This window comes from Trichosurus vulpecula, chromosome 5 (genome assembly GCF_011100635.1).
Source record: "Trichosurus vulpecula isolate mTriVul1 chromosome 5, mTriVul1.pri, whole genome shotgun sequence".
Lineage (NCBI taxonomy): Eukaryota > Metazoa > Chordata > Mammalia > Diprotodontia > Phalangeridae > Trichosurus > Trichosurus vulpecula.
This window is the reverse complement of record NC_050577.1, coordinates 36,167,713-36,311,891: the sequence shown is the minus strand read 5'-3', so window position 1 is coordinate 36,311,891 and position 144,179 is coordinate 36,167,713. Positions and strand designations below refer to the sequence as shown.

The following is a 144,179-nucleotide window of genomic DNA, read 5'->3' as shown; positions in this document are numbered from 1 at the left end:
GGCCCTAGGCAAAAAAATTCAAGATTCTATTTATATAAATGATTGATTGAAAAATGTATTACAAAATTCATGGGCCCATATTTGGTATACCGATGTATTATTACACTAAGTTGGGGCAGCTAGGTGGCACAATGGATAAAATGCCAGGCCTGGAATTAGGAAAATCTGAGTTCAAAACTGGCTTCAGACACTTACTAGCTGTGTGAACCTGGGCAAGTTACTTAACCCTATTTGCCTCAGTTTCCTCATGTGTAAAATGAGATGGAGAAGGAAATAGCAAAGCACTTTAGTATCTGCCAAAAAACAAAACAAATGAGGTCACAAAAGGTTAGACACAACTGAAAATGACTAACCTACAATAGCAAATAATGCAAATAATAAATAAAAATTCAAACAATATATTTTCAAAAATATGATTTCCTTTAACATGTTCAAAATTGTCACACACATCTTTGAGTGAGCCCATTAAGTGAGCTCCGGGATAGTTCTTGTGGCTTGGATATATAAATATATTTTGTAAATATCAGTTCTTTGATTATCTACAATAACAAGTTTAGCAAATTTGGTCTGCTTCAGAATCCATCTAAAGCACATTCATATAGACTTGAATTCATATTTGGTACCTTGATTAGATCAACAACATGCATTACCATGGTGAATGGTATCCCAGAAGGGTAGACAGGAAAATGTATAAGGCGACTCGATATTATAAGGTCTAGATTATGTCTACTCACAGGTTGTTGTGCTTGTCCTTTGTTTTCGAAGAGGACCATGGCATCAGGGAAATGATGACATGACTTGCAGTTGACTTCGATTTGAGTGAGGGAGGGCTGTGCAAGGTCACCAGCCTCACTGTCTCCTCCAAAGCCACCTGGATCCAGTGACCAAATATTCATCGGGATGACTGGAGATGACCCAGGATACAATAGGAGACCCTGGCCCAGTGAGTGATTAGCAGGTTTGATGGGATTTCCTTATGAGTTTTCACCAAACTGTCTTCTCTAAGCATCATTGCATCAATTGTTTTTTCAACTTAAAAAAGGTCTGGGAATAATGATGTTCATGTTTTTGGTAACCTCTCAAGGGAATGGAGCACAAAACACAAATTTATATTTTAAATAATGTTCTAATGTAGAATTAGAGTGAGTGGTGAACATGACTGCAATCTCCAAATTTTGTCAAGTAATTTTTTGCACGTCCCTTCTTCCACTGTACAAGTATTAGATTTAAATCATTGATCTCTTCTTTCCTTTGTGCATTAAATGCATACCTTTAAAATACTGGATAATTTAACAAGACTAAGATAAAGGTTTAAGGATGGTAGGACAGGATCATGATTTCCTGAAATATGGAATCTATGGGAACACTACTAACCCTTTGGTGGTCAGGTAGATGACTATTGTAACCTAGTCTTCATGTCACTGTTTTACAAATTTTTGGCATGAGAAACATGATGCCTTTCTTGAAAGTTCTTCCATACACAAAAATTGTTGAATCAGTATCAGTCAATTCCAGCCATGTGTTGAAGTGTTCAAACCTATGTGGACTATAACAACAACCCATGTGATCACTCCTGTTATAATTCACTACAGCCTCAAGACTGCTGATGGTTAAAGAATGAATCCCCATCCTATCTTCCCAGCCATCGCTAACACTATTCATCAGATATTCCAGGAAAACAGTTTACACCCTCCTCCGCACCACCTCCCAAAGAAGAATTAGTTTATTGCACATGCAGAGTTCAAGTCCAACCTTCCTTTGGGACTGGAACCCCATTACTGTATTCATTAAAGTGTATCCTGTTCCAGTTTCAACCCCATGACATTTGCAAGTACTTCTCCTCCCTTACCACTCACCAAATGTTACTCAAATATTGGATCCAAAATGTCCATCTCTACTGTTGTTTACCCACGCTATAATATCATTAGTGTATGTTAACAAAATCTTGTACGTTCTCAGTCCAATTTGGGGAGGCGGGGGAAAGTTTCTACTTCATTGTCCCAACAGTCGTACTACCCTTGTTACTTAGTGACTCAGTTGCACTTCTAGTTGTTTTTATGTGGTCTCTGTTGATTCTGCACTCTTGTGGTCTTCTTGAGGCAGTCTCCTTTCTCTACCTATGAGTTTTCACCCCGAGGATATAAAGTTTCATTGTTAATTTTTTTAAAAAATTAAGTTTTAGTTGCTTTAATTTGTGTGATGAATAATGCCCTTTTGGTCGAATATTTAATAAATGTTCTCCTTAACAAATTAAATTCCCTGGGTGCCCACAAGAAGATAATGTGTTGCACACACCTTTGGTTCTAGGTAGCTGAGAACATCATTATCAGGAAGCTGTAATTGCAACAACAGTTCCTTAACTACAGTCTCTGGTCACTTGGGTTACATGGTTTCTGCAGTCCTCAGCCACTATATCTTTGATCACACAATATGAAGTTATCTCTCCATTATTCAGCCTTTCATCCATCCTCTTAGATGTTAGGAAGCTAATGTAAATGCCTTGTGTACACTCAGTGCCACCATCTAGGGACTGGACTAACAGATCTCTGAGCCCCCTTCCAACTCTAAAACCATAGATAATAGAAGACTGGACTAAGCTTGAGGAACTGTAGTTAAAGATTAGATTAAAAAATTGAAACGGCATACAATTTGGAGTTCAGGAGACTAACATAAGTCTGTCCATCTTCAATTTGTGTGTGCTTCTATTTTATTTTATCCACTAAAATGGAGGCTTCTTGAGGACAGTCATAACTTAGAATGTAGTAAGTGCTTAACAAATGCTTTATTGTTGGTTGATTTGTTATCCTGTTAAGTTATTTCTGAATTAGCACTTTATCTTTTCTCTTGTAAATATAATCCTAGAAAGTCCATATTGTGGTATAAGGTTTATTGTAGGCAAGGCTACAAACAGAAAGAAGGCATGACTATCACTCAGGTTTCCAGTTGCTGTATCAGCAGCAGAAGAAGGGGGGGAATAGTAATTAGGGATTTACACATGATCGATTTCAAAATTCTTCATAATCACCCTTCATTTTGGTACAGTGGTGTTTCATAATAATCACACACCACAATTTGTTCAGCCATCTCCCAATCGATCAGTCAATGTACCTACCTCAAAGAGTTGTTGTGAGAATCAAATAAAATAATATTTGTAAAGTACGTAGCACAGTGCCTGGCACAAAGCAAATACTGGGTAAGTGCTTATTCCCCTTCACTTTCCCCAAATGGGCACTTTTTTGAGGGGGGTTAATGTGCTACTATAAATACTTTGATACATATAGGACCTTTCTATCATCGATCTCTTTGGGGTATGGCCATTTTAGGAAAAAAAAAGGAGAAACACCAAACACATCTTTGGTAGCCCATAATTCATTAGACTAGTAATTAATACAAGGTATTATTTATTAATAGTACTTAATTCAGAAGCAAAAACTATAGATCTAAATGAAAAATGAATATTTAAATACCAAATGAGTGAGCCAAAGAACAAGTTATAGAAAAACAGTGTGAAAAGGAATATTATTTTAAACAAAATCTCATCAAAATGACTTCTTCAATATGGCCAAGAAATCCAAATATCCACTATCTAGGGGCAAAAATCCAAACATGTGATCGAACTGGACTTATTATCGGTGATACAAGGATGATCCAATATAAGTAAAATAGTTTCACATAGTGAAAACAGTAACAAGCATTATATAGTGCTTTCAGGCCTGCAAATGTTCTACATTTTATTTCATTTGATCTTTACAACATTCATTATTACCCTCATTTTACAGTGGAGGAACCTGAGGCTGGGAAAGCTTAAGTGATTTGCCCAAGTAAATGTCTGGATTTACCTGAACTCGGGTCTCCCAGGCTTCAACTCCAATACTCCATGCGCTGTGCCACTCTGTTGCCTAATTAATTAATCATATTAGAAACAAATACATCCAAAACCATATGATTATGTCAATTGATGAAGAAATAGCCTTTGTAAAGTATGATAGTCATTTATGCTTGAAAAAAATAAACGAACTACAAAGTATTGACAAGGACTGGCCCTTTGGTAATTACGGTAAAAAGTATATATCTATAAGCAAAAAAGGGGCATTATTTGTGTTGGGAAAATACTACAAGCAAAGGTAAAATAAGGATTGGCTATTTTCCTGTTATTATTTGATGTATTTCTAGAAAAGCCAGTGAGAGCAATATACCAAGAGAAAGAAATGAATTAGCAAGGCTCTGAATAATTAGTCTTACTAACTCCAGCCAGCACTTTGTTATTTCTATATTTTAAACGTTAATACAGAAGCCTACATCCCGGTCTTGGACCCCAGCTTCTCAACTACTCATTCACTTCCCAAATATGCTTTTCTCTTCTGAAGATCAAGTCTCTGATGGACAATAGCAACAAAAACATATTCTGTGCCCAGACACCTTCAGTTTCTTTCTCAAAACTTTTTAATCTGTAGTAATTCTATTTGGATCCCTTCTGGTATCATCATTTGTACACATCTGAATGACCAGAAATGAGTAGTCATCATTTAGTCTTGTTACCAGGACAAATCTCAGGAGATGCTCTGCTTTGTCCTGGATACCTGTCCTAGGAAAATATTCGATTTCCCTATTTCAGCTGTCAGGTCTACACATAAATGCTTCAGAACCTTGTAGCAAGAAATCAACTAATACTGTACTATGAGTCTCTTTCCCCAATCAGTCAACTAACATATGTTAAGCCTACTATGTGCAGGTCCTTTATTCTATGACACTCACCTGTGGATTCACAGCATCATTGTTTGGGAAACAAGCACGACCTTCAGGACCTTCTCACATCCCTCCTTTTCCCTCCCCGCACTCCTAGTTCAGGCCTCCTAATTGCTCTCTCCACTCATTTCTCCCCTTTCCAATCCTTTCTCCACATAACTGACAAAGTGATAGCCCTGATGCACAAGTCTGCAATTTTTCTCCCTGCATTCATTCCGTATGTGTTGAAAGTGGGATCCTTAGTCCTTTGTCAATCTTACTAGCACATTACCCCAAGAACTGCTTTGGCAAATTGCTTAGGGTTGGGATGGAGGTGGGGGAGGTATTTTCATCTTCCAACTTGTGAATCTCTCCTCATTAGCACCATTTCACCTGGTTAGCACCTTGACAGAATGCCCAGCTTCCTTTCCCTCATCTTACTCAGCTCTTATCAACTTGTTTTACTTAACTTGTCTTTTTACTTTTTTTCTTACCAGTTCCTTTTCCCCCTGGAATCCTCCTTTTCCTCCTCAGATTCTTTTCTTTTGGTCTCTCTTCTTCTCTTCAATTTTCTTTCTTTTCCTTCTCTTCAGGTCCTACAGCTAAAAGTCTTTCTCCTTTAGCTCAAATCCTTCTCCTTCTCTTCTCCTTCCTTCTGCTTCTTCTCAAGACTTGTCAAATTTCCTCTCTCTAAATTCAATTTGGGGGCAGCTAGGTGGCTCAATGGATCAGCAACCAACCGGGAGTCAGGGAGTCAGGAAGACGTGAGTTCAAATCTGGCCTCAGACACTTAACAGCTATACAACCCTGGGCAAGTCATTTAACCCTGTTTGCCTCAATTTCTCATTTGTAACATGAGCTGGAGAAGAAAATGGCAAATCACTCTAGTATCTTTGCCAATGAAATCCAAATAGGTTCACATAGAGTAGGATATGACTGAACAAAACTCAATTTCTGTGTTGTTTGTCATTCTAAAATCCTCCAAATCTCCTTTGCAATTTCTTTTCCTTTCAGTTCCATACTCATCCCGCAAAAGCTAGATGTATGTTTTCATGAATTTGAAGTCATTCTTGACATCAAACAAAATTAATGGCTTGAGAACCTTTTTGGACACATTTTGGGAACAGGAAACTTATGCTAATGGATGTTTCAGATGTTCATATATTGATTATTATTTCAAGGAGTTCAAGGATAAAGAGCTAGAAGGAAACTTCTAGGCCATCTAGTTTAACTCCTTTGTTTATGGATGAGGGAAATGAGTCCCAAGAGGTTAAGGGTCTTTGGAAAAAAACATTGCACTAGAAGGAGAGAGAGAGAGACAGAGAGAGAGAGAGCGCCTAATTTAAATCCCAATTCTGACACTTATTAATTATGTGTGATCATGGACTGAAACACTCTAATCCTCAGTTTCCACATCTCTGAAATGAGGATAATAATGCCCATTTTTATGTTATTGTTGAGTCATTTTTCAGTTGCGTCTGTCTCTTCATGACCCCATTTGGGGTTTTCTTTGCAAAGATGCTGGAGTGGTTTGCCATTTCCTTTTCCAGCTCATTTTACATTTGAGGAAACTGAGGCAAACAGGGTTCAGTGTTTTGCCCAAGGTCATACAGCTAGTAAGTACCTGAGGCTAGATTCAAAATCAGGAAGCTGAATCTTCTTGGCTCCAGGCTTGATGCTCTATCCACTGTGCCACCTAGCCCCCCTAGTAATGCCCATAAGCTCATATGGCTATGAGGATTAAGTGAGCTAATACATTAAATTTTTTTACTGACCTTAAAGTGGTATTTGCATGTTATTTATCATCATTGCTACTAACAGATAGGATAATGAAAACAATTTGTCATGAGATTATAGATTTAGAACTGAAAGGAACCTTATCCCTTTGTATAGATAGAAGAGACCTTAGAAGTCATTCATTCAAACAAGTTCACTTTATAGATGAAGAAAGTGAAACTCAGAGAGTCTGAGTCACTTTCCCCTGTCACACAGTGAATAGGTATCTGAGGTAGGACTTGAACCTGTGTCTTTCTGACACTAAGTCCAGTGTACTATCTTCTACATCCCATTGCCTCTCTGAATGGGAGTCCTTCCATTGCTCTCCCCACTCTACCAAGCTGCTAATCATGTGGTCATAAAGAAATCATTGCTGCATTTCTTGTGCCTCCTTGGTGACCCTGGTCCAGTAAGTCAAGCATCTACTTTGCGTCTTGGCCCAATTATGCCGACTTGAGCTTTATGACACATCTTCTAGACTGGTTCCAAGTGATACAATCAAATTGACTGGACAGTGACCCTCATCCATTTTAGGGGCTGGCTAATTGGATAACTCTTGCTTAATATACTTCAAAAGATGTAGCTGTAGGATGCTTTTCCACAACAAAATAACTCTTTGTAATATGAAAAATGTACTTAATCTTTTGTTTGAGTTTCTTACTCTCTGTTGGACACACACACATACATAGATAGTATGTTCACTGATTAGGTGTTTAGTAAATGTTAGTTGAATTTTCTTGAATAAATTTGATTAAATTTTCTTTTCTTTTTTTTGGAGGGCAATTGGGGTTAAGCGACTTCCCCAAAGTCGCACAGCTAGTAAGTGTGTCGAGTGTTTGAGGTCAGATTTGAACTCAGGTCCTCCTGACTCTAGGGCCAGTGCTCTACTCACTGCACCACCTCACTGCCCCCTGATTAAATTTTCAGTGATATTAGTTGGTATATTTTGGTGTTTGCTAGGATATCTCTGGTCTGTGTGGCCAGATATAGAAGCCATCTTTAATGTGAACAGGGATTGAGAAGCTATAGAGGAATGCAACAGCACAATGCAGTAGAAATCAAGATTTGGAAGGCCATGATAACTAGGCTCCACCACTTACTACTTGTATGTCTTTAGGCAGGTCATGTGACCTTTGTGGAACTGTTTCCGAATCCATAAAATGAAAGGATTGGACCAGATGGCTCCCTTCATAAGGTCCCTTTAACACTAAAATTCAGACTCTATGATTTCTAATATCTCCTCTCATTCAAAAGTCCTATTTTCCTATTGGGAGAAGCAGTGCAACATAGTAGAAAGGAGTCAGAAGGCCTGGAATTAAGTTCTATGTCCTCTGCACAAGCTATGTGCCCTTGGATAAATCAGTTCATGTTCCTTAGTTTCCTCATATGTAAAATGAAAAGTGATAGATTACCTGATTGCTAAGGTCCCTTCCACTAACTAAGCTCTATTATTCAATATTATTCAAAATGGTGATTTGTAGTCCCAAGTAAGGGGATGCTACATGGCGCAGTGGATAGAGTGCTGGGCCTGGAGTCAGGAAGACTCTTATTCCTTAGTTCAAATCTGGCCTCAGACACTCACTAGCTGGGTGACCCTGGGCAAGTCACTTAGCCCTGTTTGCCTCAGTTTCCTTATCTGTAAGATTGAGCTGGAGACAGAAATGGTAAACCACTCCAGAATCTTTGCCAAGAAATGGGGTCATGAAGAGTCAAACACAATTGAAACAACTGAACAACGAAAGTCGCAAATAACGTGACTGAAAAGGTAGAAAAACAAGGTGTGAGCCTTTGAGCATTAAAGTATTGGCTGATATGAAATTCTTTGATGGTCAGAGTATTCTGGAAGAGAACATCCCACCTCCAGTGTACTTTCATCCTGGTCCTAAGCCCAGATCTGAGTTTCAAAAAAGCACTGGGATGCTTTCATCCTTCCTATTGAACCAGGGTCAAGCAGCATTGTCATGGCTGGCAAGAAATACTTTTCTCTCCCCAACATTTCTCTTCTCCTGCAGTCTTTGGACAGCTTGAGAGCCATGCCTTCTGCCAGTGTTGCCGGAAAGGCAACTTCTTCATTTTTCAAACCGGGTTTGAGCTCATTCCAGAATCACACATACAGATCTGATTGATGGCTTCAGTCTCCTGATTGCATATGTTTTTATCAGACTCGACTTCAAATAGTTAGTGGTTGCCTGCCAAAGTTGCTCTGAGCTTCCAGGATATCCAGGGCAGGACACTGGACTTCCTCATTAGCCAGGCCTACCTGCAGCTCCGGGCAATGTTGGAGCCCAAGGGAAGTGATGTTCCCATTCTGTTCCATCAAGGGATTCCCCCACAGTTTCTTTGTATGCTTTGGCTTGCTCTGGTGCAAGAACCATACCAGCAGCAATTCTGACATTTGATAAGCAGCTTTTCTGTTCACTGAGTGTTGATGCAAGAGGCCTAGTGACATTTTCAAATAATTTCAGGCAGAATTGTATAGTCAGATAAGCACTGGGTTTGATTTCTGTCTCTGCTGTGTGACTATGGGTAAGTTAAAACCTTTCACAATTCACAGAATGATTCAGTGGTTAAGATGTGCATGGAGACAGTGCTAGATCTAAGTTCATATCCTACCTCAGACACTTCATAGCTATGTGGCCTTGGGCAAATGACTTAGCCTTTCTGTACCTCAATTTCTTCTTTTTTTTACAAAAAAAAATTATTTTGAACTTTTTGCTGTTCAGTCTTGTTCAACTTTTCTATACCCTGTGAACTATAGGGCTTTTTTTGGCAAAGATACTGAAATGGTTTGCCATTTCCTTCTCCAGTTTTAGGTGAAGGTTAAGTGACTTGCCCAGCAGCAGCAGCAAAGCTAATAGCACCAGCAGTAATCTCAGCAGTGAATGCAGCAGCAGCAATAGCAGTAATAGTACCAGCAGTAGCAGCAGCAACAGGAGGAGGAGGAAGAGGAGTGACGCACCAATCATGCTTTTCAGGAAGCAGAAAATTCTGAGAAGCAGAGGTGAGGGAAGGACTGACATTCAGTCAGTGGTCACAGGTGGGGTAAAAGAGGGAAGCAGGACGTGGGAGATGTGATACCCTGTACAAGGAACAGCTAATAGGCTAGTTTGATGGGAATTAGAGAGTAGAAGGAAGAGAAAGATAAGAGTTAGCTTGCGGCAGGCTTCAAATGACAAGCCTTTTACTTTATCCCGACTAAGGAGCCATTGAAGATTTTGAATACGGTTATATTCTTTTCCCTAGATAATCAATTTGGCAGTAGTGTGGAAGATGCATCTGACGGACAAGAGACTAGACTCAGGGATACTGATTATTTGTTATTCAAATATTCCATGAGATAGCTAATGAGAGCCTGACCTAGGGTTAAGTCAAAGGGAGAAGAAGATGGTTGTGAGAGATTTTTCTTTTTTTTTCCTCTTTTTTTTTATTTAATATATTTAGTTTTCAGCATTGATTTTCAAAAGAGTTTGAATTACAAATTTTCTCCCCATTTCTACCCACCCCCCCACTCCAAGATGGCATATATTCTGGTTGCCCTGTTCCCCAGTCAGCCCTCCCTTCTTTCACCCCACTCCCCTCCCATCCCCTTCCTTTCTTGTAGGGCAAGATAAATTTCTATGCCCCATTGCCTGTGTATCTTATTTTCTAGTTGCATGCAAAAACTTTTGTTTTTGTTTTTGAACATCTGTTTTTGAAACTTTGAGTTCCAAATTCTCTCCCCTCTTCTCTTCCTACCCACCCTCCCTAAGAAGTCAAGCAATTCAACATAGGCCACATGCATATCATTATGTATAACCCTTCCACAATACTCATGTTGTGAAAGACTAACTATATTTTGCTCCTTCCTAACCTGTACCCCTTTATTGAATTTTCTCCCTTGACCCTGTCCCCTTTCGAAAGTGTTTGTTTTTGATTACCTCCACCCCCATCTGCCCTCCCTTCTATCATACCCCCTTTTTTTGATTACCTTTTCATGCTTCTCTTGATCCTTGTGTTTGAAAGTCAAATTTTCTATTCAGCTCTGGTCTTTTCACTGAGAAAGCTTAAAAGTCCTCTCTTTTATTGAAAATCCATATTTTGCCTTGGAGCATGATACTCAGTTTTGCTGGGTAGGTGATTCTTGGTTTTAATCCTAGCTCCATTGACCTCTGGAATATCGTATTCCAAGCCCTTCGATCTCTTAATGTAGAGGCTGCCAGATCTTGGGTTATTCTGATTGGGTTTCCACAATACTCAAATTGTTTCTTTCTGGCTGCTTGCAGTATTTTCTCCTTGATCTGGGAGCTCTGGAATTTGGCGACAATATTCCTGGGAGATTTCTTTTGGGGATCTATTTGAGGAGGCGATCGGTGGATTTTTTCAATTTCTATTTTGCCCTGTTGCTCTAGAATATCAGGGCTGTTCTCCTTGATAATTTCTTGAAAGATGATATCTAGGCTCTTTTTTTGATCATGGCTTTCAGGGAGTCCAATAATTTTTAAATTATCTCTCCTAGATCTATTTTCCAGGTCAGCGGTTTTTCCAATGAGATATTTCACATTGTCTTCCACTTTTTCATTCCTTTGGTTCTGTTTTATAATATCCTGATTTCTCATAAAGTCACTAGCTTCCACTTGCTCCAATCTAATTTTTAAGACAGTATTTTCTTCAGTGGTCTTTTGGACCTCCTTTTCCATTTGGCTAATTCTGCCTTTCAAGGCATTCTTCTCCTCATTGGCTTTTTGGAGCTCTTTTGCCATTTGAGTTAGTCTGTTTTTTAAGGTGTTGTTTTCTTCAGTGTATTTTTCAGTATTTTTTGGGGTCTCCTTTAGCAAGTCATTGACTTGTTTTTCATGGTTTTCTCGCATCCTTCTCATTTCTCTTCCCAATTTTTCCTCTACTTCTCTAACTTGCTTTTCCAAATCCTTTTTGAGTTCTTCCATGGCCTGGGACCAGTTCCTGTTTTTCTTGGAGGTTTCTGTTGTAGGCTCTTTGACTATTAATTTCTTCTGTCTGTATGTTTTGGTCTTCTTTGTCAGCAAAGAAAGAATGCAAAGTCTGAGACTGAATCTCGGTGCGTTTTTGCTGCCTGGCCATATTCCCAGCCAACTAATTTGACCCTTGAGTTTTTCAGCAGGGTATGACTGCTTGTAGAGTTAAGAGAACTATGTTCCAAGCTTGGGGGGATGCGCCAGCTCTGCCACACCAGCACTTCTCCTTCCCCAAGAACCCCCAACCCGGACTGGACTTAGATCTTCAGCAGGTTCTTCACCCTTGCTCTGATCTGCCACTTAATTCCTCCCACCAGGTGGGCCTGGGGCTGGAAGCAACTGCAGCTGTAGTTCTGTAGGTGCCCCACCTCCACTGCCCCAGGGGCGCTGAACAGCAAACTCCTTTTTTCACTCTGTCCCCAGCAGCTTTTCCCACTAACCTTCTCAGCAGTCTTTGGTGTTTGTGGGTTGAGAAGTCTGGTATCTGCTGCAGCTCAGTGATTCAGGGCGCTAGGGCACGCTCCGCCTGGTTGCTGGTCTTGTTGGTCCACGGCCGCTCAGGCTGGGCTCTGCTCCACTCCGCTTCCAGCTCTGTATGGGATAGACCTCACCCAGCAGCCATCCAGGCTGTCCTGGGCTGGAGCCCTGCTTCCCTCTGCTATTTTGTGGGTTCTCCAGTTCTAGAATTGGTTCAGAGCCATTTTATAGGTTTTTGGAGGGACTTGGCGGGGCGCTCACGCTAGTCCCTGCTTTCCAGCTGCCATCTACTGTGAGAGATTTTTCAGTTAGAAGTGACAAGTCTTAGCAACTGTTTGGACATGAGAGTGGAGGAAGAGGGAAAAGTCAAGAATGTCTCCAATATTGTGAACTTGGGTGATGGAAGAATCAATAGAAAGGCAGAGGTTTGGAAAAGGGATGAGCTTGGAGGGAAATACACTAAGTTTTGTTTTGGACATCATGATTTTGAGATGCCTCCAGCAGGCAGTTGGCAATATCACACTAGAGTTAGGGAGAGAGATCAGGACTGGATACATAGAATTGGGAGATAACTTTTTATGGACAAAAATTTAACTTACTGCAAATGATGAAATTGCCAATAGAGAGAGTATAGAAAGAGAAGAGAGGAGAGTTTAGGACATTGCTTTGAGGGATGGCCACAGTTGGTGGGAGGAAGTTGATACTCTATTAAAAAAAAGTTTTAGTGATACTTTTATCTATTTCACTTTCTCTTGTCAAGTACTCCTCCCCTCCCAAGAGTCCATCCTTGTGACAAAGAAGTACAGTTAAGAAAACAAATAAACACTTTCACCACATTTGGCAACATGTGTCTCACTCATTCAGCACAGTTCTTCTACTGGTATAGTTGTGTGGCACAGTGAATGAAGTATGAGGCTTGGAGTCAGGAAGACCTCAGTTGGAATCCTGCCTCAGACAGTGTGAGCCTAATAAAGTCTCAGTCTCAGCCTGAGTTTCCTCATCTGTAAAATGCGGATAATAGTAATACCTACCACGGAGGGTTATTGTGAGGATAAAATGAAAGAACATATCAAAGTGCTATACAAAGTGCTATGCAAACCTAAAAGGGATATGTAGACACATGTAGAGAAATACATGTTGCCAATGCTTATCACTATTATTATTAATCATTCTGCCAAGAGGTAAGGAGCATTTTTTCACTGAAGTCACAATTAGTCACTACTTTGATTAGAGTTCTAAAGTCTTTCATTTTTAAAACTATATTGTTGTGATTATCATATAAATTGTTTTGGTTTTGCTTGCTTAATCCTATCATTTCACACAAGTCTTTGCAGATTTTTCTGAATTCTTTATAGTCATCATTTCTTGTGCCATAAGTAGCCTGATCATTTTCCACCAAATTCATATGCCACAAGTTGTGCAGCCATCCCCAAACTGATAGCCTTACACTTTCCTCTCATTCTTTGCTATCGCAAACACTAGGGTGGTAGTGTTAATTTTGTTACTCATCCCAGAGCAAAAGATGGGATCAGTTTAAGGGATATCACTTTTAAACCTGATAATTACTGTAGACAACATGTTCCCAAAGTGGGCAATACCACCCAAGGGGGCTCTGGAACAATGCGGGGGGGGGGGCAGTAGTAACCTCAGGTTCAATTATTTTCCAAATAAACACAAAAATGCAAGTTATAACTGATGAGTGGCCAAGTCCACTGACAGGTCTTCAAAAGCAAGTGTTGGCAGGCAAGCATGCCTTGCATTGTCAGGAAGTCCAGCATGTATTGACAGGAATACATGTGTGTAATGACTTGTTTACTGTATGATACTATACAGTTACATGATGCAATTTTGCATCATCAAAATTTCAATGTGGGGAAAAAACCCATAAATTTACAATAAATTATTAAATTTAAGATTCAAGGTTAGGGCAGAGTAATTTTTTTAAAGGGAACGGTAGGCCAAATAAGTTTGGGAACCTCTCCTCTAGACCAAGGGTTCTTAATCTTTTTTGTGCTTTGGACTTCCTTGGAAGTCCCGTAAAGCCTATGAATCCCTTCTCAGAATATTACTTTCAAATACATAAAATAAAATACCTAGTACAACAAAGGAAACCAATTATATTTCAATACAGATAGCAAACTATTTTTTAAAAATGAGTACCCGGAACGGAGGTTAGGAACCCCTGTACTTGACAGTCTTATCAGATCTTGGATTTCTTGAATGTCCACCCAATTTATTAAGTTGGTATAGCTAAAATCAATTATCCAAGACAATTCCAAAGGACTTGTGATGAAAAATCTATCCACCTCTGGAGAAAGAACTGGTGGAGTTGGAATGCTGATTGAAACAAACTTTTTAAACTTTATTTTTCTTGGATTTTTTTGTCTGTGTTTTCTTTCACAACATGACTATCATGGAAATACGTTTTGCATGACTGCTCATGTACAATCTACAATTATTCCTTCCATATTGCAGAGGCTAGAGGTACCCCTTCCCCCTCCCCAGATCTGGAATATCTGGGTAAAATTTTTGGACCTGCCCTTAATACCAGATAAGAAGTCTGGATTTTTTCTTTTGTTTTTCTTTAATGAGCTGTTTACAGTACCTTATTGTAAAATTTGAGTTGATATTACATAATACTATACATATATTATAAGGATTTCTGATTTACTAAACTTTTTCTGTGTCATCTGCTAGACTTCCTGTATCCTCTGTGGCTTACACAAAACTCCTCCCCCCAAATTCCCATTTAATTTCTTATGCTGATTCACAATATGCAATGGGGAAAGTCGTGATGTGGAATGGATAACTGTGTATCAAATTGCTTGCTTTCTTAAGGAGAGTGGAGGGACAAGAGGAAGGAAAAGAATTTGGAACTCAAAAGTTTTAAGAATGTTAAAATTTTTTTAAAATTTAATTGGCAAATATTTAACAAAATAAATACAATAAATTTTTTAAAAGATAGTATAGCTAATATAAAAAATTTAGGTAAGGTAATTAGATGTATGTATAAAATAAAACTAATTAGGCTCAGGGTTACTTAAATTTTGCTTTTGTTGTGGAAAAACTATAATATTGAACATTGTAACTGTGAGATCAAGAAGCCCTCTATTTACCAACACTAGCAAAAAAAAAATAACTGAAAGCTGTCATTTCTTTGCTTCTCAAAACTTTTCTGCACAATAGATGAGTAATTCTGCCTTTTAAAAAGAAATTTGGACTTTAAACGAATCAGAATGTGGCAGCTTAGGAAGAGTTCACTGAATAAGAATACAAATGCTCTTCTGGTATCCACATAAAGACTCACCAAAGAGCAATCCTCCAAATGTTTGATTTGCAAGAGTGCAGTTTTGTGGATTCTAGTTCCCCGTCATTTCAGAAGCTAGAAGCCATCACCTCCCTGCAGGTTAGTGTCTGCAGACCTTCTCCCTTCCCAGGGAGTCTTTGTGTTGGAAGAAAGAATGGGCAGTCCACAGTGGGTTTCCTTAATTTTCCACTTGTCACCTAACCAGCAATTCAGAAAACTGTCCAAGTTCACTATGCCGGTGAAGCCAGGGTTCCAGATGTGTAGCTGTGTTGGGGAGAGATTAAAATCAGCCCCTAGATGGGTAACTCAAGTTGAATAAAAACCTGACCCAGCATATGTTGATTTTTGTGGATTTAAATACAGAGCCAAAGATTCAATCACGATCACAATAGCTTACATTTTCCTTTGGCCTTTGTAGTTACAAAGCTTTCGGCATACCTTATCTCAATGAAGTCTCATAAGGAACCTGTCACACAAATTTCATTTACCTACTTTACACATGAGGAAGTTGAGAGAGATTAAGGGACCTGACCTAGTTGTAATAGTAAGTGACAGACTAAGCATTAAAACCAGATCCACGTCTAATAAGGCAGTTGGTGGCAAAGTAGATAGAGAACTGGGCCTGGAGTCATGAAGAGCTGAGTTCAAATCTGGCCTCAGGCACTTATTAGCAATGTGACCTTGGGCAAGTCACTTAACCCTGTTTGCCTCAGTTTCCTCATCTGTAAAATGAGCTGGAGAAGGAAACAGTAAACCACTCTAGTATCTTGGCCAAGAAAAACCAAAGGGGATCACGAATATTCAGATATGACTGAAATGACTGAACAACCATAACAATTATTGTCTGAGGTTCAACCTGTTTAAGTTCAGAAAACATTATTTCAAGACAGCTACTTAGTAAAGGATGTTTCAGTTACAGCAATTCTCATAGACCATTCAGTGAGCTGAAGAAAGGGCACAATCTATATTGGTAGAGGAAGCACCTATACTGATGAAGTCTCAGTCCCTCAAAGTCTTATTTGAGTGTTTTCCTCCCTGGCACATTCATGTCTAACTGCAGCTATTTTGTTCAACGTGCACAGTAGGGACTTCACAGATTGTTGAATCCTAGAAGTGGGAACCCAGGATCTGTCTTCCCTATTTCTTAAAAATCTTTTTGGAAGGGGGCGGAGCCAAGATGGCGGCTGGTAAGCAGGGAATAGCGTGAGCTCCGTACCGAGTCCCTACAAAAACTTATAAAAAATGGCTCTGAACCAATTCTAGAACAGCAGAACCCACAAAACAGCAGAGGGAAGCAGGGCTCCAGCCCAGGACAGCCTGGATGGTCTCTGGGTGAGGTCTATCCCACACGGAGCTGGGAGCTGGGAGCTGGGAACGGAGTGGAGCAGAGCCCAGCCTGAGCTGCGTGGACCAACAAGACCAGCAACCAGGCAGAGCATGCCGTAGCGCCCTGAATCAGTGAGCTGCGGCAGTTACCAGACCCCTCGACCCACAAACACCAAAGACTGCTGAGAAGGTTAGTGGGAAAAGCTGCGGGAGTGGAAGGAGTTCAGGGTTCAGCTTCCAGCCCCGGGGGCAGCGGAGGTAGGGCAGCTACGGCTGTTGCTGCTTCTGGCTCCAGGCCCACCTGGTGGGAGGAATTAAGTGGCGGATCAGAGCAGCAGTGCACAGCCTGCCGAAGATCTAAGCCCAGTTCAGGTTGGGGGTTCTTGGGGAAGGAGCAGTGCTGGTGTGGCAGAGCTGGCACCTCCCCCCAATACGTGGAACATAGAACTCTGTAGTCTACAAGCAGTCATACCCCACTGAAAAACTCAAAGGTCAAGTTAGTTGGCTGGGAATATGGCCAGGCAGCGAAAACACACCAAGATTCAGTCTCAGACTTTGCATTCTTTCTTTGCTGACAAAGAAGACCAAAACATACAGACAGAAGAAATTAATAGTCAAAGAGCCTACAACAGAAACCTCCAAGAAAAACAGGAACTGGTCCCAGGCCATGGAAGAACTCAAAAAGGATTTGGAAAAGCAAGTTAGAGAAGTAGAGGAAAAATTGGGAAGAGAAATGAGAAGGATGCGAGAAAACCATGAAAAACAAGTCAATGACTTGCTAAAGGAGACCCCAAAAAATACTGAAAAATACACTGAAGAAAACAACACCTTAAAAAACAGACTAACTCAAATGGCAAAAGAGCTCCAAAAAGCCAATGAGGAGAAGAATGCCTTGAAAGGCAGAATTAGCCAAATGGAAAAGGAGGTCCAAAAGACCACTGAAGAAAATACTGTCTTAAAAATTAGATTGGAGCAAGTGGAAGCTAGTGACTTTATGAGAAATCAGGATATTATAAAACAGAACCAAAGGAATGAAAAAGTGGAAGACAATGTGAAATATCTCATTGGAAAAACCACTGACCTGGAAAATAGATCCAGGAGAGATAACTTAAAAATTATTGGACTCCATGAAAGCCATGATCAAAAAAAGAGCCTAGATATCATCTTTCAAGAAATTATCAAGGAGAACTGCCCTGATATTCTAGAGCCACAGGGCAAAATAGAAATTGAAAGAGTCCATCGATCGCCTCCTCAAATAGATCCCAAAAAGAAATCTCCCAGGAATATTGTCGCCAAATTCCAGAGCTCCCAGATCAAGGAGAAAATACTGCAAGCAGCCAGAAAGAAACAATTTGAGTATTGTGGAAACCCAATCAGAATAACCCAAGATCTGGCAGCCTCTACATTAAGAGATCGAAGGGCTTGGAATACGATATTCCAGAGGTCAATGGAGCTAGGATTAAAACCAAGAATCACCTACCCAGCAAAACTGAGTATCATGCTCCAAGGTGAAATATGGATTTTCAATAAAATAGAGGACTTTCAAGCTTTCTCAGTGAAAAGACCAGAACTGAATAGAAAATTTGACTTTCAAACACAACAATCAAGAGAAGCATGAAAAGGTAATCAAGAAAAAGAACAAGAAAAAGAAATTACAAGGAACTTACTAAAGGTGACCTGTTTTGTTGACATTCCTACATGGAAAGATGACGAGTATGATTCATGAGACCTCAGCATTAGGGTAGCTGAAGGGACTATGCATACATATATGTTTATGTATATATACAGGTGAATGTGTATGTATGTATATATCTATGTGTGTGTGTATATATATGTATATATATATATGTATATATATATATATAGAGAGAGAGAGAGAGAGAGGGAGCGGACACAGGGTGAGTTGAAGATGAAGGGAAGATATCTAAAAGAAATAAAATCAAATTAAGGGATGAGAGAGGAACATACTGAGAGAGGGAGATAAGGAGAGATAGAATGGGGTGGATTATCTCGCATAAAGGAGGCAAGAGGAAGCAGTTCTGTGGAAGGAGGGGAGAGGGCGGATGAGGGGGGAATGAGTGAACATTGCTCTCATCAGATTTGGCCTAAGGAGGGAATACCATACATACCCAATGGGGAACCTTACCCCACAGGAAAGAAGAGGGAAGAAGATAAAAATAAACGGGGGGGATGATGGAGGGGAGGACTGATGGAGGTGGAGGTAGTCAAAAACAAACACTTTTGAAAGGGGACAGGGTCAAGGGAGAAAATTCAATAAAGGGGGATGGGTTGGAAAGGAGCAAAATATAGTTAGTCTTTCACAACATGAGTATTGTGGAAGGGTTATACATAATGATACACATGTGGCCTATGTTGAATTGCTTGACTTCTTAGGGAGGGTGGGTGGGAAGGGAAGAGGGGAGAGAATTTGGAACTCAAAGTTTTAAAAACAGATGTTCAAAAACAAAAACAAAAGTTTTTGCATGCAACTAGAAAATAAGATACCCAGGCAATGGGGCATAGAAATTTATCTTGCCCTACAAGAGAAGAAGGGAAAGGGGGATGGGAGGGGAGTGGGGTGACAGAGGGGAGTGCTGACTGGGGAACAGGGCAACCAGAATATATGCCATCTTGGAGTGGGTGGCAGGGTAGAAATGGGGAGAAAATTTGTAATTCAAACTCTTTTGAAAATCAATGCTGAAAACTAAATATGTTAAATAAATTTAAAAAAATTTAAAAAAAAGAAAAAAAATCTTTTTGGAAGACAGTTGTGAAGACCTGAAATCATTGGTAAGGCATCACAGTGGTTCACCAGTATAGACATTCATTGCCAGGGCAATACCAAACTTTAGGATGGATTTTCCTACAATGATAAGAATAATTCTGCCTATTGTCAGAACTTTACTTCTAGGACATATTCTGAGAAATAATCGAAGCGTATAGGTGATAGATAACAGCCAAAAGCTGAGTTGATGTTGACTTAAACACCAATACCCCACCCCCAATCCACCTTGTAAGTATAGTCACATGATTTGGCTATCTACTTTTGTCAAAACAGATGGAGGATGGCCAAATTTTCATTTAATCTGGTTGCACATATAGACCAAAAAACATGGCAATTGACGTTAGTTCCATACTTTCTACAAAGTGAGACAACGTCCTACTACTGAAGTTTACTGAAATGATAGTCACCTGTGGCTATCACTTTACACTCTAGCAGCCAAAATATTGAGTGCTTAAAGGCTGCTTTGACAAGGCTCTGAAAGGAACCTCAAAAAATCATTCAGTCCATTCACTTGTCTTCTGGTAGAACCACACCCAAGGCATCACTATTCTGTTATGAAAGATGTCTAGAGAAAGAGGTTAAATTACCTCCTTCAATTATCTTTTCTAATGGTTGACCACCCTCTTTATTATGAAGCTCTTCTTGAAGTTCCTCATGTGGAAGTTTAAGCCAATTTTCTTTTGTTTCATTCATTTTTTAAAGAGATAGGTAGTAAGTGGAACTACCCTCTAGATCCCTGACCATTTTTAAAGGTTTTTTCAATGTCTTTTGATTTTTGGACCATGGTCATTCACCCCATAGCACCATTAAGAACTCCATTATGACAAAATGAAGCAAATACAACCAAAGGAGCAAACGTCTCTGGGAGACTATAAAGCATTACTCATCTGTAATCTTTTCTTCACCTGCTCAGACTAGGGAGGCAGATTTCATCATCTATATTAAAGACTAAGATTGGACATTACAAGTAATCTGAGTTCACTTGCCCTTTCTGTTGCTTTCATTTATGTTATTGTAGTGGTGTATTTTTTTTCTCTTGGTTTTATTTATCCCAGTCTACATCAGTTCATATCGTTTCTCTGAATTCCTCGTTTTTTTTCTTATGGCTTAGCAATTCCCCAGTAGATTCATAAACTGCAATTTGGTCAGACATTTTCCAACTGAAGAGCAAATACATTGTTTCCAGATTTTTGATCTCATTAAAATTCTGTTATGATTTACGTTAACTTCTTTAGGATATGTAAGCATAGATCAACAAACACAGTAGATTAGAAATGGGATAGAAGAAGGCAAATTTGGTTCTCCAGAAGCACCACCTCTCATGAGAGTCAATTGAATTAACAATGAGAACTCTTGTTTTTTTTGCCTCAATGGCAAGCAAAGTGGGACTTTTTGCTGTTTTTTTCTTTTGCAGTGCTTCTGAGCAGTAAGGCAATCAAGTGCCTTTGATTGAGCCTTGCCTTTGTTTGAATCGAGTCTTTGATGAACTGTTTAAGTCACAAGAAAGTCTAAGCCACATGAGTTTAAGTCACAGGAGTTTGAGTCACATGGTTGTGATGCCCTCTAACCCTGAAGAAGTGTATCTACACTCTGAGGTTAGCATTTTCCTTTGTGGGCTCACTCATTGGAAGAGTGTTCATGCGATTTGGCCAGACAAAACTCTGGGTAACCGGCAAGGAGCCCTCTGGCTTTGAAAACCCAGATGTTGGTGCTGCTGTCTCTGGTAACTATGTATGTATTGCTATGGTCAGACAGAAGCTTGTGTGTTGATTTGCATTATTTTCTCTATTTGTAACTTCTGTTTGTTCAGGGTGCTGAAGTTCAGGGTGCTGACTTTTCCCTCTGAACTAAGTGAATGATATATGTATGTTTAATTAAAGTAAGATTGTTAACCCCTTAAAGTGGCTTTCCTTTGGAAAAGCAGATCAAAGAACCTGTGTTAGCAGCCCTCCTGTGTGCTGGTGTTATTGGCCTTACACCTCCATAGTAGGTGCAAGTAATGTTGTTACACTCAATTTTATTGGAATGTCCTCTAATGGATATCTATTGTGGAGAAAACTTGCTCTTGACATTAGATAAAAGGAAGCGTCCATTAATTTGAATGCTTTTTATTATTCTTAACATAAATGAATGTTGTATTTTTGTCAAAATCTTTTTTCAGCATCAATGCACATAATGTAGTTTAATTTTTTATTATTAATAAAGTGTATTATGCTTCCAATTTTCCTAATGTTGAACCAATAGTCTATTTCTGGTACAAATCCAAACTAGTCATAGTGAATAGTCTTTTGAATAACTTACAGCTGCCTCTTTGCTAATATTTTATTCAATATTTGTGTATAAATATTCATTAGAAATATTGGGTTCTAATTTTCTTTCTCTGCTTTATCTTCCTTTTATTTCAAGTATTTAAATTAACCTTAAAATAACCTTTTCCATGAAGAAAAATCTATTTTCTCTCCCTCCTTCACCTTACCTTTTGCACCATTAAAAAAAAAGGAAAATATTTCATGTTTTTTCCCTTTTTGTTCTGATTTCTTTTTTCACAACATCACTAAAGTGGAAATACGTTTAATATGACTATACACGTATAGCCTATATCAGATTGCATGCCATCTTGGGGAAGAGGTAGAGAAGGGAAGGAGGAAAATTTGGAATTCAAAACCTTATAAAAGCTAATGTTGAAAACTAAAAATAAATAAATATTTATTTTAAAAAAAGAAAATGAAATCTTTGTACCAAATATGCATTGTCTAGCAAAACAAATATCCATGTTGGCTACATCCAAAAATATCTGTCTCATTCTTCAGCCTGAGTCTGTAACTTCTCTGTCAGGAATTAAGTACCATATTTCATTAGCTGTTCTCTGGAATCGTGATAGGTCATTGCACTTATCAAAGTTCTTAAATCTTTCCAAGTTGTTTGTCCTTCTAGTGTTGTTATTGTATAAGTTCTTATCCTAGTTATGTTCACTTTACTTTTCATTTGTTCATACGATTCTTCCCAGATTGTGCCGAAACCAGCCCTTTCATCATGTCTTATGGCAAAATGGTATTCCATTAGGTCATATTACATAATTTGTTTGGACATTCCCCAACTGATATACATCCCCTTAGTTTATCCCTGTTACAGATAATGTTTGCTCATAAATTCTTTATATGTCATAGAAATGACACTTTTCATCAGAAACAATTTTTGCAAAAATTTTTCCCCCAGTTGTTTCCCTTTGTTATATTTTTTTCTAGCTCTATGAAATAATGCTTTGGTTGTCTGATTGGAATATCACTGAATATTAAAATAATTTGAGCATTATTGTGATTTTTGCCATATTAGTTTAGCCTATCCATGATCAATTGCGATCTCTCCAATTATTTAGGTCTATCTTAGAATATTTTGTAGCTGTATCTGTATAGTTCCTATGTGTGCCTTGGTGTGTAGGCTCTCCAAATATTTTATTCATCCTGTATTTATTTTAAATGTAGTTTATCGACCTCTACCTGCTAGGTTTTGTTAATAATATACAGAAATGTCAATTACGTACCTGAATATTTTTACCCTGTAACTTTGCTGAAATTAATGTTTTGAACAAATTTTTAGGTTATTCTTGTTCTTTGCATATAGAAAATCATCTCAAAAAAAAGTTACAGTTTTGTTTCTTCATTTCCTATACTTATTTTCTCACCTTATCCATTTCAAGTACTATATTATATGGTGAGATAGGGGTGATAATGACCGTCCTTGTTTTATCCTTCATCTTATACTTTATCTCTTTTACATATCATGATGACTCTTGTTTTTTTACTATCTACTACTTACCATGTTAAGGAAACATCTGCTTGTTCCTACTTTTTCTGCTTTAAAAAAATAGAAAATAGAAACAAGCACTGTATTTTGTCAAAAGCTGTTTTTCCTGCATCAATTGATATAATAATGTGATTTTGGTGGTTCTTATTATTAATATGGTCAATTCTATTTATAGTTTTTCTAATGTTGAGCCAAAACTCCCTTGCTGGTATAAATCCAATCTGGTCATCATGAAAAAAATTGAATAAGATGCTATTATTTTTTAAATTTTATTTAATATTTTTATCTCAATAATCATTAAAACTATTGGTTCTAATGTGCTAGGTGGCACAGTACATAGAGCACTGACACTAGAGTCAAGAAGATGTGAGTTCAGATCCATCCCCAGACAGTTATCTATTGACCCTGGGCAACTTATTTAACCTCTGTTTAACTCAGTTTTCTCAAACACAAAATGAGGATAGTAATGAATGGCATCTACTTCCCAGGATTGTTGTGGTATAAAAGCAGATTATATTTACAAAGAACTTAGCATAGTATTTGGCATGTAGTAGACCCTATAAATGTTATTATCAATAATTATTAGTAACTAGACTCCAGGTTTTATTTTCTTCTGCTTTGTTTATCCATAGTTTGGGTATCAGGAATATATTTGACTGAAAAATAATTTGATGAAATGATTTTTTTCTCTCTTTTTGCAAACAATTTATAATATATTGGAGTTAATTGTTCTTCGAATCTTTGATGCAATTAACCTATTCATCTTTTTGGGTAAACATTTAAAAAAATTCCTTTGCTTAATTTGTAATTTGTCAATTTCTTTTTCTGAGATTGAGCTATTTAAATTATCTATTTTATGTTCACTTAAGCTAAATATTTTGTTTTCTGTAAATATTCATTAATTTTGTTACCAAATTTTTTTGCATATAATTTGGCATAATGGTTTCTAACAATTTCTTTTATTTCTTCATATATTTTAATTTCCCTTTCCTTTTTTGAATTTAATGATTTGCTTTTTCACTCTTTTTGGAGGAAATTAAGGAATGATTTTTCTATTTCATTAATCTTTTGAAAAAACCAATTCCTAATTTTATTTACATAGTTATTTTTCCTCCTTTGATTTTGTTTATTCTCCTTTGATTTTCAGACTTTCTATTTTTGTATTCATTTGGGATTTTTACTTGCTTATTTTTCTAGTTTTGTTTTTAATTATTGGTAAAATGTTTGAAGACATAAGTTTTCTACTAAGGATGGCTTTGACAGCTTTGAAAAAGTTTTGGTATGTTTTCTCCTTGCTGGTATTTTCCTTAATAAATTTATTTATTATTTATATTTACTGTTCTTTGACTCATTCATTCTTTATGATTTATATTTTATCTCTAAATCTGAGTGCTCTCTTCAATTTCCCCTTATTGCTGAGTATTTTACTTAACTATGATCAATAAGGGATATATTTAATATTTCTACTTTTCTGGGTTTGTTTACATGACTTTTTGTCACATAAAGATAATTCTTATTCATTAATCACTAGAGTTCTATCACATCAAAATTTTCTTTAAAAAAAATTAGGTCCGTTTTTGTTTAGTTCCTTTTCTTTTTTCTTTGTCTTATTAGATTTGTCTGGATCTGAAAGGTGCATATTGAAATCTCTAGAAATTAATGTTTTGCTGTCTATTTCCTCTCGTTGCTTGATTAGCTTTCCCTTTTAGGTACCTAGATGCTCTGTCATTCAATGGATATATGTAATATTGATATTGCTTCATTTATTTGTCATCCTTTTAAGCATAATGTAGTTTTTAAAAAATAATCTCTTTTAACCATGTCAAGTCTAGTCCAGAGCATATGCATTCATTAAGTGCCTCGTGTGTGCCAGACAACATATACTAAGTGCTGGCAATACTAAGAAAGGCAAAAACAAGCCCTTCTGCCCTTTTGGTCTTATTTTCTAACAGAGGAAATAACATGAAAACAATTACATATACATACAAAATATGTATACAGAGTCAATTGGAATTAATCTCAGAGAGAAAGCAGTAGCAGTCTGTGTATTTTAACTTGGAATTCTTTGAACTAATAGAATTTCTTCGTTTTGTTTTTTGATTTTCTTCTGTTTACTTCTATCTCCAGTCTCATTTTATGGACTTGGACTTTGTGCCGGGGTGGACTCTGTGCCCTCCCCCACTTTTAGGTGGAGGGGTTAGGCCTGAGCCTCATTTCCCAGTGCAGTCCTATAGTGAGATCTATCTCTACCTGGACCAGGTCTTCTAATTGCAGTCTAGCTGCTGCTATGCAGCCACAGTTCAGGATGCAGTGGCTGGATCCTGGTTCTATACTTTAGTCCCTGACTGGGATATTTCTAGAAGTCTTTATCTACAGGTCTACTATATGCAGGACTAGTATACTAGTATATGGGGGAGTAGACCTGGGGCAATTCCCTGCCTAGACCTTTGCCTCCTGAGGCAGTCCCTGGCATTATTCCAGCTTTGGGTCTCATTTTTTTTTCTTTTTAGGCAATCCTGGTTTTGTGACTTGCCCAGTGTCACACAGCTAGTAAGTAACTGAGGCCAGATTTGAACTCAGGTCTTCCTGAGTCCAGGGCCAGTGCTCTATCCACTGTGCCACTTAGCTTCCCTGCAGGCCCCATTTTCTGGGAGGCCTCAGTGTGTACCCTGCCTTTGTATGTTCTTCGAGAATTCATCCAACACTGCCAATGGGGTCACTACAATTTATGTTACCTAATTTCAATTGGGTTTTCACTATGGTGATAATCTTAGTCTCTTTTTGTCATTCTTTCCTCAGAGGCTATTCCACATCTTCTGCTTACTCTTTCACTCAAACATTTATTAAGCCTCTACTTTGTGTCAAGAATTATGCTAGGAATTAGAAATACAATGACAAAATCAAAACAAGCAGCATTTTCCCTCTCAGGGAAACTTACATTCTTATGAGGGAGACAGTGCGTGTATCTATAGAGTAACATACACACTAAACAGAGGGTGATTGTAGAGGAGAGAAGAAGTAAAAATAAATGTAGAAATAGAGTGCAAGGGAGTAGGAGGTAACATGGTGCATAGCTTAACCTAGCACAGGGATGTGAACATAGAAAGCCTTAAATGTTTTCTGACTCTGTTGTCTAGCAAATCAGTAGCTTTGGGGATGGACATTTCCCCTTTACTGTGAATTCCTGGGCCACAGACAATTTAGAAGTATTCTGTACTCTAGCTTTGCTTTATTCACTTTAATGGGTCTGTTCAAATGTATCTGTCATTGCCAGTTAATCAACTGCAAAAACAAACAAATAAAAAACAAAACTCATCATAAAGAGTATTGTCTTCTTCAAGGACAAGGGGTATTTACTGTGAGAGAAGGAACAGCACAGTCTTACAGTAACTTTGATTCTGTCCTGACAAGTCTGAGTGTCAGAATTATAGATTGACCTTTCATAGATAAACTGGTCTAGGTTTCTTTCAGTCTTCTTTAATCCTAGTTAAGAATTTGAGTTTTGAATGACCAGTTTATGCATTAAATTTCACAGTATCCGTATCCAAGGGTTATAAAATTCAGACCTCTAGTCAACGTAATGGGTTCTCTTGTTTTTGAGTGAAGGAAAACAACGTGGGACAAGTCAGGGAATTCTTGTTACCATCTTTCAAAGACTGTCTTTCTCACTGATGGTATTCATCCACCTTGGATAGAGTTATTACTCAAATGTACCACTCTGATACCTCAGGAAGCTGCCTGATGCATTCGTCCCTTGCTTCATCGGCTGCTTATTCATCATCATGAACATAATTTTAAAAATAACTTCCAGCATCAGTTCAGTCTTTTAATTTTGATGAGTCAGCTACTGCATAAGTGTCTAATATGAACCCAAATAGGGTCACAAGGAAAGATTAAAAGTAACTGCAATTCAATGAGCTCCTGCCCTAGATAGTAAATTTTATGGTTTGGAACCACTGAAAGCTGTTTCCTTTTTGTTTCTTTCTCTTTTTTTCTCTCCCTCTCTCTTTTTCTTTCTTGTTCTTCCTTCCTCCTTCCCTTCCTCCTATACTTCTTTGTTTGTTTCTTTTTCTTCCTTCCTTCTTTTTTCTTTTTCTTTCTTCCTTCCTTTATTTATTTTTCCTTCCTTCCTTCCTTCCTTCCTTCCTTCCTTCCTTCCTTCCTTCCTTCCTTCCTTCCTTTCTTCCTTCCTTCCTTCCTTCCTTCCTTCCTTCCTTCCTTCCTTCCTTCCTTCCTTCTTTCCTTCCTCCTTTCCTCCCTCCCTTCCTTCCTTCCTTCTTTCCTTCCTCCTTTCCTTCCTTCCTTCCCTCCTTCCTTCCTTCCTTCCTTCCTTCCTTCCTTCCTTCCTTCCTTCCTTCCTTCCTTCCTTCCTTCTTTCCTTCCTCCTTTCCTTCCTTCCTTCCCTCCTTCCTTCCTTCCTTCCTTCCTTCCTTCCTTCCTTCCTTCCTTCCTTCCTTCCTTCCTCTCTTTCCTTGTTCTTTAGTTGATTGATACCACATAATAACTCTAAGACATTACAATCCAAATATCCATGTGAAAATTAACAGTAGCAAAAACCAATAATGACACTGTAGGATATACTAATATGTAGTAGATACAAGAGCTTACAGTAAATGTACACTGCTAAATGACTATGTAAGACCCTTTGACTGGTCACTACCATGAGTCCAAACTGTGTAAGTGCAGTATTACCTAACCTGTATTAAGTTTTTTGGGAAAAACTGTAAAATTTCTGTAAAAATCAAATTTTCTATAAAAACTATAAATTTTTTATAAAAAAACTGTGGTTGTTCAGTCAATCAATGTCTGACTCTTCATGACCCCATGGACTAAACATCCATTTTTGTTTTTGTTTTTGTTTTTGTTCTTTTGGCAATGATACTGGAATGGTTTTCCATTTCTCTCTCCAGTGGATCCAGTGGGTGCGTTTGTCAGCCAGCCCAGAGTCACACAGCAAGGAAGTGTCTTCAGTTGGATTTGAATTCAGGTCTTTCTGACTCTGGACCCAGTGCTCTATCCACTGAACCACCAGCTTCCTCATATTTCAAAAAGAGAGAGAAAAATTTATATAAATTACATTTCAGTCCATATCACTTGCAGTTTCATCTATACCACAGTGGTAGATAATCAGCACAGTTCAATATTGGTATTGGTGCCAATAACTTCTTTTAAACAGTTTGTAATCACTCCAATTTTACATTTTTTTAAAATTTGCTGTTTATTAAACATTTTGAATTAGATATTTCATAGGCATCTCAAACTCAACATATTCAAAACAGAACATATTTTATTTCTCCTCCAAATCTACTGCTTCTTTATTATTATTTTAAAATTTTCTATTACTGTTGAGGGCATTACCAGTCTTCTAGTCACCTAGCATCACTAAATTGATGTCATCCTCACCTCCTCATTCTCCCTCAGCCCACATATCTGATAAGCTGCCAAAATCATGCAATTTCTTTCTCTATCTCTCTTTGATGTCTCTTTCTCCATTCACAAGAAGTAGTAAAAAGAAAGATAGTCCCTGACCTCAAGGATCTTACTTTCTAATGGCGGAAACATACGAAGAGCTGAAAATCTGGGAGGATGAGGAGCTGGGAGAAGGAAGGATAGCTATCCTGGACCCAGTCTCAAAATGGAGGTCTAGGAAGAATCTACCAAAGAGACAAAATAGTTGAAGGGGCAGTGGAAAGAGGGCAGCTGAGTCATGATGGCGAAGTGCAGCGAATTTTAAAACAGAAGAATTTTGCACAATGCCTAGATTCTAAACTTGCCCAGCTTATTGGTAGTTATAGGAATTGCATTTTCTCATTTTAGGACTGTCTGAATTTTTATGACAACATTGGAGAAATGTTAGTTTAAAGATGAATATTCAAATAATTTTTTTCAGAAAAATTAGAATTCACTAAATCATAATTACTAACATAAAGGGCTTGACTTTGGTAGTTTCTCATAATAAATTACGCTCTTTCCATTTTACCACATTGTTTCTCTGGTAATTCTTTTTATACTCTATTTGTTGGGAATTCTCCTTGATCATTTTTATTTTAGTAATTTAGTCAGTTTCTCTCTCTCTCTCTCTCTCTCTCTCTCTCTCTCTCTCTCTCTCTCTCTCTCTCTCTCTCTCTCCCCCTTTCTCTCTCTCTCTCCCCCTCCTTCCCTCCTCCTCTCCTCTTCTGTCCTCTACTCTCCTCCCTTCTCCCTCTCTCTTTCTCTAGTTTGAGGTTTATTAATGCTAGAAATCTTAGAAAAAGTAGCTTTTGATTTAATCATTTAAATAGTCTTTTGTTTTCAATTTTGTATATTTCTTTAATCTTCAATTTTTTCCTGTGCTTTTTTTGGGGGTAGAATTTCTTGATTTTCTAGGTTTTTAAAAATTTTGTGCTTTGTTCAATAATTATATCTTTTCTCTTTCATTAATATAAGTTTTCAGAAATATTTTTAGATTCATTCTAAAAATATGAGTATATATTTGTACATGTTGTATAATTATTGTTATTTGTCTTTTCCATAATTATAGATGATCTGTTCTTTGCATGGGATATAATTCTGTAATCTTCATTTAGATCTTTACATATTGCTCTTTACATGTATTTATGAATTGTTTGTGCTCTAGTACATGAAAAATTCTTCTAAGGACGCCATAGTGTGCTAAGAAATATGTATTTTTTAATATTCTAATTCAGAGGATGACATAAGCCTTTCATAACTAATTTTTCTAGTTGTCTATGGTTTATTAGATATGTTGGATTTATTTAGCTGTGAAAGAGGAATAATAAGATATCTTACAATTATTTTCTTATTGTTTATTTCCTCTTGAACTGAATTATTTTTCTTTTATACAAGTAATCACTGTACTATTTGGTATGTATATGTTTAATAATGATATTGTTTCATTTTCTATGGAGTTTTAAAGTATAATGTAAAATAAGCATAATGCTTATTGTTAATGACAGTGCAAAATTTAATTGTTGCTTTCCATGGAATTTCCATGGATTGGACCTCTTTTTAAATCATCTGATGTATAGTTAATTTTGTTGCAGCCCATTATTTTCATTTGATATATGTCTATTACTTCAAAGTATTCCTTGTAGGCAGCAAATTGTTGGGTTCTGTTTTCTTCTCCATTTTGCTATTCTCTTTCATTAATTTGGGGAATTTAATCCATTCATGTTTAAAGTTATGATTTTTAGGTGTTTATTTTCTTTAATTTCATTCTTTTCTATTTATTTTCCTCCCTCCTCTTTTACATCAGTGCTTTCTCCATGCCCTTACCTCTGCTTAAGTTAACTTTTCCCAGTCTCATCCTATAGGGTCTGTCTTCTTTCTTTCTTACTTTTTACCCTATTCCAAATTTCTTGTTTTTATGTTAAATTATTCTATTAATTTATCTGTCTCTCTGTCTATCTTGTCCTGTTCTATCTTATCCTATCTTGTCCCATCCCATCATATTTTATTCTAATCTCTTCTTTTTACTGTAACCTTTGCCTGTCCAGATAAGAATAGTGATTTTAGAATCCCCCTTGATCCATCAACTCTCATCCATCTTCTTATCTAGAATAATATACATTTGTTCCATTCTCTTAAACAACATATTGAGTGTCATATATATGTATATGTGTGTGTGTATTTAAACTTTACACTTAGAGATCATTCTTTGTTTACCCCTAATCTTTGTCTTGGTTCTTGTTGCATACTCCTATTTTATTTTCTCATTCTTCACAGAACTTTTCCAACCATCTTCATTAAGGTCCTTGATAGTTTAGAATGGGAAGCACTCAACATTGTATTTGTTTTTAAAGTGCTTTTAATATTTTGTAAATTAAACAATTTTTGAGCCAAATATCTCCTCCTACTGGAACTCAGACAATGTTATCACTTCAATAAGGCACAAGAAGGGAAGGAGAATAAGCATTTATTAAGCACCTACCGTGTACCAGGCACTATGCTAAGCACTTTACAAATATTATCTAATTTGATTCTCACATCAAATAGAACTAGACCTTAGTATATGTTCCATGTAAATTTTTATTGGGACTTTTTTTGACATCGTTTAAATTTCCTGTTGTATGTTGCTCTCTGCCATCCCCATCCCCTAGCCCCCCCACCCCCAGCAAAGCATAACAAAAAGTTTTCAAAAAGAAAAGGAAAAGACAAAGAAAGAATGAAAATCAGTAAAGTCTATCAATAGACAGGGGGAAATGACAATGTGTGCATTGTTCCACACGTTTGGAGCTTCTTCATAGGATTGTGGGAAGTGTCTTCTCATATCTCTGCTTTGGAGCCATATTTATTCCTTGTAATATTGAAATTTTCATTATTTTGTGATTGTGGCTCTTTCCATTTACATTGTTTTGCCTTTTTGTTTTCAGCTCTGTCTACTTCACTGGATCAGTTCATATAATGTTTCCATGCTTCTTTGTATTCATCATACTCCTCATTTCTTATAGCACGGTGATGTTCTGTCATATCATGTAGCACAATTTGCTTAGCCATTCCCCACTTTGTTATATTTTTCAACCATAAGAAAAAAATAGGATACTGTGAGGATTGTGGTGAAACAGTTTTGTTGTTTGTTTTGCACAATCCATTCCCCTGATTGAACATAAATTCTTGAAAGGAAGAAGTTTCTTTTCTTTTTTTTTTTGTATTTGTTTTCCCAACATCTAGCACAGTCCTTGGTATACAATTGGCATTTAATAAATGCTAGCTCATTGATTCATGATGTTATATCTGTGTGTGTGTGTGTTTATCTCTCTATTGCTCTGTCTTTTTGCTGTTGTACATTGCATAGAAGCTATTTTGACTATCATATTTTTAGCAAACAAAAAATAAACAAAATCAATAAACATTTATTAACCACCAACTATGTGTTAGGCACTGTGGTAAGTGCTGGGGATACAAGAAGAGTCAAGAGAAAGTCCCTGACCTCAAGTAGCCAAAAAAAAATAGATTCATTCCAAACAGAATTAGGCTCTGCAGTTGCTTGCCTAAAGGATTACTCTCCATATTTTGTTTTTGCAGGTTCCAAGAAACAAAGAGTTAACCTATAGAAGGACTTCTTTTTCCTGGGGGTGGATTGTTCAGCTACATCTGGCCATCTTCTAATTGAGTTTTAGTAACAAGAAGAAAGTTTCTCCCGGACAAACCTGCCTACTGCAATCTGCATTGGCCAAAGTCTTGGAAAACTGAACCAACAGGAAGCCTTGGATGGGACCAAGTCATTCCAATTCCATGGAGTCTGGTGACCATAGCAGAATTTTCCATTGGGCTAAAGAGTTTTCCAGTATGTCACTAAGCCAGGTTCTGGTTTTATATCAAATGCATCCAGGAATGATTTTCATTTTCTGTGACTTGCCCAACTCAGGATGAGACAAGTCTGACTTAGTGCTGTACCAGGAAGTAAGTATCCTTTCATTGTTGGAGAGAGGAAAACAAACACTTTCACAATTTAATCAATCTTATGGAGCAGATGGATACAGCAGTTAGTGCAAAAACAATTTTGCCAGGAATATTAACACTTCTACAGTTTATCAGAAAGGGGAGTAGTCACTTACCAATAATTTTTCAAAAATATTATGGGATGTCTACTGGCAGGCACCATGGTAAATAATTTCTGACTTTGTGTTCCCACATGGCCCTGTGAGGTCATTAAAACTGATAATTAAGTTGTCTATGTACATGAAATGCCAGGGAGAATTGAGGTAATCTTGCAGGTGGTTTTGTCCCCAAATTGTTTGTCTAAAATATTCAGATAATTGAAGCAAAAAAATATTTTTTATATTTGAATTGTCTAGGTGATTGATTTAATTTCCCATTTTAATTTGCATGCCTAGACATACATTTATGTGCCAGAGTGCTCATATCCAAGAATCCTATATTTAGATGCTACCGCTAAACTAATTCTAATATTGCATACTGAAATTATTTTTCTTTTAAAAATTAAAAAGAATGGAAGTCTTCAAATTACAGGGGGATCATTTCTAAAAGTTCTTGTTAAATTGGTTGTTGGCAAACTTGAAGCACATCTTCAAGTAGAAAGTGTTATCCATGAGCATTAACTTCTCAAGCCTACCTATAAAAACCTTATTTAGCCCCAGTGTAGCTGAAATCATCACCATCTTAGAATTGCCCCATTTCTTATCTAATTCTTATAGAAGACTTCTATTCTTCCTCTTGTGCTCTTTGCTTCTCTAGCCTTTTTTCCTTTGCTTCCTGTGCCCTTCATACTTTGTTTACATTCTGAGCCAAATAGGCTTTTGTGAGCTAACCTACAAACCTCTTTGGAACTTATGATATCACATTTTGAGGACAGCTAGGGGGCGCCATAATGGATAGAGCACTGGTCCTGGAGTCAGGAAGACCTATGTGGAAATATGACCTGAAACACTTAGTAGCTGTGTAATCCTGGACAAATTACTTAACCTCTCATTTTACCTCAGTTTCCTCATTTGTACAATGGGGATAATGATAGCACCTACCTTGCAGAGTTATTGTGAGGATCAAATAAGATAATGTTTGTAAAGTACTTAGCAGAATGTCTGGCACATAGTAGGCGCTATTTAGATATTAGCTGTCATATTATTATCTATATGGCAAATTATTCTAGGTTGAAATGGCTGCTCAGGTTCTCTCTTGTTACAGCTCCAATGGCTATTGGCCCTCTGGTATGCTCCAATAATGCTCCACAGTAGTTCAGGGAATGTTTATTTAGCTCTCCCCACCCCTGACTGGCTGGGGCTGGCTGGTCACCATGTCCTAATGCTGTTAAGTTAGAGGACCAATAGATTTTAAGTTGTAGAGAACCTTAAAAATGATCTAGTCCATGCTTTCTTCACTCTTTTTGGTGTTGTTTACCTCTGTGGAAGTCTAGAGAAACTTATGGCCTCTGTTCAATCATTCAGTCAGTAAACACTTACTGTTTCTATTTTGTGGCAATGATTTGAAAGACATACAATAAAATTAATAGAATTACAAAGGAAATTAATTATATTAAAACATAGTTATCCAAATTTTTCAAAAATAAGTTTGTGGACCCCAAATTAAGAACCCCTGATCTAGTCTGACCCTGTCTTTTTGCAGGTGAGGAAAATAATGGAAATCACAGAGTGACTGCAGTATGAATGAAATGGGAATATCCTCAACCCTTGAAAAGGAAGAGAGGCATTAGAATGTTCTTGCTCCTACTCCATGTATGTGTCAGGGCCACAGAATGTGACTTTCTCTTAAGCATAAAAACCTTTCCAAACCCCTTAACTGGAAGATAGCACTAGAACAATGGCTTAGTTCACCGCAGAAATTGTCAGATGACTGTTGGTGTTACATTTTTAAATGTTTTCTCTTAATTCATTAGCACACCATTTGCCACAACCAATTTGAGCCATAAAGTTGAATATCTTGGAGTGCAGAAAAATTAAACATGTATTCATTTGCTTCTTACTGTAATAAGTGGGTCTAGCTGAGACTTCATCAAAGTTGAAAAATCTGGAAGGACAAAAAGACAGAGACTGAAGGCCATTGTCATGGCTCAAAGAGCGGAGTAGCACTTAAGCCAAAAGGAGAATTGTAATGCTCCATCTAAAAGGTTAGTAGCAGCCCCCACTCTGGGGCCCTATCCTATCAGAACCTATGCAGGTTGGAGAAGTGAGCCCAAAGTAGGTATTACATTAGAGTTCATAGATCAATAGGAAAGACGGTCTATCAAAATAGTGGCTAAAAACAAGCAGATATTTAATTCTTGAATAAACATGTATTGTTTATTGCATATAAGGCATTGTGGTTGCCCTTGGGAATTAAAAGATGCATAGATGGCAAACATTGTTCTCAAAGTGCTTATAACCTTAAAAAACAGAGAACAGGTAATTATGAATAAAGCCAGATTCAGACATGTCAGTTTCCTATCAGTCACACCCTTTCTTTGTAAATTTCTTTAGAGGTGGGAAACCTGCAACCTCAAGGCTATATGTGGCCCTCTGGGTTCTCAAGTGCAGCCTTTCCACAGTCTACAAGAGTCCTTGATCTATGAGAAGAGTCTTGGCCCAAGGGTCATCATGGGGTCCTCTCTACTCTTGTAGAATACACACACACACACACACACACACACGCACACACACATGCACACACACAATTTCATATATGTAGTGCTTAGCTCCTCTGCTTGAAATATGACAAAGAGGGCAAGTGTCTAAACACTGCCTAAAGAATTGTAGAAAGTATATTGAGAGCCCTATTAATGTTAGATGTTGATTTCCCTCTCTAAGAAGATCTTGCTGTTCTCCGTAGATGCTCTTCAGAGTCACCTGCTTGCAGGGTGAGTCCGATCAATGCCGACAACTGAGTGGTTTGATCCAATTGACATTTCATGATCTCTTTTCATAAGGGATCCTAAGGCAAATGACAAGGCCATTTTCTTACATACTCTCATATTCATGTCACATTGAAATTCTATTTCGTTCTTCATGTTCAGTATAAATTCACTTGGCTGTACCTCTGAGGTGTGTTGGCTTATCTGGCACACAGTAGGTGCTTAATAAATACTTGTTGACGTGTTTCTTGTTTTCTCCTTAAAAGCAAAATTTATTATTTCCTTAAAATCAAAAAAAAAAATTATGCCCACTGGGACTGAAAAAATTCTAGTAACTGTTTTACTTATTATGTTATGTAAAAGTCCATGGTACAATTTAGATACTTTTCATTTGGCTATTCTCAGCATGATGATGTCCTTTTTAATTGTGTGTGTGTGTGTGTGTGTGTGTGTGTGTGTGAGATACTTTCCCCTATATGTTTATTATGTTGGGCTTATGGAGTAGAGCCCAGTCTTCACTTTGTTGTCTCTCACTTGCATCTACATACTGGGTGTCTTAAAAGCCTTAAAGTCTTAAAACTGCACTAAGACTTTTGGGACATGCTGTGTTTATTTGTAAATAAGATGTCAAAGGAAAATGGAAAGTAGCGCCTTGGAATACTACCTTGAAAGAGAAAATGCCAACACATTTTTTCTGCACCTGAAGCTTTTAATTCTTTAATCCACTATGGAATGTTGCTTAATTACATATTTTATTTATGCATAACTGAAAATTATGTACTTTAGTTTCAACAATGCTAGGAAAGCACGTATTGTTTATAAATAAAGTAAGGCCTCTTTGCCACTATTTTCCATGCATGAAATATTTGGGGAATTTTGAATGGTTCTACTTTTGAAAAGTTGATTTAAAAATTGGGGAAACATTTCTTTTTTTAGTTTTAATGTTTTCTCAAAAAATCAAGGAACACTGAACCTGAAAATAGTGACATGTTTCTATCATGATGACCCAATGCTTTTTTTAATAAGTAATTTCTTTTCCCCCAGGAAAATCTTTGGCAATCTATTTAGTGGACATCTTTTGTTTTTATATCACCTTCATTCTCAAATTGATCCACTCCCTTCCCCTATAGATTCAGTAATTCCCTTGCTATAAAAAAGCAAAAATAAAGAAGAAAAACAAAGCACTTGAAAATTAATCAAAACATTCATGATTCTGACAGTATATACAATCTTCTACCTCTATGGTCCTCCACCTCTGCAAAGGGAGGGAAAATACATTTTCTCGACTCTTTCCCAGGGCCAAGGTCCTTTGTCAATATTTTACACAGAATTCAGTTTCACAGTTTCAGTTGTGTGTACATGTGTGTGTGTGTGTGTGTGTACATGTGTGTGGTTATTGTTGTTACTATTCATTCCATTCACTTTGTTGTGGTCATTGTGTATAATATTTCCTTGTTTTTGCTCCTTTCACTCTTCATCAATTCATATGTCTTCTGATGCTTCTTTAACCTCTTCATATTCACAAAAAAACCAACAAATAAGTATTTATTAAGTGCTTATTTATTCACCTCATGCTGAGACACGAGGACAATGAAATAGTGCCTGACCTCAAACCACTTATATTCTATTGAGGGAGACAAAATGTAGATATGTCATATAAATGTATGCAAAGTATTTATAGTGTAACTGAGGGGTGAAGATAGCAGCTGAGGTGATGAGGAAATGTTTTCAGGTAGAAGGTTATGCTTGAGATGAGTATTGAAGAAAATAAGAGATTCTGAGAGGCCGTGGTAGGTAGATATGTGTGGGGGACAGACAGTATGAAGATGTGGAAAAAGGAGTATTGTTCGTGAGACACAGCAAGAAGGCTAGTCGGCAAAGACTGTAGTGGACAGTAAGGGACTGTAGTGTATAATAAACCTGGAAAGGTCAATTTGGATAAAGTTGTGAAGGGCTTCAAATGTAAAAAAAAAAAGTTTATATTTGATCCTAGAGTCAATAGGGTGTCTGTGCTTTAGGGAAGTCACTTTAACAATTGTGTGAAATAGATTGGATTGGGAGGAGACTTAAGGGAGGAATGCCAATTAAGAGTCTATTTCAAGAGTCCAGGTGAGATTTGATGACAGCCTGAATTGGGATTATTATGAGATAGAGAGAAGAGAATGTGCAAGAAATATGTTATGGAAGAAGAAATGACAAGGTTTAGCAATTGATTGAATATGGGGGAAGGGTGGGTCAGAAAGGAGTAAAGGATCAATGATGGTGCCCAGGTTGTGAACTTAGGTGACCTGCAGGATACTGGTGCCCTCGATGGAAATAAGGAAGTTTAAAAGCAGGGTGGATTTGCTGGGAAAGGACAGAAGGCGAAAAGTTTTTCTCAATAGATAAGGAATTGAGTGATAAGAATTCTTAAAAGAATTACATGCTATTAACAATCATATGACATTTTGCTACAAATCACTCACTAATTATAAGAGAAATGCAAATGCAAACGACACTGCTCCTTCACCTCAAAACCAGAAAATTGACAAAAAAAATGGATGTAGTTAATGTTGAAGATGCTGGATCACTTTTTATTGTCAAGTAATATAATATTATTTCATGTTATCATGGTTTGTTTAGCCATTCTACAAATAAAAGGCATCCATTTCTGTTTGAGCTCTCGTAGCCAGCAATGAAGAGTTTGGGGTCGTCATTTCAGTACCACCATGGTCAGTTTCTTTTTAAAGATTGTTCTAATAATTTCATAATATTTGTTTTATTTTATTCTGAACTTAATAAATACCAAGTAAAATGAGCATTCTCATATATAGAATAGAATAAGAGGACTGTAAAATTACAAATGAAAAGTAAGAATCCTTATTACATATGACATGCTTTTTAAATCAGTACCAAATAGTTTTGATGATAATTGGGTTTATTTTTTTTAATACTTTGAGATGTGGTACTGCTAGGCTTCTTTCCTTGCCATTTTTTGCCATTATTATATATATATATATATATATATATATATATATATATATATATATATATATATATATATATATATATTTATACCATATTCCCTGTTCTCAAAGGGCTAGGGGAGAAAATACGTGAAAAGCTATGTACCTACAAGATATATATAGTGTAAAAGTCCTCCAGATAAATATTGTTATTTTTCCTAGCTCTATAAAGTAACCCTTTGGTAATTTGGTTGGTATGGCATTGAATAAGTAAATTAATTCTGGTAGCATTTCTATTTTATTAGTTTGGCATGGCCCAACCATAAGCAATTAATATCTCTCAAAATACTTAGGTCACTTTATTTATACAACATATTTGTAGGTGTATTCATGTAGTTCTTATGTATGCCTTGGTAGATGGACTCCTAAATATTTTATATATTCTGTAGTTATTTTAAATGGAATTTATCCTTCTTTTTCTGCTGAGTTTTGCTGGTAACTCATAGAAAGGCTAATGGTTTATATGAGTTTATTTTATATCCTGCTACTTTGATGAAATTATTAATTATTTTGATTAATTTTAGTTGATCCTCCAAGGTCATACAGATCATTATATCACTTCCACAAAGTAATATTTTTGCTACTTCTCTGCCTAGGCTAATTGAATCCATTTCTTTTTCTTGTCTTGTTGCTATTGTGTAGCATTTCTAGCACTATATCAAATAAAAATGTTGATAATGTGCGTAAAGACCTCTAATTTATTTCTGTGATATATAATACTGTCTTTTGATTTTAAATACATGCTCTTTACCATATTAAGGAAGGATTCATTTATTCCTATGTTTTTAAATTTTTTAACTGAATGTATATTTTGTCAAAAGCTTGTCTGTATCTGTTGAAGCAATTATATAATTTTATTGTTTTTATTATTAATATGATCTATTGTCTTGATAGTTTGCCTAGCTACAGTATTGAACCAACCTTGTCTTTCTGGTATAAATCTGACCTGGTCATAATATAAAATGTTTTTTCATGTGGCCATAGTCTTTTTGCTAATATTTTTATTGATATCTTGGTTTTTACATCATCTAATTTTCTCCCTCTACCCTCTCTTCTGAGGGAAACATCTCTTATGACAAGGAATCACTTTAAAAAAGAAAAGAGGAAAAATGGATCAAAACACAAAGCCCCCTGAAATTCTACACCTGTGGCCCTCTTCCCAGCCTCTAAGGAGTGGGGGAGGTGTCAACTTTGGGGCAAAGCTTATTCTTTATACTTTCACAGCATTTATTTTTAATTGTTTTGTGGTTGTTTTTTTCCATTTATATTGTTGGGATCATTGTATATATTGTTTTCCTGGCTTACCTCGCTTTGCATCTTTTCATGACTCTTATATTTATTATGTTCATTGTTTCTTACCACATGGTAATATTACATCATGTTTATCATGTGCCACACTTTGCTTCATCACATTGATGGTCACCTACTTTATTTCCAGTTCTTTGCTACCACAAAAAGTGCTGCTATAAATATCTTGGTGAATATAGAGCCTTGCTTTTTTGTCAATGACTTCTTTGGGATATATGCCTAGCAGAGGAATTTCAAGGTCCAAGTTTATGGAGGCACCTAAATTGCACAGTATATGTAGCATTGGACTTGGAATGAGGAAGTCCAACCTTACTGCCTTTGTGACTTTGGGCAAGTCACTTAACCCACTATCTTCCTCCAGATTTTGTCTTCTGTAAAATGGGGATAATATATATATGTGTGTGTGTGTGTGTGTGTGTGTGTGTGTGTGTGTGTGTGTGTATTATATATATATACATATATATGTATACACACATTATACATATATATGTATATATACATATATATGTATACACACATTATATATATATATATGTATGTATATATGTATATCTTCTGGCTATCATTATTAATTCCAAATTCCTTCCCAGAATGATTGTATAGACTCTCAACTGCACTAACAATGCATTAAATGTACCCATCTTTCCACAATCTCTCACAATGACCAATCCAATCATTGTCATCTTTGCCATTCTGCTGGGTGTGAGGTGAAACCTCAGGGTTATTTTCATGTTCATTCCTCTTATTATTAATGATCTCTTTTCATAGGTAAGGATTTTGTGTTGTTATTTATTAGGCATATTGGCCAATAAAAGCATCAAGAGGGAGCTTTCCAGTGAAGCCTTGAGTGGAAACTGTGTGTCAGGGAGGGGGAAAGGCCTTGGTTTCAGCCTTGGCTTTGACCAAGGTCTGAATGTCTTGGCATAGGTCTCCTTCCACATTGCACCTAAAGGAGGGTGACCCTGAAAGTTTCAAGGAATCAAGTGGGAGATGGCCTTCTCCTCTTCCCATCAGCATCCTAGCAATACCCCCACATCAGCTGACAGCAGAGTCTTCAAGAGGCCAAGAACAGACAGAACATAGATTCATAGCTTCACAAGAACTTCAGCAAATTATGCCAGCCTTAAGGGGCACTTCTTGGGTACCCCTTGAATGGGAGAAAAACACATTTAGCAACTAGGAGCTGTGAGTCATTATTTTGTCACATATGCTTTTGAGCTCACTTTCCCTTGGACTCCTACTTCCTGTGGGAGAGGGCATTACAGGCTTTTAGGAGGATCTTTTATCCCAACAGCTCTTATCATATATCACATTAGTGCAATACTTCTTTCTAGAAACTCCTTAAGCCTGGTTCACTAAAATGATTTTCAACCAATAATCTTGGAGGAAGCATATTTATGGGGCTCCTAGCCAATAGATTAAAGGATCATCCCCAAATCCTCAGGGAATACCCCTAGGATCCATAACTCAAGACTTGTCTGAGAGAATGGGAATTGGAATGAAGATCCTCAGAGTTTATATGGGCCTGGGTATGTAATATCTTCCTGGAGAGAGCCTAACTTTTTTCTTGAGGGCATGGTCTATTTTATCTGTCTTGTTATCCCCAAAATCAAGCACAGTGGTTGGCACATAGTAGTATCTTGATAAAAGCTAGTTGACTGATTGAGTCACACACCCACATTGACAAGATCACAGACCCTTAAAGGATGGAAATATTTTACTAGATTGATGGGGGAAAAAGAGTTTCATCTGTAGAGGGATTTTTACATGCATAAAATATTCTTAATATCCAGTCTGATTTGTTTCTTTCTGCATTTGTTTCTTCTGTATATTTGTAATACGTGCCTTTCCTTAGACCATGAACTCCTTGAGGGTGGGGACAGTGTGGATGCTTTTCTCTGTATGTGCAATGCTTAACATAATGCTTAGCACATAGTGTTTAATAAATGTTTGCTGGCTAATTAACATTTTTATTGACATAACTTTTCACTAACCACATTGGCCTCCAAACAAATCCTCTTTCATTCTTCCAAGTGATTTGCCTATAAACTATTAAAGACAAGGCAACCTGGAAAACTGGGGCTTTTTGCTTGAAAACACTGGTTTTTGGAGAACTTTTGGGGGGCAAAGACATAAATGAAGTAGGCTAAAAGATGAAAGTGGCTGGCAGAAAGCTATTGTTCCTTGGGTTTTATTCCTTGACAGACCATTGGTATTAGGTCACATGTCATAATTTCTGGTCATAACTCAATGAGTTGTCACATCAGAAGTGCATATAAACATGAGCTATTTTTACACATTTATTTGACAAATGTATCTGAGTCCTATGCTACCAGTTAATAAGACTTGAAAGCTGGAAATAATGCACTTGTAATGTGCAAAATCCAGAGATTTGACCTTTTAAATAAAAAGTATATTTTGGGTTTTGATGCCATAAAATGTGAATCTTTGTGATAACAATGGAAGAAGTGATGCTCTTAACATCTGGTCTGTAAAAACATGTCAGTATCAATTTCTATGTCTACAGCAGGAGGAATGAAATACAAATATGAAATGCCAGTCCACTTCTCAACATGTTCTTGTAAGGTTAATGGGATATAAGATCTTCCCTACCCATTAATAGGCCTCATGTGGAGCCCTGACTCAGAGCCAATTAGGCTCTGGGCCACAGGGATTTCCACACCTTTCCAATTAAGTGCTGATTTCCAAGCTTCTCAGCACTAGGCCAATGAAATGCAGTCTTTGACCGGAAACGGTATATAGTGTGTTGCTTGGAGGGAGAGTTGTGGGTGGGGAGAGAGAGAGAGAGAGAGAGAGAGAGAGAGAGAGAGAGAGAGAGAGAGAGAGAGAGAGAGAGAGAGAGCGAGAGAGCAACTTGCTTGCCTAGGGGAACTTAAAGAATGCTTAAGATGTCAGCTCTCCCTGGATTGGTGGTGAGTACCTTGCTAAATCTTGCCTTCTGGTATCCTATTAGTAATGTTCCAAACAAATATCTTGGTTTTGTCTTGGAGGAAGAGAGTTTGTTATATTTTGTGAACCAACCCTGGAAATATGTATGCATATTCATAGCAGTTGCTATGAGTATCACATTAGCATTACAGCTGTCCAACTTCACAGGCTCTTGACAAAGGGATAACACTTAGATGTTCTGGGTCTCATTCTGTAGATTTCACAGGCCATAAGGGGTAACATTAATGGTGAGCAATGTTAGGATCGATGATCACCACCTGAGAGCTGAAAGGGTCCTTACAAGTCATAGGACCACAGCACCAATAAGGCTAGAGCTGAAGAGACCTGAGGCTATCTCATTCAAACCCCTCATTTTACTGATGATAAGACTGAGAGACTCAATGAATTGTTGGAAGTGACATGGGTAGAGTGTAAAAGAACAGAATTTAGGTCCTGTGGTTCCAAAGCTCTTTCCTTTGTGCCAGGTTGCTTCCCAAGCCACTGTTAGTGAGAAGGTACATCATACTAATAATCGCAACTCAGGAGTTTCTCACGTCAAAATGAAATATTGAATTATTGTATATGTAACATATGCATAGATTTTGGAACAAGAAAGAATTGAAAATATATATCTTAAAAAGGCAATTCTGCACTGTTTTTATTCAACATGTGGAATTAATTATAATACAGGTACAGTATGTTGATATATACCTTTGACCACACTCCATTAATGAGCATATTATATATATTTTCATTAGTAATATGCATGTTAATGCCTTCTCCTTTAGCTACTGCGGAAAATCATGCAAGTACTTAGCTTTTGCATTGAAATGATATAGACTTAATTGATTCAGAAGAGATACTAAGAAAATCATGTGCATCCTTATGTTGGCAAAATTATCATTTTATTTGATTTACTCCTTAGGCTTGACATAAGGAAAATCTTCCTAACCAACAGAGATATCTACAAGTGGAATGGCCTGCGTTGGGAGATGCTGGGTTCAAGCAGTGGCTGGATAACTACTTACAAGGTGTGTCATGAAGTGAACCAGAAAGCCCCTTCCAACTCAGATTCTTTAATTACTTAACCAAGGTAAGAAGGATCAGAGAGATCAAAGCAGACCATTGCATTTTAATGTCTTTCAGTTTCCTGATCTGTAGGGGAAAGGTGGTGATAGCATCCTAACATGTAATAATTTGGTTTGTCTTAATTCTTCCATGGTATATTCATTCAACACATTTTTATTGAGGACCTATGTGCATATACATAGGACTCCATTTCCATCATCTAAGGATGCACATTTATAGAAATTGCATTCTCATAACATCAGGAGGCAGTTTAGTACACTCCACTTAGTAAGAATAGGATTGTACAATACACAAAGACCTTGATATTAAATGGATGTTAGCAACAGAGAGTGGGGTAGAACTGGATGGTGATTGGATACTTACAAGTGTATATGACTCAACCTTAAGATACTTGAAAATATTTTAGTTTCAACCTATGTACTTGGCCAAGCATAGTCACGTCTATTTGAAAAATATTTTTTCTTGAGATTGGGCATCGGGAATCCTAGGACTTTAATCAATGCACACATTATGCACATACTTTGAAACTAAGTACCGTGTAATTAGGACACTCATAAGAGTTACCTTGTCTTCTAGGAAGGTATGTGTCAGCTCTGCATACTACGGGCCAAGGAGATACTGTCAACGATATTATTTTTGCATAGTATACAAGTATATATGGCTGATGAGTGTCCTACATATTAGTGAAAGAATGCTGAGTGGAGTCCATGACAGATTCAGATTCATAGAGTTGAATATTGTCTATGAACTCCCCGACTCTGCTAACGTACTTGAATACAGCATGCTATGGCATGTGTACCTTTAAAAGGTCTCTGAAATACTTTTCACATAATGAACCTTATTAAATGGAGTTTTAGTACATAAAGATCTTGGCACATAAAGAAATCAGAGGATTTAGTGCTGGAAGGAGACTTTAGAGACCAACTAGTCTAAGGCTCTCATTTTACAAATGAGGAAACTGAGGTCTACAGATGTGAAACACTTACCCAGTCATTAGTAGTGAGTAGCAGGGCTGGGTTTCAAACCCAGGTCCTTGGACTCCAGATATATGTTCTGCTATAGCACACTGCCTTTACGAGGCCAGTCATGATGCATACAGGACACCGAGGGAAGACTAAGTTATGGATCAATGCACCATCAAAGTCTGAATTTTCTCTAAAGCAGCCTCTTTAAGCTCATTGCCTCCCCATGGTCATTCAGATTACTAGCATCATTTCTTCTTGGAAAATCACTTACTATAGCCACTTTCATTTAAAGGAATTAAATGATATTTCTTAGCAAATGTCATCTGTTATTATTGGTGAGTATTTACAATACAAGTGAACCAATCCACTCTAATTTTCAATCCAAAAGAAAATGGGGAGCCTTTTGGAATGAGAAAGAAAAGCCTTACCTGCAAGCCTGGGCTTCAGTCAAAAATTAAGTGTTTTGGTGTGTGTCTTGGTATCTTGCTTTAAATTAAAAAAAAAACACAACCACCAACATATTTCAATTAACTTCTCTACCACCAGCTCCTATCCAGAGGAAGTGAGAAAAAAGTTTAGGGGAAAAAAGCTATATATATTTATATACCATATTCTTCCTAGTAAGTACATAAGGAATATAGTTATATAGCTAATGTTTTTATTCTCCTCATTAATTTCAACTTCTCCAGCAAAGGATTCCGTTCTTGTTTCACAGTGAACTGAGATGCATTAGAAGTTGAACTCTTATTAAATCAAAGGAATCAGAAATTTTGGGGGTAGAGTTTGGAGTTTATGGGAAACCATAAAGCCTCTAGAATAGCTTAGCGGTGCTTCAATATTAAATAGTATTTTAAAGCAGAATTGGGAGTTTTCAATGCTCCCAATTCAGTTTCTTAAGTAAAAGTTCAATGTTAAAGGAGCCCAGCTGCCTACAAGATATCATCTGGGATGGGGCAAATGGACAGAAAGAAAATGGGCAATCATGGATCCCTTCTGAAGAAATCTCATAGCCCTGGTTAGTTGGGTTCAGAAAACCTATGGGAAAACATTAAGAACAGAAGTTAGACAAAAGAATTTTAAAAATTGAAATGTGAATGAAATATTTTATCACTATATCCTCACTTCATTCTCCGACAATTAGCATGTTCAATTTTGCTACTATGTAGTTTGCTAAGGTTTAGTCTCCCCAGGATTAGTTAACACAATATAAAACCAATGTTAGGAGAAAACAACGTCATAATATAACATACATCGCCTTTAGGCTTCAGGTTTTGTGTTCTCATGTTCCTAAGGTAGTTTCTAGACCTAGAAGAATATAGGCAGTCCAACAAACTCAAAAGTTATTGGAATCACTAACAGCTAATAACTATTCTTCAAAATCTTGCTTACTAAGGAATTGTCTTAAAGATCCATTTTTTTCTATTTATTTTATGTGACTATTAATGGTCTTTTAAAGTGTTTATACATTAGTATAAGGAACAGTGTGAGCATAATTCACGTAGCACAAAATAAAAGCAGCTGTACCCATTATAAGAGCATCGCTGCCAGGGATTGTAAATATGTTTGTGCCTGATAGCTTTTGGACTCCAGAATATCCTGCTATCTCTGTTTAGCAGGCAACATGTTAACCAAGACAAGGCAGGTTATGATTTTCATCATGGAACTTCAATGTATGTGTGTGTGTTATACACATGTACACACATGCCATCAACATGTAGATTTTACAAAGGCTAATACAAGTCTTGAGAGAGAACTTTTCGGATGGTCTCTCTCAAATCAACAAGGTACTTCTGGGAAAGTCCTATTAGCCATCTAGAGAGAGAGGGTATCCTTTCAGATTCCTTTACAGTGAGTACACATAAGCAGACAAACCCTCCCATAGCATACCATACAAACAATTTTAATTGTGTAGTTACAGTCAATAACCACTCCTAGTCAGAACAGTTCTGCATAAAGAAAATTGTGATACACTTATAAAAACAGCTAGCTGTAACAAAATAACTGGTGTTTTCATAGCAATAAACTCATAAAAAAGAAATACACCTTTGTACAGAAAATTTATACAGATGTAGCTTTAAAATTGATTGTAAACCAAAGGAAGACACATTGCAAACATCAATTATTTTCACATTAATTGCATAAGTTTCTAAGGTGATCTATTAGTTTTATTTACCTAAGCTTATTTGCATGATAGTAAAAATTGCATACAACAATAAGAGTGAAGCTTATAGAATGAATTGCTTGGATAACATCGAGCACTTTTTATAGGCAACTGTGTAAAGCACATTTTCTCTATTTAAAACTTTTAAGACACTTTGTTTTACTGCCCATCAAAATACATTTATAAATAGAAAAGAATCAGTATGAGAACAAGAGAAGCAATATTACATTTAACGGAAACTTCCAAAAAAAATTAATTACAACATGATGCTGCAGGATCTACAAATAAATAATGAGGACTAAATTGTGTTTCACATTTTCTTTCCATTTTTAAAAATCATGTAACAATGAAAATGAAAAAAAATATTACAGTGACCTTTTATTTCCAAAAAAGAAAACAAATCTGAATTACGGCAGTGCCATATAATACAAGGCATTTGTTGGCGTGTGTTATTTTAAAACTGCATTCCACAGTATATAGTTCTTTACAATAGAGCAAGAGCGACAAACTCTCTTTTTCTTTAAAATAAGTGTGAGTTTCCAAAGATCAAGTGTGGAGTGTTACAGTAATAATAAGAAGAATAATTAATAATAATAACAATAAAAATGAAACAAGAATCACCGAAGTTGTAATGCTTCTTTGAAAGCTCCAGAATCAAAAATCACTGGTAACATGCTTATTGGATAAAACAGGGTGTAGCCAGTGAACACAAATTAATATCAAACAATCCTCAACGCTTCATCTGTAGCTGTAGAGCAGTTTGTAAAACAGAGTAAAACATTTAGCGGTCTGCATTATCTTTTTTTTTTCATTTCATATTTGTGTGTGTATATGCGTGTGTGTGTGTGTGTGTGTGTGTGTGTGTGTGTGTGCAAGTTTCTGAAGACTCATTGGCCAAACAATGAACAACAAAGATTTCTGAGAGAATGCAAGATGGAATTTTCATTTAATTAGTTAATACCAGTGGCACTGTTGAATGAAAATAATACTTTTCTCTTAGTCTTTCAGATCAGCATTAATGTCCGTGTTCCCTTCCACTGATAATTCTTCTTCTAATTTCACTGAAAAAAGGGAGTTTGCATTTTTATCTTGGACGCTTTCTTCCAAATCTTTCAGCAACTCTTCTTCTTTATACTCTGCGACATCCACCTCTAAACCCGAATTGTCCTTCAGTTTCCCGTGATGCTTGAGATAATATCGCTGGTTCTGAAAGAACTTAATAATAGTATACTTGGGAAGGTCAAGCTGGGCAGAGAGAGTCTGGATTGCTTCTTCATCTGGATACAGGCCTACATCTTGTATAAAGCTCTGTAGAATTCCCAGAGCCTCAACAGAAATTTTTGTTCGCGGTCGTGTCTTCTGCCGATTTTCATCCTCTGATTCGGCTGGTGAAGCGACGGTAGGCTGCCTAGGGGGAAGTCGGGGCCCAGGCTGTTGTTGTTGGGCTTGGGGCTGCTGTTGCTGCTGCTGCTGCTGCTGCTGCTGTTGCTGCTGCTGCTGTTGCTGCTATAAAGACATGAAAAAAAGTTAACTTCTATTTTTGATATTAATCTATAAAGCTTACTAGAATTAAAAAAAAAAAAGTAGTCATCATTCCCACAAATGGCTCCTTAAAGGCACAAAGAATTGGAATAAAAAACATAAGGCAGCTAAATGGCTCAAAACATTAAAAAAAAACCCTCAAAATAATATGACCTAGAAAGGAGGAGTACTAATATGGTGGATTATCAGGGGATCAGTGGAACCTTCAAATCCTTGATTTTTGGCCTCTGCTCTGAAAAGTCACCAGTTAGCATTCTGGAAAAAGTAAGCAATAAACTTAATTTGGAGGATAGAAAACAAAGAAGAAATTAAGTAAATTATGGAGTAATTGAAAAATATTTAGAATGAGGATTTATAAACGATGGAAACAAAGGTATTTTTAAAAGGTGAGCTATAGGACCCAATGGAAAGGGGTGTGTGTGTGTGTGTGTGTGTGTTACTCTCAACCAGGGCCTGGAAAATGGCCTTTGCTCAAAGATCATGTTTAAAACATAAGTCAATTCATCAAAATGTGTTACTGTTTAGAGTTACTATCCCTTTTTAGTCCAAAAGAACCAGTGAGAATGTATGATTTATTACTTTCTTGTCAAGTGATACCAAAAAAAGTAGCAAAGCTCCCTAACAAAGGCCAAGAGGCTATATCAGTGGACACCTTCATCATGACTGATCAGTAAAATTTCACTGTAGCACATTCTGGTGTGTACAGACTTTTTCTTCTAGGCCAAACTCATATTATGAAGTTTCAGATTTAGTGTAGGCATTCTTGTTAATAATTAGTATCTATATGTGCTGTAATTTGCTATATATAATTACATATAATAAATATGACACATTCACATATTGTATGCTGTAGATACTTTTTTGTTAACTAGCAAGGCAAATCAACCTGAGTAAGCAGCAAAATATTAGAATGTTTATACTGTGCATAAGCATTTCCTTTTATCCCCCTAAGAAGCAATTTTATTAAAAACAATTTACATTTTCAAACAAGTACTGTTTTATTACTTAACATATATCTTTCTCTTTTTTATTTTTGCTAAGTCAAACAGTAAATTTTTCAGGCTTTCACGATTATTTTAGTGCTTGATATCCTAAGGGACTGCCTTTTTCAATGTGTTTTATCTTTAATACACACTCATGGCTTTTTCCTAGTGGCTGGAAAGCTCCATTCTTTTTAGCTTTGCAAATATATATGTATTTTCTCCTATAGAGATAATAGAAGTAATTCACAAAGATAGCAGAGTTGGAGAATTCTGCCAGCCAACTGTTTTCTCTTCCAAAGAGGAAACTGAAAAGATCCCTGTAGATCTCTCAAACCACAACGACTGATGTAGCACTAAGTTCACCCTTGACAGCAGTAAAAGCAAAAGGGTACCCCAATGAATGACAGCAATACAGAGTTTGACATCGTGAACCTAGAACCTAGGCCTTTCATGTGGGAGTGGGAAGGGGAAGAAAGTCTTATTCTTCCTAAGCACAGGTTGGATTCTATGGCAAAATCTTCTTTCAGGGTTGGTGCCATTGAGTGGTGGGTTTTTTTCCCCCAAGTAATAATAAACTATTTCTCTTTGATAGAGGGAGTGGGTCCTTGAAACCCCCCTTTCTCTCCCTGACATGTTTTTAACTTGTGCCAGCTCACCTGTGGAGCAGCACCCAGCCATGGTCCAGGGGTCAGCAGGCTTGGTGAGAAAGTACCTCTAGGCTCTCCTTTCACAAGGGTGGTGGGAGAGGGGCTCTGAAGGAAAAACAAACATATATTGACTCACCCCTGATTTTGGATTTCTAAGGGAGGGACAGTGGGAGGATATTAACAGAGTGAATGGGAGAGAGGATGAAGAATCAAATGTGGTTGTACTACTATTTTATTCTTGCACTGAATCCAAGATACATAGATGGTAAGTATGTAAGAAACTTTCTCCACACCAGCATTCATTCCTTTACTTGGGAGCTATAAGAGTGTCGATCAGAGGTGGGCTTGGATTTTAAATTCTGATTTAAAAAGAAAGGTACAAGCCAACCAACTCACCAACAATTTTTTAAAATCCACATATATCAAAATAAATAAATAACTTCCCATTAAGAAAGACTCTTTCCAAGCTACAAGTGTCAAGGGAAAACTCTGTCACACTCAGGAAAAAGCACATCATAAGGAAAGGACACATTGATTTTCCTTTTATCTTTCAAGGAAAGATGACAGTGTATTGTTATATCTTGCTAAGAAGCCTGTTTAGTCTGGCAGCAAGAAAAGAAACACTCATTTCCTTTGCTAAGTTTCAAGCTTTATTTACTTAGTGCTATATTGGATTGGCCAAGGTAAACTAACCTGAATCTGTTCTGCTGGAACATGGATAATGTGGGAAGGTCTGTCACCATGGTGATGAACGGCATTGCTTTCTTGTTCATAAATGGCATCTCGTTCGGGCTGAGGAAGACTGAGGAACCTTCTGATCATGGAGAGATTCTCCCAGAGGGTCCTGTTTTCTGGAGATGGGTCTTCTTTCCAGCGTAACAGTTCACACAGCCACCCCTGAAAGGTAAATGCACCACGTGGTCAGCTTACAGTAGTGGCTGGTTGACAAAACAGTCTCCCTTTTGTATTTAAGAAAAATCAATAACAAAATGAACTTTTTTCATCATTTTAAAACATTCCCCTGAACTGCTTGTACTGGCAGTCCCAGTTTTCTGTTTTAGGGATTAAAAATACATTTTCAAGTCTCCAAAGCATGAAAGCATCCAGAATGTATGAACAGAAGTCTATCAAACTTCAGCCTATATCTGCAATTGCATATTTCTCTTTCCTGTTGTCTATGTCGATTTGTTTCCAGGTGAGGAGATTTAATGGAGGTACTGATTTTTCCCTTTAGGGAATTATTTTTCTCCTATAAAAGGGCTCCTTGCTATTATTTAATTTTTTTTTCCTATTCTGAGCAAGAAGAACTTTAGTACTTGGGGTTTTTACTAAAGAGCTGCCAACATAAATCACAGCAATGGAGACTTTCTGGGATCCGTCAATAAGATATCTAAAGGAGGTTTTATTCCTTAGCATCAATATACAAAGGTGGTTGGAAAGCCAAAGGGTTCATTGTTTTCCTAAAGATCAGAAGTAAGGAAAAAAAAAAGATGAAAGACAGAATGTACCCTCCACAGAATTTCTGGTGAGTTTTAATTAGATTCAGCCATAAAGGCCTCAGTTACAATTGCTTTGAAAAATCAAAGGATTAAGGGATTGCTTCTAGCATACCTATCTAGTACCACTTAAACCTTCCTGCCTCCCTAGGGGTTACACTCTAGTTACCTGACTGCCAAACTCGGTAGGAGGGCTCTATGGGAAAGAGGTGCCGTGGGAATTCTCCAATACAGACAGACTCAGATGTTCCAGCTAGGAGGCACCGACTCGTTTTATAGATAAGGGCACTAAAGGTTTTTCCTTTGCTGATCTTAGGTTGGCCAGGATCAGAGCTGGGAAATTATGGATGGTGATGGACTTTGTTTGTTCACCTCCCTTTTTCTTCTTTTTAAAATGTAGCAGTGGAGAGGGGATGCCCCTTCCAAGTGGATACTAGTGGATGTATAAGAAATGATTCTATTTCCAATAAAATTGTTTATTATTAATTTTTTGGGGGTTAGGGAAATTGGGGTTAAGTGACTTGCCCAAAGTCACACAGCTAGTACAAGGGTCTGAGGCCTCATTTGAACTCAGGTCCTCCCAACTCCAGGGCCAGTGCTCTACTCACTGCGCCACATAACTGCCCATATATGTTTCTTATTTAGGGCAGGGCTGTCCTACCTTAGGTTTTTATTGAAACAATAGACAATATATTTTTGATTTGCCATTTTAGTGAGAGCTCTGCGGTAGCTCGGCTTCGTTTACTAAAGCATTTATGTAAATTTCTATGCTTCTAAGCGGCTGTATAAATCGCACTGCAGCCCACGGGCCACATTTTGGACAGCCCTGATTTAGGGGAGAAAGAGTATGGCTTGGCAGAAAGGTTTCTATCTTCATGTTTTTAGCCCTGGAGTACTGGTAATTTCATTTACTAGGCAATAACTTCCACTCAAAATTCATAGGCATACGGTGAAAATTCGGTGGAAATGATTAGGGGAACTAGGTATCTTTTGGACACTTTAGTTGCACAAAATGGCTAAAGCAGGCCAACACTGCTATCATTAAACAGACCTACTGCTAATTTTACAGGGTCTTCTTGAGGGCTGTTGCTTTGCTTCTCTTTCTTTTAGATAGACCAGAGCTCAAGTTTGATCATCACACTATGATCCTGATTCTACCCCATGCATTTAATTCAAAGCCTGTTGTATAAGAAAATCCAACCATATGAACGAAGAAAGGTCAGATGAAAAAAACAGGCCTGTTTTCTAACCTGAATGAATAATTTTCTAGTTAGCCATGGCACTCTCATTGCAAAGTTTCAAAAGAACTTTCCTCAACTACACTTTTCGATGAACATAGGAAACTAGGAGACCAATCATTATCTTCATCAAAATGTTTACAGACCATCCACATGCAATTATGGCTGTGGAGAATATTTTCCTAGCAAGTCATTAACTCCTTTGAGCCTTAGCCTGTCTTTTTTTTTAATCAGGGGGTTAATAATCATTGTACTACAAAGCCTTCCAGAATTGTTGTAAAGAAAATGCTTTGTACAACTTCAAGCATGATGTAAATTTGAGGAGCTATTCTTTAAGCCCTACTGGTAAACTATTCTTTTGGAATTAAAGCAAAGATGATAACAGGAAATCTTTAATTGTATCTATATCTAAGAGACTTGCCTACGTGAAAGCTGGCTTCTAAGTAATGCCAGGTGGGATGTGGATCCTTACTCTCCTGTGGACATACATTCTGGATGGGGTTATTTATCATTCTTCACCTAATGGGGGCTGGAATCATAGACCCTTTTCTGTGCCTCTCAACAGTGATATCTGCAGGTTGTTGATACTATCCTGTATACTGTAAATGATCATATCAGCATATATCATTCATAAGCCACTGAAATTATAGAACAGAATGGCACACTTACTAGGAATTTTAGCCAGTCTATAGCCTACAAAAAGGGGAACAATAAGGATTCCAGAAATTTCCTTTTAGGACAATGGGTTATGTCCCAAATATGTAACTTAAAATGGGCAAGAGATCACTTGAGATCACATAGATGTTAAAATGCTGCTGTGAGCATGGAGAAACATCAAAGAACCTGAAAATTCTTTCAAAACTTTCCTTAAAGTTATATAGAGATCGGTTAGCACTTGGATATATGTGAAAACATGTGGATCACAGATGTTCTTTGGAAAAGAAAATCATTAGTTCTCTTAGAATGGCTAATAATGATAGCTAATTCCTAAACAATCATGTTCATGCTGGTTTAACAAATATTTCAGAAAAAGAGCCTTGACTCATTCAACAAATATTTTGCTTATATTGTCACTTCTGTGCTTCTATGCTTATGAGATGGATCCTTATTTTTATTAATTGCCCATGACTAACATAACATTTCCAGTAGTTTGCTATTAACCTCTGCCCTGAAATAATACTTCTAATTCCTTATCTAAAAATAATTTGATGAATTATAAGTTGAAGCATGTCTCTGTTAGCCTTTCAAGGCGATAGGATGATTTTAAGAGACTGAAATCAGACGCTTCTTAGAAAATATTTAAAGCTGCAGCTGGGAACTGTTAGTTCTTCAAGGATATTCTAACAAAAAAAAGCGATTTTCTTAAAGTGCATTCACTTAAAACCATAATGAAAAACAGACATTTTGATATGCCAGTTCTATGGCAATGTGGAAGTAATTGGCTCATTTCCAGTTTGTGATGGTGAAAATCAGGTTTGGGGTATTTTAATACTATCATATAACCAACTCTGAATATTCTGATAGACTGTTTAACTACATATTAATTGAGATTAATGATGACAGAATATTAGTAGGAGGGACTGAAGTTAAGATACTTATGTCTCTTATAAAACCAAGTCTTTAACGCCATTTGCCAGGGTATTACTGTGTAACACATGAGCACGGTTATTGGACAAACAATCTAAGGAATATGCCATAGTAAACAAGTTGAAATATTATTGTGCAATATTTGACAAATACAATTGTGTTCTGCCAAGTAGTGTGTTGATATTTTTATTTTGGTGTTTCTTTGAGGGGAAGGTATGGGCATGCTGGGGGAAAAGACAAGGAGAAATGTACCATAGTTTTATTTTTTTTCCTTTCAAAAAGCAAATATGACTATGTTTCCAGAGAGGTCTACGGTTCTTAAAACATTACATGACCAAAAAGTGGAGATGAGAAACCACGAGCTAAAATAGATCACAACTGTTCTACACAATCTGTAGAAAGAAAAAACCAAACGGGGAAGTAACAGTCTTAAAATAATTAGGCCAATCCATTCTCAGGAAACTAAAATGGTACAAGGAACAACCTAAACTTTAAACATAGTAAATTTGCCAAGCAACATTACACTGAATATAAAGAGGGCAAAATATAAACAGTAGCCACATGTAAATAAATTAGTAAAACTTTCAGGATGTTACTACTTTTCAAACTGACAAAGTTTAATTTGACACCTTCTGTTCCAAACCCTTTGTTTCTATTCAAAATCACGCCTTTAGCTGCTATCAATCACAATGCTTCCCTTATTACTTAAAAAAAGGGAAAAAAAACCCCACAAACCCAACAACTGGCACAAGCCCTAGTTAAGCTGAAAATGCCATGCAGATGAATTCTGAGATAATATGTTCAAACCTGTTATATACAACACAAATCCTGTAAAGTTATGTATTGTAAACCTACATTTATTGAGAACTAAAAGTCTTAAATCCATCTGCCACAAAGGAAATACTGTTATGCACTTTATAGTAACCAAGTACCATCTGCAAATGTCTTGCTACAGTAAGCAAGAAAACGGTGAAAAAGATGCTAAACCCAAGATGTATAAAAAATAAATAAGGAGCTTCCGACTGTTTTTGGTTAGGGATTTATTAAAGAAACATAAGAGGTTTAAAAAAATGAGAATACAGAATGAGAGCCAGACTATCACAGAAAAAAAAATAGAGGAGGGGGAACACAAACTCAAAGATAGTAACAATGGCGATTTATGACAGTCCAGGAGGCACATGACTGTATGCTCATTTTAAAGCAGAAATTAGTGGTTCTCATCTCAATATTCTAATGATGTGCTTTACTGACAGGATCGTGTTGTACCACATTTAAATAAAAATCCTGGCACCTTCATCTCTCAGCTGCTAATTTCCTACCAAACAAAATCTCTGATTTCCACTCCACTCTCTTTTTAGAACAGTAATTCAAGTCAATTCACTTTCCAACATTATAATGGATAAGGGGTGCACATTGATTTTAATTGACTGAGTAAAGTAACCTCCTTTCAGGAATGAATTTATTGTACTTCTCAAGCCTTGCCAGAGCAATCCCTCCATATCATGAGCTGGGCTATAGCAGATAGTTCTGAGCAAAACTAGTTTTCCATGGAAGAGACTTTAGTTTTGTGTGGGAAAAAGATCTTTTGCCTGCTACAGACATGCACATACACAATATTCATTATAGGTACGTATATGTATAGGCATACATACATATATACACATACCTACATACACAAACACACACACATACATATATATGCATTTCAAACCCTGTGAAGTTAAAAAAATGACAATAATTTTCACCGTAACTTAGGAAGGCATAAATACATTTAAAAGAAAAAAATAGAATAGTAATTTGAATTCTAAAAGGCAAAACATTTTATAGACTGTGTGCTAAGATATGATCCCCCCCCCTTTTATGTATTATTTTCAGGCATATTTTGTTCCAATCTCAGGGGCATAAGGTATAATAATATATGGTATTAAAAGAAATCAATCTAAATAGGGAGGTATTTGATACAAACATTTTAGTGAAAAGCATGAATTACATTTTAGCATCTAGTATGAACAAGGATTAAGTACATAATCCATTAAATAGTACTTCTAACTAAAAAAATTCAGTATTGTAGACTAAACTACACTAGACATTTGGAATGAGTACATTTTCAACAACAACTAACTCTAAAGCTAGCAATTTATCATTCAGTAAATAATTTTCGACTTTTAAAAGAATCTGTAAGTGTTACTTATGCTAATGAAGACAGTTTTGAATCTGCCCACAAACATGCTAATAGAGGGCAATTTTTTTTTTATTTACAAAGCTGAAGACACTCAAGGGTGATTTTCTATCAATGTTCTGTAAGTGCATAAAAAGCTGCTCGAATTCTAAGAGTCCCCAAACTCTTCTCCTTTAACATCAGGTTTAAGGATAGGACAAAGATCCAAATGGACTAATGATATGACACACTTTTGCTTTCAAATTCACAGAGAGTTACATTTTCAGACTTTGCTTTTCATTCCAGTGGCGCTGGGCATCACCAATGAGCTTTCCTCTAACGTAATATATTTACATAAAGAACTGACAGACTCAAAGGAGGTCTCCTATCTCACTGGGGGCCCAGCAGGAATTACCTAAGACAAATTTAAACATCTCTCCAAAGTATTTTGTTTCAAACGAGTGACACAAATGTCATCAGTTTTTGTAGAAATTATGATTATAACTACTTAGAATAATGAAGGCTTTTTTTTTAGTAATCTGTACATTATAATAGGTCACATTTATAAAAACAAAAATTCATCATTATTTATAATAGGCTTCCTTTTTTATATTGGGATAAAATGCATTATTGTGTTTAGAGTATGTATGCTTCAAACCAAAACTTTGGGATTCTTCATTATGATGAATGGTTGCTTTTGCCATAAAGGAAAAAAAACAAAGTCATAACACATAACAGTGAGAAACATAATGGTGGCAAAGGAATACTGAAAGCATTTTAAATTATTTACTAGGTTAAAAGGGTGAAATGGTACTTTAAATACATCAAATTTCATCATCTGGGCCATTTTTTGGTGGCAAAGTGGTATTGATCTTTCCAAATGCTTAAAATTAACTATTTCCAGAAGGTCATTATTTGATTAAAGGCACTGAAGTTGAGGGCAAGAAATGATGCACTTTGTCTTCTTTCCCATTCAAATCATCACATAATTTAATCAGAACTATCCCATCATGTCCTGTAATAAAAATGCTCATCTTAGGATACTTTTTGGGTTTTATCTCACATGTTAACCTTTAAATGCTATGAAGTTCTTTTAGAAGAAAAATGTTTATTAAAGATTATTTTATAAAACAATGAGTGAGGTTTCTATCATTAACATTAATAAATTTTTCTCCTCTATAAATTATATGAAAATACTACTGTACTTTCAGTTCAAGAAGATCTTTACATAAAGTGAAAAATATAAATTATGCAAATAGCTAGACTAAGAAATGCAACTGCCCTAAGGCACAGCTCAGGAGTCTTTAAAACTAAGTCTTCATCTTAAGTAACTGACCCTATTAAAAATACACATGAAATAAATTGTTTGGCTCGTAGTCTGGAGTATTAGGATATTAACAAAGTCTTTTCCACTCTAAAATCACTACATAGACAATGACTTAATTTCAATATTCTGAAAAGGATAATCAGCAAGTTTTGCCAATTACATAAATAGGGGCATACAAAAGCGGTGACAGTGAGCTAGAAAGCATGTTTCAGAATATTTTAAGTTGATCCCATTGAGGTCGTGGGTATGGTTTCTCAGTGCTAGATAGGGATACAGGCAGGACCTGTGATTTCATAGATATAGCATACTCCCTGAGGAGAAAATTCCTTCTAACACCACAGGTTGGCACCTTCTACGTGACTTATAGTCTTAAACAATTGCCTCAAGTGCTGAGTAAGTTCCATGGTTTGCCCACAATCACACAGATACTATATTTCAGAACTGGATACAAACTCTTCTTTTCCTGGATCTGAGGTAAGCTCTCTCTCTCTGCTAAGTTATGGCTGCTTTTATGGGTATCATATACATTTTATAAACAATATACAGAGTAGAAAAAAAAATCATGCCAATCTAACAGTACTTTGGGTTTTTGTCAATTTTTGGAGGGAAATTTTGTGGCATTCTTACTGGAAGACTTTTTTTCCCATCAAAGAAAAGCAAAGATTGCTATCCTTTTTTCTATCCTGGAAGTACAATCAAAAAGATTCATTTTGGTAGTCAAAGATTCATGGTCGACTAATGAAAGAACACATTAAAATAGCTCTCTTTAAGTTCCTCCCCTTGAGGGCATCTGCCAAAATCTTTTGAGGGGTGGGAGGAAGGGTGGTGGCATGGGTGGGGATACAGAGAGAAGGAGATTACTATTCTTAATTTAGTGAAGATTCTGGGATATGCCCTTTCTCTAATCCATTCTCCCCTCAGCTGCCAAAGAGATTTTCCTGAAGCTTTGGTCTAGCCATGCCATTCCCCTGTTCAACGGACTCCAATGGCTCTCTATTACCTCTATAGTCAAATAAAAACTCCTCTGGCTTCACAACATGGCTCCAACATTCCCTTTGATCATTATTATAAATAGTACCTCTTCACACACTTTTTGGTCCAGCCACATGCACAAAATACTGCCCCCTCCCTCATGTTTTTCCCTTTGCACACACTGTCCCACAGGCCTGGAAGGCTCTCCTTCCACACCCTCCAACTCTTTCAATCCCTAGTCTCCTTCAAAGCTCAGCTCAAGAGCCATGTCCTACAAACCCTTAGCCGCAATGCCTTTCCTCAGTTAGAGAACAGAACCTTTGTAAATCCTTACAGATGTACAAGTCATATTCCCCAGTAACACAGAAGCTCCTTGAGGACTGGGGCTCTTTCATTTTCTTTGTATGCCAGCAATGATATGCCCTTCATAAAGGGTCTGCTGATTGGTTGGGAGGATTATTTTGTAAAGGAAAATAATTTTTTAAAAAGTTTCCAAAATGGAAAGAAATGAAATTTTGATGACTTTGTGAAGTGCACTCAATATTTTGCAAATTTTGCTTATTTTTACATTTAGTTTAAAATAAAGTAAAAGTCATTTTTAGGACTCTGAAAGTTCCTCTCTTTATGGTACTGTTCACTGATTCAAGTACTCTCTTCTCAATGACTACATTTAGGGTAAGATATGAGTTCTTAAAAAAAATAACCAGGGAATGTATGTTGCAGTGATTCATGTTTTGTCTCTCTGGGTACTTGTGTTATATTGTATGTGGGTGGTGATTTTTTCCTTCTAAAAATTATACGATTAAATTTCCACAACAAGGTATTTCCTGAAATCTGATCAAAAGTGGTTGAAGTTGTTCTCATTTAGAAAAGTTGTCAGGCTACAGGGATATGTTACAAGGGAGGCATATATGTGTGCACATGTATATACTGATAAAGAAATATAATTTTGAGTATATACATACCTACATATAATTTTACATGATGATACATATTATTCAAAAAGTTTGACTGATTTTTTTGTTTCTACAATGTAGCCATTTCTTGATGCCACTGAACCCTCCTTGTAACAAAGAAAAACAGTTAAATAAATCCAAGCAATTCAGGGACTTCATCTGATAGTGCACAATATCACATTCTGCATGTTTCCTCACCTATCTACTGAGACAGAGAAAATGCAGTAGATCATATATGTCTGTAGGACTGAAATTAGTCAGTCCATTTGACCAGACTTTGTGGGGTTTCCTAATTGTTGTTCATACTATTGCAGTCCTTGTGCACATTATCGCCCTGGTTCTTCTGACTTCACTGCACCTGTTCATACAAATCTTCCTGTTTCTCTGAATTTCTCCTGGTCATCATTTCCTTCAGGTGTAACAGGAAACTGCCCAAAATGTGTAGTGACTGACTGGAGAACAAAGGAAGGTAAGAAAAGACCTACTTCCTACTGGTAGTGGTAGTTAAAAATCTACACCCCAAAATCTAGAGAACATGGAAAACCATGAGAGAGTTCAGGTCAAAAGAACCATGAAATAGAGAACATAACCAACGGCACCACAGGAGTTCTTCATTTCTTTCTTTCTTTTCTGTGGCACGGCTGACTTTGGCAGTAAGGCAAAGCCTATGGATCCTTTCTCAGGAGAATGTTTTTAACTTGGCCTTGTTTCCTTATCTGTAAAGTGAGGGGTTTGTATTTTATAGGATCCAAGATTCAAAGTATCTGCCTTCCACCAAAATAAGCATTTAATGAAATCTGCTGAATGGAACTGAAGTACCGCAAAGGAACCGCATTCAGAGCAAGACTAAGACTAGGGTTCAATGTCACCTAGGTGAGTAACCAGCCACCAAAAAGGTCAAACATCACTGATTTTAATGCAAAGAAATAATGCAAGATTTTGATTTGATACTTTGTCAACCCTGTGGTTGAACTAAGTCTCTCTTCAGGATCAAGAACAGTAAGTAGATAAAAATTAGATATTTATTTCTATTTTTATTCCTTCATTCAACCAAGATTATATGTAAAGCACCATGCCAGGGCTGTAGGGGTGACAAAGAAATCATAGCATCCTTTCCCTCAAAGAATTTACAATTTCCAATATGGAACATAGGACACGGGAACAAATAATTATAATTACAAAGTAAGCTAGGGACCTGTGGTTTTATTGGGTATACGGAACAACTAGGTGTGGAAACTCCCTCCATCAATATAAACTGGTACTTTCTCTGCAACTTATAGTCTTGGACAGTTGCCTAGAGTAATGAGAGGTTTTATCACAGTGCCTGGCACCTTAATAAATGTTTATTGACTGAATGACTTGCCAGAAATTTGTTTTGAGACTGGCTCCCTAGTCTGCTTCTCTCAATATAAGTGAGGAAGGGGGAACAGAGAAGAGAGGTACAGATAAATCAGAAGTTCAGAGGAGGGCCTTTTAGCCACTGTGGCAATGCCTTTTATATAACTTGAGAAGGTGAATACACACACACACACACACACACACACACACACACACACACACATTTAAAAACAGAATCCATACAATGTCGATACCAAGAAGTATATATCCCATAAAAGTTCTAGTCCAGTACTAAACTATTGAATGGTTCAGTTCACTCTCTATACAAGCAACTTTTCATTTTCCATTGTAAATCTTACATTTAAGTTTCTATTAGTATAATATTCCCAGCAAGGAATTAATTCAAAATGGATATTGGATCTTAAAAAAAAAGTTCCCATGAGAGAGGCGTAAGGAACCTGAGGCCTCAAGCCCACATGGCCTCTAGGGCCACACTTGGACTTAGAGGGCCACATATGGCCTAAAGGCCACAGGTTCCGCACTCCTGTTTAGCACAAAAGCCTTGAAACCAAAAACAACCACTTGGTTCTTCAACCCAGGAAAAGGAAACCACAGAGTAGAATGGTACTTTTAATCAATGTGCAAGGTAATTCTGCTGATCTCTTTAAGGAGGAGAAAGGTATGAGCAAAAGGACAGAATATATAATCCAGACACCTTTCCAGTTGTGGATTTGTGCCTTTACAAAGTGGTTTTGTTATCCTTTCTTGCAAATTCTGAATAACTGAAAAAAATCACAGAATAACTTAAATAACTAATAATAGAGTAAGTGAAAAAAACATTTAAATGTAGCTGTGAAAGCATTCTATAGCCAAACATTCTATTTTGTATAATTTCTGCTACTACTCTGCCCCAAGTGCACAGATGCTTGAGAGTTAATAACAATAGCTAATATTTCTATAGTGCTTACTATGTGCCAAGTACTGTGTTAAGGGCTTTACAGGTATTAGCTCATTTGTTCCTCATAATAAGCCTGCAAGGTAGGTGCTATTATGGTCCCCGTTTTACAGATGAGGAAACTGAAGTAAGCAGGGTTAAGTGACTTGCCCAGGGTCACACAGCTAGTAAGTGTGTGAGGATGAACTCAGATCTTCCTGACTCCAGGCCTGGTGCTCTGTTCCCTGTGCCATCTAGCTGCCCTGTGCATTGCATGATATCAGTAAAATAGAGTAATATCTCACTTCTCTGGCAGTCGGACTTTCCATCTTTCAGATATTCAAAATGTGGCTGGGAACCCCAAGGCAAGGTCTTAGAGAGAGGAAAACTTTTACATCTCAATAGCAGCTTATGGATGAGTTACCCCAGATAACTATTATAGACAACTCTTTCTGAGTAAGAGCAACAAGTATAACCCTAGAAGGCAGCTTATAAGGGGGTGAATATGTTATACATGCTTTCTAAGTATGCCACATGCTTTCCATGCATTCTATGATTACCTGGATGCAATGTCAGAAACAATACTGATAGCCCTATTCTACAAGGTAGTAATGCCCCCGTCCTACTAAAGCTTCAGTGGCCACTGGTCCCCAACAATAAATTGGCACAGGCTGTTCTGGGGGCCAGAGGCCATTGAAGCTTCAGTAGGACTGGAGACATTACTCCCTTACAGAATAGGACCATCAGTATTGTGCCTGACATTGAATCCAGGACATTGAAGCACGGAAGTTTAAACTTCATACGGCATACTTAGAATGGATGTGTAATTAATATTATTGGAAGTATATATATTTTAAAAAGATTTCCAACAAAAATGGAAATGGTTTTGCCACTCAAAGAGCAAAGCTCCAAGTATCTGGAAAAAAAATCACCAAACCCAAACACTGTAATCATATCCTAAGAAGTAAGTGTGATAGTGCTATATTTTTCTGGAAATTACTTGCTCATTCATCTGCTTTGTTATGTGACTATCATACGTAGGTAGGTATCTCTGTAAACTAAAACTGTCCAATTCCCTAATAATAAAGTCCCAGAGCCTTTAAGGAAAACTTACCTAGACTATAATACATGTGCCCCATCTTAAGAAAACTCCATATATAAAAATGAGAGATCACATAACAGATAAATTAAGAAGTGAATGTTTACATTGCAAAAGGATTATTTGCTTTACAAAATAATTTCTCCCAAGTTTATTTTAGCTTAAGCATATTGGAAAGGACACTAGATATTATTTTTTAAGAGGGGCCTCGTTTCATATCCTGCCCATACTAACTACTACTTGGGTGCCCTTAGAGAAATCACTTCCCATTAATGGGTCTCAATCTCCTTATCTCTGAAAGAAGGGGAGTTAAGGTGCCCTCTAAAGTACTTTCCAGCTCTAAGTCCTTTGACCAAATAAATAAATGACTCTACTATTTTATATTTTTAAATGACTTGATTTTTAAAGGAAAAATGACTACATCTAAACTTTAAATGTTTTATGTAGTACATTAAATAAGCCTAATAGATCCCTGTATATTCTGACTAAAAAAAAAGGAGTTAAATTTTTTTTTTCTTTGCCATCTATGATTTTAAAAAAGGCACTAAGAAACTGGAGTGAAGACAATCAGCTCTATTACTATATGAGGAATGATCAAAGGAGGGAAAATGCTTAGTCTGAGGAAGAGAAACCTGCAAGAGAAACTCTGAAAGAAGAGTTCTCCAGCATCTCAGGATAGAGCTAGAACCAACAGATGCAAGTTATAGAGACTGATCTCAGCTTAAGGGAAAACTTTCACACCAACTTAGAACTCTTCACAAAAGAAAAAGGAGGTTTCATAAGGTGGGAAAGCCTTCTGTCACTAGAAGTAAACATGCTGGATAATCCCTTGCTGGGGAAAAGTGATTTGGTGGAATGAAGCCTGGTCTTGGAGTCAGTGGACTTGGGTTAAATAAGGGCTCTGCCCCCTATTAGGTTTGTGATGTGTCATTATCCTCAGGAATATACAAATTGATTACATCAAAAAAAAAAACAAAACAAAACCCTGTTGGTTTCAGGTAGGTGTCAATAAGCCTAATAGCAGAGAGGCAGCACTTTTGAGTGGAAAGGACACTGAATTTGGAGTCAGAGCACTTAGGGTTCAAATCCACATTCTCCTAGTAACCTGGGTCACCTTGAGCAAGTGACTTTTCCCTGGACTTCAATTTCCTCTGATGCAAAATGATTATTTCAGAGGCCCCTCCCAACTCTAAATTCATGATTCTATGATTGTAAATCTGTCAATTTAATCTTATCAATTTTATGACTTCATTTTTACCCTAACCTCTCCCTTTGCTCTGTAGTTGAACTGAGGAAAAAGGAAACTTTAATTTGCAATTTATTGTTTTGATGATATGTTCTTTGACTCATTATTTAGGATAACATTATTTGGTCATTTTTAGGTCTCTGCCGTTTGTTCATATATCTCTTGTTGATTATAATTTTATTGTGTTTTAGGTCATAAAGGATATATTTAATATTTTTTCCTTTCATCTTTGAGTTGTTGATGCCTTGCCATGTGATCCATTCATGTAAATGTGTCACATGATGAGAAATAATTGGTATATTCCTTCTTTCCCTTTCAGTAATCATTTATTTCAATAATCAATAATTTCAAAAATCAAGAGAAATATCTAGCTTCTCTAACATTTTGTTCAGATCTTTAATTTCTTATTTGTATTTCCTTTGGATTTATACATCAGAAACAACATATTGAAATCTTGTATAATTTGTCTTTATGATACAATTGGCTTTTTCTTTAAGTACTTCAATAATATATTATCTGGCACACATATATTTAACATTGATATTATTTCTTTATCCATGGCACCTCTAAACTTCATATACTTTTTTTGTTTTGAGCATAACTATTTTTATGCTCTCTTCATCTGAGATTATTCTTGCTATTCCTGTTTTTTTTAGATTGAAATAAAGCATTCTATGTCATCTTCTCATTTTAATTTTATATGAATCTTTATGTTTAAGAGTTTGTTCTTTACAGAAATTTGTCGGATTTGTTTTTCTAATCTATTTTGACACCTTCCTCCATTTCATGAGTGAGTTTGTGAATGAGTTAACCTGCTCCCAGTTAGGATATGAAATTTGTCTTTTTCCTTTCTCAAATCCTATTACAATATTTCTTTTGGATATATTGAAAAGAAGTCAGAACTAGATTTCTATAACATCCCAGGCTCCTCCCCCTTGTTTTCACCCACCAGCTTCAAATGACTTTTTTGTTTTGTTTTATTTTCTTGTCTTCCACAAATATATGCATACATTTTTTTTTTGGAGTCAGCTGCTTTTTTTTTTTCTAGTGAAAACACTTTCCTCTTCACTTTCCCCACTAGATTTGACATCTTACCACCTTTTCTCTTTCTTATTCCATCCCACTTCCCTATTCATTATACTGTACTTCTATTCTATACACACACACACACACACACACACACACACACTCTTGCATTCCCTTGTCCCAACCCAGATCAAAGTGTAATATATGAATGTGCTTCTTCTTTCCCTATTTTGATCTGTATGTTTGAATAATTTTACACATAATTCCTCAATTTAAGAAAATAGCAAACCCTATTTTCCCTCTCTGCTTCCTTTCTCTGGTATGTTTCTTCTTGAAAAACCAAACCCAAATAGGACCCTGAAGGGACGCCATTTTTATTTCTCACTTTCAAAATACAAGTACTTTCAATCCATAAGGATATCATCAAGCCCCTTTAAGTAATCTGAATATCTTAATGATTTCTTTATACTCGACATACCTCAGGTTTTCTCAAAAGAATTGATTAGAAGTAAAATTTGGTTAAAAATTCATTTCCCCACATTAGGATTATGCTCAACTTTACATGACAAATTGTCTTCATTTGTGAGATGTTTTCTTTTATTCTCCTGAATATCATAATTCTTTTCTGCCCTTTTTTTACTGTTTTTAGTAAAGTAATCCTGGGAAATTCCAAGTGAAGTGCTCTATCATCAATTCTTGGACATCTGAAATCACATTTTTGGGTAAATTAAACCTGGAGTTTCTCTCTTCTGCCATCCTATAGATTCTATTAAGCTGGACTTTTGTCCTCTGGTTCAAGTTCTTTCTAGGAAATTTTCTTCAATTACTTCTTTAAACGTCTTTCAAGCTTTCTCTTTCATCATGTTTTTCCTAGAGACCTATGAATCTTAGATTCTCTCTCCCAACTCTGTTCTTTAAGTTAATTCCTTTTGATTTTGGAGATCATACAAGTTATCTCATTTTACTATCTGTTAACTTTGTTCTAATAATTTTTGTTAAATTATTGAATTTTTGGAGTTTTGAATCCCTTACTTTATCATAGTTTTGTTCACTGTTTTGTTAAGATGTTCCAGCTTCTGTTTTTAGCTATTAATTTTTCTTTCAAGTTTCTCATTAAAAATATATAATTTCACTCATCATTTTCCCTTTTAATTTACATATTAGGCTTTCAAACCATTCTAGGGTATCTTGTACTCATTCTAGTCTGTTTTCTTTGATTCTATCTGTAGTTATTGTAGAACTTTTTTTCTTCTGGACATTTCTCCTGGCATTTTTAAACTCCAAAATATGTCTTCACAGTAATAATATTTTTTCTCTGTTTTATCATGTCTTTAAATCTTTGTGTTTGTTTATCTCTAGTAATTTGTAGGATTATTTTCCTTGATGCCCTTTTAAATGTTTTTAAACACTTTATTTGGTGTATTTCTTGCTATTTTTCAGATGATTAAGAGTTTAGATATAACCCTTCATACAGCCACCTTATTGCCTCAAGGAAACTATTTTAGCAGCATACAATTTTGAACTATGAAAGTCTAGAAAATGTAAAGATGCCCGAGGGAAGCCTCCAAACACCTTTACCCAATTACACTAATAACATCTAAGTCTGTTGACCTTTAAAAATAGAACACTGATCTTTTAATAAAGCTTTTGGTTTGGCTGGGGACAGAGGTTGGGGCAGGGCAGACAAAGGATAATCTAGGAAAAAGTAGATTAAGTTTTTCTTTGGTGTTGTACTCTTTTCTCTCTCTCTCTCCTCTTCTTTATTATACTCTTCCCTAAATCATTTCCCTATTATCTTATCAAATTCTTCTCAGGTCATTCAAAATAAAACAGCTGCCCCACTACGGGGTCTTTACATCTTCTCAGGTTTCAAAGTCTTAATGTAAAGAGATTACATACTTAGGTGACTTTTCAGATCTCAATCAGCTGGTGGGAGAACTAGAGTTGGGAAGGAAGGAACTTTCTCAGCACTTCTAAGATCTCACCATGTAGACAATCAACTATGCCATAACAGATTTATTTCTGAATGTGAAATAGTTGGTGAAAAAAACTGTGCTTGAATTAATACAATAAAGATTGTTACTGTCCTCAATGGTACATGATTAAATAGGAACTCTGAAATAATAAGCACTTAAAATACAAATGTTTCCAAATATCAGAAAAAAAAACATATTAGAACTAATAAATACATTTTTAGGTTTGCTTCAGTATTTTTTAGAAATTATTTTAATAATATGATTTCAGTTATGTGCATAGCACTGTGTCCAATGAACGCACAGAATGCACAAAAAAGTAAAACTTAGGTAAATTGCTTCAATTTTTTCCCCTGTAGCTTTATCTGTATTTGCTTCATTTCCCACTGTGAGAATTAGGCACATATGAATTAGGTACTTATAGATTCTTGAAACAAACTCTCTTTACATTTTCCATTACTCCAGAAAAGAACCATGGCTTTTTAAGGGTGAATTAAAGTTTAGCACTAGGTATATGGCACCATACAACTGCAAACAGGCAAGGTTTTGACAGTTTTTCCTCCAAGCTTCTTTCAGTTCAGACTCCTGCCTTTCACCCTACATCAAATGCTTCTACCTGCTAATTTGGCAACAATTACCCTTAAATAATTCAATGATGTGCCATTTTTAAGTATAGGTACTTTGTCCCCCAACCCAGTTTGTAAGCCCTCTACAAATTACCTGCCAAATCTTGCAATTTCTACCTCCTCAACCCTTTTCCCATTTGCTTTTTTCTCATTACCCATACAGCTACCATCTTCTAGTACAGATCCTCATCAGCTCTTGCCCAAATCACTGCAATGGTCTTTTAGTCAGTATTCCTGCCTTCAATCTCTCTGCTCTCCAACTAATTCTCTACTCAGTGATTTTCTTTCAGGCCAGATCTGACCATGCCACTCCTCTGTTCACTAAACTCCAATGGTTCTTTACTATTCTCTATTCTATTCTCTAATTTTGTTCCATAACTCTGTCCTACAGTTCTATAATTCTATTTGGCTTTTCAAACACTTCACAACTTGGCTCCAACCCATTTGTCCCAAATCATTATACTTTATTCCCCTTCTTGTACTCTACAGTCCAGCAAAACTGGCCTTGGTCTTCTGTTCCTCACACATGGCACTTCCTTACCTTTCTTGGGGTCCTTGTGTTGGCCACCCCATATGCTTGGAATGTTCTCCCTTCTCTTTTCTGCCCCATATAATATCTGACTTTCTCCAAGAATCAGCTTTTATACAAAGGCTTTCCTGAGCCCCTTTGCTCAACTGCTTGTTTCTTCCCTCCTTAATTACTATGCATTTATTTTTTAACATATTCTGTAAATACTTACATATGTCACCGTTTCCTCTGATAGAATACATGCTCATTGAGAGTAGAGATTTTTGTTTTGTTTTGTTTTTTTGTCTTTGTATCCTTAGCACTTAGTGTAGGACTTGGCACATAAGAGCTTAATAAATGCTTGTTAAATGATTGTCTTCTAGATTTGTTCTGGCCAAAGAGTTTGTCACCCTGAAGCCAACCTGGCCATAAGCTTCTTTGAATTTGGCCTTGGGAAACAGACATTCCCATCTAATATTCAGCTTACCCTCCATAGGCAAGCTTTAAGAAACTGAGGTCACCTTCATGCTATGATGAGGCATGAGAGAAGTACTTTACATATTCAACATAATCAAACCCTTTAGTTAGCTACCAACAAGAAAGAGTATTATGAAACTCATGATTGCCCTTAGAACCACACCAGCAAACAAAGATTTCATATTTCTCATCCATCCATATGCATGCTCTGAGTTCCTTCTACTTCAACTGTTTGACAGAAGGGAGCTTGGAAGGTGAAGCATAAAACTCACTACAATCTATAATAACAACAACTGACATTTATATGATGATTTAGGGTGTGCAAAGTGTTTTACATCTGTTGACTCATTTGAAAAAAAGAAATTGAATAGGTCCTGGCAGAGAAACCTAGAACTTTTTTCCTGGGAAAGTAATGTTTCATCATTAGATAGGGAGGGGACAGTGGAGTTCCTTCCACTATGTTTACAAGTATTTTGGATCGTCGATCTTCAGCTGGATGGTACTTCAGTAGCTAGCTTCTCTCTCTCTCTCTCTCTCTCTCTCTCTCTCTCTCTCTCATTTTAGAAATAAAGAAACTGAGGTAGCCCATGAAGATTAAGTCCTACAGGTAATGAGACTCAGAAAGGGATTTTTACACCCAGGGCACTGCTTTCCCTACTCAAGGATCTGACTGGACAGCACAATGGGGTCAGGTTCCAGTGGGTGGAACATGAAAAATGATTAAGCAGCAGCAACAGCCAAATTGGGTCATTTTTATTATCATTATCACTTTACAAACCTGTGTTTGTGTGTGTGTGTGTGTGTGTGTGTGTGTGTGTGTGTGTGTGTGTGTGAAATGTTTCCCCATACTGGATTACCTCTACGGACCACACAAAAGATAGAAGCAAGAGGACTGTGGAGGGTACTTGTAGAGAAATGGGAATTAAAAAGCCAACACATACAGCTAGTGAATTGATTACAAATGCATATTTTGTTATATTTATTTAGAAATTAAAATTCTCAATTTTTTTCATTAGGAAAAAAAAAATTTAGAAACTTCTTTTGCCCTCTAGTGTCTAACCCATGGGGTTCATTATCCTCTTTAATACAAATCAAGGATTAAATTGATTATTAAACAAGCTATTGACCTCCTCTTAAGCTCAAAACAAACATTTAAAATTAATTTCAAGTTAGGGGAAAAAAGAGAAAATGATTTTCAAATAGTTTATCATAGCATGAACTGGATTTAAAAATATGTTTATATAATAACAGGTAATCTTCACATAGTGATTTAAGGTTTGCAAAGCACTTTACGAATATCTCATTTTATCCTTACAACAACTCTGGGAGGCAGGTGATATTACTATCCCTATTTTATTATTATTTATCACTCCCATTTTGCAGATGAGAAAACTGAGCCTGATCACAGTAAAGTGACTTGCCAAGGTCACCACACAACTAGTAAATGGCTGAGGTAGGCTGTAGCCTCCCTTCTGCCTGACCCCACCACTCTCTCTACTTTGCCACTTAGCTGCCTCTGTATATGACAGTGTGTTCCGAGTCTCTGAAGGTGAATTTATGTTTTATGCATTCACATATTGCAATAACTCCTGTTGAAGGTGGACCTTTTTCCTAATCTATATTCCATTTAAATAGCAAAACATTCTAACAAAAAATCAAATGAAAGAAAGAGAGCACCATTTTAAGTGCCACTGTTTGCCATCAAGAAACCCGAGTGACATAAACCTCCTTGAGGAACCCATATGAATTCATGTATATTATCTAGTGATAACAGTTTATATTTATTTACATTTTTCACAAATTCTCTAATGTAATATTGTTATTTCTACTTTATAGATGAGGAAAAAGATCTCCAAGAAATTAAGTGAATTGTCCAAGGTCACCCAACCAGTATAGGGATTTGAACTCAGGTTCCTGACTCCAACATCAATGTCATACCAACTACACATTCCCAGAAGAGATACTTAACTCCTATTTTTTTTTTGCCAAATTTGTTCTGTAACTAGTTCCTGCCTTTATAAAATTATGTCTGCTTCTTTTCTACTCCTCTAACCCTAGTCAAAAAGCCCAACCACTTGGATGCTAGACGTGCAAACACATCTTTTATTATCACTTTGTTTCTGTTCCCTGACCTCTCCTCTACTCAGAAAATACAAAGAATGCATTTAAAATACAGAAGCCTAGTGTAGCCTCAAGTTGCCGTACTTTCTAAATTTTGAAATTCCTAAAAACAGGTGCATGGTCTCCATCAAACGGTCTCTGGGGCATTCATGGAAAGCCAGGCTTTCCAAATAGGAGAAGCCTTCAAATTTTGCCATACAGAGGATGTCTACCTTTGCTTCCTATATAACTCCTCTTATTTTTTGGGTATACCCCATCTTCTCCTTTCTATTCTAATCAAGAAAAAAAACTTATTGAGGCAGCCAGGTGGCACAGTGAGTAGAGCACTGGCCCTGGAGTCAGGAGGACCTGAGTTCAAATCTGACCTTAGAGACTTGACACACTTACTTGCTGTGTGACCTTGGCCAAGTTACTTAACCCCAATTGCCCTGACCCCCATCCCAGTAAATAAGTAAATAAAATTTTTGAAAAAGGAAAAAATACTTTCTGTTTATCACTAATGAGTCATACTTTTTTAGCCACCTAGCCATTATACCGCAACATGTGCCAAGCTGACCACATCTTTCCGCTCGCAGGACAACTGATGCTGACATATCACTTTAAAGTCTGTGAAGAACCTGACCAGCGTTTTATCATTTGGGCCAACGCTCTGTCTGTGGGGGAGGTACCATAATTATTATTACTCTCATCTTGTAGATGAGAAAACTGAGGCCCAGAGAACCTGAACAGGCCGTGACACATTCACACAACTGGTGAGTGTTGGATGCGGAATCTGAATTCGGCTCTTCCTTATTCCAAATAGAATACTCATCCACCATATTAAATTCACAAAAAAGGGCAATTTGGGATCTCATTATTTACACTGAGATATAATTCTTCAATTAAAAAATATCCAAGATTTCCTTTAAATAGTGAGCTCCCTTAATGGTTTAAAAATGTTATTCAATTTAGATGCAACTTTTCTAGGATATAGCCTAAGTTAGCTATACGGCTAACAGCAAGGACAGCAGAAATGAAGTCACAATATTTTTTGGCTTCCAAAAATAAAAATAATATTCTTTCTGCTATGTTCTCCCATATAGCCATGTAAACCCTTGATTTTTTAAAGATTGTGATGCATACCTGGAGCAAATCTGGACACAATGATGAAAAAGAACAGGTGAAAGGCAAATAGGGGTCACAAAACCAGGCCCAATATCTCAGGGTTAACAGATTTGTCACCTCTGCTGTGGAAGGGATGCATCATCTCATGAAATAAGGACGACTTTGTATATGGTAAAGACTGATGCCAGATGAAGGTGGATGAGGCAAAAGGGTTTGTTTTTTTTAAGGTAGGAAGACAACACTGAGAAAAACCAAATGTGACAAGGAAAGAGGTAAAGTCAAATTCAAGGGGAAACAAAAGTTTGTCAAAGTAGGGAATAGAATAAAATTCTATTTTGTAAAATTACTGCAAAAAACAAACAAACTGGTGAGGTAAGAGACTGAAGAACAGGGAAGAACTCTTGTCCACTAACAACTCAGAATTTCCATTAGCATTTTAGAAGCTTCAGAACCGAATTTATTTTACATAAGTGATAGAACATAAAAATCACGTGGAAGAAGGAATAAGTTTTGAGTTGGCATTCACCAAAGCTAACTAGATCATATCTAGGTTTAAATTTTTTTTTGAAAATCAATTACCAAAGTTCGTCTACAACTGAGGCTCTAAATTATAACAAATCTAACTCATTTTCTTTTCATTTATATTTAGTTTTCAACCAATTCCTTCTCCCTCTTAGAAATCCATTATTTTAATTGCTCTCTGGTTGGATCCATTGAAACTCATACTTTGACCTTGTGCAATGGTTTTTCCACTGTTCTACATACACGGCATCTTACTCTTTCGGAGTGTTTTGATATATAGGGATATATTACACTTCTCTGGATTTCTAAATGTACTGCTCTTTAATTGTGATGCTGCATTTTGCATGCAAATCAACAAGGGTCTGCAGAAAGGATGAATCAATCCTATGATGGAAATCATAAATGAATTCATACATAAGTATAATTTAAGCTCATTTTTCAAAGTCACAGTTGGTGAACTGTAGGGAATATACAACTATTTTCATGCTAAAGAAAATGAGTTCATCTGACCACTTAGGTCATTGTCTAGCGAACTAAGTTCTGCCTATTTCACATAATATATTTTTATAGAAATAACAAAATGACTTTCAATTTTTTTCTTTTAAAACTAAAACCCAATTTCCTCAAATTTATCTACTCTAACCAATCTCTTAGTTGAGTCTAATAATACAGTCTATAATAATACAGTTCATATTGATTTGGGGTAATTAGTGGGATCATTAAGGCATTAAAAAGGATCTGGCCACAAAAGTCCCATAACTTTTCTCATAAATCCAAACTAAGAAAAGCCTTCTTAAAAATTACCTTCGACTCTTTTTTCAAATTTCTTCTCAAGTAAAAGATAATATGCAAATTGAAAGGAAACCAGGTAGATTTTAAAAAATGAAAAAAAAATAGGAAGCCTGTTTCAAAAGAATATTTTTCTGTTATCATTTAGATGAACGGGAGAAGATAATTTTTTAAAAGCTCTCAACAAAAGAATCTTATAGAAACTAGCCATGGGAATGGAATTAGATAGTAGATAGATTCTCCATTCCACTGTACACACATAAACCTACCTTTGATTGCACCTTTTTATATCAAAGCACACCTTACATATATATAACACCAATCCCTCTAAACAAACAAAAAAAAAAAAGGAAAGGCCTGAAATTTTAGTTACACCACATGTGGTTTTCATTTGTGAAAAATGAACAAGCTGTTTGTGGTTAAACTGTCTAATCGGCTGTTATCAATCTAACACTGCATTCAAGATTTACAGGATCCATCAGCTTCTGTACCACATTAGCTGTTGGGGGGTGGGGGGGAGCTGAAGGAAAGGAGGAGGAGAGAGTTTATCCTGAGGAATAATATTTCCAATGCAGCCACACTCACACTACATCTGGTTGTGCTGGTGGCGGCAGTTAAATTGAAATATTTCACAGCGTGTGTCAGAAACATGCAGAATGGTAATTATGACAGATCTGATTAAGCCTGAGTGCCACTAGCTCCCTGGCCAGCTCTGGTTGTGCAGGTGTGACCTTGTGCGTGCCTGCGTGTGTAAATAAAATTAATTACAAGCGAGAGGGTGAAGGCTTCAGTGACATCACAAAGCGGAGAAACTCCCAAGGGGAAGACCTAATGGAATATTTTCCCTCAGTCTAATAATACAGTTCATATTGACTTGAGGTAATTAGTGGGATCATTAAAGCAGTTTTCCCGGCGTATTTGGCTGCCTGATCAGATTAGTGAAAATGTTCTTCAGAACAAGCCCTGTGTGGTCTGCCAGAGGAGGAGGAAATAAAAGGCAACAAAGCATATTTTGGAATGATAAGCAATGCTGGACTTGTAGTCCAGCAAAAAGCTAAACTCATCTCTGGAGTCTAGAAATCCAACTGTCTTGTTCATTTCAATTCTTCTAGTTAACTTGTACATCCCTGTGCAAATTCTGAATCCTTTTCCTTTCCCCTTCTCCCTCTAGCAATCCAACCTGCCTTACCCACAAGCCTCACCTCACAACTCCCCAATAAAGTCAATTTCGCATTAGGTAAAAGTCGCCTAAATGGCTGCTTCGGTGTTAACCAACAATGCCAGACAGTTGGAACAAGAGGTATTTAAAATTCTTCAATGAAACAAAAGATATGGTGCCACCTATACGAGCAGTTTAAATATTTATTCATGTTTTGATCTAATAATGGTCTTAACCTGGCACAAAAGTTGGGGGGGAAAACACCTTCCACTTTAACAAAATCTAAAGCTCTGATCAAGGACCATTTGTTTAAAACCCCTCTATTGAGCATGCTCTGCCTTGCAACTGGAATCTGCCAAGCTCTGTCACAGATGGCGGGCTTTGACAGTTCCCATCCGTAGCGTCGATACTCGACAGTTCAGCACAAGATCAGTGACATTCTGTCTCATTAGAGCCACGCTAATTATCACAGCTAGTTTCAGGGGAAACCATGTGTTGCAATGGTCAATTTGAAGGAGTCTGTGCATCAACAAACTGGTAATAAGGATCAGACACCTTATTATATGACAGCATGCTGCCTATGATCTGATTTACTGAATCAGAAGTACTCAGGCAACAGCGAAGGCTGATGGTTTATGAAACAGTGTGTACATACGGAATACCTGAAAGATAATGTTTGAAAAAGGACTTGTTGGGGAGAAAATACACAAAGGCAATTTGAAATGTTGACTCAAGAAGCCAAAGGAAAATAGACGTTTCTGTGAATTTAAAACTAAATATAGTAATTCAAAATAGATTTGGATTTTTTGGAACTGACAATTGGTATTGTTTCTACAGTCTACACAGTATTTTGATACTATAGATTTTAAAAGATTAGACTATAAGGCATAGAGCTTTCACATGTGTAGTAATTAATTTTTAGAGTAAGGTTGGGGTTTTTTTTAGTGGTTATGTCTATGTAATTAACCACTTCATGTTCCTATTCACCTGGCAAAAGTGTAAAATTATAAGACCTATAATTATAAAATTATTAAGATTATAGAAGTCCAAGGGGATAAATTAGTGAGCATTATATGATCCTCCTTAAAATACTGTTTCTGTTTTTTTAGGATGGAGTAGAGACTGTACAATCTATGCTACAGTAGTAAAACCCATATATATTCATTTACCTGTCTATAGTGCTTTGTAGTCATCTAAAATTGTAATGTTACTGATACTTCCTCAGTTATTTTTCTATTGGCACTTTTTATAATTTTTTCCATAGCTCATTCATTTAGAGGATCCAGCCTGTTTTACTTTGACGAGGAAAATGACAATGATGAAGGGAAAGTTAAAAACTAGCCTTTTTTTCTATCCTGAACCTTTACCATCAACATAAAGGATGTCTCTTACAACCTGGACTCAGGACTTGATATTTTGTTTAAAAACAATGCTCAACACAACAGTTATGTGCCAAGTTTCATGGAATGATAAACAATTTGAGTAATTCCTACTATCAGATAAAAACACATCCCCATCTTTTGATCTCTACTCCTCCCCAAGTCTATTTTTGCAGACACCTGATCCTATCCCACTTCCCACTGTTAATGTGGCATGTCTTCTGTGGTAAATTCTTTCTCAGAAAGGAAGATTATCACATAAGTTTCTTTCCAAGCCCTTGACCCTATACCACCCCCTTGAGAAAAAGGCAAATGCAAATTACAGATGGTAATATATATTATTTCTGCGACGAGTAGGCATCCAGGTCCACTGGAGTCAACAGATGTGGGTCCTATTCCTGACTCTTGCCATTTATTCTCTATGTCAGGCTTTTTGTGTGTCATGGACCCATTTGAAGCCTGTGGATCCCTTAGACTGATGTCTTTAAATGCATAAAATAAAACACATAAGCTGCAAATGAAATCAATTATACTGAAAAACAGATATCCAAATTTTTCAAAAATAAAAATACAGGTTCACAAATCTCAGTTTAAGAATTCCTAAGTCAATGTGATCCTGGTCATTTAACTTGAATGGGCTCCAGTTTCCTCATTATAAAACAGACATAGTATCCATCCTGCCAACCTAACAGGCTTCTTTTGAGGATCAAATGAGATCATGTATATATGTAAAAGTTCATAAAGAATTATAGGCTGTTATACAAATACAATGTATTATGCTGATGGTGGTTATGTTTTTTACCATCTAAAATATTTCTCTTTTAAAAAGCTGGTCTAATGCTCACAGATTCACAGATTCAGAAATGTGTTATTTCCTCCTTGCCCAATTTTCCCATTTAAAGCTCTGTTTCTAATCGTTAGAAAATGTCACAGGGAATTTTCGCTGGGGATGTATGCTAAAGAATAAGGGAATATTTTACCTAAGACAGAGGAGGGGAGGGAGGAAGAAAGAGGAAGAAGAAGGAGGAGTCGGAGGAAGGAGAGAGAAGTGAGAGGGAGAGGGAGGAGAAGAGAGAGAGAGAGAGAAAGAGAGAGAGAGAGAGAGAGAGAGAGAGAGAGAGAGAGAGAGAGAGAGAGAGAGAGAGAGAGATGCTGTGAGCATGATTCAATTACTCTAAAGAAGAGCACACAGTCATAGAATCAAGCGTGCTTCTCTGATGGAAAAAGGCCAGAGCCAAAGGTACGGCTAGACTAACAAACTAAGATAACTTCAAAGCAAAATATTTTTAAAAGCAAATATTTTGAAGTATTTTAAGAGGAATCCTAAAATTAAAAAAGGGGGGGGAGTAAATAAAAAATGTTTCTTACAGAATTAATTTCTTGGGCTTATCTTAGTGATGTCCATATTTGTGAGGATAAAGGTATTTTATGATATAAGGAAAAACATAAGAGTTATTTCTCATTAACTAATTTCAAATTTAGATCAACTAGAAATTTCAGTTTTTCCAGAAACAGCCATGAGGCAGCCAAAAATTTACAGGCAAAAATCAACCTTTGCCAGAATATAAATGTATTTTTTTGGTAAAAGTAGATTATACTGAGATAGTCACAGGGTGTGTATACCCCATATGAATGCCCTAATCTACAATTTTTTTTTTTCTGCCAAAAACAGAAATCCTCCATTTTCTAAACCTGTTCTATCCAACCTAGAGCTTACCATTCATTATGGGTGGCTAGGTGGTACACTGGATAGAGTGCTGGGCTTAAAGTCAAGAAGATCATAGTTCAAATCCTGCCTCAGACTCTTACCAGCTGCATGACCCTGAGCAAATCACTTAACCTCTTCTCTCAGCCTCAGTTTCCTCATCTGTCAAACAGGGATGATAATAGTACCAACTTTATAAGGGTTCTGAGAATTAAATGAGATAGCATATGTAAAGTGGTTGTAAACCTTAAATTGCTGTATAATGCTAGCTATATTACTGCTATGTTTACTTCTCAGACCCTTAATCTAAAATACGGACAAATCAAAACCCAACAAATTCAGCTACTTTGAATAATCAAACAGCAAGCACACAGTAATGGCCTGAGATGTACTGAGCATTGTGCTAGTCACCGGGGCTCCAAAAATAAATCAGTCTCTGAACACAATAATGCTTTCTAGATCTTACGTCCTACCCTAAACCACCTCTGTATTAATTAATTGATCAACAGTCATTAATTCCAATTGACCTTTTTCTTCAACTAACTGATATGACAAAGGTTCATTAGTATACTGGAAAATGAGACATGCTAATCTCTCAGTGGGGCAACTAGTGGCGCCATAGTGCATAGAGTGCCAGGGCTGGAGTCACAAAGACTTCCTGAGTTCAAATCGGGCCTCAGACACTTACCAGCTGTGTGACCCTGGGCGAGTCACTTAACCCTATTTGCCTCAGTATGCTCATCTGTAAAGTGAGCTTGAGAAAGAAATGGAAAATCACTCCAGTATCTTTGCCACAATAGCCCCAAGTGGTCTTGGTCCAAGAGTCGAACATGACTAAGGAACAGTAGTCTCTTAAAAATGGATCCAAACTGTTGTAGTGACTTACTGTTGCCAATGAGCTTTAACTGTAAAACAGGACACCCTGTTCATTCATGGAGAATATACTTAGGACATGTATAAACCAGGAATCTCTGAATATGTTACGCACTTTCAGAGACAAAAGGGGCCAGAAATGCAGACTACTCTGAGATGACTAGAAGGACCTGAAGAGTTTTTAGGGTGGAGTTACTCAATTGACTGATCTCTCTTCCTTCTCCCATGCCACCTTTCTCCTCTTCCCAGAGGTAAATTGGTCCAGGACACTGTATGCATCTCCTTCTCCCTCTTCCTCTCCTCCTCCTCCTTCATTCTCCCTCTGCCTCTCCCTCTCCTCCCTCCTCCTTCCTTCTTCTTCTTCCTCTCCTCCCCCCTCCTTCCTTCTCCCATTCTCTGTTCTTCTTCTCCCCACCTCTCCCTCCCCTCACTTCCCTCTCTCTCTCTTTCTCTTTCCCACCTCCCAACCCCCACTTTCCTTGGAACTCTGTATCCTAGTGAGATTACTACACTGAGTGTCAGTGAGGCTGGGCTGAGGCCAAGAACTGGGAGGAACAGATTAGGGGTATCTGCCTCTAACCCTTCCTTACACACCTAGATGCTAATGCCACAAATACTAGAAACCATGGATCCTGAATCCACATAGGCTTGTTATATACCTTAAAATGCTAGGTGAAATCTTGTCCAAAAACATTTTGTTAAAATGAGCATTTCAAAATTAGCATGAAGATTCACCAATCAGTCAGATGCATTCTCAAGTTTCTACCAAAATGAAATTTAATTCCAACAAAATAAAGGCCATCTCTTATTAATTCGGGGGGGGGAGGGGCAAAATGTCACCTATTTCATTTATCTGATCACTCTGTACTACTTAGCAAGCTACAAAACTTGGTAAAGGTTTTTTTTTTTAATTGCTATTTTAAGCTTTGCAGCCGTATAAGATAGAGATATTCAGCCCTCCAAATTATTTCTAGTCCCATTGATTTGTGACATGCCATATGGCGCTTATATTGAAGACATCCTGATTACCATATCAGAATTCCTATACTCAAATTAAAGGTCAGAGTGATTTTTATCATCTATGATCATGAGAAATGTGAGAGCTCCTTAGCCCTATCTTCTACTACCTCAAGGCCTAGAATCCAAGCTAAGAAGCCATTTAGGATGTATTTAAAAGGAAAGCTAGTGACTTATAAACACCTGTCCTTCTCTCTTGGTAGAGCCACTTTGTGTGAAGGTAACAATTCTCAGCTTTATCAATATGTGCACATGACAGGTATCCATGTTTAACTTTTATAATGACATAGGGCCAAAGGTAACAATAATGAAAGATAATACAGAAAGCATGTCGTGTTAAGCCTACTTTTCATAATCAAGGTCCTTTGTCTAAAAGGAACCCAAGTCAAATGAGCTTGTACATGGAGACAATTTTACAAACCCTTCTGGCAACGCAATCCTAGGCTGCAGGAAGCCTTTGCTTCGTAACCACACTACCGAATGGGGAAGCCCCACCTTTTCAAACATTAAAATCAATGGAACACTTCAACATACAAAGCACCTCCTATAGTACTACTAATGTGCTCACACTGGACATACACCTTAAGTCTCAGAGCTCTCCAGGGGTTTGCTGTGGAATAAAATTAGATTTCAACATCTGCCACCATCAAGAAAAAATTCCATTTCTGGCTCCCATATGAAAACACTGTAACCAATGAATGGTAACTGAACCATGATACCTTAATGGTTATTACCCAAATCAACTATTTTTTTTAAACAGTAAAATTAGGGGATTCTGCTTTCACAATTATTTGAATGTGCTATCTTACTAAATGTTTGACAGAATCCCAATATGATTTAATTGGAAAAAAACTGCTGCTTATTTTAATATTCAGAGTATAAAAATATTCATTTATAGTTATTTACACTATGTTTAGATTTCACCTTTTTTCTTGTTCAATGTAGGTAACTTACATTTCCAAAATAAGTACAAAAATCTAACCCTATGCCATATTTACTCAGAAGTTTCTATTAAATCAAGTCCCATGTGTGTCCATCAAGAAGACACACTAATAGAGTAAGTTTGTAATAATAAATCCTACTAAATGTATTCCTGTATAATCCTGTGGGGGACCTTGGCCAAGTGATTTAACTTTTCTGGGCCTCAGTTTCCTCATTTGCAAAGTGAGACAGGTTGGATTAGACAACATCCAAAATCTCTTCCAGCTCTAGGTACATTTGAACAAAGACTATAAGCGTATTTATGATTTGTGTAAGTACAAATCATATTTTTGTAATTTAGTAGCCATTAAAAATTATTCCAGTGTGGTTTAATGTACCTGACAAAGTTTTCTAAAATTCTAGAAAATTCCAATTTTACAGCAACAAAAGGCTTTTTGATAACACAGAAATGAGCAAAATCACCCTTGTCTGCTTTTCCTCTTCTAGATCGCATATCCAAAGAATTGGGTTCTAAGTCTTGATTCTAGAAGGATTGAGGGCCTGGGTTAACAGCCAGGAAGGAAAGCCCGCTCCCTGCTCCCCTCACTGTGCTCCTGAGCAGCCCACTATGATCAAGTTCTCTTTACTACAGAATGGGTTAGAGAGCTCATGTTGTCCTCTCTAACTACTGAGCGCCCCATGAAATGTAAATGATTAAGTCAAAAGATGGAGATACCAGGGCACCACCTCAGCCACAGGAGTCAGAGGCCACAGAACAGAAGTAAGGGCAATAAATTCCCCTTCACTTCACGTTCAGCCCCAATCTTCTCTCCAAAGGATGGTCCAAATCTAGACTACTCTTAGAGTACAGTTCTAAACCATGAAATGCCAGCTGTCTCTTCCAAATTGTTATTTTTTAGCATTGAAACTGCTGACCAAGGGCAAGGCTAGACTGCTCTCTAGGCTTTTTTTTTCCTGATCTGCATCTTCAACATGTTAAAACAGAACTTGAGTAAATAACTGTTTTTATTTGTCTCTTGGATTGATACTTTCCCTATGTTGGCAGAATTTGATGCCTTGTAATAATTTTGGTTATTCATGTCATAGAGAAGAAAAAAAGACAGTTTTAGGAGAGCAAAAGAGAAGAAGAAAGTGGTTGGGGGCAGCAGTGATAGAACCAACTTGGGTACCATGGATCATGGGGAATCTAAATAGATTGGTCATTTTATTCCCTGCTTATGTTTTGTGAAGTCATCTGGACCAGGGAGATTTACCTCAACCTGACAGAAAGAAATCAGTTGGGCAGAATGCTTAGAAGCTGATTTCTTCTTCCATACTGGAAAAATATTCAGCCCTTAGCACAGACAAAAAGCAAGTAGGCCATTTAAGAAGTCCAGGAACATCCCTTGTGTGATACAGTAGATACAGTCTGGGTCTTGAGGAAGGGAAGGGTAGCTTACATTTTAAAAGGGATTGAGGTACAGGGGAGCAGCTGAGAGCTCAACCACAGGACACGATATAGAGGTGAAAGAGCCTGTGGGATCAGTTGAGCCAAACATGAGATGGCAGAGTTATATAAAACTGTGTGATCTCAATGTTTTATTTTTAAACAAAAAGTAACTATTTTTTATCAAGGTTAAATTCCATAATTTAATTTTAAAAAATAATAGCTTGCCTGTTTGCGCTTTTTTGGGAGATACCTCTGCCTTAGGAGAAAGAAGAACTTTTAACCTTGGTTTTTGAGGATACAGGCTAAACCTCCAAGACGGCATGTCAACAAGAGAAGAAATGAGAAAAGACACTTGAATGTGAGCTCCTCCTCACTATGACATTAAATTTCCAAAGTGAGAACAGTGGCGGGGGTAGGCAAGGGGCTAAAGGGAGAACAGGACATTTGTCGTTAATGTACAGTCTTGCCATGTAAATAAAGACATCTGAAGAAGCATACAGGTTTGAAGCTGCTCTAACATTCTATCATAATTAGAAACATTTCAAGAGCCCTGTAATTTCCAATCAAAATTACAGTAATTTCCGATATACAAGCCATGATTCATGACAGAATTTTACATTCCATGAGAGATTACAGTGGCCTGATGTATGACACGCTGAGTACAGCACTAACATAAACAATTCAGTTTAATGTTTAAACAGCACTTGATGTTTAGAATCCCACAATAAAAGAAACATATTATTGTAGAAATTATCACTTTGACAGTGATTGAAGGGTAGGCAGGCATGTGGCCTATAAAGCTATAATTTTTACAGTCCACAGCTTGAGTTTAATCATTTTTATATAACATTTCCAAAATATCCCTTAAGTATTCCTTACAGCCTATAACTTAAAAAAGAGCAACCTATTCCTCAACTGAAGCTTACATTAAGTTCCACTCGTGATGTTGCAACCGTAAAAATTTTTTAAATGCTAAAAATGTCTATTGCAACATCACGGACCAAATGCATGATTGTATATTTTACCAGAAATGGACAACTAAATGATTCTCAATAAAATCACTTGGGAGAATAACAGTTTTCTAACTTTGGGGAAGGTTATTTGCAGACAGGTCTCCTTCTTCCACTAGTCGACAAGCTCGCTGGGGTGTAGGGGCCAGGAGGCTTGTCATCATTGAGGCTCCAGCACCCAGGACAGGGACTTGCACAAAGCAGGAACCTAATGGATGCTCGCTGAATTGGATCAGGCAGGATATAAGTATGCAATTTGTAAAACCTGACATTAAAGCCCGGAATGACCATAATACCTTTCATAGAAATATTTTCCAATGTTTCTGTTGAAAAGAGAAAACAATTCTGTATTCTGCTCAGTCTCTTAGATCCTCTCTTAATTGTTTCGTCAGCATGTGCATATATAGTTTGACTGCTCACAAAGATTGTTCTACTTGTGATGAAAACAAAATGCAGAATCTGTAGCAATACTACTCAGAATATCCTTTCACTTGCTATTTTTCTGCATTTATATTCTCAATTTTCATAAATTTATAATATATTGTGCATTGTAATTAAAACATACATCCATACTATTTGAAAGATGTTTGCATAAAAGGAAAATACACAATATGTCAATATATGTGAAAATTTATTTGGAGGTTAAAGAATTCAGCTTTCCTTATAACAGTAGCAGTGAGCAAGGGGAGGTTATAGTTAGAACAGAAGAATCAGAATTATTATTTTAAATATTTATACAAGGGAAACCAAGGTAGTTAGAATATTTAAGTAACAGTAATAATTCAGGGCTTCTCCTCCCCCCATAATATGCCGCTCTGTGACTACTCAAAATTTCCAATTCTCCTATACTTGTAAATAGGATCCAGCAGCAAATTTTTAAAATGTTTTATTCATCATGACCAAGCAGGATTTGTAAATGTAATGTTCTCTCTCCCTAAACTACCTTGTATTAATTATATATTTATATCTGCCTATCAATATATATATGTGCGTGTATACATATAGATAGATAGTATGTGTATGTGAGTATGTATATGTATATACACATATACATATACACACATGCTGTCTCCTCCATTAGAACGGAAGCTCCCTGAGGTCAGGGACTATTTCATTTTTGTCTCTATATCCCCTAGCAGTTCCCAGGACTAAGCAAGTGCTTAATGAATACTTGTTTGACTGACTGTGACTTTTTTCAGACTGTCCACATAATCCCTCCCCCTACTCTATTCCCACTGTCCTATGCCTAGTCCATTCTGAACCTTCTTTTTCCTCTGTTCTCTTTGCCCTGGAGATCTCACCTACTCTGCAATGATTGCCTCAAGGCAGAAGATGCCCAAATCTTTATTTCCATGTTTCCATCTCTCTGTTCAGCTACTGTGCTGCATTTTCATCTGCAACCTGGATCTCCCACCAACAACTAAGTTCTACATGTACAAATCTGACTATATCCTGGTCACCAACTGCCCATTCTCTATATGTCCCCATTTCTGGTGCGAGTACCACCATCTCCCTAGTCAGCCTCAAACCTTCAACCAACTCCAATTTGACTTTTCTTCTTCCTCCTTTCACACCCAATCAGTGGCCAACTTCTGTCAATTCTACTTCCTCTAACCCTAATCAATTCCTTCACAAAGCAACCAAATTGATCTTTCAAATATTCAAGTCTGTCCATGTTTCTTCCCCACTCCAAAGCCTTCAGTGGATCCTTCTTGCTTATAGAGGAAAAGGCAAACTCCTTAATGCAACATTTAAGGTCCTTCACAATCTGACTGCAACATCTACAGGATGTACACATTATTTGCTGCCTCTTCCATGTTCAGCCAAATTAGACCCCCTAGTCATTCTCCCTTCTTGTACTGCTCCTTTCTTCCTCTGTTTATGTTGGGCATTCCTCACACCTGGAACACAATCCAGCCATGTTTTCTCCTGTTAAATCCAGCTTCCGATTGAAGAAACAGGTCAGGTGTAATCCTTTCCAAGCCTTCCCTACTCCCATCTGAAAGCACTGTATCATTTACCCCTATCATACTCTCCCTAATATTGGATGTGCTTGGGTACATATTCTATTCCCCACCCCTGTTTATGTTAAACAAGAATTAGCTTAATTATTCAGCTTTGTATCTCTAGCACCCAGATACTCTAAATAAACGTGTAGTGAATTCAATTAATACTCCATAAGAAATTATGCTCTCAACAAAAGCATACTGTTGACCCAAGTCACGACTCAAGTGCATAGAGAAAAGAGGTGATGATGTACTGGCAACCCTACTGGCATCATTCATTTAAAACAAAGCAAAACAAACAAAAAAAACCCCAACCCAAACTTGTTGATTCCTGGTTTCAGGTTAGGCTCTTACCTGGCTTTTGGTTGCTGCAACCTTTGCAAAAAGTGCTTGGGACACCTTTGCTCGTTTCATTTCCTGCTGAATCTCATCGTAAATGGAAGCATTAATGTTCATGGCATTGTTCTCTGGCTTCCCATTCCTCTCAGTGGCAATTGTTGCTGTTTTCACCTATGACATATTTTAAACATGAATGTCATTCTTTGGCAGTGATCTGCAAAGCCTGTTTCCAAACTAGAGCTTCTTGTACTTTTTGCATTAGCCTTTTCCATAATCTGGTCATCCGCCATTATGTCCTGCCCAGAGATCAAGCTGCCTGAGCTAAGGAAGTCATATTGTCACAGGTGATTGCATTTGTAATAGGAGAGTCACTGCCAACTTACAACTAGGAATTACAGTGTCATAAAGTGAGTTTTCTGGAAAACAGACAATAGCTCCAAAGACTTGAAAACCCTAAAAGAATTATGCCCCAATTATCTTAAACTGCAATTCTAACCTAAAAAAAAACAATTAAAATCATAATGTAGAGTGAGATTTCTTCATTGGTGCCCAATGCCTAATACAGATAATTATATCACTGATAGGTATTACATATTCGTGGCCTTTTAAACATTAGACTTTGCTTTTACACTTTTCCCTCTTACCTGTTTCATTTAAAAAATCTTCAATAACAAAGCAATTTACAGTACTGCATATTTAAATCTTCTATCCATCCATGAAACAGGTACGGTGCCTTTCCTAATTATCATAAAGGGTTGTTCTACTTTACACGTGTATGTCCAAGCTGTTCTGTAATTATTTCATCTTTTTCTGGCAACCATGTATATAGTTTTTCCTTCTGACTTGTGTCCCCACACTATCAGGGACTATTTCCCTCTATCTAAAGAGAACATTATTGGACATTACTCAAAATGCACAATGGTTCAATCAGATTTTTTTTACAATATGTGACCTTGAATGAAAGCATCAGCACTGAAGTGTATCAATGGATACAAAAATGCCAAAATGATCATTTCAGGCAGCGTCATAGATCTTGGGCAAAAGCCAAACTCAACTTGAAAAGCTTACTGATGTTACTACTGGTTTTTTTTTAAGTTCAAATAAGTAGATGTTCTGCTACATTTATATTTTTAACGTGGGTTGATATTCATTAATTTGAGAACCTTCACAAAATCTACATAGAAATGATAAGGTTTTCTTCACTGTGAAATTAAATGTTAGCTGGTTTAGAAGGGAAATCTTATTGCAAATGCATAATATATTTCTCCAACTACAAGAATTTCTTAAGGACCTAATTTTGTAGGGGACTGTACAGAAACCTAGGTCTTTTCTATTAGTAACTTAAAAATCTCATTTGCTAATATATAACAGAAAGAGGAGAAAATGAACTTAGTTTTAGAATGAACTAATGACCTCTGAATTCCTAAAGCTATGTTTCCCCCTTATAATGTTATACAATTTATCAAATTAAAAAATTCATTTCCATGTCCCACAAAATCCTGGGCATACGAGTGGTTCTAAACAAGTGAAATTTCTTTTTCTCCCATAAATACTAGACTTTTTTAACATTTGTTTAAGAAATTTATGTTCCTAATTTTTATAAAATTCTTCTTGGACTGTGAGGCAATTATTATACCAGTTGAATTTTTAAATTGCTTTTTGAAAATAAAGAAGCTGTTGATGAAGTAAAAGGGAAACAAATGTCCTATGTAAAAGTAAGGTACCCTGGACAGTAGCTTCCCTTCACCACTAGTAGTTGAGTGACCTTTCTGACCTTCAGTAGTCTCACTGGTGAAATGTTGTTGTCAAGCTCTTAAGGCCAGGGGCTAGACTAGAAAATACCTTAAGGGAGATCCCTTCCAGTTCTGGAATTAATGATCCTAATTACCTAATGACTCTTTCATAGGTATAGTGACATAAAAGGTCTTGGTGAAGTAATTTGGGAAATGATATTGTAGGGTCCCCCCAAAACCTAACACATTTCCAGAAAGTGCTCATACCACTGTGGTTTAAGATTTTTAATTTATCAATAAGATGGTCCTGCTTTGAGGCAAAAGAATACATTTGCTTATGTCATGGTGATGCTTCCATTCACTATTTTTTCCCTTCACTGCTTAAGTAGTAAAGAAAAATAATTTCCACATTATACTGAAAACCCTTTGTTATAGAAATGCTGCTGGGGGTACATGTTCCAAAAAGCATTGGAGGCAAAGAGTACAGCTAAAGCAATCTTAAATACTTAACAAAATGTAAAGTGTAAACTACAAACATCGCTCTGGGTACTTCTCAACAACAACTCTTTTCACTCCTTTGCAAAATGCACATGCTTGCTCTGAATTTAACATATGGCACCCGGACTCCGTTCATCTCTTGCAGTCCTCCCATTTGTTTTCTGGGTTCTGTCCAGCACAATTTCTCTTGAAAGATCGCAACTTTAACTAAAAAAGCACAACTTCTAAAATCATATAAATAATCCACTCAAAAGCTTAATATTATCATATATCACAGCTGGGGCTATTTTCGGGTGCAAACCAAGTTCTTGCCAAGCTGCTTCTCCAGGTTTTTTTTTTTCTGAAAACAAAGAATGTAAAAAGCACTGCGGTGTTTACAAAGGCAAAGAGAGTAAACCTTTCTTAGTCATTTAAAAAATATTTAGAAAGACTTCTTCCCAACTTATCTGCTCAGATCCATATTTCACCTTAGAAGATTGATTATGGTTAGGAGAACTTACTGAAACAGTTTTACAAAACAAGGCACATGCTATTGCTTAAGGGGTAACCAAGTTGAACAGGTTTTCACAACCAGGGAAATTCACATTTTTCCCCCAGGGAAAAATTGAAATAAAAATTTTTTATCTCACACACTCTACTAAATACTGTTTTAGCTTAGAACAACAACAAAACAACAAACCCACACCCTTCTTTAATCCAGGTTTAGCTTTTAATATTATGTCCTAAATTAAAATTCATAATGTATCTCATCCCAGGCAAAAGAAACTCCTTTTCAGCTCTAGTCGGCAAACAGCTCAGGCACTATAATAAATGCGGTTGCTTTCAGAATAGCTTTTATCAAGGCAAGATTTGCTACACACTCCATGAGAACAGAGGTGCCCAGAAGTACTGTTAGATTTATGTCTTGGAATGTTTGTTAGCTCTTCTCCCCTGTGGGCATGGGTAACACCATTTGGGGTATTCATCATCATTTATCATTAAGGCAAAATTTTTCAGTTTTAAAAATCATTTCCTGATTATTTATGATTTATAGGAGGCACAAGACACTATTAGATTATCTGAATTTGTAGCATTTTCCATAATCTGTGTTCAGCACTTTGTTGTTCAGCCATTTCAGTCATGTCTGACTCTCTGTGACCCCATTTGGGGTTTTCTTGGCAAAGACACTAGAGTGGTTTGCCACTTCACTGTCCAGCTCATTTTATGGGTGAGGAAACTGAGGCAAACAGAGTTAAGTGACCTACCCAGTGATACACAGCTAGTGAGTGTCTGAGGCAGGATTTGAACTCAGGTCTTCCTGACTCCAGATCTGGCACTCTATCCACTTCGCCACTTAGTTGCCCTCCAAGCACTCAGCATAGGATTGTTTGGTTTGGGCAGTTGCAGGATTCAGGAGGATCTTTATATAGAAAAGTTCTTGTGAAGACAAACTGGGGATAATCTGGGGAAAATATTCTGATCCAAGTCTAAACAGCTTAGTATGGTGAATTCAAGCATCAATTTTGCATAAGTGATCTTAGGAAAGGAAACTAAAAATATAAGTTATCTTAGCAATATTACCTAAAAATGCAAGATTTAATATTGAACTGTTTTTTATTTGTGCCTGAAAAACAGTATCAATTTTATGAGAAATGATTGCTTAATACTTTGGTTTGTGTGTTTTGAGGATCTTTTATCTATTTAAAGTAGTAAGATGAATTTAATATAAAATTTGCGTATTTATTCTCTAACTTCTCAAAAGTTTTTTGGAATACTGTAAGTCATTTGGAAGCTCACTGTAACATGATCGATGGTATTTATGGCATTGGGTTATATGTGTTAATGTAGCCATTTTAGAACGAGATGATCTTAATATATCTTCCTCATATCAGGATCTATAAGCCAACGGATTCTGCAAAGGACGGGGGTGGGTTATGAAGGAGTCAGCAGGTACTTCTATGAACTTGAAGTAATTTTTCACATGTATCTACATATAATTAAGATACTTCTTAAAGCACTGTTCTTCCAAAACACATAATGTGCATAATCAATAATTAAGTAAGAAACATACGCTTTAAAAGGATATTTTTTTTAAAAATTTCTTATAATTTCCTTGAAAACGGCTATTGAATTTTCTCCAAAATTCTAACTCACTAAAGAATGAGTTTAAATTGTTTGAACCCAGAAATTTTCACCCTAAAACTGATCTGAGCTTTGTTCCTCTTAACAGAGAGGCGGGGGAGGGGGCAGGGACCCGGATCATGACATCTCATTTTCATAAACTTACTGTATAGAGAGGGATGGGTTCACTAGCATTTCAATAGTGCTTTAAGACTTTCAAAGATCTCCAAAAATATCCTATTTGGTTCTCACAACCACCTTGGGAAACAGATACTATTATTATCTTCATTTTACAGATGAGAAAATAGAGGCAGGGTCAAACAGCTAGTAGGTGACTGATGTGAACTCAGGTCTTCCTGTCTCCAAGTCAAGCACTCATTCTATCCAATGTGCCACCTCTGGTTCCACGGTGAGTGGGGAGGATATAAGATAATTTCCAAAAAAAGGGCATCAAAAAAGTATTTTTTTTTTAAAAATTGGCCTATAGTGGAGAAAATAATTTTCAATTCAATTCAAATACTTTAAGTTCAAGGCTTTGTGATTTTCAGAAAACCATGAAAAATGGCATTAGTGAAATTTAGCCCCAATTTTATTTAGAACACTTTGTAAGATCAGCCGGAAATGACCTTTAAAGTCCAAAAAAGTCTTCATTGATTAGTTAGTTGGTTCCTTTTTTTTCATAGACTCATAGGAATTAGAAATGATCAAATTCATCTGAGGAGGCAGAACTGTCCCTAAATTTTTGAACCTAGAACAAAGTTAAATGCATCTTAGGTGCACACTCAAAAAGTGACCCAATGACATTGACAGCCACAGGCTCTAATCTAATCCAGTCCAACAAGTGTTTATTAAGGATCAGAATTTTAAGGCTGGAAGGTATCCTTGAGGCCATCTAGTCCAATCCCCCAATTTTACAGATAAGGAAACTGAGGCCCAAAGAGTTTAAAAGTGATTTGAATTTACCATATTGTCTTAGTTTTTTTTCCCCCATGTAGTCCACTCACACACTCAATGTATTCACAATAGTACAACTTTCCATCTTTCACTGACAAAGAAGATAATCAGTAGTCTCATTTTCCCATTCTAAAATGAGTTTCTCTTTTATTTACCACTCCTTTGTGATTTTTGGTAAGAAACAAATGTTTTAATATAACCTAGATGAAATCCTTCAAAAGAGCGATCTTACTTAATAGAAGGAAAGTAAATCAGGCAAGGAGAGGTTGAACCCACAACCTCCCAACCATAAGGGAAGGTCAATTGATTAGTTCCTACCCCAACCTCATCCCACTGGATATTAGGGAAATACAGATTTTAACTGATTTTCTCCATTTCCTAAAGCAAGCTGATCTTTTCTCAGCCATAACACAGGTAGCCACCCCCTCATTCATCTTAAGTTTGTCCAGTTTGGAGAGCTACGGATATTATGTTACATTAGAGAATATGCAGTATTAGATCTTTCAGTGTGCCCCAGGAATGAAGTTATGGTGAAGGAATTCAGAAGCTGTCAAAAAAAGGGGGGGAAGGATAATCATTTTATGTATTATGATGTTTTAAATCATACTGTCCTCATTTGATACACGAAGAAACTGAGTGGTTAAGCAATCTGGCCAATCACACAGCTCAACGTATGAGGAAGATTTCAATCTAAGTTTTCCTGAGCCATATCATCCACCTGGCCATAACACACCTTTGGAGCCACCTGGATAGAAGTAAGTGAGTCAAGTAGTCCACTTTACTTTGTCACATTCTTGCTATTGGTCTAGTTTAACTCACAGCTCAGCTCAGGCTTCCGAGGATGGACTGTCCTCAGAGCATCCTCAGTGAGTCTAAGTGCACCAAGGAAAATCCTGGGTTCATATAATGATGGGATTGATTTATATTCACCCCCCACAACCCAAAGAGGGATCATTACATCAATATGCTCGGGAGATTGTATTTGGGATACAACTTGATAAGAGAAACATGAAGATTTCTCAGCAGTGATGAATGCATGGCGAGTGATCTGAGGCTGGGTTGGGTTGCTCTTGGCATGGGCACTGCTTTTCTCTTGATTTTGCTCCTTTGTGTTTGGTTGGAACTAGACTGACCAGGTGCAGACCAGTTTTGTCTAAATCAACTATAATTGGTATATTTTTGATGGTGTACCACAAACATATTAAAACTTCCTGTGTGGCTTATTAGCACTAATTTTTAGAAGTTGCTACATTTTAACCGCTGTTAGTCATACTCCTAGACTATTCTAGGATATGCCTTTAAAAATACAAAACACATGTTCCAATGCCACTTAACTAAAAAAAAAAAAACCTCAAACAAATCAAAAGAAGTTTTAAACTAAAGTAATGAATTAAATCCATTCAAGAAACAGTTATTAACTTATAATATTATTTAACATTAAGTTGTGCTAAGTGGCTTCCAGGTTGGAAACCTTAGTATTTAATAGTTTTTGATTTTTCTGTCTCTCTTTAAATCTCAGCTGCTACCAATTCTTGCCCATTCTATCCTTGGTTAACACCTTTTACATTCAGCAACTTTCTTTTTCTTCCCACTGGGATCAACCTACTGAAGGCTCTAAATAGGTCTTCCTAGCTCCATTGGCTTGACTCTCTAATTTATCCTCCATATCACTGCTAGATAAAGCTTGGCTGTATCATAATGCTCCCTGGTACACAGTTCTCCTATCACCTACTAAGTCAGTCCATAAACATTTATTAAGCACCTACTATGTGCCAGGCATTGTGCTAAGCACTGGGGATACAAAATGAGGCAAAAGACAGTTCCTGCCCTCAAAGAGCTACAGTTTCAAATTTCTTCCTCTGCCATTTAAGGGTCTCCAACATTATTACCCTCAGAAGGCACTTAGCAAGTGTTTCTTAAACTATTTTATTTTTTACTTTCCACCATAAGAGCACAGTGACTACAATAGTGGGACTACACTTAGGAAGACCTGAGTTCAAATCCAGCTTCTGACACTCACTGGCTATATGGTGCTGGGCAAGTCACTTAACTTCTTCTGCCTCAGTTTCTTTAACTATAAAATAAGGATAGTAACAGCACCTACTTCCCAAGGTTGTTGTGGAGAACAAATGAGATAATATTTGTAAAGTTAGCACTTTGCCTGGTAAGTAGTAGGCATTTAATAAATGCTTATTCCCATATTCCATTCCCTTCCAAATACTCTACAGGGTAGCCCAACTAGATAACTTCATTCCCAAACATGCCTTATACTTGTCTGCCTTTAGGCCTCTGCTCAAGGGGATCCTTTTTTATTTAACATCGTTCCTCCCTTCTCATGCTCACTGTCAAAAGCCCACATGTGAAAGTCAGCAACACTCTTCTCCCTTGACCCCACAAAGTGATTTATTCTCTACCTCCATAATGTGTTTGTCATGTAATATTTTTACTAATAGTTATTGGTATTTGGGTCTTATGGTAAGGTACTAGGTAGTAAACTCTATGAAGGAATAGGTTCCAGTCTCCTGTTTCCAACCCATTGTGTACACAAGTACAAAAGTGAGGTTCTTAATGCAAAGGGCCTGTGTCGTTCCCCTTCTTCAAAAGCGCCCCATTGCCTCTAGGATAAAATACAGGCTCCTTGGGGATTTAAATAACCTTCATGCTCAGGCTCCAGTCTACCTTTCTCAACTTCTATTGTTATCCCCTTGACACATTCTACATTCTGGCCCACCTGACCCCACGCTTCCCATTCCTTACATATAAAATCCCATCTCCTCAAATTGGCACAGGCTGCTGCCCAGGCTAGCTTGCCCTCCTCTCTTACCTCTGCCCCACAATCCTCAGTTTCCTCTCAAGCCCTTGCTCCACCTCCTACATGGTTATTTCTGATTCACCCCAGATTGCCTCCTCCTCCCCAAACTTGGCTTGTATGTCCTTTGGAAATATTTCACATTTTCTTCTATTTTGCATTTTCTTTTCCCTGAAGAAGCTAGAACTTTTTTGAGGATAGGGACAGTTTCATTTTTGCCTTTATATCTTTAGTACACAAAATAGTATCTAGCACATAGTAGGCACTTCATAAATATACTGTATTTCTTCTGGAATCCAGAATCAGGCTCTGCACAAGGCAGGCACTAAATAAGCTTTTGCTGCATAAAGGAACCTTGTATGAAGTAGGAGCCAATCTAAGGATGAATGTTACAAGAGAGACAAAGTGACAGATAGAACCAGAATCATCTTATGATTCTATCGGATGGATAACTATTTGGCTTTGCAAACCATTTTAATTTTAAATTAACTTCACTGGGTAGTTCTGTATTACTTATACATTGTATTGGCCAGGTCTACATAGCTTAGAGTGGCCTGATTAACTGATTAATTTAGGAAACATAGATGGGGTATATAAATAATTCAGAACAAAAGAAATTATCTCTGTGAGCTATCCCAATTTATCAAAGAACAACAGTTTGTAAAATAAAAGAGTACTATCCAAGAGTAAACCGGCAGTACAAAACTATACGCAACGATGAGACCATGCAGTAGTTTGGCCAATAGACCTTGTTGGAGGAGACTGCTTTACTTCATATTAGGACATAGAAAAGTACTAAAGCACTAGAAAAATCAGAAAATAAAGAGCTGTACTTAAGTGATGGCAAGCCAGGTGATGAATGTGCCAATAAAGTAGCTCCAAACTCCAGTTATTACTCTGAAGGAACATGGGTTCCTTCTGTGAGTACTGTAGCTTAAGTAGTGTGTGAAATAACCCACTGCAGTATCTATTTTAACGAGGAATTACCAGTGCTTGAGCTTAGGTTAATAACTCAAACATCAGGCTTCCAAAGGGTTAACCACACGCAACGGATGCATTGTCTAGTGGGACAAGATGCGATGTGCATTTATTAAGGGCCTTTCTTTGGCCAGGCATGAAACCAGCTCTGAGGCTGTGAAGACAAGAACTCAGTGGTCCTTGGCCTTAAGCAGCTTATTCTCTATTGGGGAGAAACGATGTGAGAATGCAGGTAAGTTAAAAAAAAAGGTCTTTTTCCAGGGACTGGGGGGACTGACACTTGGTACACCAGCTTAGGATTCATGTAGGATGGTGACCTTGAGCTGAGTCTTGGAGGAAGTCATTTTTTCAAAAGGAATACACACAAAGTTAGTTTCATGTTACTAAGAGTTCCACAAAAAACTTTTTTTTTTAAATAAAATGACAATACAGAGAGTATAGAATTCCATAGGAGCTATGTTAGAAAGGGATGATCAGCCGATGATGCTAACCCAGTGAATGGGTGCTGTTTGGTTAGAATGCATTAAGAATACTATTGCACACGATATTTCAGGGCAATCTTATGCACAGTGCAGCTGGGGATGAATACTCACTTTACCTTGAAAAGTAGTTTCTACTGGATTTTACATTCTACACTCAATTAGAAGTAATAATAAGCAAAACAGACCACTGATTAGCACAGTCCACAGAAAGTAGGCTTTTCTTCTTCTTTCTTCTATAGTACAATGTCTAACTTCTTTCCTAAGAAATTTCTCTCTATTACTTCTCAATTTTACTCTCATTAGAATAAGTATATATTCTTCCAAGGTGACTACTTTGAAGACAAGAATACTCACTTAGATGCATAAGTTATAGTAAGCTTGTTTTAAAAATACATACATGACAAACCCCAATCACTTTCATTACAGTATAGTCATACTCCATATGTTAATCATGTCTAGCAATGAAGCCTATTGAAAGGTCTCAGACTAGAAGCTAAGTCCGTAAGTTTTGTTTTGTTTTGAACATAAGAACATGAACAGAAAGAACTGGAAATTCATCTTTTTTTTCCCTTGGGTGAAAAATTTATTCTGAAATATAAAATATACCTATTTCTGGGAAAATGGACAAAATCCTTTATAGGTCCCCTTTTAAAGCAGCTTTCAAGGACTGTATGAAACTTAATTATGAAAGATTACAAATGAGATGATTTGTAATTGGTACCAGCTGCAGTGTATATTGGAAAGCATAAATACAAATAGAATTATTTTTTCTTACTACAAATCACAAAAATCTGGACCTGAACTTGAGGGGAAAATTTACCTTTTAAACTATTTTTTTCTTTTATTTAAAAAGTCTTCCCTTAACAGTGATCAGAGAAATAGCTGGTGACTGACTATATTTTGTATAGAACAGAAAACTACAATTTTTTTTAAAAATCTGCATAGGATTTAGAGGTTGAAGGATTCCTAGAGATATTCTAGTTTGGGGGTTCTTAACCTTTTTTATGTCATGGACCCCTCTGACAGGCAGATGAAGCTTCTGTACCTTTGTCTGAATGATGTTCTTCACAATGGAAAGAAATGCTCAATTTCAGTTAAAAGGCTAGAGAAAATAAAGATATTTCTTTTTTCCCAAACCAAGTTCATGGTGCTGGAAATCAATTCACACACTGTGGGCTATGGGGTTTCTAAGAACTCCCATGGAAGGTCCATGGCTTGTCCAAGGTCATACGAATGGCAAAAGGCAAAACCAGGATTCAAATTCAGTTTTCATTTCCTCATCTAAATTTCACAACAGATTCGTTATTTGAGGGGAGATTCTAAATTACAAGGTACTCAAGGAAGGGAATTTTGGTGTGGAAACCCTTCTGTGTAAAAGAAAGGACCGAGCCCAATTAAATGCTCCTACGCATGAGCGGGGATGCTCCTTTACCTGGGGAGGACGGCTGGGGGGTGTGCTTATCAGAGGTGCTGGACCCATTGCGGAGGCTGCATTCAAACTCCTTTCCCTTTCATCCTGGTAAATTCGATCCCTTTCAGCTTCCGGCAGCTGCAAGAAGTTCTGCATAGCCCGGAGGTTAACCAGCAAAGACTGCGAGGCAGTCTTGGGGTCCTCTTCCTTTCGGAGGATTTCTGAGAGCAAGCCCTGCAGGGAATGAAGGCGAACGCGTGAGCTTGTGCCTGGATCTTGGGGAAAGCACACTGGGCCAAGCGATCCCTAAGCATCCCTTTTCTTTTCCACTATGTTTAGAAAATGAACAGTCAGAGGCATTAATTCTGCATAGGAATATATTAGTGACAATTTAGGTGGTGTAGAAGAGAGCCTCGATTGTATTCTTAATTTTATTAAGCATCTGCTTTACATACAACATAAACTGAATCTGCCTAATTGGTCTCCTTCCTTTTAGTGGCTTAACTTGCCATGAAATCTTCCACAGGAAGACAATTGAGAGAAGTTAAGATGAAGTGAAATCCTCGGCTCAGCAACATTAGATTGCATAGTTCTCATGCTGGCTAGACCAAAGCTGCAGAAAAATCGGCGGTTCAATATGTAAAGGAAAAAAAAGCCATCTTGAGAAAGGAAAGATGGACTTTAAAGGAAAATGCTTCAGAAATTTGATTAAACAAATAAAAAAAACACTCCCAAGGCACCACTTTAGAAGCATTAAAAATATTGCACATTAGAATATAACCAGCTCAAATTATTTAAAAATAAGTGACACCAATTGGCCTTTCAATTTTATACTGGAGAATTACACTGCCATACTCCAAATACTTTCAAATACTATCCTGCTATACCAGTAATCTAATATGTGTAATGCTGAAATTTTGAACTTCAGAAGACGCAGATGTAATTTGAAATACATAACTGCTTTTCCACATTACAAGGATCGACAGTAGAATGTTAATGAAAAAGAACATTTGTCCTTTTATGAAAATAGAATTTAAGATGTTGTATAGAATATCTGCATTTCCTAGATTACTAGCACCTCAAGTAAATCATATTAGTAATTTCTAGGCTAAGAATGGTCATCACCAATATGAGAAAATTATCACAGCAAAAAAAGTGCTTTTATGATTGATTCCCCCATCAAGGAGGTCATTACTATTTTATAATAAATTCTTTTATACTTTTTGAAGAATGCTTTTAAGAAAGTGAAGATTTCCTTCTAAATGTTTCAGTTAATTTTTTTTAATTTCTATTTTTCAAGGACTGAACTTCCTTTCCTTTTTATATCTCCATCCCTTTGTGTGGAATAAATGTTGGGATCACCAGAGCTGAATTTGTTTCTTTGCCAACAAAATGGAACCACAGATCAAAGATCTGATAGATCCAAGAGGGCACAGCCTGCAAGTGGCCATCAACACTTATGATTCCCCTTTCCAAAGCCTTCATAAAAATAGTGTTGGTGGGGAGGACAGCAAGAGTCTAAAGGTTGGGACACAATGGTAAGAAGGAAGTGATCTCTAAATGTTATGGCATTTTAAAAGCTTATCTGCAAATACCTTTTAAAAAAATCTGCTAAAGTAGATAACCATCAAAATAGTTGGGTGCAGACTTGATGAAGACAACACTTTCTTCAAAATTCAAAGTAAGAAGGTTGTATATAATTAATAGGGGATAGCTTCTAAATAAATACATTCATATTTTGTGTCTTTATTGCATAAACTATGTCATTATAATAGAGATAATGGCTACCAAATATGACTTAGTTGTAACTTCAAGAGAAGTGCACAAATTAGACTGAAAAACGAGAACAGAGCTTTGAGATGCTTCTATTAGGCAAAGACTATTCCAATACAATGACAAAGCCTGCAGTCAATTCAATTCAAATTCAACCAAAAAATGTCATCAGTCATCCAGATTGTTTACCTATATGACATAAAAATGGCTGGTTTGACAGAATTTGTGACTGAATTGACTTAGTATGTGGTATCATAGGGACACAGCCTAAGGAATTTCTTGAAAAATAAAAAGGAAGATTAGGAGACCATTTCCTTCTTTCAGTCCATGTTTCATTTTGCCCAAATACATATGGATGATTCATAGATATCATTAAAAGAAAGAAGGCAAGAGAGGCTGTGAAATGGCTCCGTGTATGAGAGGCATACATATTAAAAGTATGTCATCTATATTATATTCCTATTAAATGAAATGTATGCAGAGTAAACAAAAACAGTGTAAAAAGGGGGACTAGTCAACTCTAATAGTGATTGACAGAAAATCCAAAGTAATACTTGCTTGACACCTTATGAGAGTCTTGGGGAAATTATGGTGCGGTAGACATGACCCAAAGGAGCAGGCGATATAGGACAGTGCGGTTTGAAAGGAATCAAATAAATACCTTTTAGGCAATTTTATTTGGGAAGCTTGAAACTGGACTTTAAAAAAATGAAACTGCTTTTTTTGTGCATACATTCAGAGAAAGAATAGACTTAAGGCAGCACAAAACTGTCATAGGGAGAAAGTAAAGAAAAGAACAAGGTTGGGTAGAGGTTCTAATGTTTCATTCCTTCCTGTGTCTAAGATGAAAAAAGTCCTTGTTTGGATTAAGAAATGAGGTAGCATGGGTTACTGAATTAAAAAAAAAAACAACTTAGTCTCAAAGTTTAAGGAGTTGGTATAAATAAGGTTTATTGCAGGATCTCCTGTCAATTACTAGCCATACTTAAATATTTTAGGGAATAAAAATTACTTTTAATTCAATATAATTATCCTAATGGTTCAAGTGCTTACCTTTTGCCTTAAAAAAATCTTGGGGAGAACTCAATCATTGCCACAAGCACTAAAGGAATTGTAGGTAGGCCAGTGTAGATAATACCAGGTATTTTGAAACCAGTTTATCCATTGCTTTCAATGGGGGGAGTGCCCCCTGGTGGACAACGCATGGGAAAAATAGCTACAAAACATTTTGACCACAGTTTATGAATATGTTAGAAACATTATTAGGCCACTTTGGAAAAATTCTCCCAAAATACAGGTGTCAGGATATAAGTACAGGAAAGCACTTGAATAAGTAGGCTGTTTTTGTAGGTACAGCCACTGTGTTTTTGTTCCCCCTTATAGTCGGGAATACATGGGCATGGAGACTTGCTATTAGTACATCTAAGGTGTCACTTTATAACACATAAGAGTCATTCAGTAACAAAATCTCCTTGGAGAAGGACCCAAGATGAATCTGCCTTCTGACAATTTCTGCTCCTCAAGTCAACAGTGTCATGGCACAATCCCAGAGTCTGCCATTTGTTATCTAACATGAGGTGCTAAAATGTCTGGATACAAACTTATTGAACACATTTAACACACTTACTACTTTGTCCAGTTTGGGGGAAAGCAAATTTGTCTATAGCATCACGCTAATGTCATGGTCACATTAGTATTAGAGCTGCTTGGGTGGCCTCACATCTTACCAAGGCTAAAATGTAGATGCTACAATATTCTGTCCCGCTGTGGCACTACACCAGTATCTCATATGCTATGTTTGAGAGCTTACGAGGCACATTCCTATTATTCATCAAGGGCGAGGTCCTTACATGGTATCTACATCACCACTTTCTCTCTCTCTCTCTCTCTCTCTCTCTCTCTCTCTCTCTCACACACACACACACACACACACACACACACACACCATTTTTGTCCATCATTTAAAAATATACATATACTGAAATCAACACAAATGTTTTCAAAAGGCAAGAATAAAATGTAAAAATACAGAAAAACTTAGCCAGTTGGGGACAGCACATTTCCTACCAGTTTCATTCATTTCCCTTCTTTAAAGTCCTATTGTGATGCTTCCTTCTAACACAGGAATAACCCTGAGTTCTTAAAAGACTTCTGGCAGAGAATAAGTTCTAAGCCTGTGCACTGGTTGTTTTTCTCATGCCTGGAATGCTTTCCCTTGCAACCTCAGACCCTTAGAATTCCTTCCTTCCTTTAGTATTCAGATTCAGCTCAAATGTCTCTTCCAGAAGGAAGTCCTTCCTGGTCCTCCTGGTTGCTAGTGCCATCTCCACTAAGATCACTTTTCATCTAATATGTATTTCTTATATAAGTCCTGATATGAAGGCATATGTACATACATTTGTATATACATGTATGCATGTGAATGTATATTTCTCCCCATTAGAATGAATATAAGCTCCTTGAGGGCAGAGGTTCACTTTATGTACGGACCCAGTGATAGATTCTGTCTGTTGTGTGAGGACTAGCCTAGCATGAAACGGGTCACATGGCAAGGATGAGGGATGACCGATGCACAGTCCATTGGTACTCTAAATCAGGAGAAAGGAAGGCCTCTAGAACAGTAGGTGGACCCATCATGAGGAACATATGGGAGGGGGTTGGCAAGGATCCCAATAAGGATGGGTAGGCACAGGCAGACTGCATCATTAGACAGGACTAGGCAGCTAGGTGGTGGTCTAGCCTAGTGAATAGAGCACTGGACCTAGAGATGAGGAAACCCGAGTTCAAATTTGGCTTTAGACACTCACTCGCTGTATGATCTCAGGCAAGTTTGCCTCGGTTTCCTCATCTGTAAAGTAAGGATAATAACAGCACCTACCTACCAGGGTTGTTCCGAGAATGACATAAGATGATATTTGTAAAGTGCTTAGCACAGTGCCTAGCATACAATAGGTGCTCTATAGATGCTAACTATTATTATTATTAATTATCATCTTTACTGAATGTGTAGAAGGGTTGTGACCTTGACTGACAGGGGATGTATCCATACTAATGAAATTATAGAAGCTTCAATCATGAAAGGACTTTCCCCCTGCGTGGAAGTTTTTCAAGCATTACCCTAGAGATTTTTAAACTGATTTTGTCACAGAGAAATTTCAAATTATTTTGTAATTTAGGTTCATAGTTGGGAAGTAAAAGTTCTAAAGTTTTTCCAAAGAAAAAATGAATTTACAAAGAGATTCCTGAGCCTGCTTATTTTTATATTCCCAAAGAAGAGTTTGCAAGTCATCACAAGCATAGTTCATTACTAATTGTAAAAAAATGTTCAATAAATATTATCAGGACTTTCCAAAGCTAATTATGAATTCTTTAAAAGAGCAGATAAATGAAAGTGTCTGCCAATTTGAACAAAAACATAGCCTGTCTGGCCTCCACTTTGTCTCCTCTTTGAACATAATCACTGATTCAGATAGATTTTTATCAGCTTCATGGAACTTCAAAGCATGTACAAAGAAAATATGATTTGACAAAACCTCCCCCAAATATGTAAAGCACCTCTGAATGCTCTGAATGCTCCATTTGCAGTGAATTTCAAATCACATGTCCAGGTGAAAGACGATTTTCTAACTCCACCCACTCACCTGGACCTTTGCCAAGTAAGTTATAAGCAGACACATTCATCTGTGTCGTTTAGTAGCAAAGGGAGAGCCGGCATGGTGGTGTAATAGCACCTTTTTACCTTTGATTCAATAGTGATATGGATGGTGTGCTTTTTCTGAAATTACACTGCAAAGAATTATATGAACATAGTGGCAATTTCTGTTATACTTAAGCAGGCAAATTTCTCTCCACCAGATAATTTACAGAACTCAAATTCAATAAAACATTGCATGATGGTCCATTACTGTTATCAGTTTTGAATAATCCATCTTCATTCTTCATTTTACTGGAAAATAAAGTGTGCCAAAGACAAAAGGAAAAAAAAGGGGAAAGGCCTGAGAATGGGATCCGAGTAAACTCAGGGTTTTATTTTAAAATCCCACTGCCACATAGATATGTCAAACATGTACGATACATGGGACACACACAGAAGCTTAACCAGCAACTTTCCAGAAGTGTATTAAAGCTGGGAAGTGTTTATTTAGAAGCTTTAGAAAAATATTACAAATATATTGGCCTATACCAAAGCCTCATGAAACAGGCAGAAATAATTGGCCCCTACTGAGAGTTAGTCTCTTCAATAATAATTCATGTAAGAACATATTTCTACCAAATACAAAAAGCAAAAGAAGTGTTTCTCAAAACCTAGTAAGTTATTTTAAAAAAACAAATAAACAAACTTTTCCCCAAATGAATTCTATTTGTAGAACAGTCTTAAGTAATGGGGGGCGGAGGGTGTTCCTATGATTGTGAAGGTCCTATGGGGCTCATGCTGATGTATCATGATGCATGCAAATGTAGTTAATAGGAAATTCCCAGGGCAAATACTCAAATGGCTCTGAGATCAATCTCATCAATGTGGGAGTCCTATCCAATGACGCAGACTGCAGTCTGTCCATGCCAGCCCATCCTTAGTGTGATCCTTGTCTGAATCCTCCCACACGCTCCTCACAGTGGGTCTACTTCATGTTCTAGAGGTTCTTCCTTCCTTTCTCCTCATTGAGAATACCAACGGAGTACTCTACCTGTCATCCCTCATCCTTGCCATACAACCAACCCATCTTCTTTTCCTACCATAAATTTCCTTGACGATATATTTTAGCCTATACTTCTTTGAAGCGTCTCATTGGTTGTGACCTGTACACACCTACTAGGTCCCTCTCCACATGATATTATTAATTTTAAATTTTTCAGAAGCTATTATAATACATGCTCACCCACCATACAGAAAAAACCAGAAATATCCGTGTCCAGACCATCACCGGTCCTTACTCTTTGATTCCTTATGTGACAACAGTGTCTTTGTCTGATTATGTCATAAAGCTTTGCATTTGTATGTACATATTTTACACTATTTAAAAAAAAACTTAAGTTGGAATTGCACATTGTAGTAAGTGCACACAAATGTGTGATGTGAGATTTAACTGTGCAGAGCTCCAGATATATACATATGCATTAGCATGTGTATTTTAGTACTCTATGCTAACACCATACACTAACACTCTGCACCTGCTTTTATTGAAATGCATACACTTTGAAATAAACACACTACATGCATTCATATGAATGTATAATCAATAAAATAAATGCAGCTGTGTTTTTTTAAGTGTGACCACCCAAAATACATGCATGCTTGCGTGTGCAAAAACTATGTCTCAGAAACTGCATACTTAAATAGAAGGATATGGTGAAATATACCCAGTGAATGATTCACAATGAACTGTTTCAAACACAGCCAAAGAACAATTTCCTACTGAGAACTATCACTATACCAGCAACGAAGATGTTAACTGAAACACTTTTCATGTCATTCAAGAATAAAATAAATAGTTCTTTTAAAAATGGGTTAGACATTAAGATGGTTTTTATTAAAGTGCTCTGCATCTAGCTGTACCAAATTTTCTCTATCTTTCTCTCCCTTCTCAGAAAAAATAGTTCCTTCTTATGCGACATTAGCCACTGAGCTGGTTTCTCAGCACTTTAAATTGCACACAAGTAAAGCCCTTTTTTTAAAAAATCACAAACAGCTCCTAGGAATAGAAAAACAGGATCAAAGATCTGCAGCTGGAAGGGATCCTGGAGATATTCAGTCCAATCCCCCCTTCATTTTACAGGTGAGGAAACTGAGCCCAGAGAAGTTAACTAATTTGCTTAAGGTCACACATTTATTAAATGGTAAAGCTCGGGATTTAAACCCAGGCAGCTAGGTGGTACAGTGGACAGAGTGTGAGACTTGGGAGTGAAGAAGACCTGAGTTTCAATCCTGTTTCACACACCAGTTGTGGGGCCTTGGCCAAGTGACTGAACCTCTCTGTGCCTCAGTTTCCTCATCTGTAAAATGGGGATAATAAATTTCACCTACCTCACAGGGTAGTTGTGAGGATGAAATGAGATTACATACATTTAAAGGGCTTTGCAAACCTTACGGTACTATACAAATACTATCATCTGACACCAAATCCCTACCCACTTTCCACTATCAATCTTCCCAGGAATGACAGGCGCATCAATCCTCCCTCAAGATAAAAACTGTGTTGATAAAAATGTTTTTCCCCATCTTACACTCTACCAGTCACTCTTGGTACTCTTTATCATAAGAAAGCTTCAGTGATGCTTAGAATCCTAAGTATTGTTTTTGGATTTATCAATGTATCTTTGTTAGTCCGTATCAAAGTTACCTTAGGATATAAGCTCTGAAGTAACCTAGAACTGTACAGGTTTAATTTGAGTCCAGTGCTTCATTAAGTACCATGAATTGGTCACTGTTGCTAATGAAGAATGCTACCTACAGTAGGAACAAGTAGTATTTCAGGCAAATTCTATTTTAATTATATGTAGATATGAAATTAAATTGCCAGATAACTTTAAAATGTAGAACAAATTGGTACAGTGAAAAGTTAAAACAAGTGCAAAAAAAATCACAGTTGTGTATCAACTGATAATGCAAATTCTGCTAATGATTTTATATTAAATTATTGTATTTGAGACACCCCCTGAACTTTGGCATGGCGACCACTCACAAAGTCAAAGGATAACTTTATAAGAAAAAGTGAGTAAAGTAGATTCAGGAAAATTATATTAAAATCAGAAATATTAAAAAGAACTTAATTCCTTGGATCCAGCCACCATTAAATACTATCTTCCTTTTATGTTTATGGCAAAAATGCCACTTTCCATCATGGCAGCAGTAGCAAAACAAAAAAGGATGTTTATTTCAAAATGCCACAGTGCAGTGGACTTGGGACTAGAAAACCTGGACTGGCTTTTCACCACCTGTGTGATCTTGGCCAAGTTATTTAAGGTTATTTAGCACAAGTTTCCTCATCTGTAAATTACGATGGTTGGATGACAAGATGATCTCTGAGGTCCTTCTCGGGCGAGATCTGATCTTTAATTTAAAAACAATTTAGCTCAGTTTTTCTCAAAACATTTTATCTCAGTATTTTGCATATATATATCACTTCTCCCTCCCCTTCTAAATAAATAAAAGTGTTCAATGTTTATTGACAGGAATGTCTATTCTAGATTTGCCAAACAAAGAAAAGATTCCAACAGCAAACACTGCATGAAGAACAGGTAACAATGGGGTCCCAGGCAATGGTGGGTGGGGAGGGGTGCAGATAATACAGCTGGTAAAAAAAGTATGAATGACCCTGTTGAGGAGAGTGACTATGCTATGCTAATTTATTATGCTAATGAGCCACACTGCAGCTATCACTAACAGCTGATCATAGCTGGTCTCCATGATCCCCTTAAGTAATTCCCCAGGATTCCTAGTTTGAAAAAAGAAAAGTTATAGAAGAAATATGAAATAAAACACCTAGCCTATCACATTTATTTTTATTTCTCATCTTCACCTTGTGTAGATGCAAAATAACTCACATTTAGATGGTATTTTAAGATTTCCAAAGCTTCTTCCTTCTAACAGCTCCTTGAGATGGGCAGAGTAATTATCATGACCACTTAACAGATGAGAAGAAACCTGAGGCAGGCAGGAAAGCGACTCGATCTTGGGTACTCAGATCAAGTTTGTGGCATGGGGGAGAGAGCACTGGTCTAGTAAATAGTGTCTAGAAATCAGCTAAGCCAATGACTAGGTAGTTGACCTTGGGCACATCACAATCTCCTTTGACTTCAATTTCCTCACCCATAAGATAATTGAGTTGTTCCCAATTACTTGAAGGTTCCTCACATTAAAATATTCTATGATTCATGCTGTTGTTGTTCAGTTGTTTCAATCTCTTTGACTCTTTATGACGCTATTTAGGATTTTCTTGGCAAAACTACGACAGTGGCTTGCCATTTCCCTCTCCAGCTCATTTTTACAGATAAGGAAACTGAGGTAGATAGGGGTTAAGTGAGTTGCCCAGGGTCACATAGCTAGTAAGTGTCTGAGGCTGGATTTGGATTCAGGTCTTCCTGACTTCAGGACCAAAAAAAAAAAAAGCACCATTTCTTAGAAAATAATTATAATAAGAGGTCACATTTATATAGAGCTTTAATATTGGCGAAATGCTTTACAAACACTATCCAAGGTAAAGCTCTATCCACTGCACCACCTACCTGCCTTCTATGATTCATGGGATGACATAAACACATAGCTAACACTAACTTTTAATACTTGCGTCTTTGGTAGCAACTTATTTATGAATAGGCCCTGAATATGATCCTATCCACAATTGTTTTTCTGTTCTCTCGCTGCCAGTGAAGAAGTCAATGTGAATTAGAAATTGGAATGGAAGACAGGGTAGAACTCCTAAAGCATGACTAGGAAAAGCCATCAATTGCAGGTCATGTTAAATTAAGTTTAGTTTTGCGGCCTGAACACTGACAGAAAGCACATTCATAGAGATGATCCAAAAGGAGAAAACCATCAAGAAATGGGAGCAAAGGGACATACGGCATGCACAATTAAGGAAAATTCTTTCAAAATTCAACCAAACTGACCTGAGTTCTGTTAAAAGCCACACGTGCAAATACTGCCTGGGAGATTCCTGCTCTTTTCAGTTCATCTCGCACCCACTGGTAGATCTCGGAAGACACCTCTGTGTTGGTTGAGACCTGTTGCTCCAACGGCTTGTTCATAGATCTACTGACAGGGGGAGGGTGGTTCAAGTACTGCTGATTTAAGGATTGCTGGGCTAAGAGTCTGTTCACTGCATACTGCTGGTTCAGCAACTGAGCCATCACCAGCTGCTGATTGACCAACTGAGGACTAATAGGAGTGGATACAAGTCCAGGGTGCAGGTTTGGAAGAGGGGTCCGGACCGATGGCTGGCTGCCATGAGAAAGCTGCACAGGGGATGGAGGCTGCTCAGCAGTGTTCCCTGGGACTGGCTGCTGGCCAAAGTTGACATGGTTGGCACCTTGCTGGGACAGTTCCGAAAGGCTATCCATCTCAACTATAGTGGACCAAAAAAAAAACAAAAGCACCATTTCTTAGAAGATAATTATAATAAGAGGTCACATTTATATAGAGCTTTAATATTGGCAAAATGCTTTACAAACACTATCCAAGGCAGACTATTACTAATCATGATGGTTTCCAAAACAGAAGGACAATGGATTCTCCAACAACCAAAACCAGGTAAAACTGGGGACAACCAACCAAATCATCCCATTTAACTCATGCACCCACTACAACAAAAGATAAAGAACAAAGTTTGTTATTTTTCATAATGTTGCATGACACATTTTGGCTTCAGACTCTTAAATTTGTCACTTTATATTAATAAAGTTATTTAAACAAATGATTTATAAAAGGTAAGTCATTTGTTTAGGGCTAAGGATGATAAATTAGGTGAGATGAGATATAATTTACAGCTATAATCAGTCATTCAACAAGTATTTTGAAGTTCCTACTATGTGCCAAGCACTGGGTAAATACTGGGGATACAAAGAAAGAATAATACGTGTATATTGTATGTCATAACATATATGTATATTATCATGTTAGGAAAAGAGAAACAAGACCACTGTTTCTCCTAGCTTCCCTGTTTTTTCTTCAAGTCTCAGCTGAAGCCCTGCTATCAGAAACAGTCCTCTTCAATCTTACTGTCTTCCTTCTGAGATTATCTTAAATTTACCCTATGTAGATCTTGTTTGTACATAGTTGTCTGCATGTTGTCTCCCCTATTAGACTGTGAGCTCCTTGAGAGGAAAAAAAACATTCCTCCCCGCACCCCTTCCCCCCTTTCTTTATATCCCAAACTCTTAGCACAGTGCCTGAAATACAGTAGGTGTTTGGTAGATGCTTTTTGACCTGCCTTGAATTTGAAGTCAGAAGATATGAGTTCAAATCCCACCTTTTCTATTTATCAACAATGTGATGTGCAAATTTAGAGCCATCTCCACTCCAGATGTTCATATGGACTATTTATGCCTGACCTGTGGTACAGCCTTTGAATTCATATTGGTCTGATCAGACACAGACTTGATCTCAACACAGCGATGTCATTTTGGTCCTCTTTGAGAATGAAGGACAACAACCAAGCCATCCATCCAACCAACCCATGGGACCATGAGCAAATCACTTTCCCTCTCTGGATCTCAATTTCCACACCAGTATAATATATAGATTGGAATACGTGACCTTTAAACCTTTACCCACCTTTAGGGGCTAGGAGCCTATGATTCTACAATATATTCTTGTTTTGAATCTCCATGGAATCAGGGAAACAGTGTAATGGGCCACAAAACTGATTATCTGTCCCCATTAAAAAGTTCTGTTTTTCCCAAGAAAGATTTCTACAAGAAGCTATGGGGTGAAAGTGTTTTTCATTCACTCTCAAAATCATCTTTGCCAAAAAGAAATGGTCATGTCAGTGCAGTTGGTGCTGCTGGTGCCATTAACCCTGCTCCTAGCCCTGCGTGAGCTTCCACACTGGCCAGGTATCCCACAGGGGCTGACAGCTATAAGTGCCTCAAGCATTCTGCCACGGGGAAGATGCTACTTTTATTTTCCTCAGTGTAAAAGCTGAACATGGAGCCGTAAATAGGCATTTCCCCCCAAATACCACACTATGCTTCCCTTGTGTAGACACCAGCTAAGTCTTAATCATCATTTCTCATTATCACTAAATATTCAAACTTTATATTTGGAAGAAGTTATCACACTGCAGAAGTTAACTGGCATATGCAAACTATAACCAAGGATAGGGGGAGAGAAACCTTCTATTTCTACAACCAAATGTAGAGATCAGCCCAAGTGGGCCATTCACATAGAATAGTAATTCAAGCAATTATCACAAAAGTGATGCATTGTCTTCATTACAGCCTTAAGCTATAAAAGGCGAGGAATCTGTTTTGGTAGATGGATGGGTTTTCTCCAACTACTAAAAGCTAAAACATGCTCAAAATTCAGATTCTCCTGCTTCCTAAAGCCTTTAAAAAGATATTAATAATTATTTTTGTTAATAGAATAAATTTACAGAAGCTCTCTAGAAATAGGTTTCAAACAGGATCTAATATCCAAAGTGAGGTTAATATCACATACTTAACATTAACATAATTTTTAAAAAACAATCTAAATGTGAATGAAAGGGGAGGTTCTTAATAGGAATAAAACCACAATCTCAAAAGCCTTTGATTTTGTGAGCACTAGGCAACTTCCTCCTGAGTTGGAAAGACTGACTGGTACTCTAAAATGAGCTCAGGACTTGGAGTTAGAACAGCTGGGTTCACATCTTGCCTTGGAGTCTCACCAAAGAATTCTAAGCCTTAGTTTTCTTATCTATAAAATGGGGGTAATAATATACTACTAACCTTATAGAATTTTTTAAATGAGGAAAGAATTCCATTTATTCTATATATCTTGTATGCCCTTAGTTAATTACACATTGCTTCTCCCTTTAGAATATGAGTTTTTCTGAGGGCAGACTGATTTTGCCTTTCTTTGTATGCTCAACACTTAGCACAGTGCCTGGCACATAATAATTGCTTAAGAAATTCTTACTGACTAATTGTAACCACTTAAAGCATTAGATAAATGGGAGTTATTACTATTAATAAAGATATAAGGTGAATACTTAAATAAAACAAATACATATGTTAACCCTGTCATTCTTGAAGCCTTTATTTATTCTTATATATCCTTTATAATCCTTTTTTGTTCATTTTCTCCATAACAAATGTTGATATCGTGAGCTAAAACCACATATTGGAAAGGGTGTGGATTGAGAAGTCAGTGAGGTGGGAAGTCATTGGTCAGTACAGTGATTTATTCCTGAAGATCGTTGGGGTGAAGTCAATTATGAAATTATCTCCTTGCCAAAGTGTTTAAATAACCCTTGCAATAGGCGCTACATAAAAACATGAATTATCTCTTTCAAATTGATTGTAAAGATCACACAATTTTCCACCAAAAAAATCCACTTAATCCTGAGAGAAATCATATCTAATATTAGTTATTCAAGACCTTGTTAGGTCTTTATAGAGATGTTATAAAATGACAGCTTCCCTCCTCATTCCATGATTTCCTGCATGTCTGACAACCAAGTCAGTTTGGCTGATTTAAACACAAACATTTATTGAATTTAATTATCTCATTATACTCATACCCCAAAAAAAAGAAACATACTAAATTGATCTCTAATTGGGCAATCAAAATAGCTGGCTTTCGATATGATTGTGATAGCCCCCCCTTCACCCCCAATGACATGTAATGGTATGTGGCCTCCTTACAACGCTTCCTGCTTACCCAGCATATCTTTTGTCTTCTTGAAATGTTTATACCACCTTCCAAATTCTTGACATTTTGCTGCTGATACATTTGCATAGTAAGTGCTGTTCACAATGGATGAAATCATACTCTGCATGAAAAGGGGGGAAAACATTTGTAATATATAGCAGCACAAGTTGGAACACAGAAATTATTTCAATTGTTAAAACCATATTTTTTTTATCATCTGAGTACCATAACAATTTTTTTTACCCTTTAGCCTAGAGCTTCAACTTAAAATTCATTAAGCAGAAAATCAAACATTTGTTTTAAATGGAATGGAAAGAAACAATCCACAGAGACAAGGATAAAGCTATCAAACAGTAGACTTGTTAACTTCAACATAGATTCTCTAGATTCTCTCACTCAAAGACTTCTATTGAGCTCAAATAACTACAAATACATCTTATGCCTGCAAAGCCACAATATACTTACTACCTCAAGAACTTATGACTGCACTGCATAGAGCCATTATCTTCATTTTCCATAAATCAGTTCTACTAGGTGAGGCAGGATGGCATAGTGGATAGGGAACCTGCCTCAAAACAGGAATACCTGGGTTCAAGTGCCATCTCTGACACAAAGTGGCTGTGTGACCCTGGGCAACTCTCTAAGACTTGTAAGAGGCATCAAACGCACTGATCTGCTTTGGTAGGAGTTTTCGCACCACAGATCTGTTTCCCTGATCTACAGAAGGGGGTGGTGGGGGTGGATGCATGAGTGAATATATTGCTACTATAAAAAGTCAGAATGACTATATATAATAAGGCACTTAAAATAATCTTAGGAAACCACTGTATGAAGGAGAAATAATTTATTATTAGATTTAATTCAATTTTTTTAAAAGCATGATTCTAGATTTTAGACAGGCCATAAAACTCTCTTAACAAATATTTGAAATTAAGAAAAAATGTACTATTTTAAGTATATTCCTTTTCTTTCTAATCAATTATCTGAAAGCAAAAACAGTCTAGTTTCTAAAACATGAAAGGAAAGAAAAGACAATGAAAAGTCTATTATTTTTTCCACTTTCAAAATAGGGAAAGAGTTTTTTAAATAAATAAAATGAAACCTTATCGCTATAATTTCAATGAAAAGACCCATTTTCAAAAAATTAAATAATTCTCCCCACCCCATACATAATAACCAGTCAATAGTGAGTATATTAAAGACACTTCTCATTGAGTCTTAAAAATAATTAGATTTCCAATTACTTATTCTCCCCCTCCCTGCTCCAACCCTTTGTGTATAAAAGCTTGCATTTCAAACTTTACTTGGACTATGGTGAAATAATTTACAGAATAGAAGCATTGTTCTATGGACAGTTAATAACCAGAAAAGCCAGTTTGGGGACAAAGATACAAAATATTTTTCTATCGCTGTCTACTTTAAAGCTATTTCCAATTTAAAGTTGTGTTATTTTGGTTATTGACTCCAATGAAACTCATTATCAGTGTTCGTTTTACAGTACATACAGACTAGTAATATGTAAATGGTTTTGTAGATTCTTAAAAGAGCTTGACTAGAGATGAGTTATAGTTGGTTACTTTTGCAAAACCGAGATAGCCTAGCAAAGGGACCCTATGACAAGCCTCATGGCTGCTACTCATTGCTTTTACATCCATTTCCACATTTTTATTCCACTAAAATTCTCCTTCTTAAAGTGCTCATGATGCTGTCATTAAATCCAATGGCTTGCAATTTAACTAAGAGCCTGCTACTATCACCAGTGTGAAAAAGCCTTATAGAACTTGCCAAAACTAGAGCCCAAAGATTCCCTGATCCAGTTAACAATCCATCAGCATCAATGAAGCTTATTCCACTGGAATAATGGACCAGTATCCTCAGACACTAATAAAACTATTGAGACTATCTTATGGATAATGAGGATTTCTCCCAACGGATAACAGCTAATATTCTTCCGCTCAGGTCCAACTTTTTTTTTTTTTAATTCTATATGTTCCCATCCAGACATCCAAGTAGGTTCTTGAATACCAATATCATCACTGCAGTAGAGCATGTGTGAATTTTAACCATTCACTGGAAAGCTCTTGGTTTTAAAAATTATGCTTCAGTCTATATTGCAGGTAGGTATTTTTTAAATGCCAAATGCCTAATCTATTAAAATCATACAGTTTACCCTTTACATATATATGTATATGTCTGTATGTATGGAGATAGATAGAGGCCAGAGCACACATTTATTATGGTCATGAATGAAAAATGAAATGTGCAAAATCGGGTCAATTTGGATTACAATCCCCATACACACTTAGTTGTCCGTTTTCCACACATGGATTATTTCTTTGCAGATTACCTGCAGAAAATTTTTAATCAAACTGACTTTGCCAACAAAGCTTTCTGAGTTGTTTCTCCCCTTCAGCTGACATGCACAGGGAATATAAAGGCATATTGAAATTAGCCTAAGCAAAGCATTAAATAGGGCAAATCAAAAGATTAAAATATGGCAAAGCTAATTAGAAGATTTTAAAAAATTATTTGACGTGCTTGAGTTTTTCCTTTGTATTCATCCATGTTACTGCTCCTCTTTAGAGCAAGGAATTGAGAATTCACTCTATTTTCACTAGAATAGTTACACTTATTGGTCTAACTTTCTGTTTATATGAGAACTTTCTCATCCCCTTCTTTATGTTTTGCAATGAAATTCTAATTTGAGTTTATGTCATAATCCATTGCCACGAGATTCATTGTGATGCCTGCAAATTCCAAATTATGTTTTGATGGTAAGATCAAATTTCTGAACAGCCAGAGATTATCTTTTAAATAATAAACATCCAGGACATGGGGTAGGCTTGGGATAAGAAAACCAGTGAAAGTGTTAGATATTAACAACAACCAAAAAAAAAAAAACCAACAGAGCTGAATCTGGATAAGGCAAAATTCCTTAGAACATTTTCATAGAGTGGAATTCACCTTTTAAAATGCTTTTAAAATACTCATTCTGCAAAAATTCTAGCTCAGGAATACTAGCTACAAACTTTCATTATTTAGGATGATCTTAAGTGTTAACATCCTGTTAATCTAGCAGATCACCAAAGAAATGGCTCATTTTCAGTGTTCCAGAGTGTTTGTATTTTTATTGTGAGAAGCTACCACGTTTATGGGAACTGAAGACCAGAAGTCATTACAAAGAGACAATCAGAAAAGTCTTTAAATTCAAAGTTAACGTGAATTTAGTTGCCCACTCTATCACCCTTAAAAAAAAAAATCTGAGATGCCAAGAGAGTCAAACTTAAGCTGTTTTAAGGACTTTTCTTCCCTACTTAAAAGAAACATTATCCCAAGTTCTCCAGAGCATTGCCCATAGAGGTGGGTAAGCATTTACAGCACTCTGTGGCCAAGTAGTTCCAATTCTCTCTTGTTGTCTATTTAAATGAGCTATCAAAGGCATTTGGAAAAGGGCACTACTTGCAAAGCAAGTTTCCTTACTGAATGGCCACTCTGTGTAAACCTTAGGTGCTGGGGGTGGGGGTGGGGGGAAATCCCCTAATACAAGTCTCAGGCTGCTGAAATCTCAAGTTCAAATGCACCTCAGTATACTTACCCATGATCACACCATAACTTGCACTTTCTGAAAACAGAATACTGATAGACTGCCTAAATTGGCCATCCATCCCTGCACTCTTCAGGTAAGCCCAGTAATCTCATTTTCGGCACCGACATGTAAGCTTTCCTAAGATCCATAAAGCATACATCACTTCCCTACGAGGGGCCTGCAGTTCTCTCTCAGAGTCTGGTGAAGATCTGCTCTGAAATGGTGCCATCTTCACAGACACCCCAGTACTCTAGAATGATACCATCTGCCACAGGCTGAGCTTCCCTTTTCAGCCAAATACATTATTTATAACCTTTCTAATTGTGTAAAGGTAAGGAGAAAAATTTTTTTCTGAAGCTTAACTTAGATATAGCTAGAATATTCTGAAACCACTCTAAAAAAACCTGAATGTCTCCGAATTTTGAAAAAAAATAAAATAAATTTGGGGCAGCATAGTCCTTCAAAATGTTTACTTTTAAAAGTACGACAGAATTTTCCAAAAGGGATAAAAGTCTGTAATACACATACAATATTTTTAGAAAAGGAAGAAAAACAGTTCATTTTGATTTTAGTTTTAATATTCACTGGGCATTTCACTAGTCAATGATATAGCCAGGTTCTCAAAGAGAATGATTTCCCACAAGAAGGTTCATCAACTGGGGTGGGGGTGGGGGAGGGAGTGATTGGATTATCATTTTAAAATATTTTGTTGTTCTTTTAACAACAACAAAAACCACCCCCAAACAAAGCTAATCAGGTTATTCAATCATCTAAACTAAAACTGTTCATGCTTTTCTGCCAAATCAACCAACCACAGCAAAATCTGTTATCAGTGATTGCTCAGCTTCCAGTCACGAGAAGTTAACCCCTCCTTCCCCAAAAGTTCTCCTAAAATAACCTTAAAGGGACCCAGGATGCTGATCCTAGAGAATAAGGAAGTGAGGATTCCCTTAGAGAACTTAAGTAGTGGCCTTCCACAGTATGAGACCCTCTAACAAACTGAACAGCCAGGACCAGAATGCAATAGCTCCCTAATAATTCAGGTGACCTCCATACTTTTTTTTTTAAACATGAATTTATTCTCCCCAATTTGAAATCATTACCAAAAATCACTAAAGGCCTTGTTGATTGTTTAAATAGGAAGGAGGAGGTTGGGGGCCACATGGGGGAGGGAGGGACATGAATATCTACAAAATAGTGGCTCACCAATGTTTAAAGCTTTCAGGCTCTATCAGTGGAGAGGGCAAGGGCTACAACAACTTATTTACACAATTATCTAAATACGATTAAACAGCTGATGGACAAATATTAAACTGGAAAATGTATAGTCATTTCAGCTTAATGTAATCCTCTTTCTGTAAACACCCAAGATGATTTTTTTTTCAACCAGAACAGTCCTGACATCTCATAAGCCTAAGGGTGAATAGCAAGAGATTGTTTTTGATAGTTATAAATATTCAAAAGACATGCAGACCATCTGCTTTCATAATACAGGTAAAGCAACACTGAGATGGGGACTGCTGTATAAAAATGATTCTTTTAACAAAGTCTTCCTCTCCTCGAAAACTATAAAGACAGATGTCAAAAACTGTTTACACAGAGCAATCAGGAGCGTGCAAAATGTAATATTCCTTTTACACACAGTGCTTGCTAAAGAGATTTTTTTTTCTTTTTCTTCCCATCTGTGTGTTGCAACACATTTCTACAAGTTAAAAACATTTTTTCAAACAGAGATCTCATGAATACCCAAAAACATGCTATCTGGCTTCTGAATGCTAATTAATTTCAACTAAAGAATCAGATTTTTTTTTTTTGGTAGGGAGGAATGTATGTTTTTGAATTGGAGTACTCTAGAGATCAGGCATAGAAAACAGGAGAAAACCCTACATAGGTTTGATTCTTTAAGGCTATTTTACAGTTCAGTTGTTTTTTTTTTATAAGATTTGCATCTGTTTCATTTGGTTTTTAATAAAAAATTATCACTATTAACCTCGTCAATATAGAGTCTAATATAATTTTTTTTCCAAGTGGTTAGGAAATACACACACACACACACACACACACACACACACACACACACCCCTTGCCTTCTTAGCAAGCTGTGAACAGTGTGGCTCATAAACCCCTACAGTCAATTTTCAGAACTGAAACACTAATCTTGACAATAACCTTTTAATGTATTATATTAATGGCACAAAGGCATTAAGCACCTTTTTATAATTCTCAATAAAATGAGCATTTACTGAACAATCTGTCAAACTCCTGGCTGTGTGTGTGGGTTTTTTTTTTCCCCTCTCTAAGAAGTGAAACTTCAGTTTGCGGCTGGCTACACCTCCCCTGATTTCCTGGTCCACTTTGTTGATTTGATTCTCCAGCTGAGAGTCTCTAAGACAAATAAAAGGTAACTAGATAGTACTTTTCAAACAAACATAAAAATACACATTAACTTTAGATGAAAAATGAATCAAATCTACATCTGAATTCAGTTTTAGAATAGGGTTGCCTTCTAAATACTTTAAAACAATTGAGTGCCCTAAATAAGCCCTGAAGAGCATCATAAGAGATCCTGAGAGTGAATAGATTTGCTACATATTGACAGGTAGTCTCCAGCTGTTATTCTGGGTTATTGTGTTTTTTTTTAAATAGAATAAATGAGAAGTAGCAGAAAATTCTAAGTATAATATTCTTTTTGTGTTAATTGCCTTGTGTCCCCCAAATCTTTCCCTTTGGATCTTCTACTGCTTTCTAAGCTACACTCTTGGGAGGTACAATCTGAATCTCAATTTGCTGACAGAATAATCACTCCCAGATTTTACTTAAATTCCACTTGCCAGGCAGTTATGATTATTGTCATTGTTATGACCCTAAGCCCTAAAGATATCCTTAACAGAAAGTCAAAAATGTCTTGAAGATGCAATTACAGAATGATTACATAAATTTGCTGTTGACAGAAATTAAGATGCTTTTGCAATATACTAGTTCTCTTTTTCATGTCCTTAAGAATATGAAGATGATATGATCACAGGGCGTTTCCCAAACTAAAAAGTCAGAGTTACTATCAAATTATCCATATTTTTAAAAGGTTCTAAATCTGGGTTCTTTCTTCTCTATTTGATCTGTTTTATAGAGAATTAAACTATTAGCTCACATAAGGCATATACAAGACTTTTCATCTCTTTTCATTTTTAACCAAATTTTCTATAATATCTTGCATATGGAGCTATCTATAATAATTCTGTATTAGACTATCCTGTATACCAAATCAGATTTTCCTAACTGAATCAGTAAAAAAAGAATATTTAAAAGAAATATAGTTTTGTTACTTTCAAGAAGAAAGTCTTTCCAAGCAGAGGTCCTACAGGATCTTCTTTAATGAACAAATAAGATTCCTTCGTAAATACTATCATGTATTTATATGCAGACAGTACAGCAAAGTCCATAAATGCAGTTTCTTCTTTTCAAGTTAAATGCCCTCCCCCACCATTACTCTTATTTATGATAGTAGTTTATGTAGCCAATTCTTTCTCCATAGTACAAAGGTAACCTTTATCTTTGCCCAAGTTAAGGGATCATAAGTTCAAAATGAGTAGAGTTTGAAATCAATAAGATTTTGTCCAATTTTATAACATTAAATTATATTTACCGATTCTGAAAGAGTGGCATGTGAGAACCTGTTCATTTGAATCATGCTCATGTGTCTTCTGCTGCTCTGGAATGGGGAAACAAACCCGGCCCACCTACACACAGGCCAATGTCCTACCACTGATACTTAACTATAGAAAGCAAAATAAAATTCCATTCTGAAGCAATGCAAAGCTTCATTTTAATTTTCATTCATCTGAAGCCATAATTAAGACAAAGATGAAAAAGGTGAGGAATGAATTATTTGGATCAATTGGCTCCTCCAAAAGCATTCATGATACAAGGAAAGTTGTCTCTTTCAAACCTTGGAGAATCTAAAATCCTTCTATCTTTTCAAATTCAACAACCATATTTTGAATGTTTAAATGTTATGATGAGTTGATAGATTTTAATGACAAGTTAGGAAAAATGTTTGGACAACCAAAAGCCAAATGTGGTCATGATCACCCTGAATTTCAAAACTGGAGGGAATCAGCAGATTCTCTGTCTTTTCATTAACTGGCCATATTGCAAAAATGCTCCACAATTTAGGGGAAATACCATGCAACAGGTAATCATGGCTCCTTCACCAAAGGAGATGGAGTGTTAAAAAGCACTCTGGAGTTTTTTTTTTTCCTTTGTTTTTTCTTGTTTCATGTCAGTAGAAAACTTTAAGGTCACTTTGATTCAATTAAACTTTTGCTAATGATAAATGATGTGTCTTGCAAGACGCCATGCCAGACCAAATGCATACAAAGGTAAAAATAAGCCAGAGGCTTTGCTCCCAAGGACCTAGAATCGAGTAAGAGTGTGAGGTATGTATACAAATAACTGTAATATAAAGGAGAATCAGAAAAAGAGAAGTCTAGATGGTAAAGAAATGAACAATTAATAAAATAGATTACACTTACATAACGCTTTAAAGTTTGTAAAGCATTTTATGATATAATCTCCTTTGATCCTCACAACAACCCAAAGAGGGAGTGGCTATAATTATCCCCATTTTACAGATGAACAAACTGAGGCATGGAGAAATTCAGTGACTTGCCCTAGGGCAACACAGGTAGTATCTAAGGGAGGGACAGGGAACCTGCAGCCTGGAGGCCACATGTGGGCGCCTAGGGCCTTGGGTGTGGACTTTTGAGTGAGTCGAAGTTTTACAGAATAAATCCTTTTATTAAGGGGAATTTGTTCTGTGGAGTTTGGATTCAGTCAAGGGGCTGCACTTGAGGACCTATAGGGCCCCATGTGGCCTCAAGGCCACAGGTTCCCCACCCCTGATCTAAGGCAAGATTTGAACTCAGTTCTTCCTGACTCTTAAAGCTAGTGCTAAAGGAGGTGGCACTTGAGGATGGGACATGAAGGTGAAGAAGAAAACATTCATTTCAGGCACGGGAAAAGGATTGATCAAAGGCCCCAGTGATGCGCTAACCTAGCCATCTGAATAAATTTATACACTCAAATGATGAATATGTAAATGGGATCTTTAAAGTCAAGGCAAGAAAGGCACTCTGTGATTTGATTACATATTGAAATTGCTTTATCGTTTGGAAGAGAAGTAATCACTCGGATTACCTGCACAAAGTAGGCTTGGGCAAATTCCCATGATGCCAGGCCACGCTGAGGACTCTTGAGTAACAGCAGAGGCTGCCCCAGCTGATCTTGCCTTCATCCCTCCCTACCCCCGACTCATCCTGAGCTCACGCTGCGGGAGCATGAGGAAGGAATCTGACACCTCCCCCAAGGGGAAGTCTTAGCCTTTCTACAAGAAAGGAACATTTAAAAAAATGTAGTCCAGCCTCATCCTTCTGTTGAAATGAAAAGGAACGTTCAACTTGGGGCCTTGAGAGGTACAGTTTCCCATCTTCCTTAAGTTTAGGTCTGACATGCCATACCTCTAATCAAGAAATCCCTAATGCTTTTAGGATCAAATATTAGCATTTAAAATTCTTCACTCTCTGGCCCCTTTCCAAGCTTCTTACGCATTAGTACCCTACACGCACTTCACTGTGCAGCCATATTGGTCTGCTTGCTATCCTGCACACAAGACACTCCATCTCTTACCTCCATATATATACATTGGCAATATCCTATGCCTGGCATGCTCTTTCTCCTTACTTCTCTGCCTCTTAACTATCTCTAGCTTCCTTCATGACTCGGCTCCAAAGTCACCATTTATAAGAAGTCAACAAGAAATCTTTCCTGGTCCACCCCAGCTGCTAGTGCCTTCCCTTCTACCTGTTTTGCAGGTATCTTACACGTAGATGTTTTCCCCTCATAAGAATAGCAGTGATTGGCACACAGTAAATGCTTGATAAAGTGGGGTGTGTGTGTGTGTGTGTGTGTGTGTGTGTGTGTACACAGCCTTTAAAATCCTTTAAAGATGTTTCCAGCACGTCCTTAATTACTTATATTTCTTTAGGTTCAAGCTTTTGAGTTGTTTCAATGAAAGACTCAATTTATTGGCCTCTAATATCATGATGCAAGAATGAGGATGAAGTGAATTAATCCAATTTTTGGGCATAAAATGGTAAATATATAATGTAATTAACATAAGCTCTCAAATCAAAGTGACAATAATATATGTGCCAGTGTAACTCTCAGTAGAACAAAAAAAAAAATGGGAAAGTAACTTCAGGATTCTGTACACTTCCAGAGTTTTGTTAATGGTTAACAGTTATTAAAATAAGAATCTGTCTTTATACATGGGCCTAGAAAAAATTAAGATGAGGCAAACAGAAATTAGGCAGTACACCTTAATCCCATGGATGAAGGAGAGAAACTTTCCTTGTTTTCTACTGCCACCATATTGTTTTCAATGAAAATCAAGAGGAGAATTCAGCAACCTTGCTGAAGGATACACACACACACACACACACACACACACACACACACACACACACCACTTTATCAAGCATTTATGGTATAAATGATGGCTAAGAGGAAAAGGCAAAGGGATGGGAAGTATTGAAAGGGCCAATGTAATTCTTGTAGGCCTGTTAATTTATTTATTTTTTTGGGAGGCAGGCCAATTGGGGTTAAGTGACTTGCCCAAGGTCACACTGCTAGTAAGTATGTCAAGTGTCTGAAGCCACATTTGAACTCAGGTCCTCCTGACTCCAGGGCTGGTGCTCTACTCACTGCGCCACCTAGCTGCCCCAGGACTAACCATTTTAAAGAATATAATGATGCCCTCATTTAATTTGTGCTAACTTATATTCTTAAAACCTTTATCCCACCTATCTGGAAATACACTAGAACTTGAGTTGTTAAGATCCTGTGACTGTCTTATAGTAATAAAAACAACTGACATTCATTTCCTCAATGCTGTGAGGAAGACTGTATTATCATTCCCATTTCACAAATGGGGAAACTGAGGAACAGAGAAGTAAAAAGTGTGCCCCCAGCCACACAGCTGGTACACCCCAGGGCCAGGACTCAAATCCAGCAGCAAAGTTCTTCTGAATCCTGATCTGGTATTCTCTCTACTGCACCACTAGGACTTAATGTAATTTTTGTACACTACTAACTAAAGCTCATAGATCAAATCCAACATCCTCATTTCACAAATAAGGAAACTGTGATCCAAAGGCGGACTTCCCCTCCAAGCTCAGAGTTGTGGTCAGTCAATAAGTCACAAAGAATTAGTTAAGCACCTACTGTGTACCAGGCATTGTGCTAAGTACTGGAGATAGATACAAAGAAAGGCCAAAAAAATTTGCAACCCCCACCAAAAAAGAAAAACCACACACGCGCACACACACATCCAGATTCCCTGCTCTCAAGGTGCTCACAGTCCAACGGAGGAGAGAACAAATAAACACCTAAGTCCTAACAGAGGGAAGGTGCTAATTAAGGGTGATCTAGAAAAGCTTCTTACAGAAGGTAGGCTGCTAACTGGGACTCAGAGGAAGGCTGGGAATTCGGGGGATAGAAGACAAGGAGGGAGAGAATTCCAGGCCCAAGAGAAAGGCACGAAAAGCCAGCAGGTACCCAACTCCTCGAACCCTGAAGCCAAGCCCTTTTCCACCAGACTCACTGCCTTTTCTTATATAATTGCTGAATAGCATTTCTAGGAAAAGTGTTTCCTCAACCGTGTGTGCCCTGAAAATATGCTAATTCCTCTCTGACTCTCCATTTTGCAATAATGACGACCAAACTGTGAACACATACATAAGAGGAGAATCAACTCTACTAGCTGGTTTTTTTTTAAAACTAAGTAGGGGTGGAGATAATTCAAGTAATATCTAATAGAAAGTAAGGTCCTTGAGAACAGAGATTTTTTTTTTTAATTATGTTATTAGGAGCTATCACAATGCCAGGGACAGAAAAATATTACTACTACTACTACTACTACTACTACAACCACAACTACGACTATGACTACTACTCCTACTAATAATAATATCTGTTCAATTGAATTTCCCCTAAATATCAGAAATTTATTACTTGTACATATTTATATTTTCAAGAACTTAAACCCATCTCTGTTTCTTAAGAACTAAAAAGTATAAAAATCAAAATTTTTAATAAAACATTTTATTCTTTGCCTTTTTTGTCCAATGCTCCAAACTGATCAAAGTGGGCTGTAAATGATAAAGTGACACTTTAGTCTGCAAAATGGGACCATTTTTTCTACAAGCACAATATATAGAATGACCTCTCATTAGGTAACTCAGAATGTACTATGAGAATGAAACTGCAATTAAAACTGGAATAAAAATGTTAGGAATGGCTTAGTGATCTGGTTTATATCTTGATCCCCTCAGCAGACAGTAAATTAGCTTAATATTTCTTTGGGAACCACTACTGTATGAAAATAGTTTACAAAATATCTTACAAGGAAAGGACTGGGAAGTGCGGGGAGGGTTAGGTAAGCTGAAAGGAGAGGATTAAAGATGGTTCTAAAAGAAACCAACTCTGCACATCTCCAAGTAGTCCTTGACCAGCTAGCTCTGCCTGCTGTCCAGAGCGAACTCCAGCCCCCTCCCAACAGCCCTGTGCATTATCATACCATACAACCTTATACGTCTGTAGCGCCCTTCATGAAAGCATCCCAGGGTGCTTTACAATCATTATGTGCTAAAATTAAAACTGAAGCACATACAATTCCTAATAGAATCGTTTTAAAAATGCTAAACAGAACAAATAACTTTTAAGTCTAGATTTAAAAGTCCCAGCAGTCATAGCGTTCCTTACTTCAATTGGCAATGAGCTCCAAAGCCAGGGAACAAATCAACTAAGGGCTCTCTCATGTTATGCTAAAGGCCCTCTTATGTTGTTTACACACTACAATAAACCAGTTTCCACTGGAAGGAAAAAACGTACGTGTGTGTGTGTGTGTGTGAGCGCACGTGTGTATGTGTGTGCATGTATGCGCATGTGTATGCACCTTTATAAATGTATATATCTATTTGTATGTAGAGATATAGATGTACGTGTTTGTATGATCTTTTTTCCTCCCTTTTGGGTAGTGGAGGAGGAGTTGTTCCTGCTTTAAGGCAGGGTAGTGATTAGCCACCTCAAAAGCACTTCAGGGAGCACACACCCATACAAAGTTGAACCTGAAATGTAAGAGACATAAGTAGAGGCATGCTCCAAAAACCTATCAAAAACAACTAAGTTTTGTCTTAGCATTAAATTTAGTGTTAAAGACAGTTGAAATGACACTAAAAATGTTTTAATCTCATCTTAATAGGTTTGTTCTCAGGTCATAGCTAGTCCTAAACCTCAGATGCACTATTCCACACATTTAGGAAAACAGCTTTTATCATGTAGTAATTTTCCTTGCAATACTGACTTTAAGGTCAAGGAAACCTGCTGTAAATCTAAACCAAAGCAAAAATGGGTAAAAAAAAATCTACTAAATGTAGTAGCCAGAATAATATTCAATATTAAGAATGTTTTAAAATAAGAGAAGAAAACAACAACTCTGTCTTACAAACACAAGGAAAGGGTTTTAAGAACTTTTTTAAAAAGTTAAATGCTTTTTTTTTAGCCTAATTTACAGAGGCAACCAATGCCTCATACCTAAGACTAAGCTATATCTCAACAGCAGTAAAACGTTCAAGCAAACGGAATGTTCTACTGGAGGCCAGAGAGCTGGCCTAGCTCAGGAAAAGCAGGGTTCAAGTTCAGACCCTGTCACATGCTTTCTGGGCTCATTACTTAACAGGTCACTGCCAATCAGTGTGTGCAGTAAAGGTGCTGATCTGAATTGGTAGCGAGAATTTCCTCTCTGGGAGTCCTCGACACCAATGAAATCAGACATCTAGTCCCCAAACAAAACAGCAGAAAAAGTTCCCCCAAAAACCAAAACAAAAAACCACACCAAAATACCTAAACCCAAAACCATTCATATCTTCATCAGGCAGGACAGAACAGGAATATCATTTAACAATAAATGGAGGGTCTACACCTAAGGCTTCAAAGACATTTGGGACATCCTGTACATTGAGTTCATTCCCTGTACTTTCAGAGGACATGCCTACAACCTGACATCTCACTGACTTAACTAATGCATTGGGGTCCTACTAGTTCTCTAATCAAGTTAGAACACAAAACCCTTGTAAAATGATGATGCAGTTGGGCCGGTTAAATGGGGTGGTTAAGTCAGGTTGTACTCAAATTATAAATACATAGCAATACCCCAGAGGAAAAGCCCCAGAAATAGTAAATCCACTTTCAAGTTCAATCCATGAAGCCTGTCCTTAGTCCTATTTATGGGAATGATAACAAGGTCCAATTGCTATCAAGCATTTTAATGCCTGATAAAACTGATACGCATGATCTCTTGATTCACATGGTCATTGGGTGGAAATTTCGTTAATGCTATGGTATGGTTTATGAAAGGTTTTAAATTAAAACCCATACAAAAACCTACATGGATCCTCGGCTTAGAATTTAGAAAGTATTTTGCAGGAGTATTCACAATTTCACAGTTGGAAGGCAAAGGTAAAAGACTTCAAACAGAAAACTTGTCTTAATGGAGTTGCCAAATATCTCCTTACCCATTAGATGTGGCCATGTCAATGGGCAAGATTTCTGTTCTGCAATAAAGAGACTAGCTTTTTTTGTGGGTCAAGAGATTAATTCCATGTCTAGGAAGCTGTTTTTTTTTTTTTAAACAAAAATGACTCACTTCTGACTTGTAAGGGGTCCTAACAGTGCAGTGCATTAGCAGGCTCCAGTACGACATGGGATCTTGAGTACTACTTATCTCATGTAGCTGTTATAAGACAATCCCTTTTAAAGCCACTATATAAAGGTGATTAGTTATTATTTTATCGTTGTGGCTTTTGAGGGGTAAAAAGAAAGCTGACTGTCATGGTAAACCATATCCAAACCTCTGGGATTTCATAAACTAAAGTTTGTTTTTCCTCCCTGAAGCCAATCTCCTGGACTCAGGTCACCAGATTAGCAACAGAATGGCAATGCATTATTACTTTGAAAGAAGTCAGAATGAGTCTCTTCTCAAAAGGAAAGGAAAAAGAAAGAAAGAAAAGGAATTTAAAGCAACTAGCCAAATAAATGCCTTGTTAGAAAAAAAAAATCCTATAGGAAGATTCCAAATAATTCATGATAAAAACCATACTTTGAGTACAGCAGAGAGAGTAACATAACTCTAAAGAGTTATTACAAAACATAAGAAATTCAATTTCTTTTAAATGGATTTGTTGTCGTCTTTTAAGTTATAGGGATTCCTGTCTCAGGCGTTTTTGATTCCTGTGCATTAAGGGTTAAGAAGAGTAATTATTACCAGTAGAGAAGTAACATTCAGTGTAATTGGCAAGTGTTCAGGTATACATGGAGTCCGCTACTTACAAATGTGTTAAGTCCTAATGATGGTAAACAGGCCTTTTGTTTGTATGGGAAAAAGTATTCTGAGCTCCAGTGTGATCAATGGTGGTAAGGTTCCCAGGCCATCACATAAAAAAGTCTATTTAACCCACAATCTAGCTTGATTACAGGGCTAATAATATTAGCATGAGTTCTGGATACTGAGCTCAGGTACATGAGGTGCAGGAGGAAGAACATTTAGGTACTTTTGGAAGACGGTATTTTAGGACTCTGGCCCAGCACATTGGTAACTCTTCTCATCTGTCTCCTGTTTTTTTTTTTTTTTAAAGAAAGGGCAAGCTTCTCTTCCTCTGCTTCTGAACCTCAAGTTTCTCTCAAGTTGACAAGATTTATTTTTCTTTTGTTTTGACAATGTTTCTCATAGTATTAAGAGCTTCCACAGGGGTGGAGGTAGAAGACCAGGAAGAAGTAGGAATTTGGAGCTATGGGCCATAACCATATGATGGTCATTTTATTCATGAGATGTTTTTACTTATATTTTTCTTATAAGTTTTAAGGAGCATATATTAGCTTACCACTAAATTAAAAATGAAAGGACTGGTAGATTTGTTGAAAACTGCCATTTTGGATGATAATCTTATTATATTAAGGCAAAATTTGGTCCCTCCACTATTTTTGTTACATAACCAAAAAATCAGTTTCCTATATTTGTTTTTTGATTCTTATAAAAATATGCAATGTTTGCATTTTAGGAAATAAAGTAAATGTTCTCAATGAAAGGAAAACTCAGAAAGTAATTTCTGCTAATTTATATTCAATAAAAGGTAAAAACTTAAAATATAATGGATTTTTGATCCATTAGATAGCAAGAAACACTATTGGGCAAATTAATTTTGGGAGAATTTTACCCCCAACATGGAGATGGCACGGATCTACTCAAGCTCCCAAAAACCAGTCACCCAATCATTTACATTGCTTCTGTGGTTAACAACTTGCCTAGCACAGTTATATCTGCACTAAAATTTTTGCAAATCAAATATCTAGGAGGAAAACATTATGAAATACTGTGATTTTTGCTTGTCTCTGCTTGTCTGCAATTTTATAGCCTTACTGACAAATTTGTCTTAGTTTGTAAAGGAGTAATTTTATTGACTGATAAAGAGAATACAAGGAATGTTCTATCATCAACTATAAGTAGGAGCATTTTAATGCACCACTGTGTTATATATACATATATTATACATATTAACCATGTTTAGTTGTATGTTACAGTTTCCAGAATACTTATTGTAGGGCACTTCTGTATCCTATGTAACCATGAAGTGTTGACATTTAAGCTTTCTAAAATTTTGAATGAAAATATCACCAAACTTAATGTTTCCAATTCATATCAGAGTAACACTGGGAATTTTCTTTAAGAAGAGGTTTGTAACAAAATCGGTATTTTCAAAATTCAAATGATAGCTAATAATGGCTAGCATCTACCTGGCACTCACTACGTGCCAGGTACCACGCTAAGTGCTTCATAATTATCATCTCATTTGACCCTCACACCGTAGGAGGTAGGTGCTATTAGTATCCCCATTTTACAGATGAGGAAACTGAGGCAGACAAGGACACATAGCTCGCGAGTATCTAAAGACAGACTTGAACTAGGATCTTCTTGACTCTAGGCCCTGTTTCTATCTGATGCTTTCTCATTACTTAACAATATACTGAATTCACATGTATGGAGTGCTTTAAGTCACTTGCATAACCAACTTGGGTGGGGGGCGGGAGGTAGAATGCACAAAAATGATCATTTTTATTTTAAAAATGAGGAGAGCCAGTGACCCCTACAGGGACTTGGCCAAGATTTAGGAAATGTCAGAGACTGGGCTCAGACCTTAAGTCTTTTGACCTCAAGACCTGTGCTCTTTACATCCCCCAGCCTCTCATGCCCTCTATTCCAAACGCAAACTAGTATATTCTTCCTCTCTCTTGCTAGCTAGCTAAGACACAATTCTAAGCTTAAGTAGCCACAGCAATTTTGTGCTTACACAACTGCAGACCTCATGTATGAAAACTCTTTGTTATGGCTTAAGTTTTTTTAATCAAAATTAAAATACATGGTGCTTCATCTATCACTTGATTTTGGCAGATCTGCCATAGGAAATATAGAACGTATTTTGGTATTATCCGTTAGAAGGCTATTAAGCCAAAGAATATGGCTAAACTTAAAATTTTTTATAAACAGTGAAAATATTTTTGTATAAAAATTAACACGCATGAATTACTTTGGAGGATCTGTGATTTCATTGGTATGGCTGTCTTCTCCCCAGGTGCAGATAGCATCTCTCTCTCTCTGAAATTCTAATCTATATCCTGTTATAAGTCCTCCATAGCAGATAAAATAATGATGGTTATAATGAAAGCAAGCATTCATACAGTACTTTAAGGTTCTCTTCTCTTTTGATCCTTGCCCCAACCCTATGAGGTAGGTTCTATCATTTTACATTTGAGGAAACTGAGGCAGACAGGATAAATGACTTGCCCAGAGTCACACAGCTAATGAGTACCCAAGATAAGATTTAAACTCAGGTCTCCCAGACTCCAAGTCCAGCACTCTATCCACTGTTAAGACACTTCAATAAAAGCGTATCTATAATAATGGCTTTTTAAAATTTATAGCTAGGATTTGGAACCCAGGGGAAAAAATTAAGATTACCTATGGAGGGACTGGGCATTTGTTCAGGAGCTGCTGGAGCATCTTACCAATTTTAGAGTTTAAAGAGGTGGGAGTGGGGGGGCAAAGGAGTGGTAGCCAACTTCTACTCACTGGAAAATCTGCCCAGTGCCCTTTAGGCTCATGGGAACATTCCTGGTTGGCTCCCTGTAGGTAATATGACATGGGTTGGAGCCTGGCTTCTTAAAGCAACATAATAAAGCTTCATTGTGTTTTATGAATTCAGACAATGCTAGAATCTTCTCATCAGTAATATGAATGTAAGGAAAAAATGTAGATTTTTTTTTGAAGATGTGGGCGAGGGGAATCATAATAGCTTTTGTCAATTATTTCAGGGGCTTTCGAGGAAGTGGGATTTGACTTCTCCTGCCTGGCCCCAGAGGGCCGAACAAAAAAATCTATTTAACCCACAATCTAGCTTGATTACAGGGCTAATAATATTAGCATGAGTTCTGGATATGACTTTAGGCAAGTCAGGGAAATCCTCTGGACTTCAGTTTACTCATTTCCAGAGTTGAGGGGACTGGATTTGGTGGCCACTAAGTTCCTTCCAGGTCTTTATTTATGATCCTTATACCCTGAGTCAGGAAGAGGTTTCTTCCCCCTCCCCTGGAAGTTTTCAAGGAAATACCTGATGACCCCTTACTGAGAATTATAGAAGGGATTTTAGTACAGGTATAGGTTGGACCAATCTCCTCTGAGGCTCTTTCCAACTCTGAGATTCTGTGATTTATCCACTCCAACATCACACATGGGCAAGAAATGTCATCTAACATCTCAAAATCTGGTGGGTTTTGATGTTAGGTCCTTATCAATATTCTATGACTGCAAATAAACTCAAATCACACAAAGGACCCAGACTAAGAAATAGATTTTCACTATCATACTCTTTTCAACAAGTCCCAATCATAAGGGGAAAAAAATAGGTCAGGGCAAAAAAAAATCTTGAAGGCTTGGAATTCCTTTTCCTTGACCAAAAGATAGAGAGAGGATAAAAGGGAAAGAATGGAGAAATAAGTTGGCAGGAAGAGCTCACAGTTAAAATATTCTGGGCTGCTGTTTATCACACGGAGTAAAACAGCCATAGAACATGGAGGGAACAAGAAAAAGGAGATGCCAGCAAAACGAACAACTGAGAAAGATCTGAATGTGGAGCTTTAAACACGTAAAAAAAAAGTAAACGTCCCTTCAAATTTGGAGGACATCCATACACACCATGTCCCCACATCTCAAATGGCATATTTGAAAAGCCAACCCAATTTAATTCTGACCTGAGTTTGAATTGCTGCCACTGATGATCTGTGTGTAATTTTCTCAAAAGACAAAAGCAAATATGTAGTCCAAAGTTCTCAATGAAATGTAAATGAATGCCCTGGTTTCAATGCTGAAGGCCTCCAGAATGCCATGGTCACCAAATACAACTGTTATGTGAGACCACCAAAGTCATTCCCACAGTAATATCCAAGAACACAAGAACTTAGGACAGTTCCACTTCTTTTTACTGTTCTAATACTTGACTGCACTCCATTCATTTCCCAATTTAACATTTACCATCACCTTTGTAATTTCTAACTCCTAGGTCAGCATGCTGTAGGTAGAACACTTTGGTTTGCCTTTGAGACCACTGAGGAGCTAGTTCAACATTCCCCATGCCAACATATGCAAGGTATTTCAATGAATTTCTCCAGAACACTGCACGGGTAAGAGGTTACAAATATTACTCGGCTAAAAGACTTAAGAATTCTAGAAGCTGCTTTTAGCTTTTACAAGTTCCTCAGCTTTAAGCCTAAAAAACTTTTTCAGACCATTTTTAACTTTCAAATTTCAGTAGTCAAGTTCAAGGCATCTCCTAGAATTGCTCACAATTTCCTATGTGAATGTGCCAAACACTGCCCACTTTGCCACCAACCTGACTGGTACTGCTCAATGTTCATAAAATAACAACCTTTCTCCTCGAAAATTTGGGGGTGGGGGTGGAAGAGGAGAATTTTGATGAAACCAACTGAAAACTAAGAAATGTGGCTAAGAAATGTATCAACATTTCAATTATGTGATTTATAAAATACAGCATGCATGTACTTAATACGCAGCTACTGGCAACACGTTAAGATAATACACAAAGAGTCAAAAATTTGAGCATTCATTTGCAATTCATTCTGTCATGTTCTCTTTGTGCTGGCAAAGCTGATGGGACCAGGGTTGAACAAATGCTAAATCATACAAGGTTATTTCATGCGACCTATCAGACAACTAAACAGATACAAAGTAGGGAATTATTATTATTAATTTCCAATTTCATAAATGATTATTCCATAGACACAGAACCGCATGCCCATTCAATTTATAAAGACTTCAAAAATCTTCACAAAACTTGCTTTCAAAATCTTAATAATAGTAAAATACTAAATTCTGGAAGAACACAGTAAGTACACTAAGACTTCACTATAATGTGATCTAGTGCAGAAAAATAAACAAAAAAGGAATTCAGAATAACTTTCTATCTATCCTGGAAGATACTGAAATGTTTATGTACCTAAAGGACCTTGCAATGACATATATGCTTACTATATGGTCCTATAGCATGGACATAAGGACCCCCATTATAGCAAGGTACAAATGTACTCTGAAAAAAAGGGAATAAACTTCATCATCAAAAGCAATTCACTTTTTTTTTTATCCATCAGAAGCACAAAATTGCAACAGAATTTCTACGGGTAGTTTCGGTTATCCCTAGCAAAATTCATGTTGAAAAATGAAAATAAAATAATAAATCTGGGTCTCCCCTTAAAGGTCCTGACCATTGGACATTATATCACAGAGAAAAATAAGGTTATATACTTCAAGGAAACTTATGTTAATGCCAAAGAAATGAGTAAGAAAATATTTTTTTCAGTCTAAAGGAATGGAAGTATTCTATCCTAGCCATAAGTAGGTAATAGAAAGGTTCCATTTCTATTAGATTATTTTCTTTTCTTCCAGTTCTAACAGCAAATGGCCTTTCTTTTCATTGTAGCTTAGAACCTGATAATAATCAGGTTTGACTTGTTAGCATTCCTAGATGATCTTATTTTGTAAGCTGCATTTAAAACTAGCAAAAGCTACTTAAACAGTCATCTAAATTTAGTGACCCTTTGACAACAGTGAGAACGTCTTTACTCCTTCTATGAATAAAATAAAAAAACAGCCTGACTGAAATGCTTGAAAATTGAAAAAGCAAGCTCATTCGAATGGTCTTCTCCTGAACTGATTTTTTTTTTTTTACCATTTTTCTTTTAAATTTTCCCAAGGGAAAATACCATACAAGTTATATGCAAAATGAATCAAGTATATTTAAAAAGAGCGCCAAGTGGTCAAACCCATTTGCATTTCTGGCCAATTTGGTCTTCTGTTACCAGTTGCTTTAGAATGTAGCAATATCCCTTCTCCAATGGGGGCTGCCTCTATATAGTGTTTCATTATTGATCACATGCTAGGCTAAGTACCTGGGAAAGGGGACACTCCTTGGCCAATGAACTCTGGTTCATATCCTTCAGTAAGTCCTTCAGAGCATTTCTTACGGTTGTGTGAGACCATTGTTCAGGAGGCAAGTCTTCTAGTTTAGGGCAACTATTTGAGACATAGATTAGAAAGGGGATTATTACAAGATTGCATCCTGCTGCAGAACATTCCTTTAAGACAGACAGATTTCATTTTGCGCATCAAGCAGATGCATCTGGAGATTGCTCTCGGTCTCCTGATTGTTCCGATTAGTTAATTACTTTATACAACACATCTGCTGTATTGATGCATGAATTATACATCAGCTGCATGTGGCGACTATTTTTTCATGTTACTTCTACCTTTCTGCTCTGATGCGCTTGGTAAGACAATTTAAGGTGTAATGCTTTCTCATGACCGATCAGGAAAAGCATTAATATATTAACTATTTTCCATTCATCGCTGTTCACTTGACTTAAAAAATAGTAAGAATGTAGTCATAGTGAAGAAGTCATTCTATCACAAAATGTACACAGATGGCACTGTTCATGATATGCAAAAATATTTTTCTCTTAAGTAAACTTTATGTAAAATGCCTTCTTGTAATGCATCATTTAATTGACTAAATGCAGCAGAGTTGCAATATGATACCTACAGAAACCAATCAATTAAAAGCTAGAAGAAGAAGGGGGGAGAAAAGTTCTCTTTAACAGGATAAGTTGGAGAACAGCAGGACAAGATTAATTTGGCCTTAAGCTTTCTAAAAACCATGGCAGATTTCATTTTGAAGCTGAGTGGCCATAAAGGACTAGGGAGGCAGGGTTTCTTTCTCACCTCCTGCCTGCTATCTCAGGACTCACCTGTGTAACTGGATTTTCAATGTGACCACATGATACACATCTTGCAGCATGTCTGCAACAGTAGCATCAGGGGCGTCTGTCACATAGGACAGTGGAACTGGATTCCACTTTCCAACTTGGATTAGCCCTATACCAGACAGAGAAGAGAGTGTTGATTCATTAACCCTCTAGTCAAAAAATTATACTGGGACCTTTCCCTATTTCCACCCACCCACCCCCACTTTCCCAACAATACTACGATTCCTACCTGGCTCATTTTAATCCAAAAGGTAGAATGCTAATGAAGATATTTACATTTTAGTTTTCCAGATTATAAAAGAAATACTACTAGATTTTTTTAAACTCTCTGGAAATAAAAACCCATCAACAAAATTTATATGTAAAGTCATATTTCCCCCCAACTTACAGAAAGTTCTAATATGACAGAACTGAAGCAGTTCTGAAAGGCTTTACAATTTAGATAAGAATTCCTACTGCAATGGGAACCAGCACTGAAAAATACTTTACAGCCCATAAAACCATCAGAAACAGAATAAAAGAAACAGAACTAGATATTCAGTCATAAATGCAAATTGACTCTCAACAGTCCATCTGCTCAAATATGCTCGACACTTCCTTGTGGATCCTCAGTGGAGCAGATTATTAAGGTCAATAAGCATACTAATGATTCAGTTGAAGCAATTTAAAAAAAAATCTACCTCAACATTCCACATGAGCAAAATGTGTGTTAACTAAACCAAAATGAATTAAGCCAATTTTTTAAAGTCACAGACTAACAAAAAATATAATCCCACCTCAAATGCATGCCTAAGAAGAAAAACATGCAATGTTTCTTCCATAAAGTACACATAAAGCTGCAGACTTTTTTTTTCTCCAGTTGCATCGATTTTTATTTACCTTTGGCTTGAGCAGCAGAACTGTGAGAATATCCAAGAGATAGCAATGCCATTTCTATCAGTTGGTTGAAAAGCATGTCCTTTCTTACCAACACAAACTCTGCATGCTCCTCCTTACAATCATATTCAATGGAATTTTCATAATGCTCCACCACACAGAAAACAGGTAGCATTGTTCCTATCAAAAAGGCCAAAAAGACAAAAACAAACACAAACCAACAATTTTCAGCAACTCATTCTCTGTTGGGGGGGGATGGGGTATAAGGGAGTTATGAGAGTAAGTCCTTCAGGCAGTGAGATAGAAACAGGGGCGACACTGGCAAGGTATAGAGCACTGAAGCAAATGTGCATTCACGCACACACACACACACACACACACTTTCATCATTATCCAAAAATAAGCAAACAGAAACCGAAGTATTTTCTATGAAATTTGTTCTATTCTATTTATAGAACCATATTTTCTAAATAGAAAGAATGTTCAATTACCTGTCTAGCAAAAGAATAATGTTGACTGGAGAGGAGTAAGTTGGCTGTCTCTGTCCTGTCTGATTTGTTGTGACTGGTGTGCAGGCTGAGAACCCCAAACACATACTGCAGATGTCTTGTGAGTGAGACATTTTAATCCCATCTAGATAATTTTGTTAATATTAAATGATCTCATTTGGGCCAACATCATTAAACTGAACCTCCTTTTGGTGATGTATCTGTCCTAATCTGACTTTATTATTAAAGAAGAAAATCTTACTCAAATTACTCAAGATACTATCTCTTTTGAATATAGCCTGAATGCCAAGGTACATTTGTATATTTGAGAAACATAACTTTTAATGTTATATATTTTATATTTTCTGCTGAAAATATATTATATGAAGGTAACATGAGAATTTTTTGACAAATATTCCTTTTTTTGGTCCAAAGAGGAATAAAAGGAGGAAAAATGAACCTTTTCATGACTTGTGTTAAGATCTGAGTATTTAGGTAATATCTGAGAGTTTTTTCTTCTCCACATGTACTTAGTGCAGCATTATTAATAAACTCAGTGACCAAGAAAATAGCAAATTCAGGTTATTTATTATTTGAGTAGCAATTATTAAAAAAACCAAACATCTTTGTACTTAGTACACTAGCTGAGCACCTTATCATTAAAATTTTACTGGTTAAAAGAAAAGGGTTAAAAAGCAGATGCACAAGAACTGTCTTGTGGCAAGCTGCCAGAAGAATAGCATCTTTAGCATAAATGATGACAAGGGTTACTTTAACAGGGCACCCAGGATCTCCAATTAGTCCGACAATGTTAATGCTTCCGTAAGTAGTGCCCTCTGCACTCACATAAGCCTCCTAACTTGCAAAGGTGTCGAATATGTACTGTAGCTAGAATTATTATTTCTTATTGCCAGTAGAAATGGCCATTACAATCCTCGACTTATGTTTCTACGTAACAAAAGTGACAAAAAAGGGCCATTTTCAACATGCAGATTTTTCACTGAAGCTTCAGTGACCTGTCACAAGAGATTTGTAGCTCTGACAAACTAGCCCCTTTAGGTTTGCTTAGGAAAGCTCACAAACTCACTTTGGTGAGTTTGTGCCCAACAGGCTTAGCGTGAAGAACCAGCTGAAAAGCTTGCCAGTCAGTGTTCATATAGTTCATTCAGTTGTTTTATATGAGTGGGAGATTGGTCAGGAAGAAAGAAGACTTCGGGAGACCATGGCAAAAGTGGTGATTTCTTTATTGGTTAAATGATTCTCTGGAGTATTTTGCAAAAACAAAGAAAACCATTGCTCCTCTTTCTAAGGTAGGGTTTCCTAAGCTTGGCTACAATGTTTACCTGCCACCTGCAGAAAAAGAAAAAAAAAAATCCAGAAATCCTGCATGAAAGATAAAAATATCAATCTTTCTAGCATCTTCATTGTTGAAAATAAATATTTTTATTAACTAAGAGAAAACTCTGTATTTGTAAGTGCTTCTGAAAGAACCCAAAGCATTTGGGCAGGAAGTGAAAATACTCTACTTTGGTTTCCCCTCCCCCTCTTGTCCCCCTGACTTCAAAGAGTTAGGTTAATATAACAAAAGCCCATGCATTGATTTTTCATTTCATGTAATGATACAAAAGTGTGCTACTCTAGGCTGCTCCTTGCAGCTGGGAAATGTTTATAGGCGATGTTGCTATTCAAATAGACTGCATGTCTTTAGACACAGAAATAAGAACATACTGACCAGATTTAGATGTATACTGGAGATAATAAAGGTGGATATTGATAGTGAGACACAAGGCTCATCTGACTGCAAATCAAGCCGCTAAATCTCTTAGTGAATTGTCACTGCTGCTCTCCTGTTTACGTAAAAGGCAGCCAGCCCGCTGCCCTGGCTGATCACTCTTGCTAGTGCTTGGCTAATCCTCCAAGTGCAGCAACTTTATAACCTTCTAGTATTAAAGAGGAGCACATTGGTCAGTGTTCAATGCTAAAAATACATCATGACTTCAACCTGAAGGCAGGGCTAGAGCTTTTGCTGAAGGTTTACGAGTCTGTGTAAACAGCACGTCTACCATAAGGAGCAGTGAAGTCTGTAGAATCCTTGTCTAAAACTGTCCTGGCATTAAAGTTTGCTGTGCAAATATCACATAATACCAGAGACAGCTGAAATCTCCTATTTAGGAATTTATGGAACTTATATGTTTGCAGGCGTCAGAAAGTCTTTTTTATAGAGCCCCAGTGCTTCACAGTACAATATTAATGCACTCTGTTGGAAAAGCCGTAATAAATTATATTTTTAATGCTCTTACCCTGGCTTTCTTAAGATGCATACATTCTTGGCAAACAATCAATAAATAGGGTAATCATGAGCAGAGGCCAAAGAATTTGCTGAAGTGCTGTTTTTCCATTTTTAATAGATAAAGATCTAACAATACGGACTGCTGTGTCTGTTCATTTCGGGATCAATATATTCTTTGTTTTCGCCAAACCAAGGAAAAAATAAATGATTGTATGATAAATGTTATGCATCAAACACAATGAAATTCCACTGCCTTCTAACTTTATCTACTTAATATTCTTGGTTGCTAAAAGGTTGCATTTTTATACTCTGCTTAGCAAATGCAAGAAAAATCTGAATTATAAACATATAGCAATTTACAGAGAAACAAGGACCATTATAAGACATGCTTAATTATATCCAGTATATTACTTGCTTTACATGAATCATCTTGTTGAATGTGGTCAAAGTTTTAGGACACTGTCATCAATTTAATTTAAATTATTTATATGAACACTCACACAACAGAATTCCCAAGAAGCTGGTCTAATGTTGCACATCCTTAATGAAAATGCCCAATTGTAACAAATTTGGAACTAGAAAATATAATCATCTGTTCCTCTATTTTAAATAATGAATCTACTTTTAAAGATTAAACTGGAAAAATTGGTGTCAAAATAATGCAAACCTCATGTCCTGTAGAAATTATTTGTGAAATCACCTCAAAGAAGTTAATAGATGCCTTTCCAATAATTAGTCTCAAGAAAAAGCTCTGCTAATACTCAAATAATATAAAGTTCTAGGATTCTTATTTCTACTCAATGCTACCTTGGTATGACATCTACCAGCATCACATGAGTTCCTGATCTTTTGGAAGACTCAGACACATATCTAAAGTCAAAAGACTCCACCCGGTAGAGGAAGATGCTCCACCCAAATAAGAAGTTCACATTGCCCAAATGTGATTTACATCTGGGCCAAGCAATGCAACTCTTTTCCCAAGTGAAACAGAATCAAAGAAAAGGAAACACAAAGTATGGCTTTTCTCCTTAAATACTCTTGGCTAGTACTCTAAGTTCTCCATTATGCATCTTTAAGATATTTACCTTTTCTAATGTTTGTTTTCATCAGATGTCCAGAGTGTTTTAAAGGCACTCCTTGCATTTTAGCCCCTGTACTTCCAAGTCTTCCTCTTCCTAATGGGCTCCCATTCTGCTCCAAGCGGGCAATTTTGGCTGGTGGACCCTTCGGATCGCTTACATTGTTAGACATTTCTGAATGTTCTTTCCCCTGAGTTGTCTCGTTCAAATGATCCATACTCAGTCCCGCCTCTAAAAATCACCTGCCATGTTTAAAAAAAAAAAAAGTTGTACACATGTGTAAGTATATATGCATGTAAATATTTTGAAGATTTTTGTCTCTCTAATTTATGTCCTTTAAAATGAGCACTTCCCTGATCACAATACATGCAAATAATATTAGAAAAAAAATTAATTAATCTAAATTGCTCACTTTTTCCTAAACTGTTTCAATACATTTGGGTAAAGGTGTGCTGTTTTCTATTTACAGAATTATGTTAAATACATGGCTTTTTTATGGAACAAATGTATCTGGAACAAACATGGCTATAAAATGACTTGAGGATGGTTGTAAACAGTGATTTTTATAATCTTTATAGTGATTAAAAATTAAAAGTTCATTAATGAGTAAAATATTAAAACTTTAGTCAAGGGTACAATAGACATAGTATAAGACACATCTGCACACACACACACACACACACACACACACACACACACACACACGCACACTTTCACAGAGCCTATATCCTGAAACATTTGGCAAGTTCATCAAGACTTTCTATTTTCTTCCTTTACTTTCAGGTTAACATAGGAGAAGACTTTTTCTCCTACTGAGGCCCTGAGACTCCTATCACATATTAAAAATGCAATCAAGTCTATATCGGAGATGTGACTGAACCCATCTGTGTTCATGAAAATGTATCTCTAACAGAGAGAAGTAAAATATTTAAAATCAATGCATTTTAGGTGTTGGTGTACTACAGTCTCTATATGTTTAATTAAAATCTAATAGCCTATTAATGATATAAAAGTACCAATAATTTATGAAACAGAACTTTTTGAAAAATATTTTTCATGTATTCTCTAATCTTAAATATATAGTTCAACTTTAAAAAATTCAACAGTACTGACAACACTAAATTTCTAATCTTCAAATTAAAAAAAATATTCATTTAAAATACTAGCTACCATTTGTAGAGTGCTTTAAGTTTTGCAAAGCATTTTGCATAGGTTATCAACTTCGCTAGCCGATAAGGGCAATTTTAAAAATCAATTTCAAGGAAATAAACAGATAATAGTTTATGGGAATTGTTAATAACAGTAGTTTATAGGAATTGTTACATCTTTTGAATTGAGGTATCATCTCCTTTACGAGGAAGACAACTTGTGACCATTTTGCCAATCACATATGTAAAATACTCAAAACTACGGTCACTAAGAACAGGTGAAGAGAATTATTTTATGAACTACTGTAGTAGCTACAATTACTGTGCATACAATTTAGAAAAAGTAAAATAAATTTGGTAATTAGCATGTTCTTCTAGATACCTTGCAATTCAAAACATTCTATGTAATTTTTTTTTTATGACACCAAAGTTATTTAGGTCCAGATTTGTTAAGCGATATCACTCATTACAATAGAATTTGCTCTAAACATTTTGTTTTTCCTGCTTCAAAATAAGACTACGTTGTCCTATATAGTCAAGTTGGGGTCTGGGGGAGAGGAAAATGTTAATCTGGAGATTTACAAGCAACCTTAAGAATGTCAGTTGAATGACTGTAAAGTTTGTGAAATAACGGTTATTTATCCTTGTACTCTAGGGTGGCATGCTGAGAACCAAAGGTTTAGCATTGATTGTGGTCCCATCTGTTTTTGGTTATGAGTCTCATTAACAATAAATGTGCCTATTTTAACCACTTTTTATCAAGATTACTCTTTTCCATTAATATCAACTGCAGTGTAAAGCCAAAAAGAGAGCTATGATTATTAACTTCTAAAAGCATTCCTTACAATATTACATATACTGATACAAACTCGTTTTTCTAAAACTGGTGTTCTATCTTCATAGAAATTTGGGATTCATTAAAAAATACATAGTGTAGAGAAATATACACATAAAAACATTTTAAAAGTCTTGAGGTTTGGGGTAACTTACAAAAATACATATATCATAGTTTCAAAGATAATGTGAAACATGTAGGTGTCACAGATCTGAAGAACAGGCCAAGTATAGTAAATGAAAGTGATAGGTTGTAATTTAGTCAGCGTATTGAGTACTATCAAAACACTACATAGGTCATCTTAACTCTCTTAGACTACCCACCCATAGGCATCAGTTAAATACTCAGTTATCTTGTAAAAAGCTTTACATTACAAAGCAAAATTACATGCACATAAAACACCTCATTTGCTCATTTAAACTCCATGCCCAAGGCTAAAGTTCACTGAAACCTCAGTTAGGAATAGTGATGAGCAACCCCCAGCATGGCCTGCCCAAAATGACAGCAGCAAAACGTGCCTATTATCCTTAGAGATGCCAGAGAGTTTCTTTTGAGTTTCACGTTTAGAAATCCATTTTAGGGCAATTTAACCCACACATTTAGAGAGGGGTCACTGTCTCTCTCTCTGTCTCTCTCATACACATACACACACACACACACACACACACACACACACACACACACACACACACACAAAACATAAAACAAACCACAAAACTGTTTCCTAAGGAAATTATGTACATAATTTCTGAATGAAATACAAAGATCAGTCATAAGTAATTTCCTCAAAATACTCATCTTTTAAGAATATATTATTTCAGCACTTCAAATTCTTTTTAAATTAGTTATCCCTTAGATCATCCCCTTAGCCTCCACATAACCCCATAATCACATTGGAGAGACTGTTCTCTTATCCATTCCATATGGCCGTCACAATCCAGGCCAAGCTTTCACTGTGACCTTTTAAAGAGACAAAGAAGCAAAGTACTATCTAGAAACAGAAACACTGCAGTTTTACTGAGTGAAATTAGCAAAACCAACCTGAAACTCACCACTTCAAAACTTGACAGCACATAAATAACAAAAACAAAGGAGATTTCCTTTGCAGCCCGAGATCTTGAAGAGGAAGAAGTTCAAGACTGATGTTTTTCTATATCCTTTTTTTTATTAAAAAAAAAAAAAAAGCAGCAGACCTGAAGGCGACTTCCCCCTTAAATTGTATTATTTTGTCTCCCCCACCCCCCTCCCCCCCTAAGCGGGGGAAGGGCAGAAATAAACGTCAAGATGAGGAGAAGCCATGAGCGCAAAAATCAGAATTCAAAAAATGTTGTTTTTTCAAATGTCTGTTGGAGAACAGGGTTTTCGATGGGGGAGGAGGGAGACTGGGAAGTGAGTAGAGAGAAGATAAAATTGATCTGACTAGTGAAACGTTGAAAAAAGCCGCAAAAACAAAGCAAAAAGCGCTATAAGGTCCACAATGAGATGGTGTTTGGGGGTGTGGGGTGTTGGGGGGTGTTGGTCGCTGATTATCTTTTCTTTAAAAGCGAAAAATCACTGCGGACGAGGTCTAATGAGAAAAAGAAGGTTCTCTTCTAGCTCTCTATCTCCTAGGCTCTCCGGCGTAAAAAAAGCATAAAGTCTACTTCGGGCTGTCACTTGGAGTATTATTCTCCAATAACCCTGGAGAACCACAGAGAGGAAAGAAGGGGGGGGCGCAAGCAACCCTTCTCCCACCCTCAATTCCGCCCCCTCCCCAGAAACAATTGACAGTAACATTAACAAGCCTAAACTTTCTCCCTGAACCTCCGAACCCCAGCCAAGAGCTCTACCCGGTGGTAGGAAGGGCGGAGGGTAAAGTGTAGCGAAAAAAATATGGGAAAAGGCACTAAAATACCACTTTTAATTTAGCCTTCGTTCTTCTTAAAAATAGCAGAGAAGATCTGTCCTTTCCTATTTACCCGGGGCTGCTGTGTGTGCCTGAGAGAGAGTAAGGGGGGGGGGGGAGAATAAGAGGGAGAAAGGAAAGAGAGCGGAGAGAGAGGGAGAAGGAGTGAGAGAAAGAGAGAGAGGGACAGGGAGAGAGAGAGAGAGAGAGAGAGAGAGAGAGAGAGAGAGAGAGAGAGAAGGCACACACCACCACCTTCCACCTCCACAACGAACAACTCCTTCCCTCCCCTCCACAAAAAAAAAAGGGGGGACCAGATTTCACTCCTCTATGTCCGAAGGAAGCAACAATAGTCACAATGACGATATTTTAAAAATCAAAGACCCCAACAAAACTGCTCAAGAGTTTCTCAAAATGAAGGGGCGGGGGGGGGGGGAAGGGGGGGCTGTCCTTTTAAGTCCTACAGGCTTTATTCTTGTTTCCCTGGCTGGATAATATGATTATTATGATTAGGCCGTTTCGGTAGTTGTTGCTGGATGTTACAGAGATAGATTGTGTGTGTGTATGTGTGTGTGTGTGTGTGTGTGTGTGTACCCGGACTGAGCCGTGTGTCTCCTCTCTCTCTCTCCCCCCCCTCCCTCTCTCGTCTCTGTCCCCATTAAATTATTAGTTGACTCATCACTCCTCCTCCTCCTGCTGCTGCCGCCGCCGCCGCCGCCGCCGCGCCGTCCCCAGCTCCTGGGCTCTGCTCTCAGCCAGAGCTTTCGGCTGCTGCTGCTGCTGCTGCTGCTGCTGCTGCCTTCGCTGTCCTGGCTGCTGCTGCTGCTGCCGCCGCCGAAGCTGTTGCTGTTGCTTCTTCTTCCTCCTCCTCATTTTAATACAAAATAACACCGAGGCCACCGGCTTTTTAACGCCCCAGAGTGGAGGACGCAGCCTCCCTGCAGCTGCCCGGAGCCCTTCCCCTGCGGCCCCAGATCATCCGGCGCGTCCTGGGAGAAACAGAAAGACAGACAGAGACAGAGAAAGGGAGAGAGGGAGAAAAAGTGGCAGAGGAAGAGGAGGAGGAGGAGGAAGAGGAGGAGGAAGAAGAGAAGGAGGAGGAGGAGGAAGAGGAAGGGGGTGAGGAGAGGGATAGTTGGAAAAGGGGGAGAGTGAAAGGCGGAAAAGGAATTAAAATTTTTTAAAACGAGATAGAGGGCAAAGATGAGGGTTAAGGTTGGGTCTGGGGGAGGGGGCGGAGGTGGGGGTGGCGGAAGAAGAAACCAGAAAGACAAGTAACTAGTGAATGAGTGAGAGAAATAGAAGGGGGGGGAGAACGGGTGCATGGGGGGAGGGGGGAGACTGCGATTTCCGGCACAGGGCGCGCAAGAATTTGTAATCAGCTTGATTAGAGTGAGGCGGCTCTGCATTTATTACACACAATACCCAGAATAACAGGGAGCAACGCAAGAGGCACCACTGGCGGCTGGTAGCGGCGGCGGCGGCGGCGGCACAGGCGAGGGAGGGAGAGTGGGAAAGCCCGAGGCCGGGGCAGGGGCAAGGAATAGGGGAGCGGAGCTTTCCCGGGCCGAGGGGAGTGGGGCGGCGGGCTAACTAACACCTTCCCTATTACAGAGGAGGCCGAGACAGATGGGGCAGGTGTGTGTGTGCGTGTGCGTGTGTGTGTGTGTGTCTGTCTATATGTGTACGTATGTATGTACGGGGGGAGCGAGGAAGATCAGAGATCATCATCTTCGAGGAAAAGAAAGAAAGTAGCGAGGAACAGGGAGAAACAACCACAAACAACCCCGAGGAATGGGGGCTGGGGAGCTACCCCCTCACACCCTCCCCTTCCCGCTCCAGGGCCAAAGAGAAAGCCCCGGACTGGGCACCGAGCCCAGGGAGCGCCAGCCCGCCCACTCGCCAGCATCACCCCGGAGGGGGGAGGGAAAGGAGAAGTCCTCCTCCTGCTGCTGCAGGTGAATGGAGCGGCAGGAAGCCTCCAGGCTGCCACTGGAGCCAGTGCTCCGGGCCGGGGAGGGCGGGCCTGAGCAGGGGTACTGAGGCCTGAGCCCTTCAGGACGCTGGGAAAACCTCCTGGCAGGGACCGGGGGCACGCGCCAAGGAGTGGGGGGTGGGGGGGTGAAGTGGCTGGACAGTCCCAATTCCACAACAAGGCGTGAACAGGTGCAATGGTAACAGCGATAAAACTTTGTCTCCTCTCTTCTCGAGTGTGATGGATGGGCTTCAAAACTTTTAACATCCAAGATTAAAGGCACTGAGTAGAGACAATCTTTCTGTTTACATAACTGACCACAAAACTGCTTAACTACGTTTACCCTGACCCAGGAAAGCAATTTTAAAACAAGAATCCGTTGTTCACAATAGCACAGGTGGTTACAAATTCACTTAGGTCACTAACCAAGAGAACTGCTAATGCAAAGAAAAATATGACATCATTTGATTTGCAGTCTTAAAGCAAGGCCCAAGTAAACTTTGGAAAGTTGAGGAATGGGACATCGATATCTACTCTGCTTGACACAGGACTCCCAACTATAATATGATGGAAATCCTGACCTTATGGAGAAATGATACTTAAAGTATAAGCACTAAGAATGATCCCATAATGTGATTCCTCACTTACGATACTCCTGACCATAATACATGTGGAAGTGAGAAATATGATACCCTTGACCAACATAATCATCTACATTCTACAGATGCCTAGGTTTGTTACCCAGTTAAGTGTTGGGCAGTGAAACATTGAGAAAAAGAGAAATTTAACACTGATATCCTCATATGATACTAATTCAGGAAAATGAGGATGTTAAATATCGTTTAACATAATATGCTAATAGGAAGAGGAAACCTCTTCAGGTAAAAATTTGTTACACAGAGTACCTCCCATTTACACTGTCTACTTCTTCTGTGTACCCTGTTAGTTAC

The 144,179-nt window shown here is 37.1% G+C and overlaps 1 protein-coding gene across 3 annotated transcripts; it reads right to left on the bottom strand.

Moving 5' to 3' along the window:
- Positions 1–46,669: 46,669 nt before the first annotated feature.
- Positions 46,670–141,376, bottom strand: SATB1 (SATB homeobox 1). Of its 3 annotated transcripts, none has more exons than XM_036759972.1 (12): positions 140,411–141,376; positions 137,393–137,628; positions 133,533–133,709; positions 132,636–132,762; positions 131,781–131,904; positions 110,576–110,687; positions 106,825–107,279; positions 96,466–96,678; positions 85,495–85,650; positions 50,817–51,020; positions 50,133–50,228; positions 46,670–48,457 (listed from the first exon to the last, which is right to left on the bottom strand). In XM_036759972.1, the coding sequence occupies exons 2-12, from the start codon at positions 137,601–137,603 to the stop codon at positions 47,948–47,950; spliced, it is 2,385 nt and encodes a 794-aa protein (XP_036615867.1). In that variant the 5' UTR covers positions 137,604–137,628; positions 140,411–141,376; the 3' UTR covers positions 46,670–47,947. The 3 variants fall into 3 exon arrangements, with proteins under 3 accessions (XP_036615867.1, XP_036615866.1, XP_036615868.1); XM_036759971.1 differs by having other exon boundaries at positions 140,422–141,376; XM_036759973.1 differs by lacking the exon at positions 50,133–50,228 and having other exon boundaries at positions 140,422–141,376.
- Positions 141,377–144,179: the final 2,803 nt, after the last annotated feature.

What these genes read in the sequence shown, in the direction of transcription:
- SATB1 (XM_036759972.1), bottom strand. Translation starts at nt 137,603, where the DNA reads ATGGATCATTTGAACGAGACAACTCAGGGGAAAGAACATTCAGAAATG. An exon ending in GAAGACAAAAGATATGCTGG is followed by an intron (nt 107,280 to 110,575) that starts GTAAGCAGGAAG and finishes GGTCCACTATAG; the next exon opens with TTGAGATGGATAGCCTTTCG. An exon ending in TTCCAGCAGAACAGATTCAG is followed by an intron (nt 50,229 to 50,816) that starts GTTAGTTTACCT and finishes TTTTTCCTTCAG; the next exon opens with AGCCCCTCTCCCACCACCCT.